This window comes from Drosophila subobscura, chromosome O, assembly GCF_008121235.1.
Source record: "Drosophila subobscura isolate 14011-0131.10 chromosome O, UCBerk_Dsub_1.0, whole genome shotgun sequence".
Classification (NCBI taxonomy): domain Eukaryota; kingdom Metazoa; phylum Arthropoda; class Insecta; order Diptera; family Drosophilidae; genus Drosophila; species Drosophila subobscura.
In genome coordinates this window covers 16,588,911-16,710,806 of record NC_048533.1, presented here as the reverse complement: position 1 = coordinate 16,710,806, position 121,896 = coordinate 16,588,911, and the positions used below count along the sequence as shown (strand labels likewise).

At 45.0% G+C, this 121,896-nt stretch overlaps 5 protein-coding genes across 16 annotated transcripts; 3 read left to right on the top strand and 2 right to left on the bottom strand.

The window, feature by feature from the left end:
- Positions 1–1,819: 1,819 nt before the first annotated feature.
- Positions 1,820–2,201, top strand: LOC117896664 (metallothionein-3-like). Its single transcript, XM_034805110.1, has 2 exons — positions 1,820–1,966; positions 2,029–2,201. The coding sequence occupies exons 1-2, from the start codon at positions 1,942–1,944 to the stop codon at positions 2,139–2,141; spliced, it is 138 nt and encodes a 45-aa protein (XP_034661001.1). The 5' UTR covers positions 1,820–1,941; the 3' UTR covers positions 2,142–2,201.
- Positions 2,202–11,503: 9,302 nt separating this feature from the next.
- LOC117897085 (endothelial differentiation-related factor 1-like) lies at positions 11,504–12,072 on the top strand. The gene is made up of 2 exons (XM_034805723.1): positions 11,504–11,604; positions 11,683–12,072. Exon 2 carries the CDS (start codon positions 11,710–11,712, stop codon positions 11,995–11,997), a length of 288 nt encoding a protein of 95 aa, XP_034661614.1. The 5' UTR covers positions 11,504–11,604; positions 11,683–11,709; the 3' UTR covers positions 11,998–12,072.
- Positions 12,073–22,752: 10,680 nt separating this feature from the next.
- On the bottom strand, positions 22,753–119,997 carry LOC117896271. 12 transcript variants are annotated; one of them, XM_034804466.1, is made up of 19 exons: positions 119,149–119,995; positions 105,198–105,298; positions 53,743–53,865; positions 46,110–46,280; positions 45,904–46,051; positions 44,702–44,829; positions 42,599–43,244; positions 41,542–41,642; positions 34,063–34,118; positions 33,730–33,914; positions 33,443–33,634; positions 31,111–31,316; positions 30,708–30,937; positions 29,537–29,903; positions 27,553–27,617; positions 26,775–26,997; positions 26,219–26,346; positions 26,006–26,116; positions 22,753–25,878 (listed from the first exon to the last, which is right to left on the bottom strand). In XM_034804466.1, the coding sequence occupies exons 2-19, from the start codon at positions 105,238–105,240 to the stop codon at positions 25,612–25,614; spliced, it is 3,390 nt and encodes a 1,129-aa protein (XP_034660357.1). In that variant the 5' UTR covers positions 105,241–105,298; positions 119,149–119,995; the 3' UTR covers positions 22,753–25,611. The 12 variants fall into 12 exon arrangements, with proteins under 12 accessions (XP_034660357.1, XP_034660365.1, XP_034660355.1 ...); XM_034804474.1 differs by lacking the exons at positions 105,198–105,298; positions 119,149–119,995 and adding exons at positions 37,224–37,589; positions 79,147–79,688 and having other exon boundaries at positions 29,537–29,900; XM_034804464.1 differs by lacking the exons at positions 105,198–105,298; positions 119,149–119,995 and adding an exon at positions 79,147–79,688 and having other exon boundaries at positions 45,904–46,048.
- Positions 49,490–50,801, bottom strand: LOC117896272 (trimethyllysine dioxygenase, mitochondrial). Its single transcript, XM_034804475.1, has 2 exons — positions 50,555–50,801; positions 49,490–50,497 (listed from the first exon to the last, which is right to left on the bottom strand). Exons 1-2 carry the CDS (start codon positions 50,742–50,744, stop codon positions 49,590–49,592), a joined length of 1,098 nt encoding a protein of 365 aa, XP_034660366.1. The 5' UTR covers positions 50,745–50,801; the 3' UTR covers positions 49,490–49,589.
- Positions 51,270–52,392, top strand: LOC117896275 (eukaryotic translation initiation factor 3 subunit G-2). The gene is made up of 2 exons (XM_034804477.1): positions 51,270–51,287; positions 51,405–52,392. Exon 2 carries the CDS (start codon positions 51,413–51,415, stop codon positions 52,232–52,234), a length of 822 nt encoding a protein of 273 aa, XP_034660368.1. The 5' UTR covers positions 51,270–51,287; positions 51,405–51,412; the 3' UTR covers positions 52,235–52,392.
- Positions 119,998–121,896: the final 1,899 nt, after the last annotated feature.

Genomic DNA, 121,896 nt, shown 5'->3' with positions numbered 1-121,896 from the left:
AAACACTTTAAACTGTTCTGTTTATGGGCGTCACACACAGGTGAAAACAGAAAATTAAAGCCATGCCATAGTCAAATCATTTATATGTTCTCATTTTGCTGATATTTTCGGCATAATCCGCTTGATTATGCCGCTCCTGCCTCGAACTCCGCAGATTATTATGCCATTTTGCAGGCCATAATCATAATCATAGCATTTATCTAATATGCCAGCGAAAATATTTGCTCGTTTAATAAGGGAGCAGCGCGCTGCTGGCGGCTATTGGCGGCGAACAAATCGAACACAACCGCACACTGGATCGACCCGAATGGAGCGGATCTGAAGCGATGCCCGGCGCAAACAAGTCGCAAATTGAATTGATTGGCGGGTAAACAGCGCCAGCCCGGATCCCTATCTGTCCGGCCGAGCCCCAAAAACCATAGCCAGAACCAGAACCAGAACGACGACCACGTCCAGGAACCAGCAGCCACAGACCTTAATTGAGCGTGAACATAGAGAGCATAATGCCCGGGTCTGGGTCTGGGTCTGGCCCAATACGAACTTCAATTTTGATAAGAAGCTGAAGCAGCACACTGGGAATGCGGGGTGGGAGGGAAATTTACAATTAGCCGTAACATAAAATGGCCAGGAAAATTGTCAAAGAGCAGCCAAAATTGTTTACAAACCAATTACAGGCATCAAGTTCCAGACAATGGCAACAGATTTCCAGCTTTCTGACCTTTGAGCCCCCTCTGACCGGAGGCAGCCGGAGGTAGCAGCTGCTTGCAAGAAAGTAAAATTAAGCAGAGCACCAAAAATTGCGTTATCTTAATGAGTTTAAACGTTAATCAGGCAAAGAAAAGCCACCAAAGATGCTCTGAGGAGTGCAGGGAGGAAGACATTCAAGAATGAAAGTAAAACTTTACATTTGGACAATAGGATACCCGCTAGTGAAACCAGTTTTGTGCTCCAAATGAGACGAAAAATATATATCTAATAATTTCGGAAATGAATATTAAAAGAAATATTAAAAACCTTTAATTTGCAGTCTATTATTTATCCAATCGGGATGACTTTCTGTATCACCAGAATATTCCCTTTACCCTTTATTAAATTAAAGTACAAATATGCCCATGAACTCAACGACTACTGGGTACAAAAAGAGCTAGTGGAAGCTGCGGAAATGGTGGCCATTTTGTGGCCATCCTGTGTCATAGGTCTTGAGTGGGCCAGTGGGCATCCAAACAGAATGCAAAACCAACAAAATTGGTTGGTCGTTGGGGGCGAGTTGACGCTGCGGCAAACGGAAGTCCAAAAAGTCCGAGGCGGCACGGATGCATATTAAATTAATAATTTGACCTCATCCTGAAAATGCTGCGAGGCTGCCACAGTAGTGGTGGCACGAACACAGAGAGAGAGGCAGAGTGGCAGAGAGGCCGAGAGGCGAACAAGAAAGCTTGAGAGAGTGAGCTAATTTTTGCATCCGCTTGGAAAGATTTTTGTGTGCTGATTGCGACAAGGACAACATCGCAGTGGCGTGGCTGCCATGTTGCGCTAATGTTTCGCCTTAGACCGAGATAAACAATTAAAAACTTTTGCAATTTGCGGTAATTCCACTCTGACCCCTTTAACTAGACCAATTTCGCATAGTAAGTAGCCAAGTGGCGTTTATCAGGGGTCTTCCTCCATCGGTTCGTTTGGAAGACAGCAATCTAAGGGGACTCGCTCAATTGCTATCTTATCGTTTGCTTAGATAAGTGCACCGGCTGATAAGCTGGGTTCCCCAACTCTTTTTCTGTTGACTGTTGCAGCCGAGTTTGCCCTGTTGATTTTGCACACGAGCGTGCAGAGTGCAAAATATTTACACGCGGCACTCAGCTGGAGGTCGAGCCTATAAATACTCAGCCACTACACAGCATTGACCAACAACAAGTTGTTAAAGCGATATAATTATTCTTCAAAATGGTTTGCAAGGGCTGTGGATCTAGTGAGTTAAAGGTGGAACCATTCTCCAGTCAATCAAATTTTAAACAAAATCTATTTTTGCAGACTGCAAGTGCACGGCGACCAAGTGCGGCGATAATTGCGCCTGCAATCACGACTGCAAGTGCGTCTGCAAGTCTGGCCCCAAGGAACAGTGCTGCACCACCAAGACCAAGTGATGTTCTCCAGAATGAGCCATTAAATAGAGTAGAACTTCCAGCTATTACGTTTCACTTAAATGTTTATTCCCACGACTGTCGCTAGCTGTCGCAAATGATATTCGCTTAATTACTATTTCGTTTGCCGCTGCTAAATTCCCACAAAACACATGTCGAGGACAAATATTTGCCACTCGTTGGCGTCATAGCAGAGATGACGGTGCCGTTCCAGTTTTTGCCTCTGGGTCGGCCAAATCCTCTTTGGCCTAGTGTCACATTTTTGGCCAGGGTCACATGACCAAAACGCGCAGTTATTGCATTTGTGGCGCGTGGCGCGTGGCAGGCAGTCACGCAGTCAGGCAAGCAGGCAGGCTGCAAAATTTATGCGGTCTCATTTGGACCGACGAGGACACTACTCGAAATTGTGACACTTGTAAGTGAGCGTGAAATAATTTCTCGCATTAAGTATACGCAGCAGGCGGCCCACAACAATGCGCGGTTGCTGCTAGAGTGCAATTGTTTAAGCAATTAATTAGCGCTGCTCCACGACATCCACTCCCGCCCAGACCCACAACAACAAAGACGTGGCAAAGGAAAATCAAGTAAAGCAAACTCAAAAATGGAAAGGAAAGCAAATTTCAGTGTCGAATTTCCGATACTCTCGACAGTTGGTAAACGTTTTCTGATGCAAAAATATGCACAAAATAGGGGAATGCTTAGGGATTTCTTGATAATTGTTTGTTTCTTTCGCTACTCGCGGCCAAGAGCTTATCTAGTTTATAGAGCACAAGTAGAATCTTTCTTAGTGTTGCAATCCCATGAGCAAAATGACAATTCCCTCTTAAAATGTAATTGGCGGCCTCTCAGGGACCTCGCAGGATGTAGCCACTCTTGAAACGCCTCTTGAAAGTGAATCTGAGCCTCATGTTTAGCCTAACAATGAACTTCCTTGGGCTGGCATTGGCTGGGCTGGTACTAGGGGACTGTGTCTGAAACGTTAAAAATCCCAGCCGCAAATTACGGAAATGACTGTCTGGCCTGCTGTCTGCCTGTCTAATTGTCTGTACATAATTTAGGCAAACATTTTTAATTAAGTGCACTGCTCCACTCATACACAGTCAGCCGGCATTATATGGCTTGGCTTGGTTTTTAATTCCATCATTAATCTTGCAGAGACGTGGCGAGGTGTGCTCCAACAGTTGTTTGCAATTAACAATTAGGGGAAGTCATAGGCTACTTTTAGACTTTGGTGTTTGCCTCCTTGGCGCTGGCGCTGGGCCACAGCAAGGCAAACAAAACCATCCGCAAACACAGTTGCCACACCAAATCCCAACACTTTTTGTTGGAGGCGACCAACGCACAACTTTATTTACTTGACTGCGGTTTCTTGTTGTTTGCGGCATGCCCGGCATACTCTTTTGCTAATGGTTCTATTAACTTAATTATAGAGTTTGCCCAGTGCTTTCAGATATCAGATATCCTTATGCCTGGCTGGGGTGTTTGTTGTCTTTAAAGCGTTTAAATCTGAGAGTCCTTGCCATATGCACAATATAGAGAGAGTGCACATGGTCTGTTAATTATGAAAATATGTACTCGTATCTCTGGCTAAGAACTTGTTGAATTGCTTCAGCAAGAGGATGAAAACTTGTGCACTTTGCGAAATCTTTTCTTTCTTATCGTATCGTTTTAGTTTTAGTTCTTAATCGCAGAGCACAAAGGAATATAATTTATTCGTGATGGGATGCAAGCGACACTTCAATGTGAATTTATCAGTATTTACTCATATGAAATGAACCCTTCCTGCTTGTATTTCTTAGCTATTTGCTTCTCTATAGTTGGTTCTTAAGTAGTGGGTATCTTTTAGTCGGAATATTGACTATAGCATTGCGAATTGTTGTGCTTGCCTTCCCTTGTTCAGCCGCTGTCTGTGGCACTCGTAACTTTGCCGCAAAATTGCTTGTTTCCGCTTCCGCCCTCTCAACCCTCGACAGCCCTTGGTCGGCCCTCGTCGCCCACTGATAGATGCCGTTATGACCTACACTTGGGCATAAGTTTCCCCTCGTCTTGGGCGACTTTCATGCTGAAGACGGTGTCGGGGCGATGCTGGAAGCAATTAAAGCCAATTATTCTGAAATAATTGTTTTAAGCAGATTTCTTGTGAGCACTCCTCAGTCCTCCCCATCTTGGCCAGTTTATTGTGGTTGCTGTTGTGATATTTATTTTTTTGTTGGGGTTGAAGATTGCGACTCCGATTGTTGTCGGTTAGCTGATTGGGGGCTTTATTCGGCTTTGGTCTTGACGTTTGAGTCTTCTTTAAAGCGATTTTTATTTTGCAATTTCGCAATGGGGAAAAGCTCGTTAAAATAATTTGTCACAGTTTGCTGTTTAATTAAAAAGTTTCAAATGAATGTGCCATGCCATTAAATGATTCTCTCTGCCCCCGCCTGTACCTCTTTTACCCTCTCCATTTTCCTCTTTCTCTCTGTGTTTTTGCATGCCTAAAAAACAATTAACCCGAATGCAATGCACTGCAATGGGATGCACATTCATGCGTATATATATACATATGTAAATGCATATATAAATACATACATACGTACTAGTACGTGCATTTGTATTGCACAGTGGAATTTACCATAGTGACGAAAGATGTACTGTGAAAATGAACAAGAGGAATACTTTAGGTTTGGAATTCGAATATTCGTTAAATTTCCTGAAAAAGAATGTATCCAAAGTAGAATGGGATATCAATAAGAAATTCAATATTTGTGCACCAAACATTTTTGTTGGTGCTGCAGCTTTCATCACTAAGTTCTTGCATGCGAATCGGTTGGTTATCTGATGTAGATATTTCTGCGTGCGTCGGAGTGGGTCTCTCTCTCCCTCTATCTCTCTCTTTGCATGTGCATTTGTCTACAATTTCATTTGCCAACCAAATAACGGGAGTAAAAAAAGAGCGCCATACAAAATTCGCAACGAGAATGCTGAATGTCTCTCTCTATGTGTGTGTGTTTGTTTGCACAATAAAATTTATTGTTTTACTAGAAATTGTTGTAAGCTTTTGTATTTGCCTGTGTTTGTGTCTGTGTCTGTGCGTCGCCCACAATGTCCGTCAGGGGCTTCATTGTTCAGCCACATAATTAATTGTCGTAGTTTTTGGGTGTTAAATAATTAGAAAACAAGTTTTTCAGCTATTAATCACACGGAGTGTGGCGCAGAACAGGAGGGCGGTAAAATAAGAGAGAACAAATAAAACTAACAAAAATGTTGTTACATTTAATGGCCAGAGAGCACACATCCCACAGCATAAACCATCGAATTAACCTCAACACCTTATCAATGGGAAGTGGTCTCTAATATGCTCCTTAAGCTCCAATAGTAAACCCATTCTAAATCACAATATAATCTCATAATTTACATAAAATGGAGCCACATTGCCGGGACAGGCATACCAAGATGTGGCCATGTGGCCCCCACAGCACAAGCCACAAAAGAAACGGTCCTCAGGATCTCCCTATCCCGCCCTCGGGCTAACACAATTTGCCCCACTCAAATATCATTATGTCATAAATTGATGTGGAATCCTTGTTCATTTATGAAATTTACCCATTTCCATTGAGGGTCCGGTGTGTTTTTTTTTTATATTCCTTCATTTATTCTCTGAATTTTCTTACTTTACTACTACGTTCTTACACTAGCGGGTATATAATATGATGCGGGAAGTAATGGGAGTGGGCGCCCCACGCGCGCGGTACTGCCGCAAAGCATTGCTTCGCACGCTCGAAGGCTCCTACTCCGTCTCCTGCTTCCGCCTTCTCTCCAAAACTCTCAGAGTTCGCATAACACTAGAAGCGAACTCTGCGGCCGCTTCCCAAGCCCTTGGCTCGGACAGCATGATCGGCACCAAGGTCTCTGTGGAGATCCTGGCGCCTACTTCTGCCTCCAGGCGGCGACGCTCGTGGTCGAATCTGTGTGTGCGTCTGGCTGTGTGTGTATACAACTTGTTCACAAATTCGATTTTCGTACAAGTTCAATGGGGTAAAAGGAATGGCAAAGGACGAGTAAGTGTGTGCACGAATTTAAGTTTTTATGAGTGGCCATCATGGGCATCATCACCATCATCATAAGATTGACCTTTCTAATTGCCATGACAACACCTTTAAAGTGTGTTTTCTGAGTTTGAAAGTGAGGAAGCATCGAGTAAGGTGAACATTTGCATGGTAAATGTAAACAGAGACAGAGATGCTAATGAAACGTCAATTATGTGCGACCGTTTACAGGGCTGATAGCAGTAAGGAAGAATAATAATAGCCAAAGGGACCAAGAACGACTTAATGTTACCGTAGAATCTGATTTTGTTAAACGATAATTATGATATTTAATAAAGAGAAGACTATTTTTCAGCATTCACGAATATTCGCACTATGAACTCAACTTTACTCACTTTTAGTTTAAATATCTCTCAATTTCCTGTCATATAATATACCCTTGGGTTGCTCTACGAGTAGCGGGTATAAAAATGAGCACGTGACCAACTTTGTCAACGCTTCAAGCATATCCAATTTAACCCTCAAATTGCTGTCATTATGACAGCTACCAGAACAGAGTCAGCATCAGCTTCAGCATCAGCATCAGCATCGGGAGTAGCATCGGTGGAGTCGCTGAGTTATTAGCGAAGCGTGATTGGCATAAATCAATGCAGCGGGGGCAGAGAAAGCAGAGGTGAGGACAGAGGCGGAGACAACGACAACTGGAGACAACAGAGAAATGCACCTGGCCGAGAGACACTTTGCGGGCTCACTGGCCGCTCTTTGCCCTAATGGGATTCGAGCCAGTGAAAAATTTATGACTGCCATCCCTTACCACCCACTGCCACTACTCATCATCTACCCACTTGTCGATGACATTGTTCCGTTATGTCGTTTCGCCTGTAATCCCTCTTATATCAAGACGGATGTCGTTGATGCGCCATTTATGCTGAAATCGAAAGCGTATTGATTCGTCGATCGCATTAACATAAAAATATAGCTGCAACGGATTTGCGGGCTCCTTCTTTGGCGCATTGCGGATGGGAATGGATACTTTGATTTGCATAGAGCGCGGGATTGTTAAGGAATGTAAATGCTGTCTTGAATAACTTTTGTCAAGCGATCTGTTTATACAAACACTCACCCCCACTCCCCCCACTTTTTATCATCCCTTTCATGTACTGAGTAATCCTGTTTTCTTTTTTTTTTTTGACTCGCTTCTTTGTTTGACAAAATGTTGGACAAAGGATTTAATTAGTTTTTCTTTCATTTGCCATGGGAGCAGAGGAGCGCTTTAGTAATTGCATTTGAACAGATATCACGACACGCGAGAACGTGGCCGTTCGTGCACGGAACGGGGTGTAAAAGCCAAATTGAAAACAAGAAACGAAGACAAAATTCAGATGCGAAATATTGGATACCCTTTCCAGTCCACTGATTGAGTAGTAGAATAAGCTTTTGGCCACTTAGTCCTTAGTCCATCGCCATGTTCCTGGCTATGCTGTAAATTTCAGTCAGAGTTTATCTGAATAATGTCCTTCTGGGCACTTCAAACATTAACTCAAAATGATAATATCCCATTTGCAAGGGTATCAAATTAGGGGAAACACTACTGACGAGTGGACGACTGGCAGTTTGGGCTACTGGTAGGGGGGGGATGCCGCCTTCCTTTCTATCTAATGAAATACTTGTGTCGTGCGCCTGTCGACATTATTAACAGCTTCCGAACTTTTGAATCTACGAATTGGCAACTGCAAAGGGAGCGAAAACGGGAGCGAACTGCAATCGCCAACACATACACAGAGCATCATTGCAGCAACAGCAACGGCAACGGCAACAGCAAAGGGAAAATGTGAAAAGTGTGCTAATTTCCATTAAGAGTGCAGAAGCAGCAAAGCAGCAACATCCACAGAGCAACATCCAGAGCAACACCAGAACACAAAGGCAGCGCCAGAAAAGTGTTTAATTCAAATTGTGGATCAAAAGCAGCCACTGTGGTGCTATTCTGCCATGACCATGGCCGGAAAAGTAGCTACTCTTTGGTTGAGTCAAGTGCAGTGGCAGTCAGTTTATTTATTCCTCCAGCCAGGAGCGAGCAAGAGTTGGGATAAGGTTAGGGTTTGGGCCTGGGCTTGAGGTCGGGTTCGAGTTCGGGCTCGGGTTGCAGTTCTAGTTTCAGTTTCAGTTCCGGCGTCGCATCGAATACGCCGCTGCTGCCTTGGCGACAGAAAGCCAATTTATGTGCTTTGTGTGCATTTTTTGTTTGAGTTTGCTATATTTTTTATTGGCAGCACAATTTATTCACAAATATGGTTGCACTTCTCCCTCTGTGTGTGTGGGTGAGTGCCTGTGAGCGATGTTTATTGTACAAAGGATATATGGTATTGCCGGAGCAACATAGAGCAGTACTTTTTTTTACACACCCGTAGTATATCCTCCGCCCCGCTCAGCTTAGACGCGACTAGTTTGTTTGCTTGCCCAGATTTGATAAATGTAACCCTTTTAGAGTACACCAAACTGCGCTCTTTCACATTGAAATAATACAACACAAATTGTATAAATATTTAAATTGACTCTCGCAAAAAAGTAATGGCAAGGCCAAGTGAGAATATGACGAGTATTTGCTCGGATTGCATTTGATGTGTGAATGGGAGATAAATGAAACTAGTGAATAAGTTTGTATTTTCGTTGGAGTTTTTATTATAAATGTGACCTATTCGTATGCATATTAACACATAATTTACCACTATATTCCGTCGAGTACTTTAAATACTTTAATTCATATTTGAGCCATACTCATAATCCTACATTCAATTGTTTCATATTCAATTTTATGTTCCCAAGAATATTTTTTTCAGTGCAACATATGAACAATTTCCGATTGTGCAACAAAAGGCCGTGAAGCGGCTGCATAAATCCGATATAACGTATTAAAGGAGACGACGGAGCCTGACAAACGAACAGCGAGAGTATTGTACGGTATACCTTTGGCATTTTCTGAAGTCAAAATACAATATTTGTCGTTACTTGGTGGCCCGATGGTGGTTGGCCGTCGCTCTGCCTTTTGGCTTTGTTGTGTGCGAAGCTTTTAAAAGTTAATAAATCCTTTTAACTTATGCCATATTTCAATGCTGCCGCTGATGCTGCCGCTGCCTTTGCCGTTTCAGTTGCTGTTGCTTTTGGTTTTGCTGCTGGTGTGCGGGATACGTTTAAATCGGGGAAAAATGCCAACCAACAATGTGAATTTCCTTGTGTGCTGGCGTGCCCTGGCCTGCCGTGCTCTTGTGGACAGAATCAATGGGAAAAACGGGCTGAATGAAAGCAATTCACTTTATTGAACAACATTATTCAAATGGAGTTGCTCGGCTGCCCTGGCAAAACGGTCTCTAGATTATGAAGCTGTATTGTGTGTTTCGATTTGTACAGCTCATCGGCAGACATCATTCATATTAGTTGGCACAGTCCGGCAGAGCAGAGCTCATCATTAAAGTTTTCATCTATTTCAATTTCTATTTCCATTTTCATTTTCATTCCAATTTCAATCTGTAGGCCTCTGTGTCCTGTCCAGAGACAGCGAGATTGAGTGACTGGCTCATCATATATCATGGCCTGGCCGTTGTCATCCCATTGTCTTCCATTTCCGACATACATTTCTTGAATATTGCGTTATTTTTCCGTTTCTTGCCACTGCCGTTATTTTTTTATACCCGGTACTCGAAGAGTAAATAGGGTATATTGTATTTGTGCACATAACGGTTGTATGTAACGCACAGAAGGAAACGTTTCCGACCCCATAAAGTATATATATTCTTGATCAGCATCAATAGCCGAGTCTCTGTCTGTCTGTCTGTCTGTCCGTCTGTCCGTCTGTCCGTCCTGATGAGCGCCTAGTACTCAGAGACTATAAGAGCTAGAGCCACCAAATTTTGCATCCAGACTTCTGTATGCTCACACTGTTACAAGTGTATTTCAAAAATGAGCCACGCCCCCTTCCGCCTCCGCAAAAATGCGAAAACATCCCAAATCTACAATTTTGAAGATAGCAGAAAACTAAAAACGCCATTCCGTAGGGAATGACCATATCTATCAGATCACCAAATTGGGATACGATTGGATCATTATTATAGCCACAATGAAGAAATTAATTTGCAGTAGCCAAACCCACCCCGTCCCGCAGCATTCACACTCTGCTTCGCGCTGTTTATGGCCTGGCCCCTGACACGTCACTGCCTCTGCCTCTGCCGCTGCCTCTGCCGCTTCCTCTGCCGCTGACTCTGCCGCGACTCTGCAGTGTGTGTCTATAGGGGAGGGTGGCGAGCTAAAGGAGCGTGTTGGCGTGAGTAGTGTTGTTGATGTAGATGACAGATGAAGAAAAAATGTAAAATGTAGTACTGAGTGCCGGGTATAAAAGTTGTGACGCGTAAGAAGCGTCTCACACGTCCCTTCTCGTTTGATTTGTTGTGGCAACCAACATTTATATTCCTTTATAAAAGTATTCGAATACATATACAGATGTACACGTACATATATCTGTATTCCGTTGTGCGGCCTTTTAACGATTCATTTTTTATAAGAGAGAGAGAGCGAGCTCCTGCGAAGACTTACTATAAGCTCAGTTTCCATTCAGGACCGGCTTCCGTGCTGCCTTCGCCTCAGTCGCCCAGTATTTTTATTATTTATTATCCGTTTTAAATCCCAGCTAAAGATCATTATACACATCAGTGCGTCCGATTGTGAGAATCGCAGCTACTTCTGATTTTCTGATTTCTTGTTTTCGACATTTTCCCCCAGTCTCCGGAACACAAGCTGGAGTGCTGCTGCTCCTCCTCCAACATTTGGCCACTCTCTGTGCCCCACGCAGCTCTCAAGTTCTTTGCAGAATCTCTGTGTTGGCGTGAGGGGGAAGGACGCACAAGCGCCAGGCGAAGGCAAGGAAAACGATTTAACTGAAAATTGAGGTTGAACTTAATCATAAATCAATGCTAATGATGCTAAAATGCTAGAAAATTTCCTACACAGCCCGGGACGCGCCGTTTGGAGTGGATATCACTTCCACTAAGGATGAAATCTGTGGGTAGCAAATCCTGATTCAGGCAAGGATTTGCAGTGCTGGCATTTGCCAAGGCACCATCCACAGCACACAGCCCACTCTCCACACCAACGCCCCGCCCACGTCCCTGCCCACTTGGCAGATGTCTGACTGTCATTTATTACAATTGCTTTGACTTTTGTTAGTTTGTTGTCGCTGGCATTTCGTATTATGCATCTCATTGTGGATGGGATATCCCTGAACCCAGTTGGCCATGAGATTTATAATCTGCCATTTCGATACTGTCACTTTCCCAATAGGCATTGTAGCAACAATTTCATCTCAAACCAGAATAGTTGTCGGACTGAACGGCAAATATTTTAATTCCTTCCTGAAATTTCGTGAAATTTCTCAAAATATCAACATAGTAAATTTTATTTTTGGAAAATTTTTTATCTAAAAAAAAACAATTTTTAAATGTTGTTTTTGTTGTTTTTTTTTGCAGATTTCTTCATTTTCGTGGAACACAAAGATGAGCTCGATTTATTTGGATTACGAGACTGGTTCTCAGCGTCACGAGAAACTGCCGCAAGACGTGTGCCGTCTGATCATGCAGGGACGCCAGGCTAAGGGACTCAGCCAGAAGGATCTGGCCAGCAAGATATGCGAGAAGCCGCAAATCATTGGCGACTACGAGGCCGGACGCGGCATACCCAACAATCAAGTTCTGGCCAAGATCGAGCGCGTCATCGGCATAAAGCTACGCGGCAAAGAGCGCGGTTTGCCACTTCAAGGCAAAGGACAACGTAAAAAAGACTAAAAAATCAAACAAAATACACCAACAGTTTCTTGCCATGGATCTTGCTATTGATTAAAGGCTTGCTTGAACAGATAAACCCTAAATTGTTTGCTTTACTCTGCTGCGCTGATCATTGTCTAGTCAATAACCGCCAGCCAATGGCCTCTTTTATACACCTTTCCGGGAAAAACCCTGCTCGGGAGTGATAGCTCGTTAAAGTGACGCCATAAAAGAGGAGCGTAATGTGACGCCCGAGAATTGTAAAATTCATGAAGGCAATGGCAAAGGAAATTTAGGTGCGAAAATTTGTACTCTCTAGCACTTCAAAGTTTGTATACTCTTTCAGGGAATCTTTAATGTGAAACAACTTTTTGAAATTTTCGGTTTTTTTAGTACATTACTTTGAAATTTCTGTCAGATCTCATTAATTTGCCTTCTTCTTTTCACAGAGCTCTTCAGTTACAAAACGCATAAAAAATGCGAATTTCTTTATCTGTTTCATCAGTCAGTCAAACTATTCCCCGTACAGAGCATGCATGCATATACACATTATATATTCAAAGCACTTTAAGTCATTTATATTTCGATAAAAGTGTTTATGCAAATCTTGTAAAACGTAATCGTAAAGCGGACGAAGAACCGCCAACGATACCGAAGCCAATGTCGATGCCTGAAAGCGCATTACCACAGCTGGAGGCAGTTCCGGAGGAAAGACAGAGAGAGGGACAGTGAGAAAGAGAGAGGGAGATGGCATCTGAGTTGTAAAAATTGAAATAAATGTATGCTGGGACATGGAGACCTCTCTCCACACGCACACTCACAGACATATTGTATGCAAAACATGTGTGTGAGAGCGTATATAGGGGTGTGCGTGAGTGTCTGTGGCATAAGTTATGCCTCGCTGGTGCCCAAATGGACAGAGGGTGGCACCTGACTGCTGCTCAACATACATATATACTCTTATGCACACACCCCACCCCACACCACCCAGCCCCCAGACACCTTCAGTTATTCTGACCTCAGACCCCACCACAATGGAACAAACATTTTTGCAAATAGAAAATTGAGTTAGCGGCGCCCGCTTCCTAAAATCACGTGAGAATCTTATAGTTGATTCGAATGTGTGTTACCCTATAAAGGAATAAGTTTTGAGAGTTGAAATTATTTTGCTTTTCCTAGGCAGGTAACCAGATCTTGGCGTTAATGGAAAAATTCATATTGAAAAAATATCTTAACGAAGGAAATTAGTCTGAAAATAGATTTAGATATCATATTTACATGTTCGCAAAGAACATATAATCCCTTGCTCCACCACAACTACGGGGTATGCCGAAAAAAAAAAACAAATGCTTGTGAGCAGGGGCAGGGTAAGAGGTGGCTGAGGTGCGTTGAATTTGTGGAAATTGCCTTTTTACGAGCGTATTAGCATGCGTGTGTGGATATTTGCATTCGAGCTGGGTCGCGTGTGTGTGTCTCGCGGCTAATGTGTCCCCAGTGAATGAGCGCGGACCCTCCAGACCACGGCCACCGACTTAACTCCCCTCCCCGTTCTTGGGCCACAGATAAATCAATTTACTCTCATTTTATTTGTATGCATAAATTTGTGCGTAATAAACAGTAGCAGGCAGCAGCATTTTTATACCCGGTACTCGAAGAGTAAATAGGGTATATTGTATTTGTGCACATAACGGTTGTATGTAACGCACAGAAGGAAACGTTTCCGACCCCATAAAGTATATATATTCTTGATCAGCATCAATAGCCGAGTCTCTGTCTGTCTGTCTGTCTGTCCGTCTGTCCGTCTGTCCGTCTGTCCGTCTGTCCGTCTGTCCGTCTGTCCGTCTGTCCGTCCTGATGAGCGCCTAGTACTCAGAGACTATAAGAGCTAGAGCCACCAAATTTTGCATCCAGACTTCTGTATGCTCACACTGTTACAAGTGTATTTCAAAAATGAGCCACGCCCCCTTCCGCCTCCGCAAAAGGGCGAAAACCTCCCAAATCTACAATTTTGAAGATAGCAGAAAACTAAAAACGCCATTCCGTAGGGAATTACCATATCTATCAGATCACCAAATTGGGATACGATTGGATCATTATTATAGCCACAATGAAGAAATTAATTTGCAGTAGCCAAACCCACCCCGTCCCGCAGCATTCACACTCTGCTTCGCGCTGTTTATGGCCTGGCCCCTGACACGTCACTGCCTCTGCCGCTGCCTCTGCCGCTGCCGCTGCCTCTGCCGCTGACTCTGCCGCGACTCTGCAGTGTGTGTCTATAGGGGAGGGTGGCGAGCTAAAGGAGCGTGTTGGCGTGAGTAGTGTTGTTGATGTAGATGACAGATGAAGAAAAAATGTAAAATTTGACAAATAACCGCTAAGTTGCAGATGTAGTACTGAGTGCCGGGTATAAAAGTTGTGACGCGTAAGAAGCGTCTCACACGTCCCTTCTCGTTTCAAATGATTTTCCAAAGCAGTTTGTCCCCTCGCAAGCGATTGCAAATGAAATGAATTTACGCATGCCTGCAGTCAGGCGCTGCCTTTTATTTTATTTGTGAATATTTTTGATTATCCTCGCTCTTAGGGTATAAAGGAGAGACCAGTATTTTGTTTTTCAATTTAAAAATATATCCGATTTAAATTCAAACAATTTGGAATTATTCCTGCATCCATTTGGTTTTATGTTTCAGCAAAAGAGGAATATAATGCTGAAAAAATAGATATATACTGATTTTCTTTCTTCATAATTTATGCAGATAATGCATGTCAAAATAATGATTGAATTTGAAAAAATTGTATTTAAGTGGGTAACAGGTTTTTAATAGGAGATGATCTCCTGCCAAAGGCACCTGCTGGTGTGTGTATGTGTGAATAATGGCAACAGCTAACAAAACATTTTCCAATTCATTGAGTTTTACAGATGCCATCCATTGGCGTCATCAGTGACTTAGAATTGTTGTATTTGTACCCTCCCCGAACGGAGGGGGATATCGATGGGGATAAGGACGCGTTGTCCCCTTTGTCACGTGCCCGCGTGTGTGTGTGTGAGACGTCAACAAATGTCAACATGCGATTTGTCAAATTGTTGAAAAATCTCTACACATACGAGAGTATATGTTTGTATAAGTATTTCAAGCACACTGTGAGTCAGAGCCTAAACTCTGGCGGCTTTCTATGGATGGATCTGGTCGAGCGTTAAAATGAAATTAGATTGACGTTTGATACATTTCCTTTTTGTTGGGTATGCCTAGGAGATGATTTTGCCTACAGCCTCCTGGCATTTGCTCTTCCGAAGCCCCACCTGCCAGCCGACAGCAGCTATCCTGATATCCAGCCATACAGGCTTCTGCTATCCAGCCGGGCTGTCACTTTAAATCCGTGGTAGTCTGTCAGAAGAAAGAGCCGACACCTGGGGGAATTGTCGTGGCACACTTACAGGCGTATCAATATTCGGGAATACGGGAAGTGCTCGACATGTTTTCGATTTCTGGGATAAACAAAGAGCACAACAAATCACTAAAGTGAAAAGTGTTCAGCGAGAAGAGAAAAGAAAATGCGAGAAAAACATGAAAAACAATTTACAATTGACATGTAAATAAGCGTTCAAATAGAGGAGGCCCAGGCCTCAGGGATGGGGGTCTAGCAGGAGCTGCGTGTCTGGTGGGGTGTTGCCTGGCAACGCAGCTGCCAACGGAGTTTAGATCTTTAGTTTTTCTCGGTAACAGCCCACTGCATTGGGCTAATTGAACGCTAAAAGCTGTCCCTCAGCTGCCTGCTGCTAATGAGCCTGCCTTGAGTACTGCTCTCCTAAATACCGCAACACGTTTTGCCACTCACATATTTATGCCCGTCTTTGGATGTCTTTGGGTCGTAAAATATTTAAACACATCATCGCAGTGAACTTTGTCAACACTTTCACCGCGCATAAATTTGACCTTTACACCAGGCCGTCACTTTTGGGCTGGCTTCTCGCTTTGACGCCATCAATCCTGGATTCCCCTCTGGAAATCCATCAGCAAAGTGCACACAGCCACATCACATCGGCAGGGCCTCTGGCCTCCAGCCTCCAGCCTCGGGACTGGCAGTTTGACAGTTTCTTGCCTGAAGCTTCACCACACTGCGCGCTTCATTTTTCTTCATTTAGTTCGAAAAACAGCTTGAGTGCAGGCGCCTCTGATTTATCTGGCAGCTAGCTTATAAATATTTCAAGTGCTTGCATTTTAGTGCACGTGTGCTGCATTATCATCATTGGCCAGAGTCTCTTTCCGGGGGCGCTTTTAATATGCAACGAAATTTCACGAAGCTTGTTGAGATTTTACACCCTCTCAGAAGATACTTTGCCAGCCATTAAAGAACGTGGCAGCCCAAAAGGCTGCATTTTATGCACTTTTAGCCGACCAGGGAGGAGTTTTGGACAGAGTTCCACTGATGGAGAGATTGATGGTGTTTACAGCTGCACACAAAATCAGATAGAGATAAATGCAGGAAATACAAAAATAGACAACAGAAAACAAAGATTATAATATGAAAATATGTTTGCTGTTTGCGAGTTATAAGTGCGAAATGTGAGTGTGAATAGAACTACTCAGGCTCAACACTTAAGTGTCTCCTTGTCGTTTTGATAGATTTCTGATTGGTCTTTTATTTGATGATTTTATCTCTTTTAGTTAAGAGGCGATTTAAGCTAATTACAATATTTTACCAAGCCAAAAGACAACGTCTTTAAAATGCCATCAACAACATATTTGCCGGGTCTAAACGTGCTTCCATCTTCCATGTACATAAGCGTGTGTGCATGTATGGGTTTGCAAGTTTACTTTATGGTTGAGGTAATTTAAAGTCACACATAGACACACAGAAACATGTGTGTGCATGGCTGTATACCAACGTGTGCAATATTAACTAACGCACACACGTACAAACTAAATGAAATTCATGGCATATGTGCGTGCGTTCCATGCGTATGTCCGTGTATCTGTGTGTGTGTTTTCCGTGCTGGTGTGTGCGTGTATCTCTGCTGGTGTGAAGCGACATGCATGGCATGGCGATAGTATCTGGCTAGCTGGCGCTGCCTCTAACAGCCACTCTAGTCTCACAGTAACCGAGCCAGCGTCCCAGAAAGTGGTCCCATTTTTGTACCCTTTGCAGAGGTTATTACTATTTTAAGCAGAAGTCCAACCAACCTTTGCATGACTCCATCATATACATATGCAAGACTTTCGATTTGAAAAGGGCATCAAAGTCTCGGCCCTCGTTATGCCTTTGGATATTTTTGGTTCTTACTCTTTTTGTACATTAAACATTTTTTAGAAATTCCTCTGTCGCTGCAGGCCAAATGAGATTTAAAGAGGGGAGCGGGGGGCATTTGGTGGAAAGGGAGCAAGAGACACACAATTATGGCACTTTCTGCAGTAAGTTCTGGCCACACACTTGCCCCTGTTTCATCTTTTTATCTTTTTTTGGTCTGACTTTTTAGCATATTTTCCCTTAGCATATTTTTATTTGTAGCATTTATAAGTGAATAAATGCGCGCATTTAAATGCCACTTCCTGGACGCCCCACCCCTCTGGGCTCGGCCTCGGGCATGGCCCTGGTCTGGCCTGGTCTGGTCTGGTCCGTCCTGGCATGGGCTGGCCTGGTCTGGGAATCGTATTCGCTCTGAGGCTCATTATGTATGCAGTGGAACAGTTTTTTCTGCTGCTGCTGCTCAGCATTTTATGCACGTCTTGCCAATTTATAAATCATTTTTGTTTGTCTGTTTGCATTTAGCTTGTTTGCTGCCTGCTGGATCTGGATCTGGCTGTGACTGTGAGCGAGTGTGTGTCTGAGCCTGGACGTGGCCAGCTACGTGGCGTTTACGTAATGTCTGCACTTGCATATGTTCGCTTAGTTTCTCCCATCTTTATGTCTCCTCCTCTGGCTCTCTCTTTCTATACATTATGATTTATTTTAATCATTATGCTAAATGATTTTTTCGTTGCCTCATCTTTCACTTTTACGACCTCGACTTGAAGCTCTGACAAACTTATTTTCTTGTAACTGTCCGGGTTTGCAATATCAATAAAACTGAGGTGCTGATAAATCATAATTCTTCCCAATGTTCGTACGAGTATGTGCCAGAAAGTTCCCAACTTCATTAGCATAGAAATACTGAGCAGATTCCAAGAAACAAATCAACTTGTAGACACTCACTCTCGCAGATACAACCCTCAGGGTGGCAGGAGCTTGGAGGATTTTTCATCGGTGCCCGGTTTATATTTTGACGAAATGTTGGCCAGGCTAAAAGCATTTCCGTGTCTCAGTATTAGATTGTCGTGTTACTTTATTGAATTGTTTCGTTTCTTTTGTACTCCAGAGCCTGGCAGCAAAATGCTGCAAAGAGATACACATCTCTGGCAACGAAAATCTTCCAAATATGATGCCTTCGCACGGCAAATGACCCGCATATGTCTCCTTGGACCTTGGAGCTGGCCATCGGTGGGCAGAGCACATGAGGGAGTACGATTCGGAGGCAGTCTTGAAGGACATTGAATAACACGCAACACTTGAGCGGACACATTTGACTAGATTTCAATCTTGTGTGAATATGGATGCGTTGGGCAAAATCCGAGAACAGCTGTCAGAGCTGGTCAGGGAAAATGGTGGTGGTGCTGGCGGTGTGGCAGGTTTGGGGGTGGTGCCACAAGTGCGCTTGTTCTCCGCTTGTTGCGCACTGAATTATTTATTAGGCATGTGTCCTCCTGTTTTGCACTAAGTGTCATTTTGTTGGCCAACAGAATTTGCCTTGTACCGTTTTTGAGTTTTGTCTGCCCCTCAAACAAGTCCGCACAGAACCACCCCTACATCCACACCCACTCTACACTCGCTACAGATCAGACAACCCAAAGTGTGTCAAAGTGTCTGAATATTTCATGGGGTTGCTCAAATGAAGCGCACAAATAAAATAAAAAGCACAGAACCGAATAGAAGAGAGCGCCAGACTAAGCAGAAAATTGATTTAAAGTTGAGCTGTGCTTTTCCTAATTAAACTTGAGATTTGCATAATTTGATTTTCGCTGAACCGAGCGTTGGAGCTGCAGCTGTAAGACCTCCGAAGTGGGTTGAGGAATGTAATAATCTTGCACTTTGAATATGCATGTATGTGTGTGGGGGTTCTTTGACTTTTGTTTTGGCAATTGGAAGAAACATTCCCAAAGTTGCCAGAAAAAATGTGCAAAATTTGCACTCCTCGAAGATTTCATATTTGAGCTTCTCCTCCTCCTTCTGCAGCCTCGGCATAGGAATGCAATCAATTTGCAAATTTTCGCTACTTTGCCGCGTTTGCAAATGCTCGAGTATTTGGCTCCTTAGCAGTTTTTTTCCTCTCCCCATAGTGTATGTACTTACACACATATATTTTTTGTATTTTTTAGTTCTCTTTTGCCTTTTGCATTGCCATCTATTTTGTGTTATTTCTGCACTTGGCTGCTTGTCTGGAGCGCATTGAACGCTGAGACTATGCCGGAGCCTGAGCCGTCTATCTGTCTTCGATATTCCCCTGAATTCCTGCTGCTCTGGGGAGCAGCGAGTTATGCAAATGCAGCTCCCGCGTGTCCTGGCCATGTTTTGCTGAGCCAAAGGTGGTTGGGCCTGGCCTGGCCTTTTTGGCAAATGGCGTAAAAATAGCTTGCGACTGCAAGCCATCAAAAAACTGTTCTCTGATCATTGGCCATCGTGCCGGTCTAATGAAAACTGGAATCGGGATTTTGCACTTGCCTCGAATACCTATAGAACATACCTATACTTTATGCATAGATGACTTCTTCCTTCTTTTACATTTCTACATTTTCCTCTGTGCCATGTGTAAAATCGACAAATAATGGATGCCTCTCTAGCTCTCTCTCTTTGTGTGTGTGTGTGTGTGTTGGCAGTGCGCATTTGAATATCAATTCAATTGAATTCTTTGTGTGCTGCTGCTGCGGCGCCTCCTGCTGAGGATGCTGTGGCGCATATTTCTCTGTGGCTATGGCTTCTTTCTCCGGCATCCGGCACTCAGCCTGACTGGCTGGCAATATACATTCCCCACAGCGTTATGCAAAGGAATTCGTAATGTGTAAATGCACCACCCAAGTAGGGACTCGTTTCTGCTTTGAGTGTGTGTGTACGAGTATTTGCAATAAATTGCAGCGGAAAATGTTGCATCTTTGCAGGCCATGTCGACAGGAATTTCAGCTCAACTTTAACTGCGTTTTTTTATGCTTGTCGAAGCAGCAATTAATAAAGTTTTCCGTCTTAAAGTTGCCGTTAAACGTTTATTCATATAAATACCGAAATATTCTGTATGAGAAATGTCGTTGGAATCTGAAACAATTGCAAGTTAGCTTAACAGATTTAAATGCTTTCCTCTGGCCATTAATTACCTCAACTCAAATCAACTGAAAGTCAGCACACTTGGCTTTTCACATTACTTTAGCTCTTTATACATACGTTCATGGATATGTACATATATGTATGGTTTTATTTATGTTCGAAATAAATTATTCTGCTCACTCATCAGCATTTTGCGCTGTTATAAACACGTTTTTAATTAAAATTGCAAAAACAGGAAAAACATAGAAGCGGCAATAAAAGCAAACAACACGGTTTCTCCATGCGAGGATATGTGGGCTGTGCTCGTGGTAGATGGGGGGAGGTGGGAGGAAGAAAAAAAAATATGATGGCAGCAACTTCAATTAGCGCAAAATAAAAGGCAATTCCAAGTAGAACAAAGCCAGCAGCAAAAGCAGCAGCAGCAGCCACAGCAACAGAGTCACAAACAGACAAAGAGACAGAGACAGAGACCCACTTACCCCAGCAGCTCAAAGCTTAGTGGGTGGGAGGGGATGGATGGATGGGGAGTTGTAGGCGCAACAGTTTTAGCCATAAAATGGCAAACACGTAATCATCGCAGCCTGATAAATGTGCGTGCAACAACAGCAACAGCAGCCACGCACTCTCCGGAACACTAGATGCGAGAGTATCTGCCAGTACGAAAGAATTAGAGATGGGAGAACAGAATTTCACATCCACAATTGCTCACGGAAAAAGGTATCAATGTACGAAATATTTAATATAAATAATTTTTAATAATAAATACCCATCGTGTAGGAGCAGTAGAGTGGGGCAGAGAAGAACACGTTCCATTCCCATCTCTAGAGCGGCCATCCTTCTGTCTGTATCTGTAAATAGGCCGGCTCCACATCATCGACCTTCAGCATTCGTGCCATATTAATGAACTGGCAAGCCCGCATACACTCACTCAGTGCCTCCCCGCATTCATTACGATTCATTTTCAGTTTTGCTATTCAGACATCGTTCTGCACATGTGAATGATATTAGATGCGAACAAATACATACAAATGCAATATGTGTGGCTGATATATGTACACATGTATGTATGTAGATGTTGTATGAAATCCATGCCACTTAGCTGCGGCAGGTGAAACAAATTGAATATACAAAAAAAGAGCACAAACAATTGTTTACAGTTTTGCTTTCATTTCAAATCAAACCAAAAACCTTTCGAATTACGTACATATGTATATGCGCTCATCCGAAACTCACACTCATGCATATATAATTGTTTCCCTCTCTTTCGTTTTGTGTGTGTGTGTGTGTGTGCGTGTTCCACTCTCACATTCTCTCGTTGTGTGATTGTGTGGAAATTCGTAACATTTTAACCCCTCACGTGCCAGAAATGAATTGGCTCCCAGTCAAAGTATGTGGCACCCCAGGCCAAGACATCGAAATTGTCCTCACGTCTAGACATAATTTCTTCAATCATTTATTACCTAATTAAGTGGAAGTATAAATGCCGAACTCAGCCACCCGGTATGCCATTATGGGCGTGGCAGGTCAGAGGCTCAGCGGCAGAGCAGGAACTCTTCGCCCCGTGCTATTTTCATTCTCTTCTGGGCCAGCGCCTTTTGTATGCGAATTAACTGGCAAAATTCCAATGATTGACCTTACTCTTTGTTGCTCTCTGGCTCTCACTCGATGGGTGTGTTTGTGTCGTCGAGTGCGGCACAGTGGAGTGGTTCCTGGGGAAACTTGAGTTTAAGCCATGAAACGGCGCGCCGTTGCCTTGAGCAAGTGTCTTTGTCTTCTGCTCATCTTTTGTTCCTTGCAAAAGTACAAAAGCATTGTGTGGCTTTTTCTTTTTCCATTTTCTTTATTCTCTTCTTGGTATACTCTACCACGGAGTATTATAAGTTTACCGAGATGATGTTCTCAACATGCATTAAAAATATTGCTCATTGATCAGCATAAATTATTTAAGCATGTCGTTGGCTATTAATTTCCAAGCTCTCTGAAAATATTAATAATTTTAGATAGAATGAGGGACCAAATTGAGTACCAAAATGAGTATCCAAATTGAATTAATTTAAAAATGTATATGGAAGGGTATGCAAAGCTACGGTACCCAAACAGGTGCTGCCTTGCTGCTACTGTTTGCTGTAGCCTTGTTTATGGATATGTTTGCTCCTGAAGCAGGTCGGTCTTCTCTTCCAGCTGTCTTTGTTGTATATTCTGCCTTGTACGTATATTTTCCATTGTATTCATTGCTTTGTTCGACTCAATAGTGTCACATACTTAGTTGCCGATCGCTGTGGGGCTTTTGGGGGTCAATAATGAAGTGCACATCGAAAGAGGCACGTGGCTCAGAAAAAGTGAACTATTTTACTTACCAGAAAACCGATTTTCATTAGCTTTAAACTCCAGAACCCCCACCCAGAACTCAGTAGAAAACTTTGATGGTTGTTTAATTTTACTTTCTATATTTTGTTGTTCTTGCTGTTGTCACTTACAATGTTTTATTACAAATATCGCTTGGTTTCTCATTTCGGTTTAGCTTCAATTCATAGTTTATAATTTATATTTATCAATTAACTTTATCCATGTACTTCAGTTGGTTGTTTACATATACACATATGTATGTACGTAGCCCACAAATGTATTCCTAACATATCGTATATGTAGATCCTATTTACTGTTGTTTAGGTTTCAACTCAAGTTTTCGTTCATCGTATTCCTCATGCATAATGGAAACAGAGTTCTGTTCTCTGCTCCGTTTTAAGTTTATGCTACTTTTTATGCATCCATGCTATGGATGCGTATTTGAGTGCTAGTTCATTTTTTATTCTTTTGCTTTTTACATTAATGCGTTTATTTTGTAATTTTCTTTCGTTTTCTTCACTTCTATTGTTATTTATTTTCTTCAACGGTACTTTACATTGTAGCTACGCTTTGTCTTGTGCCGCACTCCGAGTGAGGGGTTGAAACAAAACACTCGAGTGGACTCCGATATACCTACCCCCCAACTGATAACGATAATCTCGTAGTAGCCATTAAAACGATATGCAGTTGCACAGCAAATGAACAACTCCACTCATTCCCATAGTTCCCATAAAGATACAGTTTCCCCCCTTTCCTTGTCACGCCTTTGACAGCGGCTGCTTATGGGATTGAATAGATTTAAATTCGTCTAATATTTAGCTATCATATATCTTAAGCAGGTTCTCAATAGACTTTACACACACACTTTTTTTTGCTAGTTTTATTTTGTATTTCTCTATTTTAAGGTTAAAGCGTTGCTTTCTCTAGAGACTATTAAAGTAGTTGCCAATGCTCTCTAACGTTTATAACTTTACTCGTACTGCGTGTGTATATATTTTTTGTTTTGTTTATTAATATGTATATTTAGTTAAGGGTATATTTTTGCTTAGATATGCTGGGATTAGTTCATAGTTTGTGTCAACAGTGGTATAATTTGCAAGGATATTCGATAATGATATGGTTTAGCCCCTTGGTACATACAAATATGTTTTGTTCTGTTCTATATATTACATTATCAATTGTCTAACTGAAGCGTAGGCTAGGGTATTGCCAGATATTGTATATTTTATAGGTATATATTTATTTATGTATATAAACATAATACATATCGCCGTGTATATGCATTAAGGAAGACATTTTTTCATGATTGTGACCATTTTCGTTATGCGCACATTTTTCACACTTTTCCGCCACAAAGTATGTGACAAAAAGTTACTGCCTCTTCTCCTCTGTCAAATGGTCAAGCTTAGGCTTAGAGTGTTGCTTTGTGTTTGTGTTAGTGTGAGTGAAAGTGAGTGTGTGTCTGTGTGTCAAACACTCAATTAATATTCATAGAATTTTCATTCACCCAGGTGTTGTTGTTTTTTCTCCTGATACTGCCCTTTCCCCCCCACACTATTTACAATAGTTTTATTCTTTACATATTTTATATAAGGCTCAACTGAAGTTTCAATCAATATACAGTTCAATTTAGCTGCTGGTTTCATATCATAATTGTTGTATACGTATTCATATGTATTCATATATCGTTGTATATTGTTATAAAGAACTATATACAAAAGACTCGAGCAGGGGCATTTGTAAGTACTTGGTTTTGTGTGTAAACTTTGTTTAGGTGTTCATATTGATATGTTCTGTTAGTATTTAATTACGTTAATTGAGTTTTAAGTTGTCGGTTGTATATACAGCAAACGGAAATGCTAATCGGGACACTGGGATAGCAATGAAACCTGTTGAAACGAGGCGAGAATATGGCTGCTGGCCGAGGAGATCTCCCCTACGGCTCTGTGAGAAGTGTGTGGGGCAACAATTGAAATGCAGAACGCATAATGGATAATGAAACCGTAATTGTTTTCGCGCCTCCAAACGGAACGGTAAACTGTGAAATAAATTAACAATAATATTTCGCTTGAGAGTGTTAAATGAGTTCATTCATTTGGCCGTTTCTGCTGTCTGTTGTCTGTGGCTGAGGCCAACAGAGCAGAGGCCGTGACAGGACATGCCATGTGGACCGGTGCTGGACCGTGCGCATACACATTAAAATGTAATTAAAAATCAAAAGAGTGAAGGAATATGAATGAGAAATAAACAATGTTAAGGCGGTTAATAATTCTTTTTAATGGAGGCAACCAAGACTTTTATAGAGCTTAAATAGCAACAACCCAAAAAATTGCCTGCAGCAGGTATGATAATGATGAATGACTGACAGAGTGTAAATGTATGTTTGGGTATTGTTTTTCCGTATAAAACACTAGCTAACGGGTAGTACCATTTATTAAAACCCATTCCTATGTACAGGCCACGTCAAATCCAACTATCGAGTGTCTGTTTTGTTATTTGCTAAGAATATTATTATGTAGACAGCAGTTTTACTTTTCACTTTAAAGTACAGATAAATCTAATTGAGTTCTATGTTGTATACGCATATATATTTATGTACTATACTGTATCGTAATGCTTCACATACGTATCAAAACAGACAGCAACATCGTCAGGGTTCAACAACAAAGCTTTACAAAAATCGCAGCTAAACACAGAACTAGCCCCTAAAATGTATACACCATATGTTCATATTCATATCGTAGGCTACGCTATATGCTATATGCGATTCGATTCGATTGCTACACCATCACACGCAATATCATTTAGTTATAGCTAACATTAACACGATCCGTATATCGCGTATATAGTACCACTCTAACACCTCCCGCCCTTACAGATATCTACTACGTACAGTTATCCAATTGTGCCGGGCAATTGTCTGAGCCCTTAGCTGTGCGGCTGTCATGTCGCTACGCGGCCCTGTCTGCCCGCATCGCTCATACGCAGCGTGGTCGTGGAGAGATAGGCCAGCGAGAGCAGGGCCAGGTGGAGCAGCCGGTGGCAGCCAGTCGCCTGCCCATGCCCACTCTGGGCAGCACTCGTGCTCTCCGGCCAAATGACCTCGACTTCGGACATTTTGAAAATGCTCAGCAGTCGGTGGGATTGTAGCTCATTGTGCTCGGTATTGATTTGATGACTGATGGTCTTCAGAATCGCGGTGCACTCGTCCTGCAAGCAGACAGATAAGCCATAAACGTTGGGTAGTTGGGCAAATGGATTATTAGGGCAAAACGAAATAGATTATTTGTTGGCTGGGAGTTTGTCTGTGTGTCTGTGTAGCCAGCGGCGTGCTTACCTTCTCTTTCCGCAGCAGCTCAATATCTTTGAGTTTGCCATCGTGGGGCAGGCGGGCAGCAATGATGATGTTCTCCTCCGTCATATTGAAGAGTGTCAGCGTGCACTGGGTCTGCAGTAGGTCAAAGTGGAAAGTGAAGAGTGGAAGTGAAAAGCATTCAACGGAATGCAATTAATACATTTCCTGGTCATTGTTCTTTCGCTTGCGGCTTACCTGATTATCGATGTATGTAGTTACGTACTGCTGCAGGGCACGCACGGCATCCTGCACCCCCAGATTGGTGTGTGGCCGGAGCAGTGCCTCATCTGCGGCACTGTAGCCCAGCAGCAGAAAGACGCCACCTGGTAAAGGAAAAAACATAAGAAATAAACATGGGTTGGGGAATGCAACATCAATTGCAGCAAACGTAATTTACTGGCGTCCATGGCACGCAAGTGGCGTGTGGCAAGCACGGACAGGAGCCACGCAAGCTTGCACCCTGCACAGCCACAATGGGTTTTTGTGTCAAATGCGGTCTCAAGTGCTCTACAGAGTGAAGACGATGCCCCGACAAAGGGTTCACAACTAGAATAGAGACGCGAGAGTGGAAGGAGTGCTCCATGCCCTGCTCTGCTCTGCTCTGGTGCAGCCACAAAAATGCTGCATACTTGACAGCCCTGCATCGTCATCGCCTGTCGCCGGCGATAATCGTTAAGTGCTCAGCCCGTGGTGGACCCCTGACACGCTCCACGTATAATGTGGCAGTGACGCAGCCAAAGTCTCGACTCACCTGGCAGGATGTACTCCCCGAGCGGCGGCTTCATGCAGATGAAGCGACCCGAGTAGCAGAGGCAGCGACCGCGGAACGCTTGGTAGGCGGGCGAGGCGTGGCTGTAGAACGCCAGGGCGGTGCGGCAGGGTGCGAATGGCACGCAGAGGGCGTGGCAGGTCAGAGTGAGGGACTCCCCGCAGCTGCACAGTTCGCTGCACTCGGCATCATCCAAAGAGTAGATCTGCAAGGAGTAAATCCCCCCAAGAAAACAAGAAAGGAAACGTTGAATAAAGGCTAATAATACGCGGACGTCAGGTGTAATAATAATTTAACTCCCCTCGCATAGTCGAAAGTGAAATTAATTTCTTATTAGCATTTCCTGTTCGCATTCTATTTATACGTTTATTTTACTTCTTTACCACGTGCCGACACGTAAGCTGGAAACTCCGGGATATGCTTTCCCACATACGAGTATATTCAGCTTTTCCACACTTTTTCCCACTTTACGTTGCCATTCCGTTTGGCTTTTCACGTTTCGTTGCTGTTTGCCGTTGGCTTAACTTTTAGTTATGTAAATGCGCCAAAAAGCACTTTCTCAACTCCAACAGAAAAAGCCCCAACAAATAGAACAAAACGATATGCAAAATTAAATTTAAATTCATTCAAAACAAACAGACTTTCATGGCCGCTAATTAATCTCGATTTTCATTTATTTTGTGATGGTATGATGGTGTGGTATGATGGCCCAATTAGTTTGGGTTGGAAAGTCTATGAAATATGATAAAGCCCAACTCACCCGCTTGCTGCTGCCTTCTCGAATTAGCTGATCCGACTGGTAGGGACGCTGAACCACGCAGTTTCCTAAAGGGAACAAATAATAAGAATTAAATGTATGTGTTGGAAATTGCTATAAATTTATAAATGTTTAAGGGTACCATATACAAATTCATCTGGCTGCCTCTTCCCATCGCTATTTCTATTTTAAATATCTTTTGGCACTCATCCAAATTAAATCCGATTCGGCGTGGTATTCATTATTTAATGTCTATTAAAGCAATTCATCAAACTCTAAATATAACTCAATTCTCACTATTTTGCCACATTTAACATTCAATTAAATGCAATTTGCTCTTCCAACTAAGCCTGAAGTGTGGTCTTGTCTGTGTGGGCCATGGACTTGCCTCTCGTGGCTACAGCCAGACACAAATAACTCCAAGCAAACATACACCCACACTGACACACACACACAAGAAGTAAGCATTCAAGTCCCATATTTTTTTTTTTTTGTATTATTTTTTTGGTGGCAGGCAACGTACACAATGCGACCCTGCCACTCATTCTCAAATAACGGATGTCCGCCACTCATGTGGAGTATTCATCATGTCATCAACGCCATTACGAGTTTTTCCAGACTGAAGTTTATGGTTGGAGAGGGTGAAAATGTGTGTTTATGTGGCACACATTTTCACATTCCAGACTTGAGTTGAAGGAGCAGACCCTTCCACTTAATTGCAGGCAGGGCTGGCAATCATAAATTCAGAAAATGCCGTCTAACTGGCACCCTGGGCTTTCACTAATCAAATCCATTTTGGCAAAAACTTTACCAATAAAGCCGCTGCCAAATATGCATAAATAATAGAGCTATGCAATAGTTAAAATATAGTTTTAAAATTTCCGCCTCACTTGCCAACAAAATCAATTATGGATGAGACACAAACAGGTTCTATCTGCCACCGGGGCACAGCAACATTTCATGCAAAATGCATGGCCAAATGTCCCAAGTGTCTAAATAATTACAGCAGACGAGTTGACCACACAGACTGACTGACTGACTGACATCCCGACTGAGCTGAGGGTCTGACACACGTTTTGGAGCTTGCGGACTGAGGGCCTGACACACCGTTGGACGGGCGGACGGGATGGACTGATGGACTGAATGGCAAACAAACAAACTCATTTACATTTTTAATGATGTTTGCAAACACGTTTTGCCCTTGCTCTCGCCCACTCTCTGTCGCTGTGCTCTCAATGGTTCTCTGTTGGAGTTTGCGTGATAAATGAATGGACAATAAACGATGTCCTCTGGCGGAGGTTTTAACTAACGGAAGTATTATCACAATGCAGTCGAGTGATACGTTTTGATGGGTATCCTCCCTCCTCATTGCATGTGTGTGCGTTTGGCACACAATATGCTCGCATAATCGGATTTGGAATGGACTAGGGGATCGCAAGACACATTCGGCCGCAACTTTTCACTAGAGAGAAGGCCGGAGAGAAGGCCGCACATACATAATTGCCACATCATCCGAAAGCAAACTCATTTCCGGCCACAGGCACAAACACACAAACCCAAACACAAATACAAATAAATGTAAATGCGGATATGGTGGGGGGCTAACCAATATAGATACTGAATTTTAAATGATTTCTGCACAAAATATTAAAATAAAAATGATGTTCGGCGCAGAGTTATGCTTTCAATTAGCCAAACACCGCAGTGACCGCATCAATTATGTGGAAAACTTCAAAACGGACACAACGAATCCCGACTGCTGGGAAAACCCTCAGTATCAAAGGTACATGCGAGTATGTGTGGAGTGAGAGTGCCTCCGAATTGGTATTAAGCAGGTCAAAACTTTAAATTAGGCGTCAGAGAGATCGCGAGAGAGAGTCGTGCTGCCATCAGGGAAGAGTTATGTTTCACGGAACCCAACTGGACTCCGTCTCCAGTGAGTCTGTCACACACAGCTCCAATTTATAACCCACTTGCATTTACTTACTTGGCGGCTGCGTTGTTGTTGTGGTTGCCATTGTTGTGGTTGTGGTCACCGGCTCTGTGATGCTGATGCCCACAAACTCTGTTGTTTCCCTTGGGTCAACGAAAATTACTGGATCATCGAAATCTACACTGCCGCGTCCCTTTCCGCCATTTTTACGTCGACTTCCATTGCCATTGCCATTGCTACCGTTGCCGTTGCCGTGGCCATTGCCATTGCCATTTCCGTGTCCATTGGCATTGCCGTTGTGATAATCGTCATTTCCGCCATTTCCGCCGCTCTCGACGTTTACGCTGGGCAACGGTATCGAATCGGGCGGATCGAGATAATTGTGTTCCACCGATGCTGGCTCTGATTTCTCTTTTGGCTGCTGTTTCCATGTCCGTCCGCGTGTTCCTCCCCACAATTTTTTGTTGTTGTTTTTTTTGTTGTTGGTTTGGTTTTGCGTTTCGTGGTTTTTCAATTTTGTTGTGCAGTGTACGTTGGTTTTTGTTGTTGTTTTCGTGCATTTTTATTTATTTATTTGCATTTTTTTGTGGTTTTCGTTGCGGTTCATTGTTGCAATTGTTCGCAGTTATTGTTGTTGCAGTTGCAGATGTTGTTGTTGTTGTTGCGACATGAAAGGGAAGGGCGAAAAGATGTTAAAGAGTTTGGATGCGAATATTTTTGGGTATGGGGCTTAATCTTTTTGCTGCTGCTGCTGCAGCTTCTGCTTCTGGTGCAGCTGCAGGTCAGGAATTGATTGCTTTGTCGGTTTGGCAACCGGAGGAACTGGGCCAAAAGCAGAACCAGAACCAGCAACAGACCCCGGGTCTGGCTCTGGCTCTGGTTCTATAGCCAAAGCGAAGCAGGATGTGGACTTTGGTCTGGCTGGTATGTTGTGGCATATTGTACCCGCCGCCGCCACCCCTGTGGAGCCACTGATTGAGTGCTGATTGGAAAACAGAAAACGGACCGACAAACCATATGGATTGATAGTCGCAGACAAGGGAATGCCCGGAGAGAGAGAGAGAGAGGGAGGGGGAATTGGACAGGTAACTGTTGTTGATGCTTGTTAAAATCGGGTAACGCTGAATGGGCGGCCACTAGTTGACCGCAGTGGGGCAATTAGAATTCAAACATGACCCGCCTGCACGTGGATCTGGATCTGCAAGTGGACTTGGACCCTACTTACCGCATTGAAGTCCTTGAAGATGTGCGTGGCCGGCTTTCGGGCCGTTTGCTTCGGTTGCAGGCTCGTCGTCGTCGTTGTTGTTGTTGTGCTGGTCGGTGGTGGCGGTGGGGGTGGCGGAGGCCGGGTTGTTGTCGTTGTTGTTGTTGTCGTGGTCGTCGTCGTTGTTGTGGTGGTGGTAAGGAAACCCAGCTCAGCCAATCGCTTCATATGGAAATCCTTTTGAGCTTCAACTGTCAAAAGAGGTAAATCGCCGGTTAATGAGATACAGGAAATCGATACAGTAAACTGTCGCAAAGATAAAGGCACATTATATAGGCAACTTTACTTTATGTAAAGTTAACTTTCACTGGGAGTAGATTCTTCATTGATTTTATCGAGGAGTACCCACTGTAGGATCACTTACCCACACAGGGATTCATCCACAATAGACGCCGCCAGCCTACGCACTGGTACAGATGCTGCGGATCTGTGCCCTGGCAGGCACAGGTGGTGCGTAGCATGGTGCCCAGGATGCCAATCATTGCCGTTCGACAGCCGCTGGGTCGGCCGGCACACTTCTTAGTGACGCTGTCCACGGCGCAGGCCTGTTCGTAGTACTCCAGCTTGAGCCTGCCACAAGCAGAGATACGAGAAGAAAAGAGAGAGAAAGAGGGAGAAACGAACTTCAGATACGAGTAATGCTAAACAGAGTCATAAAATCCAAGTAATCCTGCTCCAAGCTGGCCATCCCTGTGCAGGAAATGTCTCTGTTCATGTCTTCAGGTTTTGTCATGCGCTAGTTAGTGCCAGTTGCAGCTAGCTACAAGCTCCGACCCTGCTCCTGCTATAAGGGATGTCTGTGAATGAGTGCCAGTTACCGTTACCTGCACTGCAGTCGTCGGGGGCACATTCTCTCAGCACCCAGAGCCTGAGATTGATGTCGTCCAATTTATTCTGAAATTACTCTCGGCACTCTACTGCATTTCATAGTCTTGGGCAAATGCTTATTCCGCTACAAAATTTACGAGGCCCCAAGTCTCAGGAATCTGGGTAAGATTCTTGTCAAGTGCGATGCGGCGTATGCGTAATATTTCACTTGCCGATTATGCTGGCCCATGGCTGAGTCTTTGGCATTCCAATCAAACTGCTTGCAGCTTAATTAGCGTTCAATGCATCAGTTCTACGCCAGTAGTTTAAGTCTTCAGGGGCATCGTTTCCAAGTGGGAATAAAAAGGTAGAAGTATTTCCATGGGCAAAATGCTCATAATTGCCTTGAATACTTTTCTATGGCGAGGGTGCCTTGAATACGCTTTTTGAGCTCCACCTTTTTTTCTACAATCTGTGCAACTTTTTTTTCCCCCCCATTAGCCGCGCTGAAACTTTGCCCACTTTGCCACAAGATGAATATTTCTCCGAGTCGGCCCAATCAAGCGCTGACGCAATCGTCGGGTGTTTCTATGCCCGTGCAGTCGCTTGTGCAACGCAAAGTTGCAGCACGCAGCCGGCCAAGTGCAGTTTAAGACATTGGAGCAGCTTCAATGAAACGGCAGCCAAACAAATGGCCATTCAGCCCCCGTCGCCTGGTTTCGTCGCGGCAGGCGCAGGGACAGGCACGTGTTGGTGCACAAGCCGTCGTATACGTAATAAGTCAACATAAGCACTCGACACAGAGAGGGAGAGGGAGAGGGAGAGAGAGAGAGGGTGTGGGGGTAGAAAGAGGCACGGAACACGTTGCATAGAAGTTCTCAAACATGTGGCAGACACCTCCTTCGCATCCTCTTCCTCCACCCAGTCTGTTTCTCTTCTGCAGCATACAAAATGAGCGTCATTAGTCCAATTTAGTTGTTTGCCAAAGCAAGTGCGATTCACTTAAAAGGCAATTAATTTCCAGAGCCGCAGCTACGACCACGTACTTTGCGGTCGTTCAGCCGTAACATGACAACAAACAAACACCCAACGTGCCCCCAGAGCTATGCCAACACACACACACACACACGCACATCACTCTCCCTCTTCGTTCTCTCTGGAGATGGTTGCTGCATGTGGGTGTTGCATCCTATTTATAACTTAACTTTGTGTTTGACACATTCGCGCGGTCTGGCCCCAGCCTAGCTGGAGGTCCCAAGTTTGGCTGTCAACTCTTTGCCGCAGCCTGCAAGTTGGCCTGCTTAAATGGCAGCCTGGTTTAATGAAGAGCATGGTCTGGCGAGCGGAGTGTCTGGATGGATGGCACCAGCCAACTGGTAATTTTATGCCCCGCTAGCTTGCAACTGCTAAATTTGAGCGCAAATCCAGCCAGAGCTCCTCCACTGGCCATACCCTTCGGTCCCATGTTGTCGTTGTCAATTTAACGAGTTTATCAAAGTGCCATCAAAGTTGTGGCTTGCGCTGACTTTGCCGTGGCTAAAGCTAAACGCTTCTAATTCAATATGAACGCGAGCGTGTGACTAAGTCTATTAAATGCAATTTCGCTTAATTGAATTGAAACCGAAAAGGAGGCACCCAGAAACTGCACACCTGTGACTCTAGTAACCCTCTCATAATGAAAACAGATTTACCCTGCCTATTACAAACATCTTCATGGATTCAATATGCCCTTCTTCGCTGTCATTTGCGTGGTACTAAAAAAGATAACCACGCGTAGTACTTGTGTATCGTTTCATGGCGAGAAATTTACATTGCGTTGCGCATATTTCCGTTTCCGTTTCCGTTTTTGCTTAACGGTAAATTTTGTGAAATATGGCCTGTGTACGCACCTGCACTCGCGATCCTCCTTGCAGCTTTCGGCCACCACATGACAGGCGGGCGGTGGATGGTAGTAAATGCCATTGGAGCTGGCCGGATTACTGTTATCGGGCGGCCGCTGTGCACACACGGGATGCAGTTTTTCCTGTGCAATCATGCACATGTCGTGCCGATTGCTGTTCTGCTGCATGCTGCTGGTTTTTCTGCGACGAACAATGAGAATTGGCGATTGTTGGTGGTCTGCTTCTGGTGGTTTTGGTGCATTTGGGGAATTGCTGGACTGTGTCCAGCCACTTACTTGCATAGACAAAAGGCAATGTCCAGATTGAGGTCCTCGTGCGGACCCTTGTAGAAGGCCTGCAGCGAGGTCATGCAAGCGTTGCGATTGCACCGATGCAGTTCACAATGCATCAGCATTGGCTGCAGGGACGACGAGCAGGACGGATCTTCCCGGCAGGTGTCCAATGCTGTGTGACAGGTACTCTAAGGTTGTTTTCGAGAGTGCGATTTGAATTTTGAAACAGAGAAACGAGAAAAGGGTAAAGTAATAAGCGCTCAGAATTGTGTCCTGCTGCACTTCTGCACAATTGTCCTGCGTGTCTCGTTTTGGGCTTTTCTTTGCCGTACTCACCTGAAAGTGTTGCTTGATTATTTCCGTTGAGAGGTCAACTTCCACATCCTGACCACCTGCATTGGCAACGCACCGAAACGTGCCCAAGTGTGGCAGTGGCAATGGTAGTGGTGACCATGGGATTTGGATTTGCATTTGCATTTGCATCGAGAAAATGTTACCCAGGAGAGGCGAGTCGTTTGACAGAGTAGAGTTTAGTGACCACAGCGGGGGCAGGCGTGTAGAAAATGTTTGAAACAGTTCATTAGTTTTCAATTTACGCAACAATTCTCAGCATATTCGATATTCGGTTTCGGATTTATCGACCTATCCGCTGTACCCACACCCGTTCCCGCACCCGCACCCGCACCTACACCCGTAACCCAAATCCACACACCCTTCTGTCGCTGCCAACCTGGTGAAACTGCATTAGCTGGCCAAATGATTTGGTTTGGTTATGGTTCTGGTTAAGGCACAGGGTTGGTTCCCATTCAATGTGTAAAATCCTTGATTACGCCAAATGAGAGAGAACTTTGGGACTAATTAAAATGTTAAATAAATGCGTGCTCTGCCTTTGTTTGTGCACATTTGCCGCTCTATGCTCTTAATTAATTTCATTTATTTGTTTTAATTTCGCTCTCAATTGGCTTATTTATTTATTCCATTCACATATAATTTACACATGGAAATATATTTAATGTTTAACTGTTATGATTATAAGCGCTTATGGCCTAAACACAACCCAATTAAGTACTGAGGGGTAGGGGCAATTATGCCCACTTATATTTCCATAACCAAATCGAAAGTTCCTATGAGAATATCAATCACAATGGCCGCCAGCCGCCAACCGCCAGCGAGCAGATAGCACCAGGTTGGCTCGGGTGACAGCTATCGATTGCATTTTAATTAACCAACTTTTTGTTCGCTCTTCCCCTCGCAGCACAACACATAAAAATGATCAAAATTATTGAATAAAAACAACAAAAAGAGGCACATAAATAACGTAAATTAAATGCAAAAATTCCACAAATTTGTTTATTGCCTATGACTGTAATCCAGGGGAGGAGATTGAGATTCGGAGAGTAGAAAGTGAGAGTCAATTAGGGAATTTATGGGGTATTACTGGGGGTCTGAGGGGGGCGTAATCGTAGGGTCGCAGGGCTGGCAAAACATAACTAGGTTCTAGAGATATATTTATGTATATTTATTATTAAATATAAAGGTATTTAAGTTATTTGTTCGACTTTAAAAACTACCAAAACCTACTGATAAAAAGATTCGTTTTTAAGGGGGGATCGAACGGCAAAGATATGTTCTAACTCCTGTTTCTGTGTATGTGTGTGTGGCTGTATGTTTGTGTGGGTGAGTGGGTGTCTGAATGGGTTCCTCTCGAAAGTAGGCATCAGGGGTCCATAGCTCTCATGATTCTATGCAAATGTTATTCCGACTGAACGACTGTTTCTTTGGCATACTTTATTGGTTTTCTGTACGAGTACTCTGAGTATGTGTGTGTGTCTGTGTGTGTGTGTGAGTGTTCTTTTGAAATGAACATAAAAACTCGTTGCAGACTCGGCAAAAATGAAATGAATACGGAGTATGTATAAAAGAAAGGAAAAGTGTACACGCAAATAATTAAATTTTAAACGGAAAACGGAATAAGCCAAACTGAAATTCGAGTACGAGTAGCAGCAGCAAAGCCAACAAAAAATGTCTTAACACAATCAATTTGTATTCGTATATTTTTCTCTTTGAGGGGATTTCTTCATTGCTTTCTGGTTTATTTTTTTTTTTGATCAATATTTAACCTCAGGTCGAATAGTTTATGCCTGAACAGAAGTTTCCTAGGCGCTGTCTTTGAGTACAAAGAAACTGGATGCTTTGGTGGTCTTGTTGTATGAAACAATGAGTTTGATGGCTAGTGTTTAGCTTCCATGTAGCTTATGGTATGGCACAAATGGTACAAATATATAGTTTTGCATTTGAGGGGTATGATATAATGACTGGGAGCCCCAAAAATGAAACGCTTTGTCGCTGGGTTAATTGTTGTTTGGTTTGGATTCAAAAAACTGTTGGTGCGTTGGAAAAAATTTGAAAAAAGTGTGCTTGAATTGAGTTGTAACAAAATTGGTTTGTCTTTGGTTTTTGTTTTGTTCTTTTTTCTTTTTGGTTTAAGTTTGAATATATATTTTAGGAAAGAAATTAAATGAATTCTGTTTTAGTTTGGGTTTTGTTTAATAGTTTCATTTTGCTCAATTAACGCTAAACGAAAGAGGGGAAGTATGAATCGAATTGCAAATATTACAATTTTTTGTACAATTTTGAGCTGATTGATTTTTTGGTTTTTGTTGTTTGTTTTAGTTGTCAGTTAGTTAAACAAAATGTCAAACAAAATTCATAGTAGAAAATATTGTTTTTAACGCATTTGAAGCAAATTTGTTTGGTTTTTAGTATATTCTTGTAGGAAAATGTTCAAAAAACTCTCAAACCAAATGGCAAGCTACGTAAAAATGATGGAACACAAAAGAGAGTTGGAGTTGTATTAATATTTATATATTTATAGATAAGCTGTAAAGTATATTTGTTTTTTGTTTTATTTTTCTTTGAGCTGTAACTGTACTTTCATTGGTTTTTTTTTCATACTTAAAAGTTGTTCAAATGGCAAAAAATATGCAGAAAGCCACGAACCGCGCTCGGTTGACGCCATGTTGTGGTTCTATTTTTTCTATCGGTATATATTCACCTTTAAAACGCAAAAACGAAAATTGGAATGATTTGGATTTGGCTCTCCAAAAAAATGCAGATACCTGAAACACGGATGGGCGGAGTGGGGAGTACTTAGTTACAGGGCGGGGTAGGGGACAGCACAAATGGAAATCATAAAAAATTCACAAAAATCTATCTAAAATGGTGAACGAACGAACGAGCGAATGAACAAACTAACTTTGTCTTTGTCTCTTTTTTCCTGTTTTTTTCTGTTTGCCTGTTAATTAGCTCTAGCAGTTTGCACACACAAATATGTATATGTTTATGTAGTAATCTGGATGTCAGGATATTTCGGGATATTTCGTTTGGCAAATACTTTTTTGCTGCTTGTTTTGTATTTTTGTATTTTTCCTATGCAGTAGTAGTACGTGGATTTTGTTATTTATGGATTACGTTCATGCTATTACGTGTACACATACTTTGATAGTAAGCACCGGAATTTCCGTTTCCGCCGTAGCCGAGGCCCGTATCAATGATATCGAATGGCTCATTATCGACGGCCGCCGCTGCCATGTGCCGCTGATGGAAGCCGCTTATATTGAACGGATAGCTGGGCACGCCGTGCATCGAGCCCGGATAGTTATAGTTATAGCCGCCCGAGAACCCAAACCCGGATCCGGAGCCGGAGACGGAGCCGGTGCCGGAGCCATAGCCTGAGCCGGAACCGATGACGGTGCCAGAGCCAGAGCCCGGGCCGCCCAATGCAATCAAGGGCGTATCAATTACGGCCAAATTATCATTGAAGATTCTCTGATGCAGTCTCTCGTCCATGCCCAATATTCTTACTGCAATTTGGAATTAGCAAGAAGAGAGAGGGGTAGAATGGTTGTAGTTGTTGTTGTTGTAGTTGTGGTTGTTGTACTTGTTCAGTGCCTTCTATATAAGATTGTTGTTGTAGTCTTAGTTGTTATTTGTTGTAATTGTTATTGTTATTTTGTGGTGGTTGCAGCTACGCAGCATTTGAGTTCACCAATCAAATTCGCAAATTCTGTGTCGATTCTTTTTTGCTTGGTCATTTGGCTTTCTTACAATCGATTTGATTAATTATTTGGTATGAAAATAAAATGTCATGTACGCCAAATACATTTGGCACATAAATTTCGCTATAAAAGAGTTTATTAAATCAATTAAAACAAAACAAAAAGTGAACCGAAACACACAAGTCAGAGAGTGTTAACGAAAGTGAAGAGAAAAGTTGATTAAATATTCATACGAGTTGTACAAAGGAAAAACGAATGTGCTCTTGATTATTGCGAATACGAATATCAACGACAATTAGTGCTGGGGGACAGGGAGGACAAAGAGCAGTAAAACGTTTTGCATTGAACCCCGGGCCAAAACCGATTTCCATTTCAGTCTGGCCACGCTTCGGTAGACATTTTCGGGGGTTTGCTGCCGTTGCTATCAATGGCCACACACATAAACAGAATGTCTGTCAACTGTCATGCGCTGCTGATAGAGCGCGCAAATGGCAAACGGTTCGACGACAGCTCCAGGTCTGAGCAGTCCGTGCTGCAGCAGCCAGCCAGCCATTTCCACTGCCATTGCTTATCGCGGCGAGAGCACGCCAAAGTGCGCTTCATTGGAGGTGCCTGGCTCAAAGCTCAAAAGGATGCCAGCGAACGTCCCGCACAGAACCCTCTCCCACGGGGTGTGCTGGGAGCAGACATATCGATGGAGGGTCAACTGCTGGCGCTAAATGGCTAAGGATTTGTCGGGAGACGTCTCTACGAGCACGAGTACGGGCTGATTCGTATTTATGTTTGTCGCTCACATTCCCTGGCAAATATTTGCCAAACAAACACACACGCTGAAGGGGAGCTCAGGATGCCTTCTGGGGGAGCTTCAATGGGATTAGCTCCGTTTGTTAACTGCTATCGCGCTTGTAAGCTGTTTGTCCTGGAGTGGATCAGTGGCCATGTTATCTAATTGTTGCGCATACTCGTCCGCAACGTCGTCGCCCTGTCTGATTGTTTCAATACAAAACGAATTTACTGCATTTCGGTCGTTTTGCTTGCCATTTTGCCAGACAAAAGCAAAACAGTTCTTGCCATGTTAACTGTGTAGAATCGAGCATTAAAGGCGATTTACACAGATGCTACTAGCTCGCCCATGAATCGCACACACATCGCAGACATAAGCGTGCACATAAACATTGAGCTACAGATACAGATACGGATATGGGATGGCCGAAATGGGAGCGAGTGTGAACTAGAACAAATACAGAAACAGAAACAGGAACGTGAACAGTCAGAGTGCGCGAAATTTAAACAAACTCATAAACAACGCATATAAATTTCAGAATGTGCAATAATTCCTAAATTACGCTGTGGGTTCATGTGTGTGCGTGTATTCGAGAGTGTGAATAGAGTTGGGAGCAGGCTGCAACTGGCTGGGAATCGGGTTACGGCTGCCATATCAAATAGCCGAACGGCCATTCGTGGTTTTCATGCCCTAATTGGGAGCAGGAGCAGGAGCAGCCCTGCAAGCAGCTGCAACAAGCTCGCATTCATGCATGACAGACATGCACAAGCATGCAGTCTGCCAGTAGCCAGTAGCCAGCAACCAGTAGACAGCAGCCAGAGGTGTTGGGTATGGCGAGGGTCTGTATTTGTGGTATCAACGTGGCCCTCTGCTCTGCGCTGCTGGCACTTCTAAGTGGATTGTACAATATTATGAAAATATTTATTACACGCAAACACATCCACATCCTATCCCATATTTGTGTGCATGTGTCTGTGCGAGAGTGTAACACCGATGGACGTGGGTGTGGTGTGCATGCGGATGTGGGTGTGGTGTGGGTTGGGCTGGAGGTGAAGGTGGGTTGTCGTGGAGTGCATGTTTGACTTGTTTTGTTATTGGCGCAATGCTGACAAATCGCTTTATTTGCTTTTTGGTTGTACTTAATTAAATTTTCAAATTGAAAGCTTGACTTGATTTTTATACACCCGATACCCTTTGCGTGACTCAGATTACTGACGGACAATAAGGAAATATATTAGTAAAAATTATTTAAAAAGAAACTTTGCTATTAAAAACCGAAACTTTTGATTTGTATAATTCAGAAATTCAGCGTACACCTTTCTGTATGCTCTGTTAAGCTATCATAATTGATTTGCTGAGCATCAACCAAGTCCAAAGGTTCTCATCTCACACGGTTTTATTTATTTTAACGAGTTATTGTTGCATTGCATTGGCGGATATTGTTGATGTTATGCCGACAGATTTAAAGCTCTCCAGGCCTTTCACAATGTTTATGCTTTGAATTTGAGTAAATCCAATCAGCAACAATAACAATTCAATTTAAATTTTGCAATAAAGCAAATAAAAATAGAGGAACTGCCTCGATGCGAGTATTTATGGCTATCTATTGGCATTTCTGGCACGGAATATCCCTAAACTGATTACCGCTGCTTGCTGTTGTTAATTTACTGGTCGCCATAAACGTAAATAAGGCAAGTGAGCACATATTTATCTACATAGATGGTTGGTTTTGTGTGGCAGAGTGTTTTTGTATGCTTTTGACGTGCATAAATAGTTTGCTAATGCGAGTATCTACAACAACGGACAGCCGCAGTCCCCCGACTGGGAGGCTGCAGCTGCAGCTGCTGCTGCAACAATGGACAATGCAGAAGCAGATTGGGAATTGACAGCTTTGTCGAGCAGATGCCACAGTGAGGGCCGAAACAAAACAACAACGTTACAAACAAAAACACCATCGATGTGGATGATGGACGGCCAGCGTCAAATGCGAGGGAAATTTTGTGGCAATAAACAAAAATAGAGATGCACAACGAACAATCGAGTACCAGAGGGGATGCATTGATTAGGCCATTAACGAATGCTGGAAAGATGATTGGAGTCTGCATACACATAAAAATGGGGACAAGGATAACTATTCTAAATAATATAGGAGCATAATGGAAGTACCAATTTGCAAAGAGCCACACTGGAGTGCAGGGTAAATCGATGTGTTGCAGTTACTCTGCTTCGATTTTGATAGAGAACAATATGCTTATTTATGGCACCAAAGCGGCCTTCCACTAGTGTGCATGTGAGTGCGTATGTATCTGTGTTGGTGCATGTGTCCGTGTCTGTGCGTTTATTTAACTGCTAGTCATTGCCCTGCCCTGGCAGCTAATGCCAAGAAGCGGGAGCCACAAGCAACAAAGGATGGCAGGGCAGTATCCCCTAGCTCCTTTGTCTAATAAGCTTGAAAGGACAGGGAAGTAGGGACTGTGCAGTGTGTGCAAGAGAAAGGTGCTTAGTTATTGAGAAAGGGAGAGAGAATGGAGGATGTTGCTGCAGTGCTTCAATAATCAAATTCATCTAACCAACCTCCCTGGGGATACTTACTTACACGCAAATTGTCTAATTTATGGTTTGATCTGACCCTTCGTTCACAACTAATTTACTGTGCATTAATAATGGGATAGAAATATTGGAATAGTCAGACCCAGCCACAGAATAAGATTGATTCCCAATAACAAATCAAAACTAAAGAGATAATATCAGAGTTGATGTTCTTTACGTAAGTGTTGTTAGAATTAGAATCCTCATTACCTAAAGTTTAGATATTGAGAATAAATCTATGAAAAACAGATAAATTAATAAATCTTTTAAATTCCCCTTGTTTGTATCTCTAAACCTTGAACTTTCCCCCATAGCATCCAGAGAAGTATTTTCCAATAAAACCTTTGACGGATTCAAGTGCAATTAGTTAAAGGGTTTACTTACCTCGCTCGTCCATGGAGGGGCCCGTGTACGTGCGGTGGGTTATATCGCTGCCGGCGACTAAATCACCGAGAAGTGCTGTTTTGTGCAGTTTTGTGCCAGTGCTAAATAGATTGCAGAGTTATACAGATGATTAAGTGCAAGTTACAAGACAGGCCAAGTGAGATACAGTAAAGGGGAAATGCTGTGCACGTGTGAGTCATGTGCGTGTTTCGGTGCCTGGTTTATTGGCTTAAGTGCATAAGTACTTAGATTTGCAAATTACATAAATTTAGTTGTTTTTTCGGCAAGAAAATAGCTTAGAGTTGTGCATTAATCGGCTTAAAGCATTACAGATATTCCTGGAATAATGGGGGGGGACTGTGATACAATGGCCAATTACCACTACGAGGGACAGGAGCAAGTGGTTTGCTATCGGACCGGCAGCCAGACTCTCTACACTTCCGCTCCAGGCATTGCAAATTAATTGTACATGCCACCGAGGGACCCATGGACCCCGCCTTCTCTCTGTCTGGCTGGCTGGTTGGCTGGCTGGCTCCCTGGCTGGCTGGTTGTGTGTTTGTTCCAGCTTAGAGGAAGTTCTGTCCAAGTGCATGACTCATTTGAATATTTATTAAGATGAAATGCATTAAAATCAGATTATATAAGTGGTCTACAAGTGCCCAGGGATCAGGAAAGCAAAGAGCACACAAATCGCCTGTTTATGTATTTGTTTGTAGTCTGCTGGCAGTTGTTGGACTTATTCATTAGTTGGCTTTTTAACCGGAAATTGTGGCATACCCAAGTGAGTCAATTATTTTAAAAGCTTTCTGCACAAAGTTTTCAGCTGCCTCGGTGGTTAAGAGTCGAGTTAATGAAAGCCTTTCCATGGGGCTGTGGGTGGAATGGGAAGTCCAATCGCACATATGTATTCGTGTACATGGGAAAGTTTCGTGAAAGTTGTGTGCCCCCAGCTCTTGATCCAAGATGCCATCAGCGTAAGCCCCAACAAGTTAAGGAAGTTTCCAGCTCGGCCAGGCCGAGCCCAAGCCCAAGAGCCGCTTTTGAGCACCCCACATACTTAGGTGGGCTGGGAATCGTTGGCGCCGGCCCTGCCGATCCAATGGTCGAGGTAAATGACTGCTCCCCATGCGTGTAGTAGGTGTGCGGATGCTGATGCGAATGCAAATGCGGACCGGCATCGACCACCACCACAACATCATCGACTGAGCTGCGTTCCAAGTCATCCATATGGGCGTGGGTGGGCTTCTTGTGGTGGTTCGTTGTCGCCACCTCAACGACAACATCGTCATCGTCCAGGGTGTGTGGACTGTGTGAGGCGAGCACCAGCGGATTGTTGATCCCCCACGACGGTGGATGCAGATAGTGTGGATAATTTGAATAAATTTCAGCCCGTATGCGGTCATCATAATCATCGTCATCAGAGTCCTCCTCATCGCCGTCGCCATCGCCAGTGCCATCTGCATCCCCGTTCTCATTGTCCGTCTCGTTCTCCTCCTGGTTGCCATCCTCGGGATCTTCTCGTGCTTCATTGTTGGGCTCGTCGTGGTACTCAATGTTGTTGGACATGAGCTCGGTGGTGCCATTGAGGCTGTGCGGATGTTTCTGCTTCGGTTTGGGTCTCGGTCTCGGCTTCGGTTTGGGTTTCGCTTTCGGCTTCGGTTGCTTCATTTTGGGCAGACCGTTGGGGAAAAATATTATTCTATCTGCAAAAGAGCCAGCAAAAGGGGGGTGCGGCAGGGTAGGGCATGCGTGCGGTGCGGGGTGCAGGGAACAAAAGAGACAAAAGAGAAAGAGAGAATCGTTTAGTGCCGCAGAGGTGCAAATTGTTGTAGCTGTGCTTCTGCTCTTCCTTCATTAAAATAAGTGTGCAGCAGTGTGGTGTGCGGGTTTATTCGAAGTGTGCGAGTATTTAATTAGTGCAATTAGTGTGCGCTCTTACACTACAATATAATATAATCTGCTCTACGGATTGCTCTACTCGCGGGTGCTCTTAATCCATTAGTGCAGTGCCCTAGAAGTGGGGCAAATGGTTGGAAATGAAATTATGTTTTGGCGTGATAAAATCAAAGCATTGAACAATGACTGATAGAGGTAGATAGAGACCATTGGGTTCTCCCCTGTTTGTAGCCCTGTGGTTCTTGAGCTAGAGACTGTCTGTGGATGTGGTTGTGGGTGTTTTTGTGGCTTAGTGTGGGTTAGATATTAGAGTTAGTAGAGCTTTAGCTAGAGCTTGAGAGCGGTTAGATAGTAGTTCTAGAAGTGTTCGAGTGCAATCAATCTAAAGCACAGACTCGGTTCGGCTTCGGTGGGTGGCAGTTTACTTAGCATGTGACTAGATTAGATAGTTTATGGGCTGGCTTAGTGAGTTCTTTTGTAAGACTTACTGCTACTACATACTTTGAATGGTGACAGATACAGAGAGAGAGAGAGATAGAGATATATAGAGAGATAGAGAGAGAGAGATAGTTTTGCGGTGACTTCAAACACGGCAGCTTGGATTTACATTGATAGATATTATGTATACTATGGGCATATTGATATACATTCGTATACGTGATATTAACGATTACTGGAGCATAGCTAATAGTCATATTATATATGTATATGGGTATATATGTAGTTATATAGGCATATCGATTACGGTTTACTGATCGCAGAACATGGGTTTCTTTTTTGGGGTTTTTTGGGGGGTTGTCTCTAGTTTGGCTTTTATTTGTATTTTGTTGATGCAGAAGCGTGCGATAGTTTTAGTTTCTGGTATTTGTTTAGGTTACTTAAATGTTTAGGCTAGTTTCGGGTTTTGAGCGTTTCACAAAGGTACATTAAACCAAAGGGAAATTCCAAACGAAGAAACGGAAACCAAATAAAATGAAAATCATTTTTCGGTTTACCATACAGATAAGAAAGGAACTCAAGAACTGTGTACCATAGGTTGACAGATAGATGGTTAGATAAAGAGGGAGATAGAGAGACACACATAAGAACAGAGGATAATGAAAAGAAAAACCATTTTTTTGTTTTTTGTCCACGATATTCGAGGCAATTTTTCTCTCTTTCTGCTGTTGACGCGTTGTGGGGTTTGTGTTGTTGCTTGTTGTAGTTGTTATTGTAGTTGTGGTTGCAGTCGGTCAACAGTGGAGCATCGGCAGACGAAACTTACCCACACACGGATTGTGATTAACAATATTAAAGATACGATCACAGCGCTTTTTCATATGGTTGTTCGGACAGATGCACCCGAACATGGGCGAGAGACGGAGATTAGTCCAGGAATCGTGGCAGGCATCCCTGTAACGAATCAAGTTTGGAAATAGTTTAGCCAGTTTCTCGTTTACCCGCGGATAACCGCAATCCCCACCACACCACATCCCACTCTCCTGCCCAGCTAATTGAATTCATTTGGATTCCCCAGCCATCCAAAAAACCATCAGAACCCCGCACCGAAGCGACTTCCGCTTGGCGCAAGCAAAGTTTAAAATTGGCAATTACATCAAAAATGCATATACACACGGCACTGCAATTAATATTTTATCGCACAAGGTGGATCTCCGCAACCCAGAGCCCGGAGAGAGCCAAGTCCCGGAGCCAGAATGCTCGGCATGCGTGTCGAAAGTTTTAGCCGGCGCCGGGAGAGAGAACTTTAAGCCAGAGTTTCGCAAACTCCCAACTCCCAACTCGACGCCCAGCTCTCAACAGCCGCCGCAAAAAGTCATTTCGAGTTATTAAAACATTCAGAACGTTTGCATTCAAGTGTATCGAACGAAGTCGGGGGAGACCAGACCAGACCAGACCAGACGGAGACCCAGGCCCAGACCAGGAACCGACCCGGCGCACCCGGCCAGGAGGAAGTCGCGTCAGTAAGGATATGTGATGGCTAAAGGAAGCAGCAAGATGCCGGCAAGCAGGAAGTTTCATTTCGCCTGCTGTTCGCTCAACTTGACTCCTGTTTACGCTGCTTCTGTCTGCGTGCTCTCTCTCCGTGCCTGTGTGCAGTGTTTTTTGCCAATAAAATCGAATATCGAAATTGAATGTTCAAAGAGGGAGAGACTCGGCTCCCAATGGACAGTGGCAGGTGGCAGCCCCTTGACTCCATTTTTGCTGGCTGCCACTGCCAATGCAATTTGCATTTGCCGTTAACCATTAAGCGTTATGGCCAAGACACGCCGTGACTGTGGCTGTGGCAAGAGGCAAAATCAATTTTCTTATTCAGCCAAACAATCTTTAATTGAATTTTCATTATTTCAATTGGGCTGTTGGAGAGGTTTTGGGCAGCATTTTCTACATTATATAATTTACCCCTTTTGCCTTCTTTTAGTAAGGAAAACCAACGATCATAATTGTGTACCCTTTATTGTGATTTACCTGTTTTCCATTTTGCATTTATTGTCGCGCACTTTGCAGTGGGTCTTGAAGTCCTCGAAGAGCTTCAGGCATTTGCGTTCTTGCTGGCATACGGACAGAGCGTGATTGCACGTGGGCAGGGCATCAATTGGATAGGGATCCTTTTCTGCTGTTACGGGATAAGCAATTGTTAATCGGGGAAAAGCAATTCCTGTGGGAGAACTTACCTTTCTTGAGGACAAATCCGCATGGATGATCGAAGAGAAAGTCCCGAAAGTGATTGCAGTCGGGATCCATTCCGGGCTCCTTGCACAGACAAGTGGGTCGAAAGAATTGAAAGGCCTGGAGGGTGCGCAGTGCGGCCTGACACTTGGTTACCGTCACCGTGCTGCAGGACACTGCAAAAGAGAGAGAGAAAGATAGAGAGTGAGTGTGAGTGGGTGGCAAGTGAGTGACAGTGTGGGGATTCGAGCGGTTATATGTACAATGCTTAATGATCTATAAATGGCAGCCATGCTTAAAGTTTGACATGCTCTTTCTTGTTGTTCATTTCGTTTCGTTTCGTTTCGCTTCGTTTCGAATCGAATGGAATCGTTTCTGGCTGGCAGTTTGGGGAGCTGCACATCGATTACCAAGTGGTGGCCCATGACAGTTGTTATAAATGGCAGCACAGCCAGACAACTACCAACCAGATCCAGACACATGTCATAATAAGAGCTGCGAGAGCAACACCAACAACAGCAACAAGCAGTGACCAGCAACAGTATGAATAATTGAGTCTCCAAACAAAACGGTCGATTTAAGCGACCAATGAAGCGGGCCATGGACGTGGTCCGGATAATATTTTATAACATAATAAATTATGTTTCATATCACACAAACACACGGACATGCGCTGGCACATGAGCATGTGACAGCTTATTGGAGCATATGACAACTACTACCAACCGAACAAAAGGCAAACATCTGTTGGCCATCTATTGTCCTTTTGGCCATAAAACATAAGCCCTACTAATAAACTCGGCTACGCCGACACTTCACAAACATGACCAAACACAGACACACTCCTCCTGCTCCTCTCCAATTCTCACACACTATCCTCGTGCATGTAGAGAGGGGAACAGAGAGAAAGAAGGAGACGACCCCGGCCCGGACTCGTTTGGCTCTCGTCATAAGCCGTAAAATCGCCAAAAAGCAAAACAAGCAAACTGCCGGACAATGGGATCCGAGCATAATGGGGAGAGAAGAGTGGCCACGCCATGTGGTTCACGTCACTCATCCTCGTCGGACCCATGCGCAACGCACACACACACACACAGTCCGAGAACTCCAGGCCCCAACCCTCAACCCTTGTGATTGGCCCACGACCCCACGACCATGGGTCCAGTTCACTTCGGTCCAGTCCGGACATGATTATTTGCTAGTTGAACATAAAGTTGCTTCCGCCATGGGGGGCCACATCGGGAACATTGACAGCGACTACGCAACAAGTGACATTTTTCACAGGCATCCATCATTTTTATGCCCCCCGCACGAAGCCAACACTTTTTGGTTGGTCCCTGGGGCTGTTTTTTTGCTTTCCACTGCGGGGAAAATACTCCATAGAATTAGGTGTAACGAGAACTTTGTTGAAATTACTATTCTGTATCCCAGATTATCTCCATTAATGGTCAGAATATAATAAGCATTTATAATTATATTAAGTTCTTGAAAGGAAACGGGTTAGCCTGAAAGTGCAATTCCTGTCGCATGACCTTTTGAGAGCTTTACAAGTTTGAGAATGTAATGTAAACATTAATGCGGATTACAAGTCGTACTGTTTAATGTATTATTAAATATCACATCAACCTTTATCAAACATCCAGAATTATTCTATTGCTAATGTTTTGTTTCAGTGTGGTGAGATTTTGTGGCTCTCAGTGGCCTCAATTAAAACTCATTGGCTATCCAATAGCCGTAGCGTTTGCCACAGAGGTCGCTCTCCATGCAGAATTCCCAGCCCCGACTTAAGTTCTTAGTGCATTTGATGGCTGGCTGGCTAACTAGTTCCCAGCTCTTGACTACTGGCTCTGGGGCTAGTTGTGGCACCTTTGGCTTTGCTTTCGTTTGGCTTCGTCATTGCATGCTGGCCAGTCATAAAAAAATAAAGGCAAGGCGAGTGGTTTTTATGCTTCGTCGCCATCAACTGACGCCATTTGCAGTTTCTTGTTGCTGCCTCTTTTTTTTCTCTTCTGCTTTTTTTTGTTGTAGCCGCCATTGCCATTGCCCTTGCCTTTTACTGTTATTGTTAAGTCCTCAATTCGTTTTTATTCGAAACGCGTTTCCGGTTGTTGAGTTGGTCGCTGAATTGGTTCAATGATTTCTTTGTTTGTTTGTTTGTAGTTGCTGCTGGACTCTTGTGACTGTGGGTGCGAGTGTGACTTTGAAAGAGTGTGTGTGAGAGTGAGTGAATGTGACTGAATGGGTGTGTGGGTTTCAATGAGTTTATGGGAGTGTGAGTGTGTTTGAATTCCCTTTTTCCCCGCTGCTTTATTTGATTTTTGTTTGTTATTTGTTTTCCTTTGGTCTTTTCTATTGCTTTTTACTGGTTTTGGCACTTTATTGCCCGGCTCTAGATGAAATTTATGACTCATTTATTAAGTTTGGGCATTCAAAGTCATATAAATTATTTTTATCGTGAATATTAATTACGCTGAGCCACTGAGCCAGCCAAATGGTGGACAGTGGGGCGGGCCCAACGGTCCCCCTCTAGGCTGTCACCGCCTTTTGTGGGTCTTTTGTGTTTGAGATATTTTTGTGCCCAGACTTCCTGGGCATGCCGACATCCCGACAGCCGGTGGCATTTCCTGAAATCTGACGGTGCCGGGGAACACATGTCCTTTGTGTCCATATTAAACAGGCGCAGCATGCACAATGTGCAGTGCAGTGCACGGCGGGTATGGGCGTATGCTGATATTATTGAACCATCGACAAGTGCCCGCAATGGCTCAAAGTGAGTGCCGGGGCTCTGGCAGTGGAAGTGGAATGCCGAAAAGTATGCCATGCAAAGGCACGACTGCTGCAGCTTCCGGCACCACGCAGACTTGTATGTACATATATTTATCAGCCAGCTGGGGCACTGAAGCTGCTTTTAAAGGCTTTCGACGGTCGTGCCGTCGCATATGAAACGGCAAGCTCCGCCGAGAGGAAAAAACCAAACAGACAGAAAAAAGGCAAGGAAAAAGCCTGCATGAAATGCAATTATCATAAATATTCAGACAGTGTCCTCGCGTGCTTTCGGCTGCTTTAAGTCTGCTTATCCTATTGCTGTGTCCCTGCTCTCCTGCCTCATATCCATATTTGGGGGACACATAAAGGACAACGCGACAGCCATTAACCTGAAGCGCCAACAAGAACAAAAAGTAATTTCACTTTTAAATGAAAAAGTTCAAAGTGCGTTTTGTTTATGCCACACAAACACACACACATGAGAGGGTGGGAGATTCTGGCCATAAAAACAAATGCCAAATGATTTCTGCTGCTTTCCATTTCGTTTTTTTGTGGAATCCCTCCGAGTCTCCCACTCTCTCCCGCTCTTTTTTGATCAAAATTAGACGCTGGCCAGCAATTGTAATCGTAACTTTTTATTGCGGACATGATGCGTTTGCGTTTGCATTTGCAATTGAAATTGAACGAATGGATGGGGCAGGAGAGCTGGAGAGCTGCTCCTATTCGATGATGCCGAGGACACGGGCCTTGCTGAGGAAGTCCGTGCGCTGCACATATGCCCCGGACATGGTGCGGCGTCCCGTGTAGGCCTGGCGACCGTGCAACACCCGCCAGTTGTCGAAGAGAACGATGCTGCCCGGCAGTAGCTTCAAGCTCCACTGCTGCTGCTCCTCGCGTACAATTTGCAGGAGCTGCCGCAGACTGTCGTAGAAGTCGGCCATGCTTGACTGAGGAAGTGTATTAAAAACGCCACGATCGTAGACATTGAGACGCAGCTGAACGAGGTCACCATTAAGCGGATCCACACGGATAATGGGAGCCGTAAAAGAATGGTGTTCTCCCTCTTCGATGTACTCTCCGGGCACATGGACCAGACACAGCACATCATAAGCATTCGGAAAGCGACGACGGAGCTCGTTGACTACATGCAAACCATCCACAAAGAAGTTCTCCCCACCAGTGCCGCCGGAATGCTCAATGCAGTGGAGGGCCTGCAGGCCAGCGGCATCGCAGAAGTACGTGTTGTCCGTGTGGGAGCCCAGATAGAGCTTTGTGTAAGCCGTGTCAGCGTGATCTTGCTTATCGCTGAAGGTCCACATCTCGCCGAAGAAGGTCTTCATCAGGGGAAAGACGCAACGCAGAGCCAGCTCTGTCATTGTGGGTGTAGGGGCCACGTCATCGATGAACACAATTCCATAACGAACCAAGGCGGCTACAAGAGACTTGGACACCTCGTCACTGGCAACCAGCTGTGGCAGGGAGAAGCGCAAATGGCGCTCATTTTGCAAGACTATGCTGCGATTCCAGGGGGTCAGCGAAGTGGACTTTGACCTACGGCCTATCAACCGTTCCAACTGCGAATCGAAGATAAAGTCCAAGTCATAGCTGGACTGGTGGCCGTCGCTCCCTTAAAAGTGCAAATAAATTTGATGTTGATCTCGAGAGTGGGACTCTTCTCACTTACACCGCACCGAGAAATTTTCCGATTTATACTCGCTCTCAACAACCCGCACATCGGCAGGTAGATCCAGCAGATCATAGCGACGCTGATTTGTCTCCAAATTAAGACACTCCCCACAACGACAGTGATCCCGCAGCCAGAACTCGTTGATCTCTAGGCTTTCACCGGTCTTTGGGTGCTTCAATAGCAACATCTTGACATCAAGACAGACAACAATCGACTATTTCAGAGAGCGGCAGCATACTAAACCTCTGATAAGCGTTGACTTGAATGCTTACCAAAGAGAAGCTTATCAGTGAAAGGTTTTCCGCCTCTCTGCTCTAGCAGAGATAACCAAACAATTGATGGAAACATCTGCCTGATTACACTACTAAACAAAGTTTTGCATCAAGTAATTGTAAAATTTATATTTGGAATGTATAAATAATTAAATATTTAATGATTACCATGTGCTGATTGACAGTGGATTTGTTTTTCAATTTCTTATTTCAATTTCTGGTCCGAAGATTCAAATGCAGATAAATTTAATATTAAATTGATTATCATCTTTTGGGCAGAGCCTTGCCTCTGGGTCTTGCCAGGTTTATTTATTGAATATTATTCAATTTTAAAAACTTTAATACATATTTCTCATCGCAGCAATCATCACAACCTAACTCTAAATATTCAGGACTAGGTTTCCATTCAAGCATAGGGAAAATTCAAAGCTATCAGGAATTCAAAATAAATTGTTTGGGTAAGAAAAGAGTAGGGAAAATAACAAATTTTTTTGCTAAAAAATCCGAAGCGTTCAAGCAGTTCTGTTCTAGAAAGTATAAATTAAATATTACCATAGAATTTTTGTTTTTGTTAGAAATAAAAATGAAATCAATGAAGACTTCGTGGGCCGATGAGGTGGAGGCGGATTACGTGGATGGGCTGCCACCTGCCAAGGTGCATACAGATGGCAACTTTAAGTATGTTACCGAGTACAAGTTCAACGAGGAAGGCAAGAAAGTGAAGGTGGTCCGCACCTATAAGTATAAGAAGCAGACCGTGCCCAAGGTCGTGGCACGTCGTCGCAATTGGTTGAAGTTCGGGGACTCGATTGACGACAAGCCCGGTCCTTGCGCGCAGACCACCATGGTCTCCGAGGAGGTGCACATGGTATTCCTTGGCTCTAAGGAGCTCGAGCAGGCCAACGAGCCTCAGATGGAGCCGGGCAAAAAAATGGCGAAGTGCCGCATCTGCAATGGCGAGCACTGGTCCGTGAACTGCCCCTACAAGGGAACCTCGATGGACAGCAAGACTTTGATGGAGAGCAAGGCCACGGCGGCGGCAGCCGCTGCCGTCAGTGATACCTCCAAGACGGGAAAGTACGTGTCGCCGTTCCTGAAGGAGGGCGGCTGTGCGACCAATGGCTCTGGAACAGGAGGCAAGCCCTGGGACCGCGAACGCTCGGCTGTGCGAATCTCCAACCTGTCCGAGTCGATGACCGAGGCCGATCTGGAGGAGCTTGTGAAGAGCATCGGACCCTACAGCAAGCTGTACCTGGCCCGCGAGAAGATTACTGGACTTTGCAAGGGATTCGCCTATGTGCACTTCAAGTTCCGCCAGGATGCCGCCGCTGCCATCGAAATTCTCAACGGCCATGGCTACGATCACTTGATCCTGAGTGTGGAGTGGTCCAAGCCGCAGCCCTAAAGGCGGAATCGCCATTAACTTTAATTTAATTTTCGTACATTTTCCTCCTCTCCGTTAAGTCGCTGCGGAAATAAGCCGCTCCGCAAAGAAATCGAAATAAAATATATGTATGTACGGGCGGACTGGGGAGCTCTTTTCGTGCATGCGCCCAGACTAAAGCCGTTAATACTTCGTTTTAAATGCGATTTTTTTCCCCAAGTATTTCTCACAACCGCACAAAGGTGAAAGCCACTTAAATGGAAGCCAACGTAGTGGGCCCAGAGCCGGGGATTGGGGCAAGGCAAGCAAAAAGCTGAGAAATGCCACAAGACGTTGGCTGGACTGAATGAACATTAATAATTAAATATAAGAGGAGACTTATGCTCACGAAACTACAGGGCCATGACGATGGCTAGGCGGAGGTGGAGGTGTAGGCATACTCTAACTCCTAGATGGGAATAGTTCGGTTCGCGGAAAGTCTGTCTTAGATACACATTTTGAATGAGGGGCGGATCAAAGCGAAGCACAAAAGAAATTTATTCCTTGTTTTGTTGTAGCTGCTGCTGTTGCTGTTGTTGTTTATCCTACGGAGGGAGGTGGGACTCGGCTAAAGCAAAGTCTAAAACAAATTACTGAATAATTTATAAATTAAGTTTTTCTTTGGACGAAGCTCATTCGTTCGTCCTTCTTCGTCGCTGGCCATTGTTGGTCACGAATGGATTGGATGGCCAGCGGGGGGAAGTTGATGGAGGAGGAGTAGGAGCAAGAGCACGGCGCCAGCCGCCAGCTACGCGTCTTTGTTTTTATTTTGCACCTTTGGGTCATATGCGCAGAACACACGAAAATGCAATGGAGAAGGGTCGACTATGAGATACCACGTGCTACTCAGATAAGCATTTGGATGGAATGATATGAAATGGAAGAATCAAATTATCATTACGTAAACATTCATATTATGTTACATACTGCTTCAGGTATACAATATACCCTTGCACTTGATGACTACGGGATGTAAAAACAGGCCATCGACTCGACGACCGCCGTTCGCTCTCTTTCACTCTCTCTCTTGGGCATTTGAATATTCAAATGCTTTTTCTTGCCTGCCTCCTCTCACTTTGTACCTGTCTCGCTGACTTCTTCTCTCCTTCTTCTCGCTCGTCTGTTGCGCTTTAAGTATATACCGTTATTTACTGTTTTATTGCACGCGCGCGCCTGCTCACGGAACACACAAAAATTGTTGAAATAATTACACAGTTGTCGGAACAAACTCTCGCACCACAAACACACACACGCACACACACAAAAGCTTTACAGGTAAACAAAGAAGAGGAAGAAAGAAGAAAAATGTAAATAAAATGACCAAAAAGCTGGCACATAATCACCGTTGATGGCGGCACAAAATGCTCAAGAGCTCTGCCAACACTTGCCACGCAAAACATTTTTTTGGATTTTTGTGTAAACATATCATCAGAAGGTGGACAAAAATATATGGTAGGCAGTATATCGATTTGATTTGAGTTGAGTCTTACCTGGAATGGGCCCGCAGACGCGGGGTATAATTTCCAGAATGGCCGAACATGAGGGATCTTCGAAGCACAATTGACGTGCCAGAATGCAGTTCAAAATGGCCACAACACCCTTGATGGTAGAACCTGAAAGAAAAAGTAATAATTAAATTAGTTTTATAAACACTAGTTTGTTTTACTGATTATTCGATGGATTTGATTTGGCGTTTGTTAAATATTTAAATTAAGAGAGAACTTTGTCAGGAGTGGAGTTGGATCCGGCTTTTATGGAGGAATTTTCAAATCAGAGCAGGGAAAGATCGGTCTCCATTTGAGGACATCGACATGGTCAAGCCATGTAAGATATTTCATTCAATTCCATTCCACACTCGACTAACATTGCTTCCTTCACGCAGCGGCCAGGCCGGGAGACTGTGGTGTCCATCCTAATTGAATTTCATAAATTCTGCGCATACGAGAACGGTGAGAAGCATCCGCAGAATGTTTAATAAACAGCATTCCACACGGGCAAGGCGCAGCACGAGTGTGGTAATAGCATTAAGTGAAATTTAATTAAATCCCCGGTCTGCGCCCGGTCAGCCCTCGGGTAATGCACTGCAGCCTGCTGGCATGCTGGGATTTAATCCTGTTGTTCACTTTTTGTCCTGTGTCACACTTACATGCAAATTCGTTGTGCAAAGATTCACAAATATTTCTGGTACCATTTGTATTTGCGAGTGTCTTTTTTTGTTGCATTAAATGGAAAATGCAAATTGCTCATAAATATTTATGCGATTGCTTTAATTATGTTAATTGAGCGTGCCCAATATGTAAGGGGTTTAAGGAATTTACAATCATTTGTATTGAAAATCAGCCACGAAAAACTGTTGGAGGTTGGGCTCTTAGTTTTTATCATAATTTTCATAATTTTATGTTCGACAACGGCAGCAGGAGGGAGCACTGAGGGAGAGACAGGAGGAGCAGGCGGTTGATAAAACATTCATTTCAATTTCATTTCATTACGTAAAATAAACCAAGTCATCCGGACGAACAGCAATGCTACAACTGCAGAGGGAGAAACATACAGGGCTCGGACTCGGACCTGTCTGTCTATCTAAGCAGTCAAGTTTATACTCTCGTACTCGACTCGTGGCAGTGCCTACCGGCCGTGGGCAATGCTTCACTCTGGCACCGCATCTGCCCCCGCTCTTTCTGCCACTCTACTCATCCGCCGGATGCCCAGTAAAAGTTGTAGTCTTCCACTGCTTCCACTCTTCCTGCCCGCCGCCTTCTGCCTCCTGCCTCCTGCAGCTCATTAACGAAATGACCGTTTGCATATTGCAAGCAAGGTCGGTAGCTGGAGTGGGCAGGATCCGGGCTCGGAATAACAAAAGAAGTGCCTTCAAAAATTCACGAATTGCATGCGGACGCAGCTGGAGTTGCTCTGCCTCAACTGCAGGAAGTGGCCTACTGGCCGGATCGGACCGGACCGGCCCGTAACCAGCAACCAGCACGGGGAACAGCGAACAGTGGCCGTAACGTAACAGTAACAACCGGTCGGGCCGTAAAAGTTTCGTGGCACTCGAATTGTTTGCGGAAATAAAAATAAACAAAAGTCAGGAGAGAAAATTCCACCGACACGAAACAACAACCAAGTGACGATTGAGAGTCGGTACGGTGCAGTGTGGTGCCGTGCGGTGCGGTTCGGTTTGGTTGGACCTTAAAGTGTTTTATGGTTATTGGGTGCTTAGAATTGCATTGAGATATGCAGCGCGCGTCTGCCCCCGATGACAGTCAAGAAATTATCAGCGTCAGCTGGGCCCAAAAAAACACAAATTGCCAGGAATCCTGCCGGCCCTACCGCCGTTTAGCGGGCTGCGGGTCCATGTCCAAGCCGGCCCCCTGCGACCCATTTGGAATCACTTAAAACACACAAATCAAGCAAAAGTTGAAAACACAATAACAATTGTTTTGGGACACACCATAAATTTGCATGCCAAGAAGAGTAATGCTCTCCGCCTCCGCCGCTGCCTCTGTGCCACAAGGAAAAAAGCGAAATAGGCACATAAATATGCGACCGACCGCTGCCGAGGCGCCACCTTCAGTTGCACACCCATTCTCCTGCTGCCCACCAGCTACTGGGACGACGACGACGACGACAACCAGAACAATTCGTTTGTGTCACAATCAGATTCGGCACAGTCGCAGGCAAAGGCACAAAAATGTTCGCTTTTCGCGTTTCGCGTTTGTTCGCCATGTTTCATGAATTATTTTCTCAAACCCCAAAAACTTTTCCCCCAAAAACTTTGACTGCAAAAAGTATGCCAACAATAAAAGCATAGAAAGAGACCGAGGGAATGGCGCAAGAAATTGACTGGGAACTGGGAACTGGCCAGTGTTGCACTGGGCCCAGATCCCCAGCACCAGCTCCAGCCCCGGACTCGGCTTGTTTGCGTTGATTCGTGCGGCGAACATTTCGATTACCATTTTGCCTGGTTCACCACGCCGCCCCAGCCGATCCCCAGAGGAGAGGGAGACCGCGTGGGGTATTCCTCCAGTGTTTCGCATTTTCTGCAACTTCCTTTCTGCTCGCTGCCCTTTGCTCTCACGGCTCTCATCCGTGGCTCTCCCACTACTGGTTCTGGCTCCAGGTTCTACTGGTGCTCCTGGTTCTGGTCCTACTCCAGCTCCTGCTGCTTCTGCTTAAATTTCAATTGTGTGCCAGGGGCACTGGCCCGACTCTGGAGCACTCTGGTGCAGGCTTTAATAAATTATGGCCAACGTTGGGGGTGGCGGAGCAAGATGTGTTGTTGCTGCTGTTGCTGTTGCTGCTGCTGTTGCCGGCCCTGCATGCCACTTGGAAAAAGTTAATACAACAAATGCGCTACCCAACGGCAACAACAATTGCAATAACAATGACCGCATTACGAGGCCGCGAATCGTTGTTGCTGCTGCCTCGAAAGCCAAGTCTTCAACGATGGCGGCGGTGGCACTGCCAACATCAACAACATGGCCGAGAAATGGCAGCTTTACAACTTCCGGCAAGCAAGGACTACAGGCGGAGGTCTCGTCCTCGTAACTGTGAAATGTTCGTTGTGGTTGGTTTTCCTCGTTTTTTGCTGTGGGTTTTCCTGTGCTCTTGCTCTTGCTGTTGCTGCTGCTGCTGCTGCTTGGTGGCCATCCTTATGTCATTCGGGATTATTTTGTGGGTTAAAAACTAATTTTCGGTCATGAAGTGGATTTGGCTGTGCATGTTGCCGACATTCGGCGGCCCATAAATATGCAGGCCAGCCCAGTGGCAGCCAAACTGGAAACAAAAATCCAGCAAACGGCACAGAGAGCCCCACGATTTTGGGTAGTCCATTTGCATGGAAAGCGATGGAGTTGGCTAGACCAGAAGCCCCTACACATGAATAACTCTTGTACGCATTGATGGCTTGGATCAATGGAAGGAAGGAACATTGAAGAGGAAGTTTCTGAAGAGGATATTGTAGGGATCGCATAGCAGCATTACCCAGATCAATGGCAGATCTTAGCTGCTCGAAGAGCGTGTGGTTCACGGAGTGGAAGAGGTCCATCCTCAGTTGGATATCTCCAGCAAATGTCAACAGTGGAAAGTGCGTGACCGAAATTATTTCATTTCATTTTATTTTATTTAATTTATGGTCCTGGCCCGCGCAGAGGTCCTTGGCTGCTGTGGCGGCTGGCATTTAAATTTAACTACAGACAGACTACAGCACCAGCAACAACAGCGGCCACAGCAACCACTCTGCCCCACAAGCAGCAGCAGCAGTGGGGACATCAGGGGCAACAACAACCACTCTGTTGCCCCATCAAAAGCAGCAACAACAGGGGGCGACAACAACGGCAACATAAAATGTCGCCAGCGGCCATTTTCATGGGCAACCAACCGAATTGGGTGTTGAAGCAACAACAGCAGCAATAATAGCGGAAAGCAAAAAAAATCTGTTATTCGTGGGTAGATGGAGGGAGAGGGGGGCAATGGGGACGGGGGATGCTTCTGGGGATTATGGTCAATTATGTGTAAATACAATTATTGTTATTGTTGTCGCTGTTGTTGCTGTTGGCCATGATGCTGTTGGTGCCTCTGGTTGTTGGCCATGTAGCTGGTTGTTTTTATACCCTTGCAGAGGGTATTCTGATTGAAATGCAAAAGAGGGGAGGAATGTTAAATAGATCAGCATCAGCAGAGTAGCTAAAATAATCATGATCATCTATATTCTATGGCCATCAGTCTGGGAAGTGTCTTAAAATGCCTTATTCCTATCATGCCAATGATCCACCTGCAAAGAGTATAAATAGTTTCCACCTCGGAGATAAACCTTTGTATTTTTTGTTTACTGCTGATTGTTGTTTCGGTTATTGGCATTGTAATTGTTGTTGTTGTTGTTGCTGCGCTTGTAGTTGTTATTGCCACTGTCATTTATGTTTTTCCATAATTGTAGTTACTGTTGCTGCCCTTGTTGCGGCCGATGTTGCTGTTGTCCATTTTTGAACCGATATATTGTGTGTAAGTATTCCATAAATATTGTTGTTGCTTTTTATTACACGCCAGGCTGATCTTCCACCAGCTGGGGTCCTTTGCCCACTCCATGGACATGGAGCAATACTCCTGTTGCTGGCTGGTTGTTTAGTTGCTTTGCACGTTTTCCCCGTGATTTAAGTACATTGCCAGTCCGTCGCCAGCTCAGCACAAAATACAAATAAAATGTAAGTAAAAGTAAAGAAACATTTGCAGAGACGCTGCAGTAAATGCCTTGCCAGCTCAGGCTCCGGCTGCTCTTTCCAATATCGACTTAGTCACGTCACCGATGCCTGCACTTGCCTGGGGTCCCGATTGAAGGGGTTAGATGGCTTTTCCAGACTCTAGTCCTTTGATTTCTATTTGCTTTTTATAATAGTTTACGTTTTCTATCGAACATTGGGGAGCAGGCTCTAAGAGTGGAAGGGATTTCGGAATTTAATTGAGTGAAAAGGAATAAATTGACATTCCAACAGATACGAAATATTGATCGGAAAGTACACACTTAGCGTCATGTTTTTATTTGTCCTATTATGACAATCCCCATGGATCTGCAGCCTACCAGCAATCATTATTAGCTTGTTAACGTCTCAATAAGAGTCGCGGCTCTGCTCTTCACCAAATGTATTCCATTTTCTAAATGTTATTCGCCTGCCCTGCCCTGCGCTGACATTGCCCGGAAAACCAAAACAAAATAAACACATCAATAAACAGAGTTGACAAAGATTTGATTGCATTATTATAAAACAATTTGCATTCGATAAAAGTCAAAAGCAGGCAGCCAGAGTCATAAAAGTCGCGCAATGAAACTTGAGGGGTGGGAGCTGCCAGAACGACGGGACGGAACGGGACGGGACGAGACGGCACCGTCAAAAAGCTGCTGAATCAGAAGCGGAGGAGGCAAAGTCACTTTTGTTGGCTTTGAAATGAAGAGGAAAAGAAATATGCAAAATGCGCATAAATCTAAAGGCTCGACGCAGACGGAAATCACGACGGAGGCAGGACCCGGATGAGTCCTCTTCCATGCCGGCTTCCATTTCCATTTCCCCCCTCTGTGCGAAATCGAATCCCCCTGCTGGCTCCCAGGCCCGATGCGTCCACGTTCGCGCATGCAGAATAAATGATTTTCTATTTGTTAAGTCAAAGTGAAATTGTCTATGGGAGGGGCAGGGCGCGTCTGTGCGTGAGCCCTGTCCGGGTGTGTCTGTGTGTGTGTTGACATTTCTTTGAGCCGCCATCACTCACTGGCTTTGAGGGAAAATCGTGACAGAGTGGGATAAGTACACTGGCAGAAGAAGATAATTTTATAATTTAAAAGTTCAAGACGTGTAAAATGAATACAATAAATGAATAAAAGGTGATAATGAGTTGAAGGATTTCTTCATTTAACTACGAAATAATTGATTTAAAGTTACTTGAAGCAAACAACAGATAAAGGATAAAATGTCATTGAATTTGAAGTGAAGTTTGGGTCTGCCTCGAGAGTTTATTTTTTTGCCAAGAGCATTCTCTTTTTTTTCTCAGCGTATCTACGCATAGGCTGGGGCGTTTGTAAGTACGTGTGAGGTAAAGACAACATTTGGAGCATTTACATTTCATTTTTTGTCGTTCGTCAACTGTTTTGGCCGCCTTGTCGTCTCATTTACAAGACTCTCGCCCTGCCGTGGCCTGCCCTCTGACACTCCACATGGCTCTCATCAAGAGAAAGAGGTCAAAGGGCGGCACATACATATGTCAAGTGTTGCGCTTGGGTCGAAAGCAGCAGAGAAGCAGAAAGCGATAGTGCGGGGGGCGGTGGAAGTGTAAAGAGACACAAGGAGAAAGCGAAATATGCAGCACTTTCTGTGTGTGTCTTTGGGCCAGCCAGCATCTCTGGGCCATGCTAAAAAAAGTATATACTATATGTATGTGTGTATATCTCGTACATTTTATTCTTATCTTCCTGCTATTTTTTCCACCATTTTTTACTCTTCCGCTCTCACTTTTGTCCTGTACGGGAGCTTTTTGCGAGCCTGGCTCGTCTGCTGCATTATCCTTTTCCCTTTTTACGTGTGTTCCATTGTTTTAAATTATTTATGCCTGTGTAAAATATTCAAAGCTTTGCCAAATGCAGAAAGGCAGAGGCGGCAGAAGGCGGTGCCACTGACGTAAAATTCGAACGCACCATAACAAAGCAAGAAAGAAATGAAACGACCATTAAGGACGGATGCTGTTCAGAAGATACCCTTGCTTTCCACATATATTTCTCATTTGAATTGTATCCAATTTATCTGAGATAATTATCAACATACGAAACGGTGATTTCTGCAGTTAAATTATATATTTATTTTGTATTTATACTTGTCTCCGTTGAAAACATCATTGAAAAATCCTAATACCCTCTGACAGGGTACTAAAAATAACTGCGGGAACAGCAAGGGGGGATGGAGAGTGGTAGCGCAGCAGTCAGTCAGGCCGGTCGGTCCAAGTTATTATTCATAACACAGCAGCATCAAAGTGTAAAGGAGTCTGCGACAATTCCCACTGCCATTTGGAAGCCCCCCACCCGCACTTTTCTGCCCACTGCAAACCTTCAAGTTTACATAAATTATTTACGACCTTCAGAGGCAAAAATATAATGCAAAAAAAATAAAAAACGAAGCGAAAGCGAAAGAAAACGGTATTCTGACAATAATTCCAGGGAACCATCTAATTTTGTGCTTTGTTTGCCATTTCGATTTCGCCCTGCCTCATGCCTCATGCCCCATGCTTCCTGCCTCCTGCTTTTGCCTTTGCCGTGTCCGTTGCCGTTTCCATTGGCCTGGGTTCTCTGCCACGAATTTCCTTTTGACCGAAAAAAGGATTCACCCGCGCACTGATTTCACCGCTTTTTCCACGCTGTGTTTACTTTTTGCCAGGTCCCAAAATGATATTTTAATTAATTTAAGTGCTTCCCCTGGCTTATTTTCACTTGGCAATTAGGAATTACGTCAGCGAATTTATTGAATTTAAGTTTGGAGTGGAGTCCTTATCGGGCTGTCAGACCTGACCTTGCGAGGCCCGGCCTTAAAGTGCTCAAAAGTCTTAAGCATCTTAATTGGCAGTGAACGTCCCTGTTCCGAGCTACTCTTTCGCTCTAATGCGGCCATAATACCAGTCGAATCAGGTCATTAGAGCAACAAACTGAAACTGAAACTGAGACCGAACTAAAGCAATTGAAAAATTCAACACCAAAGAAGCGAACGCAGTTCAAAAGTTGCAAAGTCGACGCCAGAGTCAAGACGTTGCATTGAGTTAAGGTTCTGACATCCCACACCTTGCAACGTGCAACGTGCAGCGGTGGCCGGGTCGGGCTCAAGTGTGGCCAGCGCTTTGCCTGGTCTTAAGTAGCACTTGGTTTTCGGTTATCAGCCAAGCGAAGCCTCCAAAGGCACCAGCACCAGCTTTGCACAGAGCCAAAAGAGCCACTCAGAAACGAGCATCGACTGCAAAAAGTATTCAGTTCTAAACTAAGATAGACTATCTTGATGGAATTTTGCCATCTTATCTGTCAAATATTAACTTAACCTTACCAAGCATAGATCGTTGAAATTTATATTTTGTGGTGGGGTTTTACTATATTTCATCATAGCTTTAAGGTGCGCTGCGATGACTATTATATGCCCAGTAAGTATATCCTTCAGTCACGATGTTTTTGTGCAGTGTGGCAGCAGCTAGTGCTCCTTGTGCAGTTTCTCGTTTTGTTTTACAGCCAAAAAGTAGACCTTAGAGCACCTCCTGACCCCAGACATCCTCTTTTCCACATCTCAGAGTTGAAGGTGTGTTTCAACTTCAACTGGAAGAGTAGGAGGAGGATGAGGTGGCTGCTGGCTGGTGGCTGGGATTGGCCGCACACAAAAATATTGTCGCGCATTTGTTCGCAGCTTACGGAAACATTTTTCTTAACACGCTCGGCAATTTTTTGCACGCTCCCAGCCACAACTTTTGTTTTGCTTTGTTTGGCTCCGTTTCGCCAAGTTTTGTTTCCATGCCGTGGCCTGCCCTGCCATCGTTTTTCCAGCTCAACTTCAATTTGCAGCAGAGAAAAGCAGAGTTTTTTTCCAACTCAACTTCAATTTGGAGCAGAGCCGAAGCAGAGGGCACAATTTAAAGCGTTTACGAGCGCAATTTGTCTGCCGCCTGCTCAGGGCCAAAGTGGCAGAAGACCGCAGTCAAGTTGCAGTTGGATTCCCAACTCCCCGATGTTTTTTTCTACTTTTGGGGAGACAGGTGCGGGCAGGTTGGCTGCCCGCAGATGCTGGGTACTGACATTTTTCTTGGCGTAAATCTGGTAGCAACTTTGGTGCAGCTTTTTGCAGCTCATTGAATTCCGTGCGCTTTTGTCTGCCACTACCAATGCCATAAAAATGGATGCACTTTTGTCCCTAGTCCCGCCACTTCCTTCCTAGTGCCTCCCCCTGCCAGGCCTCCACCAGTTCGCAACAAACTAAACCTATTTGAAAGCATCATCGCTGCCTGCGGGCTTTATCTCTGGGGTATGTGGACTGAAAGTACAACTAGTACTAGAGTACGAGCGTGTGCATATGCACTCTCAACTTCGCACAACTTCCCCACAGCCATGCCCATTTCCCCATTCTTGTACTGCAGCTTCTTTGCATATTCCATATTGGAAAGAAAATCTTCTGTCGTCGTTTATTGTCAATACGAAAGTTTTATGCATTTTGCGGAAACTTTTTTCCCTGCGTTAAATTGTGTAAACGGATTTTTACAGCAGATCCAGAGGATGCGGGATCGCTGGGAGAATGCCTTTGGAGAGACTTTCAAGTTGTTCAACACACACAGACACACAGTCACACAGATACGCACTCAGGCACTTGTGAACAAGTTAACAAAACGTTTTCGCTGTTGGCAAACTTTTATTGTGTGAATCCGCAGGCAGACACACTAGCAGACAGAGTCTGGCAATGCCTTTAATATTCTGTTCTGTTCAGTGCCATGTTTTATTCATGAGGCAACACTCACGCCATAAGTCTGACCCTGCTTCCGTTTCCGTTTTGTGTATGCAGCGATAATCGTGGGTCAATTTCATAAGCAAATAACAGGACAGCTATCTGTGAGCCCATCAGGAGTGCGACTGAGCCCACTGCAGAATAACCATAATGAAGCCATTCCGGACAGGCGGACAGCAGTCAGCAGACACACTCGTGCACTCGCACAAGTAGTACTACATTCAGGGCTTATCTTAATTATAGATCGATACAGCCACAGCCAGAGTACAACACATGTCTGGTAGGTGTCGGCCATTGTCTGCGTGTCGGAGGCTAATTCATGCCTCTCTCTGACTCTCAGTCAGGCCTGCCCCAGAGTTGACACCGTAATTTATAACGATTCGTACGGCCGTGCAACCCATTGACACGCTGGAAAAATACCATCATACCTTCGCTCCGCAATTAATTGTTCGGATTCTGTTCAGTTAATTGCTGCAAGCAAACCGAGGCTGGATCTGCAAGTGGAGTGCAGCTTAAATTCAACTTGTGTCCATGAAGACAGATGGCAAGGGTCGGGCCCTGGGTCTTGACTGCATTTATCCATTTTATTGACGCTCTAATTAAAGTGTTGGCATCATCAATATGCCCAAGGTGAAGCCGCCATGCCATGCCATGTCTGTGTGGCAAGGACAGTTGCGGTGGAGTCTCTGGTCGGGTATTTGGCAGTTTTGTTGCAACAGACGACACGACACGATACGACACCGATACAAGGTGAGGCCCAGGCAACGACAACGGCAATGGCTGCGGCTACGGCTAAGCTCAAACCAAACACGAACCGGCGGCGGCAGTAACTGTGGCAGTAGCCGTAACAGTAACAGTAACTGTAACAGTTTTATCGCCAGCGACAACGCAAAGGCAGAAGCAAAGTCGTAATAACAACGGCAAGAGTAAGTGACTGAAATTGCCTAGAAACAAAGACCTGCCTCACCTGCACTGCTCTCTCTGCCGTGTGTGGTGTGTGGACTTTTGGAATTCATGACGAGGTTGGAAGCCGCAGGGAAACAACATTGCGGTGCAACGCAAAAGAACAAAAGGCCAGAAAAAAACGAAGCCAAAAAGGAAAGGAACGGGCTCAGGCCCACAGAATAGAGGCAACAACAAAGTTGATGACGTGCCGTGTCGACTACGTTACTCGTACGCAGCGCATATGCCGCTTGATGAGTTTTTAGTCAGGTTAGCAAGGCGAGTTCTGGCACTCGCTTAAGCCCTCTTGACGTATTTCCGATGAGCTTCTCAACCGCTTTTTGTTCAGCTTTCACCTCTCTCTCTCTCTCTCTCTCTCTGTGCGATTGTGCAGTAAGCTGTGGGATATGCAGTCGGATATCTGAAACGGAATGACTGATAAATCAATATTGCCCCCTGCGTTCTGCGTCATGGCCATCAGCATTCATAATTCCCTAATAGCCGTAGAGAAATCCGATATCTGGCATTCAATCACCGCAATGCCGCAAAGGTCAATTGCCACAAAGTAAACAATTAAACGAGGGGCCAGACAAACCGCAGGCCAGTCCAATGCCAGTCGACAATTTTCCGTCGAGGCCCTCAAGCCTCTAGGCAATGAAATTTTGTCGTACTCAATAAAGGAGCGAGACAGCCAAAATGGCAATAAAAACAGCAATTGATAAGCAGCAAGAGCGCCGCCAAATAGGCAAACAAACCAACAAACAGAGCAACCACGACGGGCCGGGCAAGGAGGCCCAAAGGAGGCTAAAATGAAGGGCGAGGCGAGCAAACAATCAAACGATAAACGGATGCCAAAAGGGGGAGAGAGAGGAAGCAACGGCAGGCCACAGGCGGAGTCACGGGCGGAGGCAGTGGCACTGGCAGTGGCAGAGCATTTCAACCTCAATTTGGCAAATTCTATTACGATAATAAGAGAGCGGCGCGAGCGGGGGGTTCTCAGAATATAGCCGGAAAATGCTTTATGTGGAGGCAACAACACCAGCAGCAGCAGCAGGCAGTTAAAAGCAAAACAAAGCCAAAACGGAAAAGGAGGCTGGGCTGGGATGGGAAGTGTATCCTTGAAGTGTACTGAGAATGAGCCAGATCCAATTTCAGTTCGATTCTTATCCAATTGCCGAGCAAATAAGTGAAAATGTTTTCATTTGCATGCCTCTGAGCAATGGATTCTCCACCCCAAACACACAAACGCCTTCCTTGCTGGATGTGTGTTCGTGAAACGTGTCAATAATTTGTCTCGAGCTGTGAATGAGAGCCAAGTGCAAACGGAATTAGAAATGAGCAAATATCGACAGGGCAAATAAGTGAGGGATTTTCTCGAAAAAAGGGTTCGGATGGGTTCGGTTTGGTGCGGAATTTAAGCGGCTTAACAGCCCAACCGCAAAGTTCCATCCAGTTCTGTCATCAAGAATTGGTGCAGACAAAAGTTGTTTTAAATTATTTGATTCCTTGTTTTGGGCAATGCTGAAAATCTTTGATTTTAAGCCCGATTAGCAGCATTAAAGCTGAGCTTATCCAAGCATAAAAGGAAGTGTTTCTGGGGGAAAGCAGCGGAAACATAAAATGCAAATCTGAGATTTGGTTTGTTGAACATTTGCTTAACCACAAAAATGAAAGAGAAAAGCCAACCCAACCCGAAGTGTCGCAACTGGGGAAAATGATGAGAAAGTAAAAGGAAAACGAAGGCGGAGGGAAGGACTCCAAATAAAGTCGAAGACGTAGACGGAAACGGAGACGGAGACAACGACAACAACAACAACAGAACAAGCAGCAGCAGCGTCACCACGTGGCACGAGTCGAGCTGCCAAATATGCCACATTATGAGCCAAGGAGAGGGCAACATATGCTCAGCCCCCAAAACCGTGGCGGAAACAATGCGGCAAATATGCGTGGGGAAATGAGCTGGCCAAGAGTAGGAGAAGGAGGGAGATGAGGAGAACGAAGAGATCACGAGAGCAGACAAAGCAAATAAGGGGAAATTACGTTAAATAGAAAAGAAAAACTTTTCCACTTTTTAACTTTGGTCTGGCGAAGGGAAGGGAAGGGAAGGGAAGGGGCGTGGGGCGTGCACAACGCTGCGCGGTTGTTGAACATTTTACAAACAATTTAAGAGCCGCATTAAATTATTGTTACGCTCGCAGCTTAAACTTTAAGACAGCTCCGACGGCACAGCGCGGCACGGTGAGGCACGGCTCGAGTCCAACTGTTTTTCATTTGCCTGCCACCGTTTTGGCCTTATTTTTATGGCCACCACCGCTGCCATCCACCCACCTTGTGCTGTTAGTCCTCCGCCATCCCTCTGGAGGGGCGATAAGAGTGAAAAATGGTAAATTAAGCAAAGGCGGCAGCGGAATCTCCACAGAGGGTGGGAGAGAACAAGTTAACGGTCCTGATAGTCAATGGCTACGACTAAGTGTTACCCAGCATCGGAAATTATGCTCCAAGCACGAGAAGAATACAGGATGCAAGAGCAGTTGTTGCTCTGCTCTTTTTTCCTCTTACATTCACCACTTGACTGCGAGTACTCGTACGCTCGTTGTGCTTTATGCTTACAGGGTATGGAAATAAGGAAAAGAAAGCCACGATTGCCGCTTGTTATGAGTGTTGTTCTCGTTTTGGCCAACGCGCGTCAGACTAAATTAGAGCAAAAAACTTAATTTGCCTTTTTTTTGTTTTTTGCCTTGGTTGGGGTTGAGCCAGAAAGTCGGCAACGGAATGTGGCCAGAAAGGAAAATCAAAAAAGGAAAAGGCGCACAATAACAATTATGTTTTAAGGCAATTGTTTTGGTTTTGCTTTTCGTTTTCGTTTGCCTTCTGACTTCTGCCTTGTACCCTCTTCCTCTCCTTCTCTGCCTTCGTCTGCTACTTTTACTTCTGTTCCTCATTTTCCTTGTTCCTGTTACAATTAGTGTTGTTGTTTTCTGCTGTTTGTTCTTGTGCTTGTAATTGAGAATGAAATAAGGTTAATTAGTGTAATGGCCACTTTGCCGCTTTGGCTCAGTCGCTCCGCTCCGACTGCAGAAAAGATGTTACCATTCCGGTCAAGGCTGATTGACACGACTCGGTCTGTGTCGGTCGGTCCGGGCGGGATACGCATGCAAAGTGGCCTGATCGGTTGCTTCGATTGCACCACAAGTAAATTTAAGTAGTTAATTTATTTATGACTCCACCAACACCAATACCAAACCACCACTCAAGGCTAGGCCAACTTTAGTGTGGCCCAACTGTGATAGTAAACTTGTCGACAACTAAACCGACACGTGCCCCAACTCTGGCCATTTCCAATACTCCTCCTACTGCTACTGCTACTGGTACTCGAACTCCTCTTGAAAATCTCGCCCCACAGCACAGGCACAGGCATACCACGTAGTTTGGCGAAAACACTTTTGAAATATTAAACACTTGAACCCATTTACTTTATATGGTGTTCCCCCCAGTACCTGTCAGTGCCAGAGGAGACGCTGCCTTGACAGCGGACAGCCATAGACCTGTCCACGTCCCCGATCCTCCTCCTCCTCCCCTCCTCCCCTGCTGTGTGTGTGTCCGTACTTGATACGGGGGTAGATGTTAAATGACTTTTAATTGGTGTTAGCTCACGTTGTCTCCTGGACCGCTCATGTTGTTGTTCGTGTCATGCGATAGTCCTATATGTACCATGAAAATTCTACCAAAACTTTGTGCACATAAGTTTTACTCCATACAGTTTTGCTGTGTGTGTGTTTTCCTTTTTTTTTGTGGTGGCAATAGGTTTTACATATGTAGCTACAAGGCGGAGCAATAGAACTAGACGTACTTTTCGACCATGCCGCAAAAGTTTCCATACAATAATAATCACTTTGTGAAAGTTCTGCCTTGGCCAAAAACCATTGAAGTTAACGAATTTCATGTTCTGGTGACGCTACACGCACACACAAACACACACACACATAGAGGGAAGAGATAGGACAACCGTTCAAATCTGGTAAAAGCCAAACTGAGGGCCAAAAACTTGTCCCTTCTTCGCTGGTTATCTCATGCAACACAAATTGAGTGCTACTGCTGGGGACGGGATGGGACAGTGTGGGGCTGAGTGGTGGGTTATAGTGTGTGTGGGTGGGTGGCCCCACTAGCCAGGCCAATTAATATGTCGGCGTGATATTCGCATACGCAACGAAAATGCTGTCAAATGATGACATTTATTATGTCATAGAGAGCCATATCCAGACGGCTTCTCTGTGCTCTGGCATCTCGTGCCACACATAAATGGTCATATGAATGATTAAATCGCGCATTCTGTTGTACGAGTATATTTTCGCAAATGCTTAATAAATTACATTTTTTACTACGCCACACTTCTTCTTTTTGTTCTCTTTTTATTTTGCTTTTTTTACTTTTTTTGTTATGTTCTGCTCTGACTCAGTCACTTTAAAAATTTATGCATGAATTTGATGTGCAAATTCAAATTAAATTTCTGCTGGCGTTGTTGCGTGTCCTCGCACACACACACACTCACACAATCACATATGTACATATGTACATATTTTTTACAGCATGACTTTGCGACACACAGACACATGTGGAAAAGAAAGTCAGCTATATATTTCATGCCAGACGGAAATTCACAAAAGCAAGCAACAAAACACGACTCCAAAAGGGTTGCCACAGGAGAGGAGTCACAAAGGCAACAAGCAAGTAAGAGAAAAAGAGTCGAAGCGCTAGATACCTTGTAGCTCAGTTTCCACTCAAAAGGTGAATTAAATATACGATAAGATTACCATAGCAGAGGTGTAAAATGTAAAATGAATTTAATTTGCGTTCCTAACAGCATAATTTTAAGTGAAAGATTCATTTTTACATCAAAATATAAAGTGACTTTTTTCCATTGAAACTATAAAGCATCAACAAATGTCCGCCAGCATCTTTTAATAATTAAGAACTAGCTTTTTCGCCTCTTTATTCGTTTCAGGGTAAAAATATCTCCTTTACATTGCACAAAATACTTCTCAAAATCAAATAACCCTCGACCCAGGGTATAACAACACGTTGATGATGATGTGTAGTAGGGTAGGCCTACTGCAAAGGCAACACAAAAATCCTACACGCAATTTGTTGTTGTTTTTGACGTTTCATTTTGAACATTTTGCGTTTTTTGACCCTTTTTTTGACACACATACAAGCGTACATGCGAGCATGCTCATTACCCATACACACGCACAGGCACACATACGCTCAAAGCGCACTCAATCATAAATGAATGCACACACTCACGAACGGCGGGTGGCGGGGGGTAAGGCGCCGTGTGAGTGGCATCTGAGCGGACGGGTTAGCATTTGTAGCACTCGTACAAAAGGAAGTTGTTACTTTGGCTTCCGGTTTAGCTGAATTGTTATTATTTATGAGCGCTCACGTACCAGACATTCAATGCTACATTCAATTTCCATCAAAATAATTTCTACACCGCTTCCCTCCCCCTCTCTGACCATCTCTCCCGCTCCAACTCTTTTTCTGTGGATGGTCCATGACGAAAGCAGAATTGTGAGTTTGACTTGGGTCAACGGGGTAAAGGTCAACAGCAGGATATTTTCAAACTGCCGACTCATCATCATGGATGAGGAGGGCTCGAACGGGTAGGGATCATTAATCAATTAGGCCAGCTTCACTGAGTTGCAAATAATCGGAGGAGCTGTGTGCTCTGGCCCTGCCAGCCAGCCAGCCAGTAGCCAGCCTGCCTGCCAGCATTTCTAACTCTACCAAATGGCCAGCAACTTGATCTGGTCCAGGACTCTACCGTCCTTTGGCTGACTGCCCAAATGCAATTGGCTTCATGCAAAATGCAGGAGCTTAATTTGTTTGTCCTTGCCGGCCATTTGTTGGCTTTGCATTTCGTTCGGGCTTTTCCGGACTTGGAGTTCGAGTTTCGAGTTTCAGTTTCAGTTGCAGTTTTCAGCTGCCGCTCCTGCTGCTGCTGCTGCTGCTGACATTTATTAGCTTGTAAATATAATGCGGAAGCTTTTATGAAGCTTACCAGAAGATTTGGCCGACTTTGCAGCTGCATAATTGTCGAAACTGCAACAGAAAGTGCTTCAATTATTTATATATATTTACATATATATATTTATATTTCAATTTGGCCAATTGACAGCCGAACTGACAGACGGACAGACGGACAGAGGGACAGACGGAGTTGATGCTTAAATTGTTTTACTTGCATTGCCATTAATTTATGCATATTTATAATGTGGCCGCTTTTGATTCCCTGCCTGCCTGCCTGCCTGTCTGCACTTTTTATGCCGTTTTAATTAAATCATATAAATGTCAATAAATTCAGGCTAGGGCAGGGCAGCACTCAAAAGTACGCTTCAATTAACAGCGCGCACGAAAGTGACCGCAGAAATAATGAATTATGCATATTATACGTATTCACAATTGTTATTACAAAACGCTCCCGGCATCCAGAGTGTCATGCATGCATGCAAGTGGATCTAATTGTCCGCACAAAGACATCCCACAGATATAAATGAGCCCATGGTAGGAGTACGACGGGATGGTGGTGGTCACAAATTAGCATATTTACATGGATGTCAGTCGAAAAGCGACAGGCACAATGGATTAAGGCGATAATTGGAACAATTTCGGGACTAATTTCTATTTAATTGGAATTAATAGTAGGCATATTGTTCGAGGTGGAACGAGGCACCTCTTTCACTTCATTGAATAAATATATCTCACAATTCAACCAGAAGCTCAATATGCCTTCTCTTTCAATCAGAGCATATCAAGAATCGCCAGAAATTTCATTTGTAACTAGCCCAAAGCCAGCAGCAACAACAAAAGATGAATATTCACGAAGTCAAGCCATTTATATGTACCCGAAGACAGAGAGAGAGAGAGAGAGCGCTCCTGCATGGAATAGAAATAAATGCACGGTCCCACCTAGATTATTTTTGGCCTGTCAACAAAATGCATACAAAATGTGAAAATGCCAGGAGAATAACAGGAAAAACTACACTGCAGCAGCAGACACAAAAAAAATCACAACAAAATGTTTTTCAATCTACAAAGACACGCGACAGTCGAGTCGTCGCAGGTCGCCAAGAGAGCACCAGGGGTTGCCGCAACGTGCGCCGGCGAGGATGGAACAGGGAGCAGGGGAAAAACATTTGAAAAATGCAAAGCAGCTGCGGTGATTGTGCAGCAGCAGCTAAGCCAAACGGAAGGCAGCAGGCGAACAAGATGTCGACAAAAATCATCGACTGGCAGCGCGGAAATGGAGCCAGAAATGGGAAAAAATGAAGCAATCGGAGTGGTAAGAGGAGTAACACGTCTAAGCGTATACCGGAGAAGAAAAATTCAAAGAATATGAACTCGTTGAGTGGCGTGGATAGCTCCGAGTTGGGTAACTCTGGCAATAGGAGCTCTGAGCAGAGCAATTTGGAGAATGGCAACACGTAGAAGGGTAACTGGGAGTCGGAGACGGTGATTTAACATTGCCCATCAGCCATCCAGCGAAGTGTTTAGTGAAAGTGTTTGCCTAGCCGCGAGGTGCGGACGGAAGGGGAAGCGAGCATGCACCTGGCCAAAGACTGTCGACGGTTCGTTAGAGTCTGCCTCCATGAGTAGCAACAACACTAACAAGAACTGCTACAATAGCAACCCCAACAATGGAAAAGCGCGTAAGTGTTGGCTGTTCGCTGCTTAAACGCATTGTGCTCCTCTTTGGGTGTGGATGTGGCAGCGGCTGCGGGTGGGTGCTGGGCTGTTGTTGCTGCTTTTGTCATTACACTCCATGCAGTCTGCATACACGAGAGCTTGCACTGGCAAGGAGCATAACCCACACGGAGACAGATCGCACACGGAGACACACACTCATACCCTCTCGGGCATACCGCCGTTGCTTATATAAACTTGGAGCGCACGAAACACTTCCGCAGGCGAAAAGCTTTCCGCTTCCGGTGCGCTGCTGTTGCTGCTGTTGCTTCTGTTGTTGCTGCTGCCGTGCTTCCCCTTTGCCTTGCCACTGCTGCAACTTTAAATATTAACAGTTAAGTAGCGTGTATCGCGAGTGTGTGTGTGTGAGTGTGGGTGCGCTGACTCGATTTTTCTTCCCCTTATCGTCACCGCCATCGACTGCGTGCAACTCAAGCGAACTCGATTCGACGCGACTCGACCCCTGCCTATCCAGGTAACCGCACCCCAAGCTCCGCCCCGCTCCTGTCAAAGTGTCATTTAGATCGTAATGGTTTGATACGGGACCCGCGCTCAAACACATTACAAGGAGGCAGGGGGCAACATCGATATTCGGCCTCGTGTAAGCCACTTACGGGGCTGATTGCCATTGCCCACCATTTGTTGTTGCCTTGTTTCGGATCGACATCGACATCGACTCTTTTCCAATTTATTTATGAGCAGTTGCTCCAACTGCAGCCTGCTCAAGTGCCTGGCAATTAATTGAAATCAATAAAGTTACATTCTGCCATGTAATACGCATCCGCCGTAGTTCCCATAATGAATCAGCAATTATTGTTGCCCACACACATACCTGAAACGAAACAGAAGCAGAAACCAACACACAAATTAGGAAAATTGCATTGGATCAGGCCATAATTTGCTTATGCTTAGGCATTTCCCCTTCCACATAAACATTCATAAAATTCACATGAGGAATAAATACAAAAAAAGTGCCAAGGGAAGCACATTTTTTGGTGGTTTTTAATTTTATGCCCCGCGACTTGCGACCTGTGGGAACGGGACTCGCATAAGCGCCTCCCGAAACGCCATCAAAAGTGACTTTCTAATTAGTTTGGTTTGTCAAGCGAGGCGGGAAAGACATCTTCTGCTTCAGGTCTCACTTCTTCGTCCGGTCCTTCTCCCGCTTTCCCACTTCCTTCAGCTGCCTTTGCCACAATCGACATCAGTCGCACTTGACTCAATTTGTGGCAAAGGGAAAGGGAATGGGAATGGGGCCAACCAAAGGGGAAGCTGCAACCACTTCGACGGTATCAAAACTCATATCTGCTTGGAATTCCGAGAATGTTTCGCAGCAGCCCACTGAGCAGACGGAGCAGTGCGGGTATCCGACACGACAAACGTATGAAAGCAGAAAAATGTATGGCCATAAAATATATGCTACAATGCTCGGTCGCCTTATGAAAGAAATTATAAAGGCAACGCGAGCTCAAGAATCTTTCGTGGGTTCCATGTGTGTGTGTTTGGATGTGTTTTTTGGGTGGGTTTGGGTGTGTGTGGGTGTGGGGCTGGTGGCTTTTGCCACAATTTCCGCAATTAAATAAAAACGCAAACTTAAGCCGCTGGCAGTGGGTGAGTGTCGCTTTGGTTTTGCCTGAAATATTTGCATATACTCGTGTGAGTATGTCCCGGCGCCCGGTGCCTGCCTTCCAGCCAACATGGTGATGAAGTGGCCTACCCACTCATCATCCGGAGAGGGGCACAGGCTGAGGCACGCAACGCGTTAATGTATTTTGATTTCACCTAACATTCAAAGCTGATGGTGGTTCTGCCACTGGTGGTAGGTGGGGCATGTGGTGGGGCTGTCGCTGGCACTGATGGCGGTTGTGTGAGTTCATTTTTAATTTCACAGACATGCAAAGACTGGCAAAGACACACGCGTGTTAATATTTCCACCATTTGCCTGATTTTACTGGTGTACATATGTACGCATATGTATTTATGTATGTCTTTTCGTTGTACGCTTTCATTTGAACTTAACTTTCTGCCGTTTGTTTTGAGCTAAACAAAAAAGGAAGCAAGACAGAAGAAGAAACCACCAGCAGGCAGGCAGCCAGGCAGGAAGCGAGTCTCTTTTCGTTTTGTGTCTCGTGCAAATCAAATAAAAGTAAAACTTTGCTCATTTGTAGGCCGATGAATTTTGCGGTGCGTATGTACACATAGCTCTCTCTCTCTTTCTGTCTCTGTATATTTATCTGTGCATCTTTGAAGTTGTCGAGTTGGAAGAGTTACAAATTACGAGTATTTGCCATAAAAATATCAACACATGACTCGCGACAGCAGACAGCCGAGCGAGCGAGCGAGCGGCTAAAAATATGCTTTTAATTTTATATGCATAACAAATTTATGTAAAGTACTCGGCCGCGTTGCCAGGTGTCCCCTGTACCTGTACCTGTACCTGTGTCTCTGTGTGTGTGGGTGTTTGTCTGCCGACCGACCGGCACATGAAATTGTACAAAGATGCTTACTAGGTCGTTGATATGCCTTCAACTCAGGCCTCGCCTCGGTCTCCGCCATTATATTAAAATGGAGACTACGTGCGGGTTAAATGTGTGGCATTCAGACAGACGCTGCGGCAACAGAGGAGTCTAGTAGATATATGAAAAGTGAATTTTGATAGATGATGAGTGTAGGGTAGGTATCCTCGGGGTTCTATTTCAAAATACTGCTGGCGGCAAAATGTGATTTATTCTGCCAGCTGTGTCGGCGGATTTTGTAGCATATTAAAGGTTCATTAATGAAATGCCAAAAAGCTGAAAGAATGAAGAACTGCCATGTCTATTTATGAATATGAATGTTGTAAATGGCCCAATTAAACATGGGGCCAATATAGGCCACAGTACTAGCTCATCCGTGGTAAGATTCTTGCCTCTCCTTCTGCCACAAAAGGGTTATCCCTCAAAAATTGATGCTAAGCTGCGAGGCTTAGAGCATGATCCGGATCCCACATTCACACAGCACAGACAAAACGCAGAGAGAAGCTCTTAATAGATGTGGCACAGTGCATGAGGGGAAATCAGGAGAGTAAATCCCAGCTTGAGCCCGAGCTGTAACTGGAACTGAAGCTGAAGCTGACAGAGTCTTATTCGAGTACGAGTGCGAGTGTGTGCTGTATGTGTTTAACCCCAAAAAAGCACTTAATTAGCAGCCTTGACTTTCAGCCCAACCCAACCCATGTTTGGAGGTGGCTTTAAAGGGCAGACGACACTGTGCCCCAACAGGGGACGGTGGAGGGAAGGGTGTGTCTGCTGGAGTGGCTCGAACAAACTGCAGAGGCAGCATATTTTTGCTCTTTGCTTTGCTGGAATTCTGTGCAAATAAACACACAATTTTAATTTACTTTTTGCTGGCTTTCCCCAGTCCTCTGCCCTTGGAGCTGCTTCAGCGGGGAGCATTTTTTCTCATTTGAAGTGAAATCGAGACAGGTCGAGACCAGGGCCAGAACAACCTTTGCCATCGCTCTGAGGTCGTAGTCGTCGTCGGCGTCGTCGGCGTCGTCGACGCCTCTGCTGCTACTTTTTGTCTTGTGCTGAATTTTTAATTTGCCTGGCAAACAGTGCGCTGAAGAAAGCCAGGGAGCCCGAGAGAGAGCGTGAGTGAGTGAGTGCTGCTGCTACCTTTCGCTGATTTGATGAAGGTCGTATTCAGGCAGCAGCCAGGGCACCACCACCATCACCATCAGCATCAACATCAGCAGCATCTCAAGTCTCGAGTCTGCACCAGGAAGGAAGGTTAAGTGCAGAAAGCTGCTTCTTGGGGTTTCTTTATATCTTTTTGTTGGTCGAGTGTGCTACAAATTGAAATATTTTTGCCTGCTTGTCCCTGCTGCTATACCCTGTAGTCGTATGCCAGGCAGAAGGGGTTTAAATGCAGTCTGGATTTACCCACAAAAACTGAATCTGTATGATATATGCTGGCCATATCCCATAAAAAGATAAAATGCCAACAAAAAAGAGCTCCCTCTGAGTAGCGGACATTCTTTGGTCCAAACACTACAAAATTCCGCCCTTGGCTGGCTGTTGCTGTTGTTGTTGTTGTTTCTCCATCATCTTGTGTGTTGCATTTTATTGTGGCATGCTCTCTGTGGCAGCTGGCTGACACGCATACATAATAATTTGCATTACTTATGTGGGAGTGTGTGCTGAATTTAATTACAATTTTAACTGCTGTAAATGCACAATGCACCAGGGAAGGCAGGGACTATTGATAATGCCGGCTGCTCGTGGCCAACGGCACGTATACGCAATAACATTAAATTGGCATTGGCGGCACTCTAAAAATATGGCCACACTCAATGCAACAGCAGCAACAGAAGGAGCAGCAGCAGTAGCAGCTGAGAATGAAGCACAGACTCGAACTGTTACTGAAACTGAAACAGAAACATAAGCGGGGTATGGGACCGTGGTAGAAGCCGTTGCAGCGGGAAAAGAAGAACTACTGGCTGACCCAGTTTGACTTTGGCTTCATAACTAATTCACGCACACACATACGGTGCCCACTCACCCTCCCGCTCCCGTGCAGCATGTCCAGTACATAAAACATTGTGTTACATGGACCTTCAGGCACCTGGGCGCGTTGTGTGCACGGCACACGGCGTGCGGCATGCTTCATGCGGCGTACGGCTTCGAATTGGGTCGGAATGGGTCGAGCATCGCATCGGGTCGGGTCGGTTCGAGAGTCGGCGCTCGACTCGACTCGGGGTGTTGCAATATAATTAAGGTGGAATAACTTACGAGTGTTTGTGTGTGGAGTGACGTGTCTGTTGCGTTTAAAATTGATGCGATTTAAGCGTAAGCGTGTTAGCCAGGAGATCCTCTTTAAGGCTTTAAGATGAAAGCACTCGGACTGTGGGCCACTGGGCCAAGTGCTCCCAGCCAAATATTAAATATGAAATTCCCCTTTACAACTGACCAATTTATTTATCTCTTCTTTTGCATACATATGCCAGGGATAAGGAGCGCAAGCAATCGAAGGAATAACGAAAATTTAATGCTGATTAAAATCTTATGTCATGGCTCAGTCCAACGACAGGAGAGACATACAAGCGGACAGACGGACAGACAGAAAGATTCGACAACTCAAGGAGGCACATCCGTCGTGGAGGAGGACATCGTCATCCTCGATGGCCACTAAAGGAAATTTCCCATTCAAATGCGAATTCGAACAACTTGTGTACATTCGTGCAAACTCAATCTAAAAGCTATATACATAAACTGCAAGATGTTCTCCAAGCTCCACACGTTTGTCTGTGTCCGGGTCTGTGTCCGGGTGCTCATGTCGCAGGACGAGAGGACCATACACTGGGCCAAGCATATGTCCATGTAACATTGTTAGGCGAAAAAGGGGGAAAAAAGAGGCAAGCAGCTTACTTAGAACGGAAATTTTTATGTCCCTCAACGTCAAACTCATTGCAGCATGGACTATGTCCTTTTTTTCAGTTGGTCTTTCCCTTTTCTTTTTTTGTGCTGTTTGGTTAGATCCTTTCACCGTTCGTCTTTCGCTTTCTTAACGTCCAATCGATTCTGTAGTGCTCTCTCGACCTGCGTTTCACTCAAAGCGTCTGGCATATTGAGAGCATCGTTTAATGACTAATTTGCCCTGTCTGTCCGGGCCCAGTCAGCCAGTCAATCACGCTTGTTGCATAATCCACTTGCTTTTAAAGCATTTTGCATTTGTGATGCACAATTTACCATTATTATACGAGTACGAGTGCCCCTTCCGCCCTTCCAGTCCCAATCCCAGCTCCATTGAAGTGGAGAGCCAGGTGGAACGAGTCGAACCCAATCGATATTGGTGATTATTTAATAAACTCAATTACGAGCCACGGCCCACTGGCTATTCCGCTACCTTAACCAGCCATTGCGTATATTGATTCCATTCCTCCCGCCTCATTTTAGCGTACTTCTGGGGTTAATGCACTCGAACCAATTTTTTTCTGCGAACCAATTGAACGTCCGTCAGAGTTATTTCAGTTATCAAGGCGGAAGCGGATGCAAACCCTTCAACTTTTCCTCTGACATTTGTAATTTGTTGCTAATTTGACATCTACAAACTATTTTTTTTTTTTTATACCAGAATTTGGTTGCCCAAAAAACTTTTCCGCGCTCCCGGACTGGACAAACTTTTTTACAGCTGCACCGACGGCAGTCGGCCAGCCATCGGCTATCAGCATGAGCAAAAAATTGCAATTAAATGGTCTGCAATGGTTTTTGGCCACGAGCCAAGGGCCTACGGGTATTGGCGAATTATTTATACATATGTATGTGCATATCCTATTTTTATGCATTTCAATAAAATGTCAATTCCATTCTGCCTTTGACAGTTGCTAGCTCTTTTTTCGTGGGCGTGGCAGAGCACTGTTTTCTTGGAATTTCATCGAATGGAAGTGCGTCAAGTGCACATGCAAATCTATGCCTGAACACACACGTGTGCTACAAGGGCACAAAGAGTGCAGCAGACAAGCAAAATGCCTTACACAGGGTATAATAGTTCAGATGTATGCGACGCTTGTGAAGACGCAATTTGGTATTAATTTTCTATCAAACTAACCAAAAACTGCTCGCTGCAAGGATAAGTAAAACTCCCTTTCTTGCTGCTGTTTGTTTCTGGTGGCTGCTGCTGTTTAGGACACGTAGCAACGCTCAGTAAACATTTAATACGAGGGGTGGCACCCCACCAGAAACTGAGACGCACACACATGCAGACGGCCCCCTTGCTCTCCGCTTGCCTGTCTGTCTGTCTGTGGCACAGTTACCCCCTACCGATGCAGCTCAATAAAATGCGAAACAAAACCTCAATCCAAAGTGAATATAAATTGTTTTACAGCTGACGTTTGCTTTGAATTTCAAATTTTTTTGCCACACGTCGCCAGACGCCCGCCGGCCGAAGCCCAAGCCCAACCCCGACCCGACTCGACCCCCCGTTGCACTGTTGCAGCTGCCTCGAAAGGTCATTGTGTTAATTGGAGCGTAAGTTCTGATATCTTTCACTATCTATGTCTATTAACAGCCCTCTGGGTGCTCTTTTCTATTAATGTCCAGTGAGGCGTTAAATATCGTTTGGCAATTAGACGTCGGGGCAGCCAGCCACTCGAGGGCAGCCATTTTTAGTGGCACTATGAATAGCACTATGAATAGGTGCCCGTGTCCAGTCCGTTCGCTTTGTAGTACTTACCCGATCGTCCGATGGCCAGATCCGACTCCAAGGCCGTTGTGGCCGATGACAGGGATTTGTCGGTGGGCAGCGCTGCCGGCGGCATGGGCAGTGGACCCACTGTGGACGTGGTGGTCAGGTCGCAGCACTCCCGCTCGGGGAACTCGCTGCAGCGTGCCAGATGCAGGGCGCCCCCGAAGAGCGTCACCCACACGCTGAGCCAGCAGCAGGAGAGGATTTTCAGGTTCTTGATGCGAAAGCGGGTCATGTTGTGGCTGTTGTGTCTACCTCCTTCTCCTCCCTCCGCTCAGCTTGCTGATGTTTCTGGTGGATTTCCTTCTGCTGACTATTTTCGATTCTGTTTTTGCCTATTTGAAGCGCTGTCGCTGGCTCGAATTAGCCTTTTAAACACTCTGTTTTTCGCGTCGTTTTTGGTTACAGTTTTTGCGAGATGCGCGGATTTGAGGCAGCATCGAGACTACCATCGAGACTTGCCACTGCTACGATGATTTCCGGTTTGTTTCGACATTTCCTCTTGTGTATTTGTGGCTTGTATTTGTTTATATTTTACTTTATGCGCACTAAAATAAATTCAGGAATTTAAAACCAACCGGATAGACACACACTTTATCCGGGTTGACTTTAAATGTAAGAATCTGTTTGCCTTGGCCAACCGGAGGAAAACTGGGCAACTGGAAACTGTTGAAGTGGGTGCAAGGGCAAATATTGACAACCAGAGAGCCACAAAGGAGGCGGGACGGGGTAGGCAGTTGAGTCGAGAGTCGGCAGTCAAACTATGAACAGCATTTACAATTACTTTCGACAAAAATGTACGAGTACTCGTATATAGACAACAATAGACATAATGCAGCAATAACGACAAATACAGGCAACCGCCAAACGAAGGGAACGAGACAGGCAGCGAAAGAGACAGAAAGAAAGAGCCCCCCGAAGGCTGAGGGACAGAAGCAGCAGCAGCAGCAGCAGCGGCGGATCCGCCCACTGCAAACACTGAATAACATAAAAACTTTTTCATTTACAATTTGCTCGGTGGGTCTACGGCCAACAAGGAAGGAGACCAACAACAAACCCACAACAACAGCAACAACAATAGCTACAACCGAGTAACAAGAAAATGTGGAAAAGTTTTGGGTAAATGCGAAAAGTTGTTGCTGGCTGCTGTCGCAAGTGCTGCGGTTTTTGCGCCGCCGAGTCGCTGCGGCCGCTATCTAAATCCGGATTGTCGCTGGCGTTTGCGCAAAATGCAAAATGTAAACTGCAAAATGCAAGTATCTCTCTCTGTCTCTCTGGCTGCTCAAATTAATTCACTTTGCTACTTTAGCCAAGCTTTTATCGAGCAAATCGCACTGAAATGTTTGCCAAATCAATAGAAATATAATTTGCTGCGATTTGGCTCAAAGGAAAAGGCAAACACTCAAGTGTGCTGCCAGAGAGAAGTGGCAAGAGAGGACTGCAACTGGCTCTGGGACTAGCAAACACTCCTGTGCACAATCATGTAAACATTCTGAGGCGACAGTCGACCGACGACCGACGATAGTCGACAGGCAAATGCAACACGCATCTTTTGGGCGGCGGCAAGCGACGCGAAGCCCGGGGCCTGCGAATAAACTCCGGGCAAAATTATTACCAAACAGCGGCAGGAAGGGGACGGAGACATGTTGCACAGCACAGTCAATCACTGGAGGAGCAAAGGGAATGGATGCGAAGCAGTTGCGAGGACGAAGGCCGAGGCGACGAAAGTTGCCAGTCAACGGAGCGAAATGCAGGCAAACACAGACGACAGGCGACAGACGACAAACGCTGGGCGCCAGGCGCCAAGGCGTTCTCTGCATTTCCCTTGTTGTTTCTGCTTGAAATGATTTTTTGCGCCATGCCCGCAGTTGCCCCAGTCCGTGCCCCTGGCCCTGCCACTTCCACCATTTTTTTGCCCTAGCGAAATATAACGAGAAGATGCAATGAATTTTTTTATACATTTTGTTTCCATGTTGCTCCCCTTGCAACGCGTTGGTCGCCGCCGTTTGAGATATCTTCGCCGTCGTAGCCGTCGCCCGCCATCTCCGTCGTCATGGCTGTCGTTCGCTTTTGAGCCAAAGTGTTGCCATAACGAGCGTAAAATGGCGGCAAAAAGACGACGCGCAGAGACAACATGAGGCTCGGAAGCAACGGCTTCCAATCTAAAAACAAACAGCAGGCCCAGCCCAGCCCAGCCGGCAGCATTCCCTCTTTTGTGAGCGAGTGTGTGAAAAAATAACGAAGCGAAAATTGAAACTAAAATAAAGCCATGTTTACCTCACAAATTGTTACCTTTGCCGCTACCTCCGACCCCAGACTCCGACCCCAGACCCGGACTCTAGTTCCCAGTCTCCGTCTCAAAGTTTATTTATTTAAAGTTTCAACTTTTTGCATAAGTTATCGTTACGGTTGAGGTCTTTGCCAAGTCCTGGCTGGCGGCGGCAGCTGGTAACCATTTGGAGCATGTGTAGCATCCAGCAATTTGGATGGTAATGTGTAATAAATAAAGCAAATTAAAGAACATAGACTCGACCACACGCAGAGGTCAATTTTCGAGCCAGAACATACCTACACCACACCAGGAGCTGTACTGGAGCGGTCACAGTCCTGTGCAGCTGTGCAAATATGTGTGTCAATGGCCCTGGGTTTCGGGGGCAGTCAGCGTGAGCCAGCTTAACATTTAAATATCCTTTTACCCTTGGCTAGCAGTGGCAGTGCATATACTCGAGCTTTACTCTGTCTGACCAAACAAGCCAATAAATGTACCACAAATTTGTATGTCAACCAGTGAGGCACTGCATTGACACACTTGGCCGGGCTCCGGTTTGGAAAATAGAGAATGCCACATGCCTTTCACATGCCAAGCCGAAAATTCGATTTAAATTGGAATTCTTTGGGTCTTAAGTCCATCTTTTGGACACTGACTCTGATACTGAGACTGAGTGAGAAAGAGAGAGACGTGCAACACTTTGAGAGGAATGCCAAGTATGCAGAGGCCAGAGCCAGGGCCAGGCCAAGTGCATTGAATAGAACGATAGAATCTAATTAGCCGCCTGTCAGTGTCACCATCATCTGAGCATTAGCATCCGCATGAGTATCTCATAAAAGTTACTTCTGTTACTCCGCTGACTGACTGACTGGCAGTCAACAAAATTGCCGTGAAACTTTTCCGGGCCTGATGTAATTATGTGCTGTTCTGTGCCCCATAACCATAACAAGCTGATACTACCGCTCCTCTGGGTGCTCTCTGTAAGAACACTATGGGGTTACACCTTGATGTCTGCCCCCCAGATGCAGTGTCGAGTGACAGTTGTTGTCTTCATCGTGCTGTCTGTGCATGACAAATGCAATTTGAGCGGCCCAAGCTACACTCACAGCCTCAAAGGCAGAGCTACACCTGGCAAAGGTAATTGTACTCAGGCATAAATATCATCCTAACACAACCAGAAAAAAGAGTAAAAGCCACCTGCGTTGAGTCGAATGTTGAGATACTCTTGCTGAAGCCTTACAAATTAAGAAGGAAGCAAAGGAAGTCTTGCCTTAAGTGGTCGGCAAACTTTTGAAGCACAAAACAGGGGAAAATTCATCGTAATTTCTGAACAACTCTTATAAAGTTCTCATTTTTAGAATCAGCTAATTTTTTATGTGACTTTTATTCGAGTTTGATTTGAATCTCTCTCTCTGGCTCTCCTCCGTTTATGGCAAAAATTGCTGGAGTTGAGGACTGTTCGTCCTGCTGCAGCATGACTCCTCTCATAATTACATTCTAGGGCTCTAGATCTCTGATGCATTTTTAATAGTCTCGCTGGGCTATGGCCATGTGGCAGACAATCTAAGCGGTAATGAGTCCAAAAATGTTTGCCTCTCTCCTCTTCAAATGTAAAACTTATTTTGCCCTTTTGTTCGGAAATCAGTCACGAATTCAGCGAACTTATTTTGCGGCCTGTCTGTCTGTCTGTCTGTCAAGCATGCTTGCAGCACGGTCTCATGTATTATGTAAGGCGATTTTTATTGTTTGTGAAAGTTTAAATGGGGCTTGGAGGTCGCTGATGCTGCTGCTGTCTACCTGACTTGCCCTACCTGTCCTTCTCATGCCCCAAATCGCCTTCGGATTCCCTCTAATTCAATGAGAAATAAACAGGATAATTATATAGAAAATTATTGGTCAGGCTGCTGGTGGTGGAGCAGTGGGAAAAACAAAGTCCAAATTTGGTCAACTTTGATTTGATTCTGGAGCTAAACATCCTTGGATTAGCTTTAAACTTTGTCCTTTCCGGTACGGGCCTGTTGGGAAAAGTTCAGCCATAAAATGTCATCCACTAATCGGGAACTCGATTGATTTTTCCACGTGCAGACAGGCAGCAAAAAGTCAGGCACTTGAAAATTCGTGTCTGCCATCTTTTTGCCGGGGCTATTTATATTTATGCTTGCCATTTTATGACTTTAATTTATGAGTATTGATTTCAGAGCCCTCATATCCCCCATCCCTGCCTCTGTCGTGTGTGACTGTCTGAGAATCGAAGCAGGTGCAGGGCATCGGAGACACACGAATGTGCTGGGAGTACTCGTAGGTAGGACGTGGCGTAGCACCGGAATGGGTTGGAAAATTGAATCAAACATTTAAATTATACGTCTAACTGGGGTACTCGTATTGGGTCGCAGTGGGGAGTGTGTGTGCAACCCTCTAATTGCCCTCATTTGATGTGACGCACACGACCGAAGACAAAGACAGCTTTGACCTTTTCGATTTTAAAATTTTGAACTATCGATCTATCGAGTGTCTGTCTCTTTGTGGTATTGCTGAAAGGGCAACCAAGACATGGCCAATTAGTACGATTACGGACAGTAGTAGGAGTGGGAGTTTGTCATGAAAGTAGTCAAAAATAAAATTCCACTTGCATCATTAATAAAAGTCGTTGCAAAAGTCGAGCAGTGTACGCAGGTTAAAGGCATAATCCAATCGACCAGTAAAGCATATACATATGTGCCGCACACACACACACACACGCGCGCGGGGTCAGTCATACCCGAGGGACTTGGGCATGGACCTGGCATTAGGATAATGGATGATTACTGAGAAACGTGTGCCCTGGCCTGGCCTGGCCTGAGCTGGCCTGTCCTGTCCCGGCTTTCCTTGGCGTGCGGCATGGTGCCATTTACATGCGGCAGCAACGTTACTCAAAGTCATGTTTCGGTCTAAGGTTTCACTGAACGCACACACGGGGAGATCTCTATAGGGGTATATACATATGTAAATATGTATGTATGCATGTATGGATACCTCCCCTACATAAAGTCAATTTCGTGTACAATTTTATTTGCATACAAGAAGTGCAAGACAGAGGGCAGTGGGGGAGACCTGGTGGGACTAGCTAGACAAGCCAGAGACACACTTAGACACACATTTGGCTCGTCCTCGTCTTATTGCATGTCTTGCAATTTATTTGTCTGCCCTTCCAGAAACACCCCCAGACCCAGCCCGAACCCGAGCCTGAGACTGCAATGCCCTCACTCATGGAAGAAAAATAGCTGCAAAAGTCATTGAATGAATTTTATGCATTGACATTCGTCCCCATTCCATCCGTCCTGCCTTTTCGTCTCCATTGCCAAATATTGCAGGGCGAAAGAGATGGATAGAGTGTGGCAGAAAGAGATGGACGGTGAGGCAAGCCGTCAGGGTTTGCTGCGACAACGACATGTCAAACTGACCCAGTTATGCATTGTTTCCATAGTCTGCTCTTGCGCTCGTTTTTTGCGGTATGTTTGCCTGAAAATTTGGTCAATAATTTTGAGCCCCCGCTGCCAAGGGTGTCCTCCCATCCGGGAGTGCCAGTCCCCACCCCCCGTCACATCATTCATATTTGCTGTCATTGTTGTTTGTCATTGTCGTGTTGCTGTTTAATGTTTGCACTTGCATTGATTTTCCGTTTTTCTATTTTCCCTTTTCATTGTGCATTTACTAGTATTTGAATTAACAAACACAAACCAGAGGAAAAAAACTTCCATAGAGGCTTGTGATTTCTGTTTGTTTTGGCAGCCCACATTTGAATTCATTTGTGGATAGGATTTATCCGGATTTAAATGGAATGAACAGCGAGTAAGCCTGAAAGAGGTCGAGTCGCACTGATATAACCCAAATAAGCCTTGTGCCAGAGCCTGTTTCTGGCTGTGTCCCGATATTAATTATGCAAATTGTGCATAGATATGGGAGCGGATTGTCTTGGGCCAGGTGCTTAACCTTTGACAGTTAATTGGGTCAGTCATCCAACTGCAGCCAAATCACTTGAGTCGACAGTCTATAATTTAAACATGAGTGCAGTGCTCCCACACATAGAAACGAACACACACAAACACGCTCACGCACACTCACACGAGAGGCCCTGCCGGAACACAGGCAATTAGTGATGGCAGGCAGCAGGCAGGACGGCAGGAGGGCGGACACTTGAGCGCAGAGTAAAGGCTCTTAAAAATATTAAAAACCAAAATACCAACATGCCACGTCTGGCCAAAGTGACCACATCAAAGCGTACGACGGTGCGTATGAGCAATGTATGAGAGAAAGAGCACAGCCAGGACACACAGGATCCAGGCAGGAGCCGCTGGAAAGCAGTGTTCTGGTGTGTTGTGGTATGTAGAAGCACTTCACCAAAATGCCAAATATCGTTCCTTTTTTCGTTTTATTCGAAATGTTTTCTTTTCCCGCACGATACAGGAAGCTTCGGCGTTAGGTTCTCTTTTTTTGTTGGTGCTGCTGCAGCAGCAGGAGCAGTGGCCAGCAGTAGCCACGTGCACACACCAGAATCGTCGAATGGACAGAGGGACAGACAGCCAGAGAGACATTCATATATACAAGCATGTACATGCTGCCATAAAGTAATTCAGTGTTGTTCCAATAAAGTGCTTCATAAATATTTATTGGATTATCGAACGCATCGGACATACAGACAGCCACAGTCACAGGATGAGGAGCGGCTCTTGTCTGAAGAGCAGAACGCACATTGCCCCATTGGCATAATGAATATGAAGCAATGAGCAATGCAATAAGCGCACGTATGAATAAATGAGACTACACCAGAGAAGCAATGTAAAGAGGAGCAGAGAAAAAGAGCAGAGTACAGCAGCAGCAAAGACGTGGGAGGGAGAGCAGAATGAGTAATGGAGCCATGCCATTTCTGAATGGGAATGAATGGAGGAATCCTTATGGCAAATAAACTAATAGTTCAAGTACTTTCAAGTGCAGGTTTTGTTCTCATAATTTAATCAACGACTCTTCTCCCTCTCGCTCTTTGTTGCCTGTGTTCTTGTCATTTATGGGAGATGTTTGTAACTATGGATTGATAAATAAATGGCACAAATTTATTCATCGACGCTTAATTAACTAACTTTCCGGGACGAGCATCGTCGGCGCTAATTGCATAATCAATTAACACATTTTATGCTTTAATTATAATCAACTGAAGGCAGTGGCTCTGCCAGTAATTAAACGAGGATTAAATCCATAATCAATTACATTAAAGCCTCGTTAAAGTCTGGCCATTTAAGGCATAGCAAATGGCAAGTCTGTATTGCGGCGCCTGTAAATTGCTATTTATTATTTATTTTGACATTTACATCAACAATCGGGAAATCAGGCGAGCAAACAATCCGAAAAGTCGAACAAGAGCTGGGCCAAAACAGAACCCAGAGACAGGAACCACCACCTTTGGGTCTGCAGGTATTTAGGGTGCTTGCATATTTGATGGCCTGTCATTGTTTATATTGTTCAAATCTTTGGCCCACTCCCACATGTGTGTCTGTGTGCCAGCTTGTGCATGTGTGAATGCATGAATGTATGTCACTCTGCCTGGGATTTTCTTATTGTGACTTCATTTGCACATTTTACAAAAACATTGAGGCGTGTAATTCAAAAGCAAAAAAAGGGGAAAGGCTGCACTGCTGCGTCCCAATACCACTGGCAAAAAGTCAACTGAAAAACTGTTGAAAGTGCTGCTGCTGCTGCTGCTGCTGCTGGGGTTCGGGTTCGAGTTCGAGTATCGTAATGTATTCATAGAAAATGACAACTGACAAGAGAATTAGACAAATGGAAAATCTGACTTGCCATGTACGTATCTCAGAGGGTTACAGAGACGACACTGAGGCGCTCAGACAGCTAGACAGGATGGTAAAAAGGACAGAGGACGGAGGGGCCAAACACTAATCACACATAAATCACAAAAATGACAGAAAGTGTAAGAACAGCAGCAGCTGGCGGTGATCTTGCTGTCAGACATATATGGCATAAGGCAAACTGCCGACATGATACACGAAATCAAATCGAATCGAATCGAATCGGATCCAATGGAAATGTAAGGGAAAGGCAGATTGCATGCCACGAAGGGCTGTGCTGTAGGCATACATATGGGGGGAAAATCTCAGCCATAAGGCAGCTGCTGGCGGCATGCAGCTCATGTAATATTAATTACAAATTACAAGCAAGTACATTAAACATGCATTGTCATCTCCCCCGGGCCAGGGCAAACACGGAGCCCGGCCCCAGTGTGTGTATGCCCCGCTGCTCCATTGTGAGCGATGCATGGAGCGATAAAAAACATGAAAAATGCCAGGCCAGCCAGCCCTATCGAGTGCCTCTAACACAATGCCATTGTAATATCGATTACAAAGCCCTCGAAACTCATATTAGCCTACGCTGGCTGGCCACACTGCGTACACGTTATATGTACATATATCCACATATTAATAAATCTATGTGTGTGCCGTGTGCGGCATATGCGGAGGCCTGGGGTCTGGGTGGGCTAGGTTGTTCGTGGGCGGCCCAACCTCACATAATTGCTGTCATGAAACTCGTTATAATACACCTTTTCCGGGTGGTGGAGGCGGTTCATTTTATCAGCTTATTCAGGCACCTCCCTTCACCTTACACTTCCACTTCCACTCCACTACACTCAATTTCACCTCCACTTCATCCCCTTCAGCACCCACACAGCATGGCCACAGAGCATTGATTGATTCTTTTCACTGGCCATTGAGTAATTGTTGTTGATTTAATAATTTATTGCGGTGGCAATTATTTAAACTGCCTCAGCGATGGACAAGCCATGACATCAGCCCGCCCCAAATAGCAACAGTAAACATTTTGATCTAAATCCGAGCGGGAAGTAGAGTGGAGTGGACAAAATGTAGTCAACGTCGAGTAGGAGTAGGAGAATGAATGGGGCAAATGGTAAATCCATGGCAAGGCGACACATTTGCATAAGCAAATCTGATGCTACTCGCAAAAAGTAGAAAGTAGAAAGTAGAAACTAGAGTGCAGAAGGTAGAAAATAGAAAATAGAAGCTAGAAGCTAGAAAGGAGCACTCGCACTCACACTAGCAGGGTATGTCAAAGCGAATGAGTTGAAAAGCTGCATTAAACAACACTTAGAAGTACCCAGAATGTAGTGGAATGCGGAGAGTGAAGTGCGGAGAGAGTGGGTGCAGCAAAAATGATTCATGATTTGTGTGCGGACAGCGACGAGTGTAAAGTAAAGGGACTGAAGGAACAAAAGCAAAGGGATCGCTGAGCTGTAGCTTTAGCTGGAGGTCCCAATGCAGTTGCAGTGTGGTAGAAAAACAAATATTGTTAAAATTGTTGTGCATGAGGTGTGTGGTGGAAGTTGGAAGTGGTGGCAGCCAGCAGCGGTGCAGCTGTTGGTTCCTGCTGCTCGGGCAGGTAACAAGCCAAACAAAGAGCACACAAAAGCTGCAAGCCAGAAAAACTGTATAAAATGTCAAGGTAAACTAACGAACTGGCTTAGCGCTGGTACTGGTAAAGCGGAAACGGAAATGCCAGCCAGCGTTTAAAGCGGCAACAACTTTGCCGCGGACAGGGCTGCGTTTAAAGGATCCTTCTCGGGCACTACTCACTGATAAGCAGCTGGAAAAAGGATAACACAACAGCAGCCTGAATGGGCCGCGTAATTAGAGTGTAAACGAGCGACAGGCAGGCGCAAAGTTCAAATCGCTGCTCAAAAGTAATTAAAAAGTTGCAAATAAAAAGCAAAGAATAAGTCCAAATTACGCGATTGCGAAAAAAGTTTGCGACAGGCCCGAGACCTTCCTGCTTCCACGCTCTCCTCTCTCTATTTATCTATGTTTCTGTGAAGCCAGACTAAACTCTTTAAAATCCGATTTAACTGCGAAATGAATGCACTCACTCCCCGGGCTGGGGAACAATTGCAGCAATTCCAACTCCAACTCCAACTCATTGAACAGCACTTGAAAAGTACGCCAGCAATTTTACGCCTCGGCCTAAGCCAGGAATTTCCCACACCGAGACCAGTTCCCAAGTTCCCAAGTTCCCAAACGAGGCTCGCAAATTCAGTTGAATGCATTGCAACTATTTTAGGGGCACTCATTTTTCAGTTGAGCGCTTGGATGGTTACCCCTCTTGGGCTTTGGCTTCGCTTAGATCTGGGTTGAGTTGCGATGGATGTTCTGTATTTAGGTGTACGAGTAGTTTATGCCCGAGTCCAAGTACTGCTGCCAGCCAGCAAAACATTTTAGCTGGCAAAATTGAGAAGGAAAGACAACGACAAGGACATGTGCATGGATCTGTGTAGCCTCCCAGTGTGCACGGTTCCCGTGTTGCTTCTCTCTCTCTCACTCTCTCTGTTGGTGTGTCAGGTAATCACGTCATTATCACGTGAAATTTCGGCATTAACGTGAATTTACGATTTGCACATGAGCACGAGCCAAGAAAAACGAGTCGAGCCGCACTAAAAGAGGCAAGCTAAAAAAAATAACTCCCAAATAGTTGGTGCGCTCAGGCAGGAGCACATGCCGTGGCAGGGGCAGAGCCAGTGGCAGAGGCAGTCAAGGTAGCGACGCACATAAACCCACATTAAATGCGATTGCCAATTTATTTACTAAGTGAACGCCACTGAGGCGCAGCAACTAGGAGCAGGTCCTGTTCCAGGAGCACGGTACGAAGGTACCAACGAGCACAGCTGGCAACGGCACCTAGCACTGGCACTGGAACTGGCAAACTTGGCTCGAATTTTAGAGCGGAAATAGTGTGGCAGGCGATGTTGGATAGAGGGGTTGCCATGGGTCTGGGCTGGGCTGGGCTGTAATTGAACCAGCCACCCAAAAGTTGTTGTAACATAAGGCCACAACAGCGAAAATCCTGAGCCAAAAACAAACACACACACCACACACGCACACCACATTCGCTGCTAGGAGAATGTTGGCAACTTTTTTGCATACAATTAACGAAAGTGGCGCACCTAGGTAAATAACATGAAATATATGTATTTTGCGAGAGGGTTACGGAGCGGGACGGAGCGGAGCGGGAAGCGAGTGCTCAGCCGCATTAACCCATTACCAGCATAAGCAGTAAGCCGTGGAGCAGCAGCAGGAGAGAGGAGCTCTCCGGCAACAATCACTGGAGCAGGACAAGGAGCAGGAGCTGGAGCAGTAGATGGAGCAGGATTGTGTACGAGTTGTTCACTTGCTCCCCACTCGCTATTCGCTGTGCCCATACAATTTTCCAACACATTTGCCAAATTAAATTATATGCCAAATCTGTGGGTTACTCATTCGCCTGATGATTTCCGTTTCGTTCTGGCTCCGAAAACGCACACTCGAGTGACTTTCTGGTTTGCTGACACTTTATGATTTACGGCGACACTCGACACAGCGGCACAGCCGGCAAGCCAGGCTTTGATTTCACTTGGCCAAGTTCGATGCCTGAGGATCGCTGGCACGGCCCGACGCGGCACGCACACATGTCAGTCCCTGGACTCGCATAGCCAACTGCACTCACACATGCGATGGCGATTGCTATTGCGATTGAATGATGATGGAGCCCGGCGATTACACTCGTAATTCTGGTCGAGCACTCGCCATCGAGCGACTGAATGCGATTTGAATGGATGTCAGGCTTGTTTTTCGCGCTGCCTGTCTGCCATTGGCCACGCGTCCGTTCATCACGAGTCTCAGTCGCAAACTGTTTCGCCTTGTGCACGCCAACGGATGGCAAGGACTTCGTGTCCTGCCACTCACGAAGTGCCGCCATTCGGCTCTGCGCGTTCCTCGGCTGCCAATCGGCTTTCCCCCAGTCGTGTGCCAGAGAGTGGGCCAGTCAGCCCGAGAGCACACTCTCGTGTGCTGCCTTTCTGTAGAGACATTTGGCGCCAATTTGTTGTAGAGTGTGACTCTCAAACTGTACGCCGCAAGTGGCCCCTGCAATGTCTTGTCAATTAAATGCTTTGTATTTAATCATCGCTGCCACTATTCATTCGATTCGATTCGATTCCCCACCCCTCCTCTTTGACCTTTCCTTAATTAGATTTCAATTTGACCAACTTTTGGAATTTTTGCGATCCGGCAAAATGAGCATTAATTGCGGTAATTACATTATGGGCAACTCAATTGAGTTGATGGCTTCGAATGTGTGTCAAGAGGAACATCCAAATGCAGCAGCACTCCTCACACTCACACACTGAGACATGGAGACAAGCGGACATGGAGACACGGAGACAGGTGGCCAGAGTGGAGAGATTGCGGAGCCATCAGCTGGCGGAGAATGAGCGGCAGAGAGAGAGACACACAGAGCGAGAGACAGATAGTATGGATGGAGAGAGAGAGAGTGAATATAAAGAGTGCGGCATTTCAGGTGGCCATGCAATTATCGGTTTTTGTTTTGGTAGCTCATTCGCCGAGCCAAAGCTCCACCGTGTGTTGGCCTAGGACTTTTGTTGCCTGCGTACGAGCAAAAGCTCACGATTTGACACACAAACGGTGGCGAGACGAAGGCAATGGACGAGGACGAGGACGACAACGACGAAGACATACGATGGATGACGACGCGTGGAAGTGTCCAATAAAAATTACGTGTACGCAGCGAGTGCCCGGAGGCGGCGACACTGCCCCCACGAAGCTTGTGGTAATTGGCAACACACACAGACACACAAAAAAAAGGTGGTCGAGCATCGTACCGTGCCGTCTCTCCCCCGCGGAATGTTTTTTTTTGGCTTTTTTGGCCAGCGCAACCCATAAAACAATGAGCACGAAGAGGATTGGCCGTGCCTCAAGAAATTGGCCCCCACAATCGACACGGCCGCTGGCGCAGCATGTCAACATGTCGCCGACGCCATAAATCCGCAAAGGCTGGCAGGACTGAACGCTCCAGTGAATTGGATGGCCCGGCCGGCTTCCCTTTTGCTGCTGCATAGCTGCACGAAAGCCACCAGAGTATTTCTATGGAGGGCACGTTGTAATTATCGCTCGAAATCAAAGCGCTTCCCCCATTCCCCCTGAAACAATGGGGCCAAAGGCAGTGGCATGGCAACCCAGTCACCCAGTCACCCAGTACCGCTGCCGTGGCTGCCTCCATTGTGAAGTCCGACTTTTATGTTTGCCCGCAGCCAAGTTAAGCTGATTATTTCATTTCCATTGTACTCGCCCCGGCATAACTTAATTTTTATGGCACTTATGATATTTTAATCTAATGAAAATATAATTACATTGCCATTGCTAATTTATACTCACTGCGAAAGCGATTGCGAATGCGAATGCGAATGCGAAGTGGAAGCAAGCACGGGACTTACCTGCAAGTGAAATAAAGCAAAGGAAATTTATAGTATTATTATTATTATTATTTGTGTGGCTGGGGTGGGTGGAGCCGGGTAAAAAGTGCCTGGCGGTAAATGCCAGCGAAGGCTTCCGTGTTGCGTGGCCAACATCAAAGACAAGTGCTCCCACAGTCAAGGAAATAACTAAACTTCAATCGCAATTGCAGGCAGGGGAATAAAACAAATTTTCCTACACAAAAAAAAAAAAAAAACACTACAAATTTCCATTGCGACTCTAAGATACCCGCTGCTCGGACTTCCCTACTATTGTGGGAGCTAAAAACTCCTCTTTGCTAAATTTGATGAAATGCGAAGGAGACTTTAATTATATTATATTCATTTTGTTCCATTTACATTTATGCATCCATTGATCCGTATCTGCAAGTCAATATACCCTACAAATACCGTGTATAAAAACGAAAACAATGTGGAAAAGAAACAATACTGAGCACAAAAGAGGAGAGGAGACACACAGTTGTGTGAAGGCTTCTGAGGTGTGCTTTAGAAGCAGGATTTGCCTTGGTGGGAGACACACACACTTACAGTTGCAAATTGACTTGCTTTTGAAGTACAAAGCGTTGGCTGCGGCTGTGGCTGTGGCAGCCACCTGCCGCCCGTTGGCTAAACAACAGCAAGACACGAGCTGGAATTGAATTCACAGCAAAAAAAATACACCACAGGCCAATGCCACAGACACACAGAGCCAAAGAGCCAAAGAGCCACAGAGCCACATTCACGCGAGTCACAGCCACAAGGACAAAGACGTGAGAATTGCTTATTTTGTGAAAATTAGAAAATATCACAAAACGCACAAAACACACACACATACATACCCGTACATACATATACATTCATACAGACACAGTCGAGAGAAATCTCAACTTGTGTGTGACAGTTGCAAGCTACTTCAGCGGCTCTTTGGCTCGTGTCTCCGGCTTCATCTTCATCACCATCTCCGACTCCATCTCCGACTCCGACTCTGGCTATGTGTCAACATCAGCTTGGTTTGTTGCCCCGCAGTCTCTGCATAATTAGTAGCAGAAATACTAACAGCTCAAGCTAGCCAGGCACTTGAGAGCCGCAGCAGGAGCTGAGGCGAGAGGCAACAACACGGAAGCAGCGCCAGCAATCCTTATCCATGTCAGGCAGGACAATTGCAGCCCTGTCACTCTGTACAAGTTGTGTTGAGTGGAGTGAAGTGAAAGTTAAAGTTGTCCCATCCGCATAGACCTCCAAGTAATTGTCACCTTTTTCTGGGTGTACACGGAACCTTTTCCCAGCCAATGCATCAAAATCCTATTGACAAAATGTTAATACTTCGACCCAAAGCAGAGAGGGTGACTCCCTGAAAGCAAATTGTGTACATTAGCCATCCCTTGGAGGTGGAGATGAAGCAGTAAGGATCCTATCAAATTGAGTCATTTTCAATAAAGGCCAACACAAGGCAGCCAAGCCGAAAGGTAACATGGGCAAAGGCTCCTTTGAAAACTATACACATACGAGGGTATACATAAGCTTTGGTTACGGTCAAAGGACACATATAATAGATTGCCAGTTAGTTGGCGCCGAGAGTTAGACCTGGACATGGGACGGAAGGTGACGAAAAATGGGAAATGCTGGGAAAATTTAAATAGCCGATTGAACCCCGGGAAAGAATGAGCTGCTCATTGAGAGAAAGAGAGTTTTTGTCGGACTCCATTCAAGTGTTAACAGGCGTTTTCAATTAGCCAAAGGCTGCCGCTCTCTCTCTGCAGGAAGTGCGCGCTGTAGTGGCGCCATAAAGTGTGTGATTGAGTGGAGGATTCAAAGGGGACAACCCCATATGGAAATGAAACGCTTCTGGGGGTAGATTACTTGACAGAGCGAATGAATTCCAAAACGTTGCCCACCAGCAAATGGCTTCACTTGCAGGCCAGGCCAGAACCGACACACCGCCCAGCCAGGCAGTCACATTCTGACGCGTTGTTAGGAAGGTGTCTGGCAGTCTGTCTGTCTGTCTGTCTGTCTGTCTGTCTGTATGTGTGTCTGGTTGTCTGTCTGTCTGTCTGTCTGTCTGTCTGGACGCATTGTCTTGGCAAGTGTGACGAAGTGCCGTCTGTGACTGTGTGGGAGTATCATCGTGTATCCGTGTGCTGTGTCTTGACTTCCGCTCATAACTCGACTCGACTTTAGCCACCTCAGGAGCCGACTTGACGGACGTGGCTTATTGTTTCATTTTGCTGCCGCATTTTGCCTATGAGTGAAACAGCATATAAAAGCAATTTATCAGCACCTAATTGTGTGTGTCTGTATGCACGTACTCTGTCTAGCTACTTGTCATTGGTGTGTCAGGGAAACCTGGATCTTGCTTGTTGTACCCTCAAGTTTAGTCTCTATCCCTCAGGTCGGTCTATTTAGTTGCTGCTGACAATTGATGAACTTGAATGCGACCACAACGTGGTACAGGCCACAAAAAGTTAACCCAAAGGAAGGGAAAAAAATAGGATTGACACTTTCCATATTCCTGCCGCGGCTGAACTCTGCTCTGCTCTGTTTTATTCCACATTTTCAGAGGCATATTTCATGCACGAGAATAAAAAGCTATTAGGAGCCACACACAGCGACACAGCGACAGAGAGACGGAGGAGAAAAAAGACAGCAGGGCAAACGACAGCTGTCTTCAGCTGCAGCCCAAGTGCATAAATCTTGCGCTGAAATGTCAGCCCGGACGACAGGACGGAGGACTGGCAAAAAAGCGCGCCCAGCCCTGTGATAAAATGTCGCGGCGTGCAGCTTTTATATGGCACTGTTACTGGAGGAGCTACTTGCTCCACTCCGCTACAGTCTGGGGTTTCTTAAGCTCGCAGATTAACTCGATGGCAGAGGGTTCTCCTGCTGCTCCTCCCGCATCTGCCTTGCCTCTTCCTCTGGTAGCTGTCGACAGGCAACAGAACTGCGCGGTTTTGGCCTCCTTTTAGGACCCACTCTCTCCACTCTCTCCCATCAGTGGCAGAACCAAGTCAAATTGCAAATTGCATATTCAAATGCGGCGGCTTTTTCCAGTCTGCGGCTGTCGCTTGTACAAATACTAAAGATTTGCTCATGCAGCGCAAAAATAACTGGCTATGGCTATGGGATAGAGCACAATCCGCGAATATACCAGAGTCCCCCCAACTGTAGTTTGACTGGCAGACAGCGTGAAATCAAAGGCGCAATATTTTGGGCCCTAGATTGAAAATTAAACTCGCCCCAACGTCCCACGGGCCAACGAAGGAGTTGAGTTGCACAATCACTTGCCTCATATCTGACCTGACCTGAAACGTGTGGCACAGGCATGCTGAATGTCTCTCAAGAAAAGAAATGTCCCCAAAAAGATGCAGAGGCCCCCGGGCAGACAGGCGACATCAGACGCTAATGCTGATATGGCTTCATTCTTGAAAAAGGCAAAGTGCATCCAGCGGCTGATTCTGCTGCTGCCCCGGGGGGTGCATGCAGCGACAGCGATTGCGCAATATGTGAGTATGTGGCTGTGGCTGTGTATGTGGGTGCAAGGATGAATAAGGATGCCACACTGCCACTCCACCGTATCCCTGGCTCTCTACGCTAATGATTCAACTCATTTTGTTGGTCTTACTCAATTTGATATTCCCCCTCATGCCACAACAACAATGGAATGGAATGGGATGGCATGGCATGGCAATGGCAAAAGGAACCGCGTCGCAGACAGGATAAGATGCCACCAAGTCAGAGCAAGAGGCAGCCTGCCTGCCAAGATAGTTGGCCCAATCGCCGCCGTCCCAGTCGACTCTCGACTCGACTCGACACGACTACTCCTGGACTTCCAGTGGCGCCTGGCTCCTGGGCTGCCAGCTTCCATCCACTGATGACAACTTAAGAATGTCATTAAATTCTCATACAGCGCACAAAAGCTGCATGTGCTTCATGGCGAAAGAATTGCCACGAGGATTTTAGGGACAATTTAAGTAGCACGGATTTAGTGAACAACAGTGGCAGTAGGACCAGTGCTGCAGCAGCAGCAGAAGCGGCAGCAGCAGGAGGAGGAGCAGCAGGCGCTGGGGCAGATGCTGCCACGCTGACAACATGAGGAAACATGAAGATGGGCCCACAAACATCGCAACAACAAATACAGCGGCTGCATGTGGAATAGCAAGCAGTCGTTGTCCTTTCCCTTCCATGCCTCTGGCCCGTAGCCACCTTCAAGACGAGAGGAGAGGCTACAGCAACAACGAGAGACCGTCTTGCAAAAACTAAAAGAAAAGTGAGAAAAAAAATGTAGAAGAAAAATAGATTTCGAGGCCGAAGCTACAGACACTCCAACAAGATACAGATTTTTGCTTAAATACTCGCAGTTCGTATGAGATGGTAGCATTCAGTTCGCCAATGAAGTGAAGTCTTTGCAAACCCACAGCCAAAATGATTATACCCTCTACTAAAGTGTATAATAAAAACCTGCCCGTATTGCTGCGGGATTTTGTCTTCATTCTTTCTTTCTTATTTCCTTTCTGCTGCTACTTTCCGTTCCTTTGCTTTCTCTTTTTCTGCACAGCTTTCTTTCCTCCTTTTTCTAAGCGCCTTCCATCTGACATGTGCAACGCATTCGCATTCAAAAAGTCTATTTCCCGTGCAATTGCAACAATGAATGTGTGCGGCTGTGGCCGTGTGGCTGTGCGGGTGTGATTGTGTGCAAGTGTGAGTGTTTTGGTGTGCGGTCTATGTAATTGCATGTGCATATGTGGCTGTGTGCTGCAGTCTGTGTGAGTGTCTTCTTTCGCCCTGCCTGTGGGCCCCCGAAAGAAAACAAATGAGTAGCGGCTGACGACTGCAAATGTAAAATGCATGAGGCGAGTGAGTAGGAGCTGAGGCACGAAATATACTGGGAGAGAGAGGGGAGCAAGTGCCACAGCAGAAGTCGGAGGTGGGTGGCCAGATGGAGATGCGGATAGTGGCAGCCAGCGGCTTATTTAGTATGCAAGTTTGTAGGCGACATCAACTAACCAAAATTGCACACACATGAGCTGAAAAAATTTAAATTCTTACAACAATTTAATGTCTCGACACAGCCAGAGCACTGAGGATTTCCATTTATGTGTGTCCGATCTGCCAATTTAAATATAACTCCTGGAAAGCTGCTTGCAGAACAAACATTGAGATGATGGGCTTTGGCCAAGTCATCTGGCTGCAATATCTATTTGCTTATGCGGCAGGCATCAGCCCAGACAGGACAGGGCTCCAGCTCCAGCTCCTCCATCGAAGGACCAATGCCAGACAGCGGGCATTTATATTAAACATTAACATAACACACGGCAAACGGAAGGAAATGTGGAAATGCGAAGACAAGGAAGGCATTTGGTATGCTCAACATGTTTGCCAGAGGGCTCTGATGGTTCTCTGATGGCTCAGTGATGGCTCTGGCTTTGCTGTCATTGTTGATTGCTTGTAAAAATATTTATAAAATGCAGATTGCATAAATACAATATGCAGCTCCCATCTCCCATCTCTAATACGATAATCTGTGGATCCCTGATGACACAGATGACAATCTATTTGTGCATTTCTATTTGTATATGTATCCACGATTATTTATTCACATTGATTCACGTTGTTTTCTTTTTGTTCCATTTCCAGTTGGAGCTTCCCTTTAGGCCATGGCAGTAACCACAACAATTGCCATTGTAATTGAAAACACACACGTATATAAAGACAAATGCCTGAAGGCTCTTGGGACTGCGATTCGTACTGGGAGTGGGAGTGGGAGTGGGAGTGGCAGCGGAAGTGGGAGCCGAACACTTTGCTGATGTGTTTCTCAGTGTTTTTCCTGTTCGCAACGCGATTTTCATTTTATTTCGCACATTTTTTCCCATTTCACACATGATTTCTGATTGCCAAGCCTAATGCGCTGTGCTCTGCTCTGCTCTCCTCTACTCTCCTCTGCTTCGTGCCTGAAAATGTTGAGCCAGACCCAGATAAACGAAAGTGAAGACGGCGCAAAAAATTGCATGTAATGAATAAATTTCGAGCCAGAGGGGCAGAGGGAAAGTGAGACGGGGCCGAAACGCTGTGAAAATGAGCCTGGAAAACGTAATGGAATTGCTGTTGCGTTAAATTTTTCAATTTCATTCAATTTACACGAGGCCCACCGCAGACGCACGCAGGAAATTTTCAAAAATATACTCGAAGGAGGGAAGTCTGAAGGAGCAGGAACTGGAGCCGAGTCTGAAGTCGCTGCCTTGAAGTTTGGCGGAAATGTAGCAATTTGTATGCTGCGCCTAAACGAATTTTAACGATATGTGAAATGATATTTCGAGGCTGATCAAAAATGCCAAGCCACGCCCTTTTCCGTGGCAGGGAGGCCAGCAGGCAGGAAGGGAAGGTGAGTGGGTGCGAGTGGGTGTCTTCACCTTTGCACGGCAAATTACCGTGTTCATTAAAAAGTCAACGCCTGGTCGTAAAGTTGTATGTGGCGTGGCATGGCAATAGGAGACCAGACCCTCAAAGAGGGCAGCCGCCACACACTCACGCAATATGCATACTTGAATAGGAAAAACACTCAGCCACACACACACACACGGATACACTCACGTGAACCCTGATTCACATCACGCAGTCTGGCAACGCTGTCGAAGGACAAAGCTGGCTGGCAGCTCCCCAGTGGCAGCAGCAGCAGGGCGAATCCTGTGGCGGCATGTTGGCCATGGCCACAACCAACTACCAACTTTTGCCTTTCGCCTTTGAGCCGATGCGAGTCGAGCCGAGCAGAGTTGAGTTGTTGCCACAAACTGCAAAAGTGTCAACAACTTGTAATCACCAAGGCAGACCAGCTGGAGCTGCAGCTGGCGATGGCGATGGAGAGGCCACGGGGAGTAGGCGTGCCAAAAGCCAGCCAGCACTTGGTCACATTTTAACACCTGCTCGTTATCAACTTTTGCTGGCAACACAGAAAAATGCGGGGCGAGGAGCGCGCAGCGAGAATATTGCAGCGACACCCACAAACTTTCATATTTTTTGGCCAGAATGGCAGCAATGCCTTGCCCTGCCCAGCCCTGCCCTGAATTATGTCAAAGTTGTGGGCAAAAAAACACGAAAAATATTCCGAGCTAAGGAAGGTGAAAACTGCATAGAACAAATGCCATAAAGTTGCTTGGGCAAAGTCAAGGGAGAGCTTTAGAGGCTTGGGAGGGTGTAGGGTGCCGAGTGGGGGCAGGCCAAGTGCGCCCATTGCTCGTTCATTAGTGTTGTCAGGTTTGGTGTCACAGCCTGCGGCAGGACCCGCCGCTTGCTGTTGACACTTTTTCATGCAAAACAAGTTGGCCAAAATACCCATGCCCCCCGCCCGGCACGATGGCATCCCCCCACTCGGCATCAAACGAATCTTAAATTTATGGCAAAAGCAATTGTAAATTCAAGCGTGAAATAATTACCACCAAAGAATGTCTGGCCCCGGAGATAAATTTAAAAATACCCAACAAAAGGGCAACGAATCGAGTTTTATCTGTTTAATATATTCGAATGGGGGCAATGACAACCCACTCGACATACCCGGCAAACGCATAAAACAATTTAGATCGAATCGAAGGGATACTCGCATTCAAAGGGATCCATGCCATGGCAGCAATAAATGTGTAGATTTTACCAGTACGAGTTTACCACTGATTAAATGCCATTGAACGAATAAATTCTCCTTTCCAAGACGCAAAATATATTGTGTGTGTGTGTGTGTCCTTTGACCTTAATTTGTATACAAATTAAGCGGTACTTTCGCCAGTCTGGCACAGGAAGCGCCTACGAATCAAATGCCAAGGCATTTCCATAGCGATGTCCCCCTCCTGTCTCAGGCTTTTGCGTTATGCCACTAATTACTTGGCAAACAGAGAGGAGAGGGCTGAAACTAAAACAGAACTAAACAAAAAAATTAAACATACGCCACCGCGTGTGTGGTTCGACACGAAATGTCTTCGTAATAATAGAAAATGCAAACGACTGTTCGCCGAAACTAAACAAAACAAAACAGAACAGAACACGCCCATCCAGATACAAGGTCGCCCTCCACAATGGGCCACATCTCTTGTCCGAATTGATTAATGGACGCCCACTTCAGGTCCAAGAGTTGATCCTCTTTGGCGCTACTACTGGCACTACCCTGTCTGCAATCGGTCGAAAGTGTCGAAAAGTGAGCAATCACTGCAAAATGTGACGAGCTGTGGGAACAATCACGCAATCTACTAATTACCCATTAAGGCCACCCACTGTGGTGCCTCTTTGTGGGATGGTGGGAGGCCCATCGGGTTTGGTAATCGATCAAGGCAACGGCCATGAGGTGAAACCACAAAAGCCGACATGCCATGTACGCTGTAGGTTGTAGGTTGTAGGTTGACTCTCGCTCGCAGACACTCATCTGTCAGACCATTTGCCCTGCCCTACCATTGCCTGCCTGGAGTGTCCCGTGCAGTGACAAATCATATTGCTGACAATAAAGTCAACAACGGAGGAGCCAAGGACACGGCGAGAGCAGAGATCGAAAGCAACACCTACACATGTCACTTGTCACCCGTTGACGATGAGGCTCCTCCTAACACATCCTTTTAAATGGCTTTAAACAGAGAAGCAGACGTCGAGCTCAAGGATTCCGCTCTGCCTGGCCAGCAATTGGTCATGCACACGCAAATATAATTAAGCATTGGTCGGAGTCCGAGTGTCCCCGAGGCGCACGCACGAAAAATGAAAACTCAACACGCCAATCCGCCTGCTCTTTCCGAGCCATTTCTGCCCCACAGCAACGGCGACTTCCGGCCACAGCGACGACAACTTCCAAAACGACGACTATGACTGGACGGACGGGCTAGACCTGGCTGTGTCCTGGGAGCTGTGTGCTGTGTGCTGTTGTGGGTGCTCGCAATGCTCTCTTATTGCGTGGAAGCCTGTTTGTGTTCCTCATGTGGGGTTTAAGTGGTTTCTCGAATACTTTACCGCCGCCAATTGAGGCCTAGACTTGGCCGACAGTTGCGTGCCGCCTGTGGCTGGTGGCTGCTATCTGGGCGCCAGCCATCGAAGCTCAATTAAAAATTTTTGCAAAGCTAGCTCTGGACTCATGTTATAAACCCGAGTCACCGCCAATAAAAATCATTCTTGCATGACATTCAGCCGGCTATGGCCAGTCAGCCCCGATGAAATGTCCAAACAAAGCGACACTGTGTCCACACACTCCCGGGATATTGGAAAACTACTCCAGCAAGAAAGTGCAAAGGAGCTGTGGTCTGGGCGAGTGCATTGAACTTTGGCGCGTCTAGCGAACAGGAACTGAAAGGAATTAGGAATTAAATACACTTTAAAGGAACGAAAATCTTGCTTTTCATTATATTTTATGAAATATCTGACACGCCAAGTGGTTGAAAAGGGCAATGAGAGTCCCCCCACGCACTGTAGACTTTAAGGGCCCAGAACAGATACACGGCTAACGAAAAAAAAGCCACAAAGTTGAAGTTCCTATAGACCCGAATATCCCTGCAGAAGGAGGGCTCACGAGTTTAAGCAAATTGCCGTAATGAACCCTTTTTTTCCTTGCCTGTTTTGACGCCTTGCCAATTTTATGTAGTCGTGTCTGCCAAGGGAAAGCCAGCCAAAAGTCAGAAGGAGCACAATCCGGGGAGGCAGAAGCAAGAGCAAGAGCAGGAGCAGGAGCAGGGCCTGCCATCGGTTAAGTTTCCATGCGTTTGCCTTTTTCGGTGTTAAAATGAAATCTATAAAAATAAGTGTGGCATGTTCTGTGCCATTCTGTTTTTTTTCCCCCTTTTTGTCTTCTTTTTTTGTGGGTTGCTTGTTTCCCTTGCATACCATGCTGTTGTCTGTGTGCGTACATGGTGTCTGTGTGTGCATGTAGAGGGAGTCTTTTGGGGTACGGAGTCGGCATCGCTCGGCATTTAACCAGCTCACTTTTGGGTTATTAAATGATGAAGCAGTTTGCCGTTAATGACTGCCAAAATGGCGACGCTTGCCTTCAGTCAGTCGTGGGGGAGGGGGATAGGGTTCGGGCCCGCGCTGAGACAAACTCAGTTGAGTCGGGCAGTCCTTTGAGTTTATTGAGCTCTCTAAAACGTTAGCAGGCATCGTCCTGACGGGCCCGGGACCGAGCTACGTCCCTCGTCTAAATTCTGCCCCCAAGCAGGGGCTGCCAGCAGGCGCCTGTTCTGGCCTGGCGTGGCCTGGTCTGGTCTGTTCTGGCCTGGTCCCGGCATGTCAGTTTGTTTAATGAGGGTAAAATTAGCGCTGTCTCAAGCTTATTAGCCCCACTTGGGAGTTTGGTTAATGCCAGTCACTTTATGGCCTCAACTTCGACTCAGTCAATTTAAAGCGACTTAATTATTTTGATTTATCGGCACCGTTCAATGCGTCCACGACACTTGAGCGAACTATCGACGAGCGGTCCTAAAAGAGAAATTGATTTTCGCTCGACTTTTGATTAGCATAAATGAGTCCGGCTCTCTGAAAGAAAAGCTAAAGTTGATTGCCAACTAAGCACTTGACTTCCACTTGGAAATTTGCATGGCTTATGTAATCCACTGAAAGTATGGGTGGGACTGGTGGCACAAATCCCGCACCGCCACGCCCAGCCCATCCATGGGGGTGGAGTGGTGTGGAGCAGAGCGGAGCGCAGCAACAAATCAAGGTAATGACGTGCATTTTTATTTTGCGTGTGTCGTCCGTCTTTGGCAACAAACTTCAAGCTTTTATTTTGCATTGCGCATACGCCGGGTGGGCGACCAGAACAGCCACACGGCACGCAAATAAAAATGACCAATGCTTAATTTCTTAGCATACTTTTCGGCGCTGCAAGGCGCAAGAAATCAAGAACAAAAGGCTGTGGAAGGCACCAATTGTTGTGGCCGCCTCATGGCGCATTAGAGACGCGTGCTGCTCCACCCTCTCCACCGCCCTTTCACATTGTTCATCATACGTTTTATATGCAAATAAAACTGAGAACGTGGACGAGAACTAGGAGAATGAGTAGGAGGCGAACAAAGGCGCCACTTGGTGCTGCCCACTCGGGCACTTTCTGGCTTTCTGGTCATTTGGACGAGTCGTGCTGTGATTGCTCACGCGACTACTAGGGGAACAGTGGGTGGACTGGCGGCGGAGCCACCTGCATGTAATAATAATTCCTTAGGGGTTCGCTACGAGGCCGCCACCCATAAACATGGTAAATTGTTGCTGACTTTGTAGCCGGTTAATAAGAAACTTACGTCACGCAATATAATTAAGATAAACATAATTATAGTTCGCTGTTATGTGTTGGTTTTCTCCCTTGCCTTTGTGGCCCTCTAATGGCGAAGGATGGTGGAGTAGCGTCTGGCGATGGAAAATAGAGAGAAAGAGGAGGAGCCAGGGGGTCTCTTTAAAAAAATTGTTTTATTAAAGTCCGTTCTGAGGAATTCTGTGAAATTCTCAAAGGCACTCCTTTGATTGGGGTGCCCAAATCATCCACGCCATCATCGGCACGACCATAATTTGGTTATGTGGCCACCAAAAGTACCAGAAACAGCCAAAAGAGCTGGTGGCGCCACTCTTCACAAAATGTGCAGTGCACTGGCGCCGTCAGTATTAGTTGAGTTTCAAACCGAAGTTCCAGTGGGTTAATTTCTTTACTAAACATGTTATTTCCTTTTTAGATCTATGTTAACAGCTGTAAAGTTTACACGATCTAAAATAAACTGAAAGTACTAAAAAAGGTCCTACACACTATAAGTCCTAAAAGATTAACTTTCAAGCTTTTCAAAGCTGGAAACTTTAGTGTGGCAAAAACGCAGCTTTTAAGTTTTACATGAGAGTTATACGAGTAGCCTGCTTGCTACAGTTGTTGAATCACTGTTAAAGCAAGCAGTCCATATTAAATAGCAGAGACAGGCACCACTCGTATATGCAGTTTTTAGGACACTGATAAATAACCTTTTGAAAATACTAATAAATTGTAATTTCAGGTCTCCTCTAGTCGAGGGTTTGTCTAACACATTAGTTTATTTTTAGATACATTACATTTTACAAACACACAAACAATTCATTCTTTTTTCCGCGGACGCTATGGCTGATAGGCAAGTGAGTAACGAAATCGAATATTTGCGTAAATAAATAATTCAAAAATAAATATCATTAAAATTGCATTGGCAAATGGCATGAATGCAAAGGTTTGCAAATGGTAATCCAATCAGATCGAATCGAATCGACCGGAACGGAACGAGAAAAACCAAATTGAATCTGGACTTAATGAGCAAAAACATTTTGAACACAAATCGTTTACTGGCAAATGTGATTAATTAACCCTCGTCCGCTCGCATATTTCGCATGTCGAGATTCAATTCAACGAGTGTAATTAATAATACACATGGTCCAGTCCGGTTGATCGGGATGATAGGAAAATCGTGGGGAAAAGCGACTCACCTAAATAAAAAATTCCAATAATCACGGCCAACGGTTTCAGCATGTTGTCATCGGTTGGAGCACAAATGAAATCCAGATACAAGAGGATGTCGACTGTTTAACTGCAACAGAGAGAGAGAGAGAGAGAGAGAGAGAGAGAGAGACAAGGAGAGAGAGAGGGAAATTTGTTCAATTAATTATTGAAATGGAAGCGAACAGCTTTATAATTGCCAAAGGAAAATAATGTTAACTCTGACACGAGAACTATATTTACAATTTACCATTTCCGATGGTCAGAAGGCAGGAATGAGTGTGGGTCAGAAATCAAATAATAAATACGAAATGTAAACTGCACAATTATAGACCAGTTAGCTGCCACACTCCGAATTACGGCGGACAAGTGTCTCGCTCCATCTTGACAAATGTAAATGTAAATGCAAATGCAAATCGCAACATACAAATTATGCACATTTTGATTTGGCAAACTCAGCAGGAAACACTTAAAATTCATTTGTCAAACTACTCTAGCATAAATACAAATATGATACCGATTTAAAAAACAATCAGAGACAAACAAATTGAGGATACTCTTTAGCGACTAAAACAAAAACAATATCTGAGACAAATATAAATTAAATAAAAAGAAAAAGCTATAACAATAATATTATTTAATAACTAGATTTTCTCCGATATTTTTTATAAGTTTAATCTGCCTGTATGTTTACGAAATCTTCTACGAGCTTATGCACCGTAAGGTGTCTCAGAGCTCCAGATTATTCAGGTAATTATGCATTTATATCTGTGCTCAAGCCAACAGATTATGCTGGCCCCTGGCCTATGGAAATGTTAATCTGCCATCCCCTGCAATTTTCATCTGCATAATAGCCGACTGCCATTTCGATTTCACACATTAATTATCCGTAGATTTGAATATAACCCCTGGAGATTTATTAATGTCGCGTGATTGCATTGTTCCCGTTGTTGTTGTTGGTTTTGCTTTATGCTTTTTGTTGCTGTAATAATTAATGTGGCACTTTATTGATTTTACAACTTAAATTTCTATTATCCGCGCAAATGCTAATGAGCCACATGGAGACTAAAAGCCGCTGTGACATCCAGTGACAATTGTTCGATAAAAGTGTAGGAATGAAACTGCAAAACAGAAAAAATGGTATGGCAGACGCATAAATTATAATTGTGATTAATGGATTCCCAGAATTAGCATAGCATTCCATAAATAATTAGTATATCTACATTTGTAGCGCCCCGGAGGTGAAAAGTTGAATTTAATGGTGGAAAATTCTCAGGAATTGTCTGCATCTTGAAGATTGGCCTCATTCAAGCGGCCCCGCTGTTGGCCCAGTTAGACGCCCATTTGAGTGCTTGGGAAATTAAGTTTGTAATAATAACCGGCAATTCATCTTGCCTTTTAGCACATTTACAGCTTGCCGCAGCAGGACCCTCTTTTACTTTTTATTTTGTTTTGACCAAGCTCTCTGACCCGACAGCTGCTTTTGCTGGCCTTTAAGTTGATGAGCTGGGAGGGCATTCCAGTGATTAAAGTTGCAAAGCAGCTGTCGTAATATTGGCCAGCAACCACTAAGTCAACAATTGGCCAAGGGGTTCCAGTCGAGATTTCTGTGGCTTTAGCCCGGGACAACAACAAATAAATACGTTTTGCATAAATCTTGTTGCCAGGACAACAGATAGGGCCCGAGCCAGGGACAACAGCAACAGTAGCAGGCAAAGTCAAGAGGCGGGCACAAAAACAAAGCAGCCAAAGGACAATTGCCCTTTCGCCTTGTGCGGTTTGCCCCTCTCTCCGGCAGTGTGCGCAGCCAAGCAACTGAACTGAAGCCCTTTGAGGCAGGTAAAAGCCTTAGGCAGCCAACTATCCATTCCCATCTGTGACCCAAGCAGATCTAAAAGGATTCATAGCCGCCTGACAGCATCGCGTGAGAACCGTGAGTGTAGGCGGACGCGTTGGACCCCAGTGCATCATCACGCTCCGCTGGAGTTTTTGCGCCACTTAGTCTCCGCTCAAATTGAAATGAGTGCCAATTGATTTCCAATTGGATCCAACTGCTGCTCCTACCCACGAGACATGTGGTGGTTTATGTGCATTCATTCGTCCCCTCATTTAAGCGCTCAAATCGAATGGAATGGCATGGAAATCTAATTAGAATCGAATGCATAAAATGTGTTTCGTGCCTGAACTTTGGGCCAGCAGTGACATTGGCAGCCGAATGGGGAATCTGCCCCACAATGCAGGCTATCGAAACCATATTTCTTGAACTTTTCTGCAGTTGCAATTGGCAGGCGGGGCAGCTTCCGCCGTGGCTCTAGACTGGTTCAATTTGCGGTTCCATTACCAGCAGCATATTGGCACATGCTCAGCGTCCACACCCGCACCCACAACCACACCCGTACCACTGACTTCTGCCTGCTGTCCGGCCCCCGCTTAGTTGTCAAAGTGAGAGACATTGCCGCCAACATTGGCCACAGTTGATGCCGGAGCTTCCCTCAGCCGTCCGTTCACGTTCACGTCTCGTCATCTGTGTGCTGCCCCGGTCTGGCAATTTTGGGGCTCGGCTCGGGCGATAAACTCGAACATGACGCATTACCTACACATATACACAAATACACATATACTATACAGTACTCGTAGGAGGCCACTCAGCTGCTATCTGTGTACGTGCTACGCCGAGAAGGCAGAGTATATGCCTCGTGCTACGCCCCCACACAGGCACACACCCGAGAGTTGTTGGGGAAAAACTATCTACGTCGCAGAAAAAGTTTCCTTTCTGCTCCCACGTTCCCATGAGTAGCTTGTACACGTTGCGGTTGTGGCATCGAGCTGAAATGTGAATCGTTCCTGCTGGCGCCTGGAATCGAGCTGAACTAATGCTACTCCTGATCCCGGCGCCTGTCAGTGTATGCCATATAGTCTCAAGCATTTAAATTCGCAATTAATTGGATTATGTCTGTAGTTTGTTTACTCGGGCGTGCCACTCATCCCACTCATGTGCAATGATGCCTTGGCAACGACAACGACGGTGACGACGACGACTCCAGTGATTCAGGTAGAGCACAGAAGTTGCATCCACATCCGCATCATCGTATTCAACTAATTTTTAATTTATTTATTTTTCCTAATTGCAGCCATGCTTATTAAATCATAAATTAAATCCCCGCAGTTCAGACCCAGACATCGGACAGCAGACGACTCGTCGTATGAGCCTGTCTGAATGGGGTTCATCATCTAAGTCTCGTTGACATCCAGCAGAAATAATTGAAAAGCAGACAGAATTGCATTCAATGGATTTTCAATTAAAATTCAATGTGGGATGTATCAATTCGACTAATGGCATACTGTTACCCAGCTCCCCTGCCAATATTCGATACTTGCAGAGATGTGCGCTTCCTGTTTAAGCTGGCTTTTGGTAGACATCCAATTTTATTTTGGCAACTTCACTTTGGCCTAATAACAATATCGAGTCATACATGTGCATGTGTGGGATGAAAGAATCAAATCATAGTTGGCCGGAGACATCGGACAGGAAAATCGAATGGATGTAATTTTCATTTACTCATTGGCTTTGGATCCCAGGGAGCCGAAAATCATTTCATTTTGCAACGGATGCCTGCCAAAATGGAACCTGACTGCCGGCTGAAATGGGAAAAACAAGCAAACAACTTTTATATTGTTGCGTAAATTAGCTTGTTAGAGGGAAAATGGGGGAAACAGCAGCTTCCCCCCGAGTATGCATACGTATGAGCCACATCTAGCCACGTCGAACTACCCATAGCCACAACCACATGAACTCTCAATCCAACTGCCAACAAGTTTATAACTTTTTTTTCGGCACGCTCTGCCTTCGGATTGATTCGATTAAAACGTCAACCAGCAGAAGCGACAACAACAAGCCAAGAAAAAACAATTCACCAACTTGTGAGCTTGCGTCAATGTGTGTGTCTGCCATACATGAGAGTGTGTGTAAGGGAGTGCGTGAGATGCCATTTCCGTTGGCTTTGTCATATCCATCTCGATCTGGCTGCCTGCAAAGTTGTCACACCAAATTTTTGCTTTACTTTTATTTTGTCATCTTTGGCCCTCGTCTGTTGTTCTTCTCTGGCGCAGGGTATAATGACTTTTCAGACGGGGGTAATAGACCCACAGTCTAACATAAAAATATTAAAATTACAGCTTCAATTATTATTTGTTGCTTAAGTCAACCAAAAAAAGTTGTCTAGAGTTTGTCGTACTGGTCAGGGTATCTTTAACTTCGGCCTTTAGGGGCCTTCCCATTTTTTGCTTGTTTTTGCCATCATGTCGCACATTTAGGACTCATCCTTCGACCCACTCATATGGCAGCCCTTTTGACATTTTGCTCCAGCCGCAGGCCGGGACATTGTCGGCAGTAGTTGGGTGGGTCTTGGCCCGTCATGTCGTTTGATCTTTTATTGTGTTTGTTTTACGAGGCGCCGTAAATCCCTTTCAAATTGCAAATTCTTTATGTTCGAATTTTGGGCCCTCGCATAAACACCCCTCTATCAACCATATGAATATACACACACCCATACATACCAGTATATGTACATTTGAATGTATGTATGTATGCGTAGCTGCTTCGATTTGTATTTCTTTGTGAATTTCATTCGCAATTTTATGATTATTTTTTTTGCCCCTGTTTCCGCTGCTTTTTATATATTTCTTTTTTTTGGGATTTTTTAGGATAAGTGAAAGTGAGTGCGCGCTGCCATGTGATGTCGCCAGCGGCATTGTCACTCCTATATTTTACACCTCTTGGAGCCACGCCCACTGGAGCCACTGGCCATGTCACTTTGACAGGGCTCGGGGCTCGGTACCCGAAGCAGGGGCGTAGGCGTGGCCACCCTGGTGAGTGATAAAAATTTATTGAATCGAAAACAATAAATATTTGATTTGATTCATTTCGTCGAGCATCGCTCGAGTGTGTCCCGTGCCTGTTTCCGCAGTTTGCAGCTCATCATTCACTGCGATTGATTTCGTGCCGTGTCCACTTGGTTAATTGAAATACAAAATTGTTTATAGCCTTTAAACGGCTGGAATGGGATGACACCTAATGAAAGATGGTCCATAATCCAAAAGTGAAGAGCAAAAATATACCAGAAATGAAAAGAAAGTTGTCTTTAATTTTTGGGTCAAAGTGTAATTAACTTTAGGGGCACGCCTTCATTTGCAGCCCATCAACAAGATGGAGGAACGAATTAGGCGAAATCCCAACAACAAGTAGAACAAAACCGGCAAGGAAACGGCGGAATAAAAGGCAAAAATCCCAACCATTTCAACGCCTATTACAACTGCAAATGAACCCATAAACCCATTTAAGCAATGCCCAAAACACGAAACACGAAAACTTTTTCAAGACGACTGGCATGGGGCCCAGCCCCCTCTCCAGTGTTCCGTCCAGCCTTTCTGATTATTGCTCAACACTTGAAAAGTTTTTTGTGGGGGCCGGCTTACAGCCCACCTGGGCTTACTGGCACCCACATGCGGCAAAGGTATCGTATCCTCCGAGACAGCGGCAAGGCCAGCACTTTGAATAGGAGATAAAAATGTTACGTGTCCGTGTCCGTGCTGGGCGCTGAATGAAGAAATATTTCTGTTATCGCAGTGAAAAGATGTTTCGAGCTCTTCGTGTTTACCTTGGCCATTGTTAGCGCTGCTGCTGCTGCTTCTGATGAGCCCTGTCCATGTCCATGCCCACGCCCATGGAACAAAGTCACAGCCTTAACAATTTCTTCAGCTTTAGCATTTAAATGAGCAAACTGCTCAAAGGCAAGTCGAAGAATGCTCCTTTGTGTTGAAAAAAGAACAGGGACGGGACAGGTTCAGCTCCTGCGCTTAGAATATGCAATGGAAATACCGGAGATTGAAAACTGAGCCAAGATAGACAACAGATGCCCAGACTAGGACGATTTGTGGTGGCTGCAAAAGCGACCAGCAGCGTCTCTCGCCCACCAGCGTCACTCAAGTTACAACAAAAGGATTCCGGGATGAGCGCGTGTCCCTTCCCGGAATCCTATTCGCAGACATTTTGCCATCTATTCCCCCTTATTGTCTGCCTTCTCTCAGCCTTTGTGCCACATCATCAACAAATCGTCAATAACACTTGACACTCGTTCTGGATTCTCGACCCTTTTGGCCCCAGTCAGGCCCGGCAGTTGTGAACTTTTTTAAAAAATTACTTTTCGGCTCTCCGATAAACGGCGACCCTAAAGAAGGAGATGCCGCCTAGATCTCCCCCCGTCGGCACTGTCTGTTGACTGCTAACAATTTGCCACACACATTGAGGCAGCCAGCGAGTCATTGGAGCCGTTGTCAAAGGCAGCCAGGCGAGGCAGACGAACCAACAAAACAGAAAAGTTTCGGTATCCCGGAACCTGACCTAACCGCCGAAACCATGGCGTTGGGGGCACAGGATCAAGCAGAGTGCCATCAACATTTTGACCTTGATGAATTTTCCACGGCCTGACTGATAAGTATTTGTGCCTCTTGCTCTGCCCTTGTCTGACCCGTCCGCCAAATCAACGTGAAATGAATGAGAACCAACCACAAAATATCAGACGAATATTCAATGCACTAAAATTGTTTAAAATCAAAATCAAATATAAATTTCATTTTTGCCATGGAACATAACAACAGCCTTAACAGTTTCTTCAGCCTTAGCATTTAAATGAATGTCAGAAGACTTTTGGTACAGGTGAGTTTCCTGTTTTCTTTTTTCAGGTTTTTTTTTAAGCTTACAAAATTAATATGCCTCCTGGTAGGGTACTAAAAAATGTGCATAAATAAAGTAAGAACAGAGAAGTGATGGAGGAAACTTTTTACTTTAATTATTTGTCTCCTTTTGTATGGTTTTTTCTTTTTGTTGCTGGCCCTTGTCCTTCCTCTTCTGTTTGCTTAGCTGATTCCGCTAGATGTTTGGTTTCTCTTCCTGTCGCTGGCAGCATTTCCATTCCATTCCATTCCATGCCATTCCGTGCCGTACTCGAACGCCTCATGCTTAGTTTCTACTGATTGCCGGAGCGCGGGTGAGCGAGAGAGAGAGAGGGAAATGCAGAGGCAGCTTGGAGGCGGATATGCAACATGTTTGAAATTCTACGAGCGTTGCTCACGTCCCTTTTCACTTTTATTAGTGTATATCTGCTGGGTGAGTGTGTGTGTGTCGGTGTGTGCTTGTGTGTGCTAAATTGAATGACTTGGCTGGTTGGTTTGGTTCTGTATTGAAGGCCTGTCCCTGTCTCTGTTCATCTGCCACGGTTCTATTTCACCCAGCACGTTAATGTCTCGCCCTAGCCTTTGCCCTCGTCTTCTGATAGTGACACTCATATCCGTGAAATGCAAATGTATGCGTGCCTCTTGAACATTATGAATAATTCCGGTTAAGATTCCTTTTCTGCCATTTGTCGTACCAGTTTTGCCGTGCCATTCGCATTCGCATTCGCATTCGCATTGTGTTCTCTTTGCCATGCTGCTCCGCCTCCACCTACACCTACACATCCACCTGAGCATAAGTAGTTGTTGCTTGTTAAGCGACTTTTTTTGTTCTTGCTGCTCATTCTCATTCTCAGTCTGGTTCTCGTCCTGGTTCCTATTGCCATTGTAGTTCATTCTCGTTCGTTGTCGTGAGCTGTGACATTTATTATGCAAAACGGAAAGCAAAGTAGCAGACAAGCAGACAGTCAGACAGGCAGCCCGGCCAATCGGCAGTCGGCAGTCGGCTAGGAAGCTCTCGCAAAACGTTGTGGTTTGACACCCGGCACCGAGCGCCCGGCACCCAGCGCCCGGCACCCAGCGCCCGTGGGCGATGATTAAACCAACTACCCCAGTCCGGATCCGATAAACGAGGCGGCAGCCGGAATGAATCTTATCCGATCCGATCCGGTTGCCCATGCATTTCTCATTATTTCCGCTACATTTACCGACTTTTGAATTTTGATTAACGAAAGGTGATAAAAAGGTCTTTCGGGCTGGAGCTCCAATTTAATTTGGGTGAAAGGCCTCTGCCTCTGCCATCTGACACGTTTTCAATTCGAAACGAAGATGGGCCCCCTGCCATTCCCTTCCACTCTGCTCCTTCCTTTCTGTCACCGTTCTTTGCTGCCTGCCTGTTGTGGCCTAATTCGAAGGCGTCAAATTGATGGCCTGCCATTAAATCACACACTCTCAAAGGAGGGAAAACCACAATCTTGTCACCCACTGCGGTCTCCACTGGGTCAGGGTCAGTGTGTCGGTGTGTGGAGGACAGAGAAATTAATTATGCCAGCGGCTGAAAAACTATGACAACTCTCGAACTGCTATTGGTATTGGTATTTGTTTTTGTGATTAATTTATTCATATCATTACGATCATCAAAAATAATTTACTTTCATCCATTGTAAAGAAACGGGATTGTGAATTACTTTCCATCAACCTCCGCTCAATTATACTAAGTGACACCAGTGGGGCGACACCAACAATGGTAGCTCAACTCCACTATTAATAATAATAGCATACGCCCAGCCACTCTCCATGCCCCACCCAATTAGCTCAAGTATAATGGAGTGTGTGTGTGTGTGTGTGTGTGTGTATCTGGGGAGTGTGTGCGCGGCAAATGTCACCGGGATAATTGAAAATTAATTATGTTGACATATTTGGAAAGTGATTGTTGAGATGGCGACTCGTTGATGTTGCCAGCGCCATATAATTTCCCCGTCCTGTAGCGACTGACTACTGACCAAAAGCCTGTGGCAAATTAGCCATCCCCAGCGGGTGGGGCAATGGCATACGGCCATGGCTAGCCAGTGCCTAATAGAAGCCTGTCAGGTGACCATTCATTTGGTGATGGCGCGCCGATGCTTTGTCCCTCGACTCGGGGCCACGTGATAGCTGGGTCTGGCACTGGCTCAATGGGCGTTATAATTTTATACACCCGCCACTCGTGGAGCTGAAGAGTATATTGTTTATAGTATTAGCAAAGGCAGATCCCTACTTGAAAGCAAACTTCCAAAGTCATGGCAAATAATACCCCCGCCAAGTAAAGGGTACACCATAGTCTGTTAGCAATTATCCTTTCTTCCCCTATGTTCATTTGTTATTTCCCCCTTTAGGCGACACAATGTATTTCGCTTTAATTGATGAAACGAGGCAATGGCTTTAACCATGGCTTTGACATTTCAGCTTATTATGACTTCAGCCATTGCAGAGGGCTCCGTGGCTCGGGACAAAGGCTGCAGCATGCGAGGGCTGAAGACGAGTCGGAAGGAACCAAGCCAACTGCTCCGACCGATTCATTATGCGTCTGGGCTTCCGTGTGCCGCTTGTGTGCGCTCTGTGGGTGTGTGCGTGCTGCCTTGTCTGTGTTTGTGAGTGTGCGTTGTGTGTGAGCAAACATAAAGACGGAAATGCAAACCAACTGGCAACAGCAAGAGAAACAACGAGGCAACAACGGCCACGGGAAAAAAGGCAAATGTGAAAAGAGCGAAATAATAATTTCTAAAGAGCAGAAGTTAGGTTTGCATAAATAACGACAGTTTTGTTCCCATTTTGCTTGCATACTAAATGCAGTTTCTGCTTTCAAGACAAACACAAAACTCCCCCGCACTCACATTAAAGCTAACCACTGTACCGAGACCGGGACTGGGGCCGGGACTAGGGCCGCGTCAGGAAACAGTCGGACGGATTTTTCCCCTAGGGATCGAGAGATTAAAGTGCTGCCTTTATTTCAGCGGCCAAGTGGTCAGTTCTCTTAAGAGGAGTCTGAAACACCTAGTCAGCGCTGTCGCTATAGAATTCTCTTCACTCAAAAAATCAGAGTATTGCTGTACATGTATTCAAAATTCGGATCCATTGATGTGTTTCTGGATCACTAAGCCCCTAGGGAGGCTTCACAAAATAACTAATTAGTGGTTAGCTTTTAACTTATGGCAAAAATACCTAAGAGTGTTCCTTAATATTCAACACTTTAAAGTTAATAAATAATAAATATGAAACATTTGAGTGTAATAAATAAAAGTTATATTTCCTCTTAGTTAAAATTCTGCTAATATTTGGAGAATTAATTTAGCTTTTGATCAGAACAACTCTGACCCAAAACTGACCAGTAGATCTGTAATGACAACCGAGTACTCAACGAAACGAAGCAGAAGCTAATCTCTTACTCCACATAAACCAAATTAAGTACATTAAAAAATTAAACAACGTTTGTGTAAATTACCCAAATTGCTGTGCAAAGTTAGCCAACATTTTCATGTGGACTATTAATAGGAGGGCATATTACAATGTTGGCATGTGCCCCTCTCCATATTCTGGATGGCAAACAGACAAACAACTAATAAACCTTTTGCAAGGCAAAATAAAGCAGAAAAAATCTACCAAAAACGGCCTGAATGTGGCATTTCCTTGCTGTCCCCGGCCATCAAAACAAACGCATTTCGAGACTAACGCGCAAATGTCACGCAAGCTCCGTTCTATTTCAGCATTGCACTGTGCTGCCCCGGAATGCTAGCCACACGGAGCCCATACCGCCTTGGGGCACATTGCCACACGTACCCAGTACGCCCCCGCCGCACACTCGATACGGATACGGAACCATGACGCTATCAAGCGGAAGTGGCACATGCAGCCGACCGCGCACTGTTCACCACTCAATCGCAAATGTGAAATACCAAAAATAGAGGGGGAAAGAATTCGAGTCCAGTGATGCGTTTCTCGGCAATTATGGGTCGGTGTAGGCGCCAGAAAAGGGCTGGCAAAATAACGGAGCAATTAGTAATCCCGATTATAAGACAGCAGGAAGTTTTATATTTAACAATTCATACCCAAGCTCCAGTACCCCCCGAAACAGTCGCTGCAATTATCGACTCGAACTTTTCACATTATCTCCCAGGCGCAGGCCTTTGCCACTACGGCCGTTTTAACCTTTCAGTACAGTAATTATTATGTGGGTTAAACGCTTCTACAACCCAACACCCAGGCACCCAGGCACACAGCCACCCATTGGCAGAGGCGTGATGTGTGCGCTTCGAGAGGTAGACGGACAACGACACACATCCAGCCAGTATGGCAGTATACTCGTAGAGCAAAGGGTATGTTGTGCTCCAGCAAATGTTTGTGAAAGGCCGGTGGAAGCGTAGCCGATGCCCACAAGGAATATACATATTGCTCTGCATTTATGCATATTCTGCAGTCTTCTGTGAATTTTGGTATGTAGGACATAGCATGGAGAAACTCTGCATTTGTATAGATCATTTCTGCGTACAGGATATCTCTTAGTCGGAATATAAACTATAGCTATGGTTCCATGTTTTTAAGGAATTATTTCAATGGAAGGACCGCTTCTGCCTCTTGGGCAGGCACTGAGCCGAACCGTAGCCTCCGCATGGCCTGTCAGTGAACCAGTCACTCGCTCAGTCAGTCAGTCAGTCCATCAGTTTGTCAGTTTATCAGGCAGTCAGGCAACCGCTTGGCAGTGTGCTCGTTGGCAGTGCCGACTATCTGACGTCATCTGCAGATTGCGTGGCCGATTCAATAAAAGGGTTAAGTGTCTTTTGCTTTTTATGTTCACTTTTCATTAGTAAATAAAAATCGATATGCTAGCGAGTGGCCCCTGAGTCTTTGTCTTAAAGGAAGCCGAAGCGCCTTCGAAACATCGTTTCTCACGGTCGCACCCGGCCTCATGCAAAGGCGAGATCCCCATCTCATCTTTGGCTCGGGCCGAGCCAGAGTAAACACAAAGGTATGTGGGCTTTGTTTCTGGGCTTTATGATTGTCGGTTCTTACTGTTACGGCTGCTGACAAATCATTATGAGTTGCCTCGAGCAAATAAACTTGACAAACATTTCAATCAAAGGGAGACCCAAAGTTCCTCATGTCAGTGGCAGACATAAATTTAAAGCCATGCGGCGTATGCGCAATGTCAACGCACAAAGGCAAACATTAATATTTACTTAGCCGCACCGTCAGCGGCAGACAGCAGGGCGGCAGGTGCACAATTAAACAACATTTTCACGCACAAAAACATTAATTAATTATTTGGTTTTTTTATTTTGGTGGGCTAAGACCAAGAGAGAAGCGAAACAACCAAGCACTGAAAACACGGAAGGCCCGGAAGACGCAGGGCAAACACTCAGAGTGACTCCGACTTTATCAGAGACGTGGCGGGGGCTTGGCAAGTCTGCGAATACGAGTTGAATGCAACCAAATAGCCATGTCCAACCACGGCCACGCCCACGACTGGCGCTGGGGCAAACATTTGCGCATTTCTTTCGCGGCTGCGTTTTCCCTTTTCTGTTCGGGACTGAAAGGGACTTGAGGGAATTTCATCGCGCATAATGTGCCGCATTGCGGTTTTTCCTTAGCCGTGGCAAGAGTTGCTGCTTGCTCAACGCCGCAGGACAAGACACACACAAATACACAGAGAGAGACTCTGGTGGAAGCCAAGTTCCTTACTTTACTGTGTGTGCGAGACTCGCGATGTGTGAGAGTTGAGCTGAATTTTGAGCATAAACGGCATAAAATATGTGAGCAATAAAACAGGCGATTGAAATGCTCAAGTCGGAAACTTTTGCGAAAATGCCTTTAAGCGCCAGCGGCTGCAGCATTGGAAGGAAGGCTCCCGTCCCCTCCCCACCCACACGTCTGTATCTGTGCGAGAGTGGCCTCCATGTGCTTGATTTATGCCACATCCACATCCACCACATATTCCGAAGCCGATGTCGATGTCTGTGTGTGTTTAAGCCGGTGAATGGGCGCCATTGAAGCCAAGCTGGCAGCCCGACTGCCTATGAATTGCCTGTTTTAGGCTGAGCTCCTGGCTCTTAGCTCCTGCTTCTTGGTAGACACATCACTCTGGCTTGGGCCTGGGCTTGGGCTTCCATTCACATTTATTTCACCGACTTTTCAAAGGCTGCCAACAAACAACTACGAGTACGTACGAGCTCATGCATGTGTATGCTAGTCTATGGCTTTGGCAAAAGTGTTTGAATTCAGGGAATTAGATGACTTGCCGAAGCTGTCTTGCCAAGATTTTGCTTTCAAGTATTCCATGTATTTGTTTGGCCTGTCCAATTTTTGGTAAACCAAAAGGCCAGGCAAACTCTCTTCTCTGTACATTTCTATGAAGAACAGACCTTGCGGCTGCCTCTACACTTTTGCTTCTTTTTGTCTTCTCTGCCCTTGTGCATGCATCAAAAATTATTTTCGATGTTGTATTTTTAGTACACAAGCTGCCATAACAATAATAGCAACAGCAACAGCAAAAGCAGCAACAACAAGAACAAGAGCAACCAAACTCCTCCTACTCTCTGCACGTCGGTCTATCTCTTTATAATTTCGTTCGCATTTTTGATGAGCGATGAAAAGTATGCTCCCGTTTTGGACGCTACCCACAGGCAAATGTCTGTAATCTAATTTTAAAACGAAATTACATAAATAAAATGTGGAAAATTTGGCCAAAAATTGTTTGATTGCTGGTTGCAAGAGCATAAAGGATAAGGAATTTAAAATAGGTTCAATTTTCAATGAAGGGTTTTGAATTCAACCAAATTTGAATGAAATGCCTACCCCATGGCATAACTTTGTACAAAGAGTAATTGCGCTTTTAAAGAATTAAAGCTAAAGGGCTAACTAATAAAGAAACCCTTAATACAAATATTGACATCCAATACCAACATCGATACTTAAATATATTCAGATGAAATAGAATCTGCTGGTGTACTCCAAGTTTTGACCTTTTCCATCTAGTTTTCTCTTTGACTACTCTTTCCCCATTGCCTCTGGCCACACTTCAAAGCTTATTTCGTTTTAAAACTGTGATGATTACACGAAATTAACGCGTTTGCTGGCTCCACATCCCCAGCGATCTAGTGCCAGTGGCACACTCCATCGTAAAGCGCCAAAGTGGTATCGTTAAAAGGAAGCGTAAAAAAGCAGAGCTCATCAACTTACTTGGAATTAATCAGCGGCATTGGACGCAGCGGAGCTGCATGCATTTTTCATGGGTTCGCTTATGCTCGTAAATGTCTCTATCTGTACGTCTATCTCTATCTGGGTTGTCCTGGACGCGTTGCCGGTCGCCGTATCTGAGGCGCTGTCTGTCTGTTGCTGTGGGGCTTGAGAGAGCGCGTGCATCGTTAACAGCTTAATTGCTGGCCCATTCACACACAGTTGACGTCATACCGGGAGCTGGCGCCACACGCTTGGCAGCTCGGCAGGATGGCTGCGATGGGGTCTAAATCCCAGCTTCCTGCTGGGCTTCGCTCTTCCTTTGTTCTGCTACTTTTGTTTCCTTGTATTTGTGTTTCTATATGTTTGGAGCGCTTTTTACGTTGCAGCTAATCCGATGTCGCTGGAATTCTTAGGCCTTGTCTTGGTGCTCTTCACCTTCCCTTCACCTTATTGCGAGCGCATAGCCATGCGTGCTTTCACTTATGCATACACAATCCCATACAGCACAGACCGGAACAGTGTGGAGCAGAACCGCGCGGAACCGAGCAGCTGCTTTCGCTTATCGCTTAAGCACTTGATCCGCCGAGAGGCATAAAGACATTACATGACAAAGCGATTTGACGCGACTCGCACGGAACTCTCGGGCACACTTTTCTCCATAGGTAAACGTAACTGTATATTAATACATGTGAATGTGCGAGTGTGTGTTTTTTCTTTTATTAGAAAGGAAAACTCGCGTGATTCGTTATTTCCGTTCAATTACAATGTCTCTGACTAGACACACTCCATTTAACAAACGAAATACTTTTTGATGGAATATTATTTAAAATATTTCTGGTTCTATTATGTTTTCACTTGATGATTGTGTTGCTTTCTTAATAAATTTAGCACTTGAAATACTTTTTAATAATTATTTAAATTGATATTCTAATAATATCTTATATTATTAAAATAAAATCAGACTAGATTTGATATGTATCGTTAGAGTTATGACTTTAATTAAATGTTTCCTTTGTTCTAGTGTGTTTTATAATTGGCTTTTAATTATTCATCCTTTGTGGTTATAAATGCTGCAACTAGTTTGCCTGCAAAGAGAAGAAATTCAGAGATTACAATATTATTGAATACATTAGACCTCTAAATAATGGCATGGGAAATTGTTTGTAGCTAACTAGCATAATTCGATACAATTGACAGCCTAATTAGGCACATGCAATGGCATTCAACCCGACTCTATGCCATCCATTGGCCCATTATCTGGCGGCCATTGCACAGTTCCACGTGTCTCGTACGTAACAGAAACAACTGGGATTAGGACCCTTAGGAGCTGCCAAGCTTTTTACTCGTTGGGTTGTAATTACATCGTAGCCGAGATTTTTCTTTGCACCTCGAGAACAACAACCCCCGCACACGAAAACACCAACATATGGGGTATAATTAGAGCATAATTACAGCTCGACTAATACTCGAGTATCAGGCAGAAGGCTGCAGGCTGAAGGCGAAAAGAAAAATTAGCAGTCCGAGAAGGGGAGAGCGAGAGCGAGAGCTGCTACAGTCGGTCATCTATTAAGTATAATCAACGCCACGGCAAGCGGAAATAGACAGATTTCCGGCTATTAAACGCCCAACCGAGCGGCAAAGACGCTCACGGTCGGCTCTCAGCTGACTGCACTGAGAAAAAATCACCCAAAGGAAGTTCGTGAAAAGCCAATTTAAAGTGTATCCGACATGCCAGCTCAAAACAACTTCATTAGTGGAAATAATTAAATTAAATCATAGTTTAATGTCCACAAAATATTATACAAAAAGATTGGTTATTAAAACCTGTGCATTTTTAATTAAGAACAAAATCGATTGAAATATATTTAATTAATATTTCCGAGTTTTTGCAGTCGATATAGTTTGTAATAAAAGTCAGAATAGAAATGCAGGTACAAAATGCATGCAATATATGCATACATAAATAGAATAAACAGCCATTCTAATAAATAACAAAAAAAGTTTACATTTTAATTGACATATTAATTATTAAAGCTTTGAAATCTTAAAAAGCATGGCTTGTCTTAAAAAAATCGCACTTAACACATATTTTGTATTGCATTATAAAATTGTTTCAATTTTAAAGCAATTCATTTATATTTATTTCGTACAAAATGCGTTTAAAATTTAATTTATAATAAAAACAAACAAATTAATCCGGCAATTGATATCAATTGGTTTCGTTCAGTGTAATGTTTCAGTGCAAATTCATTTAAACAAAACCTTAATATCAATTTTTGTCGGCTGAGTGTAGGTTCAGAGGAATCCTGGGAAATATGCGTGGTATAAATTGAAAAAAACCTAGAAATGTTAATTAGCTGTAATTTGCTTGCCGCACGGCCAGGGAGGCAAGCTGAGAAGGTGGCATTGAGCCCAAATGGGTAGGCGCCTCTTGACATTGACACACACTCCTGTACCAACGACTCCTGACTCACACACACACACGCACACACACACCAACGCAGCAGGTGTTGCCTTAATGATGTAATGCTCCCACCCTTTGGGGAGCCCTGAAACCCAGCCCCATGCCCACATCCATTCACATCCGCCTTGTACCTCACATTACTGACTGGCCTGGCCCTGCTCCACCGGTGTACCCGGTAAACCGGTGAGCTCATTTATTAACATAAACAGTTCATTTGTATTAAACTGACAGTCGCAACATGAGAACATGGTAGTAATGTCAGGGGAGTGGGAGCTGTAGTTGAT

What these genes read in the sequence shown, in the direction of transcription:
- LOC117896664 (XM_034805110.1), top strand. Translation starts at nt 1,942, where the DNA reads ATGGTTTGCAAGGGCTGTGGATCTA. An exon ending in TTGCAAGGGCTGTGGATCTA is followed by an intron (nt 1,967 to 2,028) that starts GTGAGTTAAAGG and finishes CTATTTTTGCAG; the next exon opens with ACTGCAAGTGCACGGCGACC.
- LOC117897085 (XM_034805723.1), top strand. Translation starts at nt 11,710, where the DNA reads ATGAGCTCGATTTATTTGGATTACGAGACTGGTTCTCAGCGTCACGAG.
- LOC117896272 (XM_034804475.1), bottom strand. Translation starts at nt 50,744, where the DNA reads ATGTTGCTATTGAAGCACCCAAAGACCGGTGAAAGCCTAGAGATCAAC. An exon ending in GGAAAATTTCTCGGTGCGGT is followed by an intron (nt 50,498 to 50,554) that starts GTAAGTGAGAAG and finishes TGCACTTTTAAG; the next exon opens with GGAGCGACGGCCACCAGTCC.
- LOC117896275 (XM_034804477.1), top strand. Translation starts at nt 51,413, where the DNA reads ATGAAATCAATGAAGACTTCGTGGGCCGATGAGGTGGAGGCGGATTAC.
- LOC117896271 (XM_034804474.1), bottom strand. Translation starts at nt 79,393, where the DNA reads ATGACCCGCTTTCGCATCAAGAACCTGAAAATCCTCTCCTGCTGCTGG. An exon ending in CGGATTTGTCCTCAAGAAAG is followed by an intron (nt 46,052 to 46,109) that starts GTAAGTTCTCCC and finishes ATCCCGTAACAG; the next exon opens with CAGAAAAGGATCCCTATCCA. An exon ending in TAATCAAGCAACACTTTCAG is followed by an intron (nt 33,915 to 34,062) that starts GTGAGTACGGCA and finishes AAACAACCTTAG; the next exon opens with AGTACCTGTCACACAGCATT.